This window comes from Pituophis catenifer, unplaced genomic scaffold (assembly GCF_029215685.1).
Source record: "Pituophis catenifer annectens isolate HBS135680 unplaced genomic scaffold, rPitCat1.0.hap2 SCAF_15, whole genome shotgun sequence".
Classification (NCBI taxonomy): Eukaryota; Metazoa; Chordata; class Lepidosauria; order Squamata; family Colubridae; genus Pituophis; species Pituophis catenifer.
The window spans coordinates 20011974-20113460 of NW_027256895.1; the positions used below are offsets into that span (position 1 = coordinate 20011974).

The window sequence follows — 101487 nt, forward strand, 5'->3', positions numbered from 1 at the left end:
TTGGGGCAGATCTGACACCTGCATGCCAGCCAAGAAACAACAGTTAGAACCAGAAATGGAACAATTGATTGGTTCAAAATAGGAAATAAGTACAATAAGGCTATATATTGTGACCCTGCTTATTTAAATTATATGGAAAGTACATTTGTGAAATGCCAGGCTGGATGAATCACAAGTCAGAACTAGGATTGGTGGGAGAAATATCAACAATCTCAGAAATGCAGTTGATACCACACTAATGGCAGAAAGTGAAAAGGAACTAAGAGCCTCTTAATGAGGTAAAAGAGTAGAGTGCAAAAGTTGGCTTGAAACACAATATTAAAAAAACTAAGTTTATGGCATCTAGTCCCATCACTTCATAGCAAAAAAAGTGGAAGAAATGAAAAGAGTAACAGATTTTATTTTCATGGGCTCCAAGATCACTGCAGATACTGATTGCAGCCATGAAATTAAAAGATGCTTGCTCCGTGGGAGCAAAGCTAAAGCAAACCTAGACAGCATATTAAAAAGCAGAGACATCACTTTGTCAACAAAGGTCTGTATATCTATTGTTTTCTCAGTAGTAAAGTACAACTGTGAGAGCTGGAGCATAAGGCTGTGCAGTGAAGAATTGATGCTTTCAATTTGCGGTGCTGGAGAAGACATTTGAGAGTCCCTTGGAGTACACACAGATCAAATTGCTCAATCCAGCTAAGCAGAGAGTGTCCACATCAGCACATCATACCTAAAAACCCTGGAAGTGGCTAGGCAACTGAAGGGCAAGTAAGCAGGGGGAAAAGGATAAGGATAACACTTGTGAACAGGGAGGAAAGGGATAAACTTTCAAGGCAGGGAGTAGAGGGTTAAGAAGAAAGTATTTCCTAGAAAACTGCTTGAGTTTTCCAACAAAAAAGAAGTGCATATTACTTCAAAAAGGGCCAAAAACACTTGTAAATTCTAATTTTTTTTAAAAAAATCTCTGTATTTCCTTTTTTTAAAAGAAAAAAAAAACATCCTTTTCATTTTTTTTTCAGTTTTTCAATTCTTTTTTCAATTTTTAAATCAATTTCAGTGTCTTTTTTTCAACTAAATATTGGATGAGATGGTTAGATAATGTCATCAGCACAAGGAACTTTAATTCTGGAAGACAGTGGAGGATAGTGGGGTCCGGCATGCTATGGTTCATGCGGTTGCAAGACTCCAACAGGACTTAGCGACTGAATACAGGAGTTCATTATTTAATAACTGCTTGTTCAGCAATCATCTGAAATTGCAACAGTGCGGAACAAGCGGTACTTATGACTTCCTTATTGAGCTCGTATGATCATAATCCTGGAAGTCAGTAATTAGTCAAGTGCAGAGGTGGTATTCAGCCGTTTCTGACAGTTCTGGAGAACTGGTAGTGGAAATTTTGAGTAGTTCAGAGAACCAGTGAATACCACCTCTGACTGGCCCTGCCCCATCTATTCTCTGCCTCCTGGGTCACTGCTGATTGGGAGGGAATGGAGATTTTATAGTATCCTTCCCCTGCCATGCCCACCAAGCCATGCCCACCAAGCCATGCCACGCGCACCAAGCCACGCCCACAGAACCAGTAGTAAAAAAATTTGAATCCCATCACTGGTCAAGTGATGTCACAACTTCTAACTGCATCACTTAGCAATGGAAATTCAGGTCCCAATGACCATCATTAAGTAAGGGCTGCCAGTAATAATGGCATATAATGGAAGATAGATACTTTTAGAAAGTAAAATCTAAAATTTATTTAGAAAATTATTTTAGGAAATTATTTTCCTAAAGGTAAATTAGGTATATTCTACCTAAGAAATAAAGTCTCAGTAGAAGAAGTTAGGCAATGGGAATTGAGGACCGAAGGGCAATGACATTTCTTTTATTGGATGCATTAAAGTAGAGCCAGAATCAACACCTACAGGAGATGCTGGAATTTGAAATCCTGCATTAAGTAGATGTTGAATTTGATGGCTTTCATGTCCATCATTTGAAGTCTATTATTGTTTCATCCCATTGGAGTTCATTTCATGTTTCAGAAAAATTAGACTCAAAATAACATCCCATTTTGGTCCTCTTTTATTAAGTACCCCGAGATATTAAAAACTCCTTCCTTCCCTTCTTCTCTCAGAGCCTTGTTCTTGGAAGCATATAAGGTGGCTCTCATTCTTCTCCATCCATTTGCTCTAAAACTATGCGTCTGTTGTTGAGAATATCTGGGTGTAGAAATGATCTATGAAGAGGTCAGAACCCTATGTCTCATAGAAAGGGAACATGAACTGTGGTGGCACAGTGGTTAGAATGTAGTATTGCAGACTACTTCTGCTGCCTGCCGGCTGCCTGCAGTTCAGCAGTTCTATTCTCACTGGCTCAAGGGTAACTCAGCCTTCCATTCTACCAAGGTTGGATAAATGAGGACCTGGATTGTTGGGGGCAATATGCAACATGCTGACTCTGTAAACTTATTGAGAGGGCTGTAAAACATTGTGAAGTGGTATATAAGTTTAAGTGTTAAGTTAATTTTATTGAGAGAAGCATATTCTAAGGAATTTTTTAAAAAGCCACTTACAATTTTAATATCAGCATATGAATGTTTTGATTAGTTAAATTTCACTTTTGAATTCTCAGACTTCAATATCCCTGGAGAATATTGTTTGCTAGAGTTTATGGACACATGTTGCAACTACAGATATGGTGATTTCTGCACTACTCTGCTAACAGACTTACCTGCCACCATATTTGATTGTGAAAATGTTTCTTTCTTTCTTTCATCATTTTTGATTCTCTAGATTTTGATATAGAGAGAGATTGCAAAGCATGTGCCACAGCATAGACTGCATTGTAAATATTGTAACTCTGGCTACTCATGCGTGTTTCAAACACAGATATAGGAAGGGTTTCAAGTTTCTCCTGTCCAGTGCACTTTTTCTCAGACTCCTCCATTTTTGAGTTTGGGAAGAAACAACCGAATGCCTGTTCCCAGAAATCTTTCCGAAAATGATCATTCTGATTGTTGGTTGAATTTAGATTTTGAAGAAATTCCTGGAAGTTTTGGATCTCCTTTGTGTGAACTGCAAAGGATAAAGCACCATGTAGAAAATGGATATCCAAAGATTTATGAACGGCAACTGAAGTGTAATCTGTTTGAGCATTTATAAGCCAGATCTTATTCTTCTTTGGTATATCCTCCACTTCTGAAAACTGGAGGAAAGTTCTCAGAAGTGATAAGGACCGAATTTCACCATATAAGATTATCACATTGGCTGTGCTGTTCATGAGAACATGGTATATGTGTAATCCTTCATCTATGGTATCAGTAAAATCACTGTAAAAAGCTACATTTGATAACTCTGCTATGAATTCAATGCAGATGCCATACTCAGAAAATGTGGGGAGTACCTCCTGGACAAATTTCTCTCCTTTCTCATCCTTTACTACAAGAATTCCAATCCAGATCCATCTGAAATACAGCAATAACTGCAGGAGGCCCTTACGTTGGTGGGATTCATTCGGAAACATTTGTTGGAAGAAAACAGCTTGAGTCTCTTTATCCATGATTGGAGCAGAGCCATAGGTCAACTACAGAAAGATAAACATATGCAATTGCAAAGTTCTTTGTGAGCCTCTGAAAACGTATATATTCATTTCAGTTGGGTGTCTTTGACCTTATACACTGAAATTATGCAACTAGTTGTGTTTATTAGCAAATATCAATCAAGATCTCAATCTTGAGGTATCAGAAATATTCCAGGTATATTCCTGGAAGTAGTCTCATTGTGAATATTTCAAACTTGAACCTTAGTTCAATGTCTGGAATTGGGGCATGTTTTGCTGTGCCAAATATTCCCATTGTCAGTTCAGAATTACAAATGTTCATATGGCTATTCTGATCCAATCAAGCAAAAAAAAAATGATATCTACTTATCTAAACGGTCTCTCCTTTTTATAAAGAGAAGCATATAGATGTCTGAGGAGGTATGGCAAAATGATAATGTCTATCTTCAGTACATCTTACCTGAGGAACTTTGTAGATGCACAATAAGGTTGCCATGTGAAGAGAAATGCCAGATGCCCCAATGACTGCAGACAAGGTTTTTGGGACTCCACACTTGTAGTTAGGGATGAATTTGCCCTGAGTGAAAGGCAGAAGCATTGAGGCAAAGTAAGTCCAGCTTGGACTAAAATTGCTGTTAAAAATGTGGAAGCCCAGAGTGATGTTGGGTAGGATCTGGGGATTTTCATTAATCTGTTTTATAGTAAATGCTAAGGCCAGGATATGCTGGTAATTCTGAAAAACTATTCTGTAAAACAAAATTAAAAACAACACAGTAAGAAAGGCCTGTTTTACATTATGTGCCTTGCAATAGTTCAGTATAGCATATTTTGTGGAATGTGTTTAATAATTCTTATTTCTATGTTCTTATATGTGAGAATGGCCCACTATCAAACCACAGCTTTTAAGCATGATTTATGTGCAAAAAAAAAAAATTGCTACATTTTGGTACCTGAAATGTCAAATGAAAAAACTTATCATGGGAAATATGTGCTTTCCCTTCCTTAATAGTAGTAACAATTGCATAAATTAAGCCATACATACCTCTATATTAATAGATATTTAGATGTGATTTCTTATATATGGAGATTTGATCTCCATTTCAACTTTACCTGGAAACTGAAGTAAAATATAACATCAGATAAAATAAACCTAGGCATCCTATTTTAGAAGTTTCTATCAGGAGTTTTTGCCATTAGAGGAAAATATTTGAAGAACCATGTGATTTACCAGCAAGGTTCAGAGCTTGACAATAAATTGATGATATACTTACATAACTCCATCTTGAAATCCCTGAGAAGGCTCTTGAATGAAATTAATGGGATTAGAAGATGCAAAGAAGACAGAAATAACGCCAGCAATATTAATATCTCCAAGCTGATGATAGGCGTGACGAATAGGAAGAGGTTCCTGAAAGTCACATTGTAGTAGGCAATGTGTAGTAAGCAATACTACTAACAGTATTTCCATGAATGCTAACATCTTCCATTAGTGTCTTCTTTCTGTGTAGAAATACCTTTGTCTGCTACAAGATTTTTGAAGTAGATCAGACTGATCTGCTTTCTGGAGATGTTTTTCAGACAAAACTAGAGAGTGCAACATACTATCAAATCAACTCACAGAGCTTTGGGGCTCCCAGCCATGGGTTGGAATAGGATGGGGACAATAAATACTATAATTTGGTGTCAGTTCCTCCTATTTTCATGCAGTGCCATAGGATTCAGAAGAGACAAACTGACTAATTTCTTAATGATAGTGAGACAATCACATATGTGAACAACTTCAAAACATGAGAGCCTCCAGAGGCAGGAACCTATGTGTTGCAAGACAAAAATATAATTATTAGATCCATAAATCAAAATAGAGATGTAAATACAGTGTGTAGATAGATAGATAGATAGATAGATAGATAGATAGATAGATAGATAGATAGATAGATGGATGGATGGATGGATGGATGGATGGATGGATGGATGGATGGATGGATGGATGGATGGATGGATGCATGGATGGATGGATGGATGGATGGATGGATGGATGGGTGGGTGGGTGGGTGGGTGGGTAGTTTGGCAGATAGATAGATAGATAGATAGATAGATAGATAGATAGATAGATAGATAGATGATAGATAGATAGATAGATAGATAGATAGATAGATAGATAGATAGATGATAGATAGATAGATAGATGATAGATAGATAGATAGATGATAGATGGATGGGTGGGTGGGTGGGTGGGTAGGTAGATAGATAGATAGATGATAGATAGATAGATAGATAGATAGATAGATAGATAGATAGATAGATTTCTAAACAATGGAAGATTAATGATATAAGACCATGGAACCGCAAGTCAGTAATGGACTTGTCTTTCTCTAAATAGCCAATATGATCCCTTCATTTAGCAAAATCTTGACTACACGGAAAGCTTCTGGTTCATCAAATGGCTCTGGAACTCCAGACTCATCACAAGCTTCCCTAGCATCACACTTACAAAAGGAAGCACTGGGAAAAAGTTACAGATTAGCAGCAAACATTGTAGCCTCTATATATTTGCATCTCATTTCGGTCAATAAAACACTTGATATTTTCCATAGAGCTCTATATCCTATCTCTGCTGCTGTAGCCCCAAGAAAGAATTATTCATTTAACTTTTATGCTGCTCATCTTGCAACATAGAAATCTAAATAGCCTACACACCTATGGAGATTCTCAGTCATCCAGGTCATGGTGCTTTTTCAACAGGCAACAAAAACACATTTGGGACTAAATAGTTTAAAAAGGTAAAGTTAAAGATTCCCCTTGCACATATGTGCTAGTCTTTCCTGACTCTAGGGAGTGGTGCTCATCTCCGTTTCAAAGCCGAAGAGCCAGTGCTGTCCGAAGACGTCTCCGTGTCATGTGGCTGGCATGACTCAATGCCAAAGATGCATGGAACACTGTTACCTTCTCACCAAAGGTGGTCCCTATTTTTTCTACTTGCACTTTTTACATGCTTTCAAACTGCTAGGTTGGCAGAAGCTGGGACAAGTAACGGGAACTCACCCCATTACAGACCACTAGGGATTCGAACCATTGAACTGCTGACTTTTCGATCGACAAGTTCAGCATCTTAGCCACTGAGCCATCACATCCCTCAAGGTAGTTTACAATCATTCAATTAAATATATAAAATATTAAAGTTTAAATGTGGACTATTAATTTAACATTTAATTAAAATTCCATTTTAACTGAATTAAAATTCAATAATCAAAATGGAGAAGATGGGAGTGAAGCGCACATGGAGAGGAGATTGGTTCCATTGACCATCTCCAAGATGCCACCTTCCCATTGGGGCAGGCTGTTATTCAACAGCCTTAATTTCAGAAGACATGGTGGGTGTTGATCTTATTTTGGGAGACACACGTTTCAAGGGGATGGGCACCTTGGCAGAAAATGCTCTTCTCCTGAACCCCACCAAACTGGAATTCCTTGTCTGACAGGATACCCAGCATGCCTCTTCTGCCACCATGGCTTGGCTGGCCTAATCCCTTTGGGATGAGATGGTTCCTCAGTTAACCAGGTTCCAAGTTCTCTGCAAATTCCAACCAAGGCTCATTCAGATGGCTCATCAGTTGGCATTTAGAATTACCATATGCGTCTCATACAAGTACTGCAACACTCTAGCTACTAAAACAGACTTATAACAATGGAGCATACTGTTTACACAATTATTATACTCAAATGAATTTCCTAGAAAGAAATCATTATGTAAATTGGATAAATTTACTACCTAAATTTATCATTTATCACCTACCATCTGGAACGGGCTTCCCCCGGAGTTACGAAACATCCAAGACTTATGCATATTCCACCGTGCCCTGAAAACATTTCTATTCCAACAAGCTGGTCTGGCCTAACTCTCCCTTTTTAATTGGCTTTTAAACTGGCTTTTAAATTGGGTTTTAAACCTCTTTAGATAAATTTGGATGTTTTTAATCTTTGAGCCTAAATTACTTAATCTGTTTCTTAATAGTTTTTAACTTCTATATGTATTTGTATTTATTATGGCTGTTCACCGCCCTGAGTCCTTCGGGAGTAGGGCAGTATACAAATATGAAAAATAAATAAATAAATAAAATAAATAAAAGCTTGTATTGGATTTCTGATGGAATTTACTAGAATTATTTTTGTGCTAGGGATTTCACTGAAGACAAAATATACGGCCAGTTGGAAAGGAATGGGACAACTCGCCATAACTGACTTGCCACAGCCAACTCACTGCTTCCAACTCACCATTGTCAACTCGCTGTGGCCAGCTCTCCATGGCCAACTCACTGAAGGATAATTCAATAATTTTATTTAATTTTTGAAAATAATTTCAAAAATATTTTAATTTATGTCATTCATATTTTATTTCGTCCCTCCTTTTGCATCCTTTATTTAATGATTATATTCCATTGTTTCTTTGATATTAGGTAACTTTTGTCCCTTGGCGAGTTGGCTGTGGCAAGTTGTCTTAGACCCAGCTGGAACACCCTTTGATTTTACCCCATGTTTTGTAGGTGACCACTATCCATGATGTGTATCAGAGATTTCCCACTATCTGACTGCTTTAGAAACAATTAACAGGCCTTCATTGTTTAAATGAAAGGTTCATTTGTATTTAATCCCCACTTCTTTTTACACATATAAATGTGCCTATAAATTTAGATGACCACTAAAGACAAATGTATAATTCACATTTAATGTATATATTGAGTCACATACTGAAATATCACAAAAATCATATATATATATATATATATATATATATATATATATATATATATATATATATATATATACATATATGTGTGTGTGTGTGTGTGTGTGTGTGTGTGTGTGTGTGTGTGTGTGTAGGTCTTTGGTTATTCGGGTCTTCTCCCACGTAAAATTGGAAGTGTCTTGGCGACGTTACGACGAAGTCTCATTCGTCATCTTCAGGCTGGTGTTCTCGGCTTCGTGCTTCCAGGAGCAATGTGAGATCGCAGCTGTCTCTTCCTTTTAACTGCTAGTGGGGGTGTGAGCTGATTGGGTGGGAACTTGGCTGTGTTCTGATTGGGTGGAGGTGTGTTCTGATTGGTTAGGGGCTTGGCTGTGCTCTGATTGGATGGGGGGTTGGTTGTGCTCTGATTGACTGGGGGTGTGTTCTGTTTGGGTGGGGGCTTGGTTGTGCTTAGCTTAGTCTGAGTTGCAGGGGGATTTGAGCTGGTGAGCTGCGTTGTTGTTGCTTGGCTTCATGTTTGTGGCCGTGCGAGCTCTTCATGGTGGGTGTCAGTCTGCTTCATGTATGGATTGGAGGGGTTTAAAGTGGCTAATGATGCAGCTGCGGTCTGGCTTCTGGTCCTTGGTCGTGGCTCATTATCAGTGTGGGTTTGAGTCTGCTTTCTGCATGGATGTGTGGTGGTGACATCCTGTGTGGCTCTCGTGAGTGTGGGTCTGGTGTCATTCGTCGTGTTAGGGACTCGTTTCTCAATAAGGGTGGGTTTCCAAATGGCTGGTAGGCGGGAGGTATCATCTCGTTTGTTCATGCTGTGTGGGCGTTTTTCTATCTCGATGGCTTCTCTGATTATTCTGTTGTTAAAGTGTTCAGTTTTGGCGATAGTTCTGGTCTTTTTAAAGTCATATAGATATTTGCTCCTAGAAGCACGAAGCCGAAAACACCAGCCTGAAGATGATGAATGAGACTTCGTCGAATATATATAGTTTTTCTATCGAGGCACCTGGTCTACCCCAGCATGTGGGAGGGAGCATACTGCATCCCTTTTGCCTTTCAGCTCCAATCCAGGAGCCCTCAAGCAGTCTCATTCACGACAAACCATTTTATACCAAATTTATATTTTGCTGATAAGGAACTTGTGGTTCAGAGGTTAATACAACTGCCTAACATGCAGGCAGCCCAAATTTGAATCCAAGGAAGGGTATGGCTAATATATATATATGGTGTTATGGCCCCTATGTTTAATTGTCTTCCACAAGGAAAAAATATTTGAGCTACCCAAATCTCAGGGACAGATTAGGTATTGGAATATAGAAGGCCGATCAAACTGCAGATTGTTCTCTGGCTTAAAGGTGCAAATGGGGAAAATCAGGACATGGACAAATAAAGAATATCTTTTTTAAAACTTTCTTTTCATGAGCTGATGTTTATTGTTCAGTTCAGGTCTCATCACAATGATAAAACACTTGGGAAGAAAGATGCACACCAATAAGCCAGCACTGGAGGAGACCATGGAAAAGATCTCCACAGCCAACATATATTTTCCCCTTGTGCTTAGGTAGGTTGGAATAAAACACAGCCAAACACTGCAGAAGACCAACATGCTAAAGGTGATGAATTTGGCTTCATTGAAACTGTCAGGTAAATTCCTAGCTAGAAAAGCAGCAGAGAAGCTAACCAGAGCAAGAAAACCCATAAAGCCCAAAACACAGTAGAACATGACTGAGTCTTCATTGCACTCCATGATGACTTCTTCAGACATTGACTGTGTATACCCAGACATCTGGGTATGGTGGGCATGCAGCCATGCAGCAGAAAAAGATATTTGAACAAGGGAGCAGGATAGAAGAATGAAACTGATCATTCTCCCCCCGACCCATTTCCTCAATTTGGAAGCAGGTTTGGTGGCCATGAATGCTAAAACCACAACAAAGGTTTTGGCCAAAACACAAGAAACTGCCACAGAAAAGATGAGGCCAAAAGCTGGTTGTCGTAGGAGACATACAATCTGATCAGGTCTCCCAACAAATAGAAACACGCAAAGGAAAGAGAAGAGGAGGAAAACTAAGAGAGTGTAGGTGAGATTCCTGTTGTTGGCTTTGACGATGGGAGTGTCTTTGTGTTTCATGAAGATTATTATTACCAAAATTGTCATTAAAACAAAGCAATGAGAAAGAACAGTCAGACTGATCCCTAAGGGTTCTTCATAGGACAAAAAAGTGATCCGCTTTGGAATGCACATATTTTTGTCAGGATTTGGATATTGATCTTCTGGACATGGAGAGCAGTCATCCTTGTCTGAAAAAGAACACAGTGGAATTGATACAATTGATTGTAGACAGTTTATATACTTAGGGTATAATGGGACTTAATCCCATTAAATTTGGAAATTTCGTACCCTTCTCCTTTGATATTTTCCCTTCTGGACATAAACAGCAATCATAGCAGCAAAACAATTCTCCTTCTTTCTTGGCCTTGCTGTATCCTGTCTCACAAGGATCATTACACAAAGATAGAGGTAATGCCTATCAATGAATGAAGAAGAATATTTTAAGATACAGAGGGGAAAGGAAGTGCTTGGAGAGATACTGTTACCATGGAATCAACAGAACATAAATGGATTAATAAGCAGTAGTGGTGTATTGACATCATTTTGATATGGAATTGGTCTGAAATTATAATTCATTAAGTATCTATCTTTATTGTCCATAATTAACAGAGGGCCAACGTAAGGATTCTATACCAAATACAGATTTATTTATTTATTTATTTTGCCTTCCTGAGGATATTTGTACTAGTTAGAGATAATGCTCTGGGACTTTCATTATTATGACATGGACTCTATCTGAAATAATAATTCATTAAATATCTATCTTTATTGGCATCTATGGCCTTTCATAACTGTCATCCTCACTCTCCAAAGACCATTTCTGTGCTGGTTAGGTGATTTTCTCAGGCTCTGAATTTTGATATGTCCAGACTGATGAAATCTAGTACACTTGCTTGCAGCTTTTACTTCAAAATCATGAAAAACATTGTCCATAGTTATCAGAGGGACAAAGTAAATATTCTATACCAATTTCAGATAATTTTTTTCCCTGTCCTGAGGACATTTGTACTTAGTCTATTCAGAGATGATGCTTTGGGACTTTCATCATTTTAAGATGGAATTGGTCTGAAATAATAATTCATTAAATATCTATCTTTATCGGTATCTATGACTTTTCATAACTATAAGCCTCACTGTCCAAAGATAATTTCTGTAGTGGTTAGTTATAGATTTTTTTTCCTCAGCTTTTGAATTTGAAATCAACAGACTGAGGAAATGTAGTATGTATATTGGACTTCAGCTTTTACTAAAACATGAAAATATTGTCCATAATTAACAGAGAGCCAAAATCATACTAACTATTAGAAAAGTAAACATTTTTAGAGATAATGTTTCCCTTCTCGAGGACATTTCTACTTAGGAAAAACATTATTCAGAGATGATGCTATGAGACTTTCATTATTAATCATATTTTATAGTACTGAGATATACTTATATCTAACATATTTATAATATTGAAATAGACCAATCTAGATTCAAACAGCTAACCTGGTTAAAGCCTACTGGCCATGTGATGGAATCTACAGAAATATTGAAGAATTTGTCTGCTGGAGCTGTGGGATCTACCATTCCAACTTTGACCCTCAGAAAAGACTGGTTTGGAAATGTGATCCAGTTAATAATATCATATCCACCAATGAATTCTCCATTTTTATCAAAGGAGATCTTTTCACCAACACTGTTGTTGAATCTGACATTTCTCAGAAAGGAATGAACCTGAAATATAGTAATACAAGAGAGAAAAAGACAAAGGGTGGGAGAAATAATTCATATGTTCAAAATATATTTATGGATGCCTCTTTAAAGAGAGAAAATATATAGGTTTTTTTTTAGGCCAATACCAAACAAATAATATAACAGGTATTCCAAAATAGCATTAGATGTAAAATATCAGATTACTGAAATAAAATTAGCATAGAATTGCAAAAGAAAAAAGCAAAAGAAAATTTACACTTTGTAGTTTAATTATGAAAGCTACTAAAACTAGATAACTTCTGATAAATATAAAAGAAATACAAGGAGACATAAGGCTACAAAAGTTTAATACTCTTGCTACCCCTAAATAACTTTATACCAGTGGTGGGTTCCTCCTGGTTCGGCCCAGTTCCGCAGAGCCGGTAGTAGTGACGATATGACCGGTTCTGCCCCTTGCCCCCCGCTCCCACCACCCCGTGTCCTCTGCCCCCCCACCCCCCGCGCTATTCTTACCTTTTATTTGGCCCCACCCCCAATCTATTGCTGCCTCCTGAGTCCTAGCTGATCGGCTAGAGGGAAAAAAAACTGTTTAAACTCTTGCTGTGGGGCTTCAAAGGGCTGCCCTACAGCTGATCAGTGTTAAAAGAAAACAAATGAGTAGACCGGTGCCTGCAAAAATAAATGGGTAGACTGGTGCCTGCAAAAATACATGAGTAGATCAGTGCCTGCAAAAATACATGAGTAGATCAGTGCCTGCAAAAATAAATGGGTAGATCGGTACAGCTCTGCAAGCAGTTAAAAGCCTGGTAGACCAGTACCTCTGCTAAATCCTAAATAATTGTCACATGACCATCAAGCCATGCCCACAAAATAAGCCACGCCCACAGAACCGGTAGTAAAAAAAAAATTAGAACCCACCCCTGCTTTATGCTTACTGTAGCATGCTAAAGTTTGATTTGAATTATTTCAGTTACAATCCAACAAACTAGAAACAAGATAATAACAAGATAAAAGAAGGGAACTGATGATCAATTGGATGTGTTCAAGAAGAGGCTGAATCAACATCTGCTGGAGCCACACTTGAAATAGTGTAGTAAGTGGGGGCTGGATTTGATGGCTTAAATGTCCATTTGAAATCTATGATTCTTTCATCCCTTAATAAAAGAGGATCAAGGTAGCCCACATTTTATGAGACATTGTGAGATATTGTTTCATCCCATGGCTGCCTTGGTTATCTTTTGTTAAGTGCCTGAGATGTTAAAAACACCTTCAATCCCTTCCCTTCTGCTCCTAAAGCCACATTCCTGGAAGCATATAAGGCTCTTCTCATTCTTCTCTATTCATTTGCTCTAAAACTATGTAGGTGTTGTTGTGAATATCTGTGTGTAGAAATGCAAGTGCCTCCAAAAGGTTCTATTAAAACATGGGAACTATATGCCACATGAAAAGGGAACATTACAATATTCTGAATCTTTTTTGAGTGATCATGTCACAATATAATTATCAGTCTTTCTTCTTCTACACATGGATTGTATGGGAAGATCCTCATCAGGAAAGGCTAATAAATGTAAACGTCATTGTACTGTCATCAATCAAAGAACTATGTCTGACTAAATGCAACTATTCCAAAGAAAGCATCTAGGAGAAGACTTACTTGCCACCATACTTGATTGTGAAACTGTTTCCTTCCTTCCTTCTTTATTGTTTTTTTCCTCGATTTGGATAAATACAAAGATTGCAAAGCACGTGCTACAACATGGACTGCATTGTAAATATTGTAACTCTGGCCATTCATGTGTGTCTCAAACACAGATGTGGGAAGGGTCTCAAGCCTCTCCTGTCCAGTACATTTCTTCTCAGAGGTCTCAGTTTTTGAGTTTGAGAAGAAACAATCAAATGCCTGTTCCCAGAAATCTTTCCGAAAACGATCATGTTGGTTGTTGTTTGGACTTAAGTTCTCAAGAAATTCCTGGAAGTCTTGGATCCCCTTTGTGTGAACTGCAAAGGATAAAGCACCATGTAGGAAATGGATATCCCAAGATTTTTGAAAGGAAATTGAAGTGTAATCTGTCTGAGCTGTTATAAGCCAGATCTTATTCTTCTTTGGTATATCCTCCACTTCTGAGAACTGGAGGAAACTTCTCATAACTGACATGGACTGAATTTCACCATATAAAATTACCACATTGGCTGTGCTATTCATGAGAACATGGTATATATGTAGCCCTTCATCTATGGTATCAGTAAAATCACTGTAAAAAGCTACATTTGGGAACTCTGCTACGAATTCAATGCAGATGCCATGCTCAGAAAAAGTGGGGAGTACCTCCTGGACAAATTTTTCTCCTTTCTCATCCTTTACGACAAGAATTCCAATCCAGATCCATCTAAAATATAGCAATAGCTGCAAGAGGCCCTTATGTTGGTGGGATTCATCTGGAAACATTTGTAGGAAGAAAACAGCTTGATTCTCTTTATCCATGAATGGAGCAGGACCATAGGTCAACTACAGAAAGATAAATACATGCAGTTCCAAAGGTCTATCAGAGCCTCTGAGAATGTGAATATTCATTTGAGTCTCTGAGTGTGTTTGAGCAAACAAAATACATATAGTTGTATTTATTTGGAAATATCAACCAAAATGTCACTCTTAAGGTATCAGTAAATACCTTTTCCTATAAGCAGTGTCATTGTGAATATTTCAGATCTGAACCATAATTCAATCTCTAGTGAGGTAAAGAGCAAATAAAGAATAATGTAGATAAAAGAAATAATGTGAATAAAATAGGAATCATACAGAGTCAGATATATGGGCGCTGGGGGACCCTCTCTATTCATATTATTATAAAGGGAAGACGTGCTTGGATACATGAACTCTGAGAGACTCTATCTATTCACATTATTATAAGAGAGGAAAGTGCTTGTTGGAAATTACATTAACAAACAGTTAAACCCCTTTAAGTGGTAATATATCTTCTGCGACCTAGATGTCACGGAAAGGACTCCTATATGGAAAAACATTTAGTGACCTGACTGTGAATGACACAAAGACCTATATGTTACAAAGAGTTACTTAATCTAATGAATTTACCCAAGGACAGTAGTAACTCTCCCATTAGCGACTCTGAGCACTTAAGAAAAGTTGTGTGGCTAAGATAATTTTATAAACTAAGATTAATGCTTTAAGTAATTAGATGAACTTATTAACAGTATATGTAACCATAAAAGGAAAATCGGATGTATGATCTCATGATTAACCATATATGGAAAATGTATGATCTCACTGAATCCTTTGTCTTAGAAATGTATAAAAACCATTGTATCAGAGTTCTTTCTTTGTTCAAAGCTTCAGGTACAAATCTGGCTCTGAACCTTGCGCAATAAACTGTCTCTGACTGGCCTGGGAATGTTTTTTAGTCCTTCCATTCCACTACATTTATGGCATCCTGGCAGATGGGACTAGAGAACAAAGAACTTTTGTTCTGCCAGACAGCCTGCCCCAGCGGAACCGACGCCTCCCCAAAGAAAATCCACTGGCCGGCCATTAGGACTTCTTTGAAGTCCATGGAACTTTTCGGTGAGGAGGTGCCGTAACCCGCTGGTGAAACAGGCTAGTCAAGGATCCTTAAAGGTTAGCCAGACACAGAGACCTTAAAGAAAAGAAAAGAAAAGAAAAGAAAGAAAGAAAGAAAGAAAGAAAGAAAGAAAGAAAGAAAGAAAGAAAGAAAGAAAAGGAAAAAGAAAACAGGTAAGTATAAATCAGAGAGTTAAAGTCTCTCTGTTTAGAGGTGCCTACTCTTTAAGGGGTAGAAGAGTGGGGATTGATCACCCCCCCTTAAGGGACCAGGTGGCATCCTGAAGTCCCTGGAATTAAGTATTTAAGTATTGTGGAATTAAGTATTGTGTGGGATTGTGCGGGTGGTTAAACCTCTGCGGTTCTCATAGACGACTGTTGGAACGTCCAGCGTCGTGAGCCAGGGGTAGTGTTGTTAGAATGGGTGGTAATAAATATTGATCAGTGGAAGACTAAAAGAAAAACCCCCTTAATTACTCAAGTATCAGGCAGAGTTTGCTAGGGTCTGTTTGATGAAAAACTAAAGAAAGGGGAGAAATAAAACCTTATGCAATAAAAGTTTTTTTAAAAAAATGTGTGATTTTATGTGTGGTAAGAGAAAAGAACTAATTGCAGTGTTATAAAGTTTCTGATAAATTGCCATTTTTAACTAAGAATAAAGAAGACTTTGTTTACTGTTCTTCCCACCCGGGGTTTAGCAGGCCGTAAAGAGGAAAGCCTGTCTAAATGGGAAGACTTGATCAATTTGGTGTGATTTCTGTTATATATATATATATATATATATATAATGATAGTGTGTAAATTTGAATGGAATTGATTGTGATATTTTTGGCTGGCCAGCAAATTAAGTAAACTTGTGCTTGAATAATTGTAATGATTGGTTTGCATGAAGTGAGATTTTTGCATGTGAGATTGGTGTACGCAGTTTGATTGCAGTGTGAATGTGAAGTTTGTTGAGGGTAAAAGTTGGTGAAAATGCACTTTAATTCCCCTTCATATAATTTGTGGGAAATGTCTGTGAATTATGGAGGTTAGAGAGAAATGCAGAATGTGTTGCTTTGTTGGAAGAATGCTGAATGAAGCAGGTGAATGCTGAATGAAGGGAGGCTTGATTGCCTGCTGTAAAACGTTTTTTTTTCCTCTCCCCCCCCCTCTTTTCCTTTGGAAGTGAGAAGCAGGAAAAGGGTGGGCTGTTGGATTTTTTTTTTTCAGCAGACATCTCTCTCTCTGCTGAAAGAGCAGAGAAAGGAGGGGGAAAGATCGGCTAATGTGGTTTTTGCTGCTGATCTCTTTAATTTGCATACGAAAGCTTTTCTGCTCTGAATACAATTTTGATTTTATTTTTTCTGGAAATTTTTGAGGTTTAAAACGCTTAATTAAACCTATATAAAAGAAATGTTTTTGAAAGATTTTTTAATCTGACTTGCATTTTACTAAAGGCAGAGAATTGAAACTAAAGTTTGATATATTTCAGATTTGTTTGTTTGATTGTTAGCAGCATAAGTTGTTGTTCCTTTCAAAGAAGGAGCTAATTTGTTTATAAAAGAGAGATATTCACTAAAACACAGAGATGGCAAGCTGAATAATTATAGGGAACGAACAACTACAAAAGGTTAGGAAAAACAGAGTGTGAACTATACAACTATTACTTATTTGCCAGACCCAGGGCCGAAGAACCTAATCACAAACAAAGACATTTAACCACCATAAAACCACACACACAAAAAACAAAGAATTCACACGCCAAATCAAAAGATGTTGTTGTTTTTTTTGGGAAAAAAAGGGAAAAAGGGTTACTCTTACAGTTACGACAGGCTAGCCTCGGAACGCTGTGCTTGTGTTTGTTTCTTGCCTGCCTCCCCAGAAACAATAAACTGATTCTACTCTCAAGCAGCTGACCTCCAATCATTTCGAAGTAATCTCCCAGCCGGGAGTTTTGAATTCAGGAAGGGAAAGCTCTGCCTTTCAACAATCCTTAAAGGGAAAGGCTTCTTTTTCCTTCTGACAGGAGTAGCGTCTCAGCCTCTATCTATAAACAAGCAAAAATTAAAATAGTTCTATGCAAAATTAATTGTATCTGGACCTTGGAGTTTCAAATGGGAGGGACATGAAAGAGGGAGCCTTGAAAATTTGAAACAAGCTTTGACCAAGGCTCCTGTATTAAGTTTACCAAACTTGGAAAAGCCATTCAATCTCTTTGAAAACACACACACACACACACACACACACACACACACACAACAATTTTAATGCAGCAGACAGACTTGATTGTAACCATAGATCACAATTTGAATCAAGCACAGTTCTTAGCCAACACCAGATCAATGGATCAGTTTGGATTAGAACATTATGGTGCTGAAGTGATTGATTTACAAACAAAAATAAGACCTGATTTGGAGGAACACCCCCTGGAGAAAGGAGAAGCAATTTGTATAAATGGTTCCTCTAGGGTGGAAGGGGGAGTACGGAAAAATCCTGGAAACAAGGGGTTTGCCTCGAAATTGGTCTGCTCAAACCTTTGAATGGTATTCATTAAATTAAGCTCTATGGACAGGGAGCCTGGATAGCTCAATAGACAAATGCATTGTAATTTAACACCAGCTGTCTGCACTTACTGTCAATTCGAATCTCACCAGGCTCAAGGTTGACTCAGCCTTCCATCCTTTCTAAGGTAGGTGAATTGAGGACCCAGTTTGTGGGGGCAATAAGCTGACTTTATGAAGGCTATTGCTTAACGCATTATAATCCTGAGTCTCCCGGAGAAGGGCGGCACATTAAAAAAAAAAAAAGGGAGGGGGGATGCTGGATACTGTATGGGGATGCTGGAGACTGTATGGGGATGCTGTATGCTGGATACTGTATGCATTTGGGATAGTGCATTCATTTGGCAAAATATGGGTGGAGTCATTGGGGAATTCAAGCTATGTAGATGAACTTTTAAAAAGCTATGGTTGTATTGGGATATATCCTTTAGTAACATCAATTATAAACAAATGTTTGATTTGTAAAAAGGTGAATGAACAAGCTGTCAGGAAACAACAGATGGGTGGGAGACCACCAGCTTTAAGACCATTTCAATGTATTCATGTGGCTTTTACAGAATTGCCAAAAGTGGGGAGAGTAAAATATTTATTGGTCATAGTGGACCACCTCACAGGGTGGGTTGAAGCTTTTTTCTGCAGAAATGCTACAGCAACAGTGGTGTCAAGAGTTTTATTATACCCAACCTAGAAAGATTATCATCATATGAACTGTTGTTTGGAGTAGTTTTCACTACAGGAAGCATATGCATTAATTTTCTGGAAACCAGAGACAAAGTATTGAAACAATATGTGTATAACCTGTCTAGATATTTTAAAGTTTTTAGGAAACAAGGACTATTAACCCAAACACCACCTTTGAAGTTTCCAGTCCATAAATTCCACCATGATGATTGGATGTTCCTGGAAGGAAGTGAAAGGGCCCATGCCAGCCCCAAAGGAGTGGAAGGATTGAGTGGTTGCCTATGCTGTTTCCCAACTGAAGAGGACTACAACTGCTCAGATCCCTTTGCGCTCTCTCCCAGATGTATTGGTTTTTTTAATTGTGCTTTTAAGATCTTAGGAGGACGGTCCTGGATCCACTGGATGAGACTGAAGCCCGCAGACCAAAGTGATCCAGTCACATACCAGGTGACAACAACTGACCAGCCCTTGGTGTTGAGGTTCAAGATCGTCAAGCTTTGCTGAACCACCCCGGAAACTGGTTCTCTATGCACGGCCGAAGCTTGGAACGGAGGAAGACAACATTCCATGACTGTAGTTTGTAATGTAAAACCCATTAACAGTGATAGTATCCAGTAAGCACTTATTAAAAACACTCATGGTTGAGGAAGATTGGGGTGTGGGGACTCTGGGCAACAGCTACTTTAGCCCTTCTGTTGGTATTGTTTTAATACGATTGATATTGCCCTACCCCCAAGTTACACATATCCCTAACCCTCTTCCTGACATGATGAACTTGTAAACTTCGGGTCTTGTGCTCTTAAGGCCTTGTGGGTGTGGGAATAAAGTCACTATGATTTATTTGGGGTTGTGGGTACTCTTAGCCAAGGGTCTAGTGAGTGATGCTAGCTTGAACAGTAGTTCCCCAGGTTGTGTGGATGTTCAAGAAATTCCCCTTGTCTCTGTGGAAGGATTTGAAGATGTCAAGAATCCCAGGGGACCCAGCAGCATCAAGACACTGAATGGGGACACTTTGGGTCAAGTCCACTCCCGCCAACAACGTGGCATCAGAAGGTGGAGTGGGTACCTTATTCCTAAACCAACTCCTAGACCTAAGGTTAAGAGTTTAACAATCCTGGTACAGGGGGGAATAGAAGGGCCCCTACAATAATTGAAAAGAAGAGATTGCATATCAGGGATACTGGAATTGGGTCGAAACCTTGTTAAATCATAGGGTCACCTTCCCTGTGTGTAGAGACATCAGAAACCTGGTAGGCCTATAGGATCCCTGACAAAAGAACAATGTCCATCAGAAGTGTACCTTGGTCCTAGAATGAACCTTAGGGATGTAAAACTAACCAAAGATCTTTTTTCCTTCTGCACACCACTCACTTTCTCATCACCACCAGCTGCCATCATCAAAAAATGGGGAGGATGGAAGAGGTCCTGGAAGGTATCCAAGGAAAGGTGCACTAGTCTGTTCCTGCCCCCTCACTTCACTATCTGGTTCTCCATTAGGTCCAACACAGGTTTATGTGTCTTCTTTCCCCCTGGGATACTACCTCCCGGTATCTTTTTGAAGGTCCAATCCTCGGAGATAAGCAAAAGGACCCTTCACTAAAAGTCCCATTACAGCCGCTGACGGGAATGTTTGTGGTGGGGGCTTTTGGGGGTCTGGACTAATGCAAGGAACAACCGATCACATGCCTTTTCCGTAAATCTTCTTATGTGAAAGGGATGCATATTTATGTTTGCCAACAAATTGGACCGGAACATGCACACTAGTACTCCTTTTTCCTGAAATAGATGTTGTCAGTGGAGAACATACCATCCCTGTTCCTCTCATGGGGCATGTTCAGAAATGGGTACCAATCCTAGTCCCACTATTAGTAATCATGGGGATAGGAACTGCAGTGGAACAGGTGTAGGTGGGGTAACACACTCAGTAATACAGTTTCAGCAATTATCAGAAGAAGGCCTGAACCAAATTGCTGGAACCCTGGTGGAAGTCCAAGACCAGATAGAGTCATTGGCAGCAGTGGTCCTACAAAATCGACGTGCCTTAGACCTTGTGGCCGCAGAGAGAGGAGGTATGAGAAGATTGTTGTTTCTATGTGAATAAATCAGGTGTGGTCAGAGAAGTTGCCAAGGATTTGCAGGATAGGGCATCCAAGATAAGTCAGAGGTTACAAACAACTGACAGGTGGTTTTCTTGGTTGCCTGGATCCAGCTGGATTAAACAAATGTTATTCTTGTTGATATGGCTGTGGCAGGCCTAGCTTTTATTCCTTGTGCAGGCCTAGCTTTTATTCCTTGTGCAATCCCTATGCTGAAACAGCTATCTATCAGAGCAGTGAAAAAGATACAGACTGCGAAAGAATTGGTTTTGACAGAGCGCTTTCTTGAAGAAAAAAGTTTCTGAAACAGACACATATGTCGAAATAGGGTCTGGGAAAAGAATGGAGGGAGTACCTCCAAGGATTAATAGGGTGAAGATCAAGAAATACCTATCTCTTGCCTAAATTAGTCATATGTTGTGGGATATTATATGTTGGCTTTGTGTATTAAGGGACATAGAGTGTTGTGTAGGAAGTAATGGAAGTTTATGCATGGAAAAACTTCCACAGGGGGGAATGAGGTAAAGAGCAAATAAAGAATAATGTAGATAAAAGAAATAATGTGAATAAAATAGGAATCATACAGAGTCAGATATATGGGCGCTGGGGGACCCTCTCTATTCATATTATTATAAAGGGAAGACGTGCTTGGATACATGAACTCTGAGAGACTCTATCTATTCACATTATTATAAGAGAGGAAAGTGCTTGTTGGAAATTACATTAACAAACAGTTAAACCCCTTTAAGTGGTAATATATCTTCTGAGACCTAGATGTCACGGAAAGGACTGCTATATGGAAAAACATCTGAGTGACCTGACTGTGAATGACACAAAGACCTATATGTTACAAAGAGTTACTTAATCTAATGAACTTACCCAAGGACAGTAGTAACTCTCCCATTAGCGACTCTGAGCACTTAAGAAAAGTTGTGTGGCTAAGATAATTTTATAAACTAAGATTAATGCTTTAAGTAATTAGATGAACTTATTAACAGTATATGTAACCATAAAAGGAAAATCGGATGTATGATCTCATGATTAACCATATATGGAAAATGTATGATCTCACTGAATCCTTTGTCTTAGAAATGTATAAAAACCATTGTATCAGAGTTCTTTCTTTGTTCAAAGCTTCAGGTACAAATCTGGCTCTGAACCTTGCGCAATAAACTGTCTCTGACTGGCCTGGGAATGTTTTTTAGTCCTTCCATTCCACTACACTAGAATTGGAGAATGTTTTTTTGTGTCAAATATCCCCACCATCTGTTCAGAATGACAATTATTCATGGTGCTAATCAAGCAGAAAATAATATCTAATAATCTAAAAGAGTTCTCCTTTTTACAGAAAGGAGCATACAAATGTCGGGGGATATATGGCAAAATGATAATGTATATCTTCAGCACATCTTACCTGAGGAAATTTGTAGATGCCCAATACAGTTGCCATGTGAAGAGAGATGTCAGGTGTACCAATGACTGCAGCCAAGGTATTTGGAACCCCGCACTTGTAGTTAGGGATGAATATACCCTGAGTGAAAGGCAGCAACATTGAGGCAAAGTAAGTCCAGCTTGGACTAAAATGGCTGTTAAAAATGTGGAAGCCCAGCGTGACGTTGGGTAGAATCTGGGCGTTTTCATTAATTTGTTTTACAGTAAACACTAAGGCCAGGATATGCTGGTAATTCTGAAAAAATACTCTGTAGAAAAAAAACAACGGAAAAGTGGAATAATACAGGTCTGCCTCTTAATATGGCACTTACAATCTTTAAGTGCAAAGATTTTGCACTTAAGTGCATATTTTGTGGAATGTGTTTGAACACAATATTTTTATTATTCATCTCAGATCCTGGAAAATGCAAAGCAAAATACCTAAACCTATATATCCCTTGAATAACTAGAGTTATTTGTAATAAAAAACCAAACAGTAGATTGAAATTGGAAGCATTGTTTCTTAATATGTGGGAAAGGTACAGTATCCAATTCCAGTTTTAAGTATGGCTTATATCCAGAGGGAAATTGCTAAATTCATGTACCAGAAATATCAAATATTAATAAATGTTATTGTGGGAAATGTGTGCCCCCCCTCGCAAATATCTTAATGGTAGTTACATCTTCATAAATTAAGACATATATTCCTTTATATTTATAGATACTTAGATGGGATTTGTTATAAATGTAGATTTGGTCCCTCTTTCAGCTTTACATGGAAACTGAAATAAAATAATAACTTCACATAAAACAAATCTAGTATCCTGTTTAAGTTGTTTGTTTTTGAAGCTTTTGTCATTATAGGACAATATTTTAAGCATCATGTGATTTAATAGAACAGAATGGAATGGAACAGAACAGAACAAAGTAGAATACAACAGAACAAAACAGAATAATAACTATTGTCACTTTGAATGTACACTAATCAGCATACATTAAAATAAAATTCCATTGCACAGCTGTAAAGAATCACCACCTCCAATATGAACTACATAAATATGACAAAATAAATAAATAAATAAATACAAAATTATACATATATCCACATATATTATATGACACAGAGAAACAACACAGTCTAGTTCGAATGTATACATGTACATGGTGAGAAAAACAAATCTTGCAAGTTTACCAGATGGATGGATAGGGAATGAAGCTGTTACAGAATCTGGTAACCCTGCTAGAAATACTCTGAAACCTCCTCCTAGAGGGGAGCAACAGAAACAGACCGTAAAGTGGGTGTGTAAGGTCTCTAACAACGCCTTGAACTCTAAGCACACAGTGTTTATAAGCAGTATCCTGAATAATTGCAACAAATTGTTGATGTACTTACATAAGTCCATCATGAAATCCCTGAGAAGGATGTTGACTGAAATCAATGGGTTTAGAAAATGTAAAGAATACAGAAACTATGGCAGCAATATTAATCTCTCCAAGTTGATGATATGTGTGATGAATAGGAAGAGGCTCATTAAAGTCACATTGAAATCTATGATGCTTACACACCACTTGAGGCAATACCATCAACAGTACCTCCATGAATGCTAACATCTTCCATGAGTGTTTTCTTTCTATATAAAAATGCCTCTGTCTGCAACAAGATCTTTGAAGTAGGTCAGATTGACCTGTCTTCTTGAGATATTTTTCAGACAAAACTAAAGAGAGCAATATACTATCAAATCAACCCATAAAGCTTTGGGGCTTCCATCCATAGGATGGAATATCATGGAGACAATAAATAACATCCTTCAGGGTCAGTTCCTCCTTTTTCCATGGAGACCCATAGGATTTGGAAGAGATAAACAAGCTAATTCCATAATAATAGTGAGACAGTCACATATGTGAATATCTTCAAAACATCTGAGGGCCTCCTGAGGAAAGAAGGAATTAGTCACAAGCAAAATAAAATAAAATCTTGAGATCTATAAACCAAAATAGAGATGAAAATATAGGCATAGGTACAGGCATTGACATAGTTTCTGTAAATACACTCTACTCTGCTCTGCTCTGCTCTACTCTACTCTCATTGATTAAAACTACTATAGATTTATTCTATTCTATTCTATTCTATTCTATTCTATTCTATTCTATTCTATTCTATTCTATTCTATTCTATTCTATTCTATTCTTCTACTCTACTCTACTCTACTCTACTCTACTCTACTCTACTCTACTCTACTCTACTCTACTCTACTCTACTCTACTCTACTCTATTATCACTATCCCATACCTATTATCCACTCCCTACTCCATTCCATTCCAATCAGATTCATGCATTCTTCCAGAAATGGATAGTTTTATTGAACTTCTTGGTTGTCATATGGTTGACAACCACTTTCTACTGTTTCAGATTCAGGGGTGGGTTCTAAATTTTTTTACTATCAGTTCTGTGGGTGTGGCTTATTTTGCGGGTGTGGCTTGGTGGGGGTAATGTGACTGGGTGGGTGTGGCCACTTTTTTTTCTTTTCAAAGCATTTTTTCTACAACCTTAAGAGGTTGCAGAAAAAAAATGCTTTGAAAAGCCTCTGCCGATCAGGCAACTCAGCTGGGATCGTCAGAGGCTTTTCAAAGCATTTTTTTTTACCACCTCTTTGGCTGAAAAGGTTGCAGAAAACAATGCTTTGAAAAGCCTCTGCCGATCAGGCAACTCAGCTGGGATCGTCAGAGGCTTTTCAAAGCATTTTTTTAACCATCTCTTCAGCTGAAGAGGTTGCAGAAAACAGTGCTTTGAAAAGCCTCTGCCGATCAGGCAACTCAGCTGAGATTGTCAGAGGCTTTTCAAAGCATTTCTTTTACTACCTCTTCGGCTGAAGAGGTTGTAGAAAAAATGCTTTGAAAAGCCTCTGATGTTCCCAGTTGAGCCGCGGGATCATCAGAGTCTTTTTAAAAAAACTTTTGTTGCAATATTTTCAGGATCAGACTCAATAAAGATAATAAGAATTAGAGATTTAAATATATTTCTCTTTAATCATAATAGGCATTCTATATTCGCTGAATATTCAAGATAGAAGCAAAGAAAATGGTGAGGGTGGCTCCTTATATATACAAGGGGTGGAGTCAGGAATAGGAGTGGTAAATTATGAATACATTAAAATCCAAAGAATAAGTTAACCCCTGATATCCCATATATACATTATTTACACAATAGAGAATAAGGCATTTACATCTGACAACTTTTAAAAGCATTTTTTTGACCGAAGAGGTTGTAGAAAAAATGCTTTTAAAAGTAAAAAAAAAAAAAAAGCCTCTGATGAGGTGGGTGGGGTAAGACAGCGCCGACTGGGCCGAGGACTGGTTCAGGGACATGGCAAAATGTCCCATATTACCGGTTCTCAGAACTACTACAAATTTTTACTACCAGTTCTTGCGAACCGGTGCGAACCGGGAGCAACCCACCACTGTTCAGATTGGCATACAGTATGATGCAATCTGATGCTAATTTATGAAAACTGCATTTGGAACCAGACAAATGACAGCATGGTAAGCATATGACTAAGTGAGGATTACTTTACTAGCCACAGAAGAGAGAGAAAAAATCAGCTTTTGTATAGACTCAAAGTTTATTTTTCATTTAAAAATTGAATGATATAGGAGTCAAAATACAGTTGATTTAACTCTCTTAAAAACTGGAATACAGTAAATCAGTTCTCCACTAATCAACCATTTGACCTATAGTGTAGTCTCTTCCCATAACATTCTTAACTAAAGTCCTTAACATACAGTATGACTCTAATTGAACTCAGAATTACAGTCATAAGTCATGCTAATCATTAATATATTTTATTTACCACCGTAGGCAGCGTAGTTCTAGGTTGTCCAGGTCCAAAACTTCAAGCCTGGTGGCATAAGGTATTCTATTGCGAGCAAAGGAGTGGAATACTCTTCTTGTGAAATACCTCTGGACTCACTCAATTGTATTAATGCCTGTTATACAGTGTGGATTCCAGGCAGATGAGCTGTATTCAAGAATTAGTCTGGCAAAAGTTTTGTATGCCCTGGTTTGCAATACAATGTTACTGGAGAAGAAACTTTGCAAAATTAGGTTAACAACTCTTAATGCCTTTTTGGCAATGCTGTTACAGCAAGCTCTGGGGCTTAGATCTTTTGAAAGGAGTACTCCTAGGTCAGTGGTAGCAAACCTTTTACTTACGGAGTGCTGAACAGGAACACGCTGCGTACATTGCGTGCGCTCACGTGCCATCTGCAGTAATGTGTGGCTCCTCTTCATGTGCTGCACACGCAACTGCACCATCTGCGCATGCACACAGCTTTCACGCACCCCCCCACCATGTGCTGCACACGCAACTGCACCATCTGCATATGTGTGCAGCTTTCACACATGCACACTAGCATGCGCTGCATGCACAATCTCTCCTTGTGCGCATGTGCACAGCTTTCTGCGCATGTGTGCACTGTGCACCTGTCATCTCATGTGCATGCACAAACACGTGCACATGCACAGGAGAGCTCTGAAGACTAGCTGGATCCCCTGAATTGCATGCATGCGCATCAGAGGCCTGAACGTGAGCTGGGGCACATGCACATGAGCAGTTTCAAGTGAACTTGGCGACGGCTCATGTGCCCGGAAAAATGGCTCTGTGTGCCACTTCCGGCATGCGTGCCATAGGTTCGCCAACACGGTCCTAGGTCCTTGACTGAGTGAGGATCATTAGTTCATTTATACATTTTTTTGGTCTCCATTTTCTCAAAGGAAAAATGTTCTGAGATGTCTAAAACCTCAGGAGCCAGAGGAATGTAATATACCAATCTAGCTGTACATTGCTCTCTGACTTAAATGTCCAAGTGGGGAAGTTCTTAAACAGTTACATATAAAGGATATCAGGCAAATGGAAAGAGCTGTTAAATCTTTCTTACTCCATGTTTTGTACATGACCACTACACATGATGAAAATGAGCCGAGGTGGCACAGTGGTTAGAGTGCAGTACTGCAGCTACTTCAACTGACTGCTAGTTCAGCAGATCAGCAGATCAAATCTCACCGGCTCAAGGTTGACTCAGTTTCCATCCTTCTGAGGTGGGTAAAAGGAGGACCCGGATTGTTGGGGGCAATATGCTATTTAGTATCCTATCTTTCGTTTAAGCCACCCAGAGTCCTCGGAAAGTGGGTGGCATAGAAATATGACAACCAAACAACCAAACAACCAAACAACCAAACAACCAAACAAACAAACAAACAAATGATGTACACTAGAGAATTCCCAGTGTCCCAGTAACGTTTCTCTATTTAAAAGAAAGGCTCATTTGTATTTTAACCCCAACTTCTTGTTACACATTCTAGTCTGCATATAAATTAGGATGACCAGTAAAGATAAATATATAATTCATATTTAATCTACATATTTAGTCAGAATTGCCAATCACATACTGAAATATGTCAATTTGTCCTATTATTTATTTATCTGAACATTTTTATGGTCCCCATTTATAACTCACTTTCAAAAGGAAAAAGAATTTCATACTATCCAAATATCAGGGGCAGCAATCATAGAATGCCAGTCTAACTGCTTTCTGGCTTCAATGTATAAGTGGATAATATCTCCAATATGTATATATAAATGATGTCAGGCAAACAGAGAGATTTGTTAAAATTTCCTTTTCATGAGCTGATGTTTATTGTTCAGTTCAGGTCTCATCACAATGATAAAACACTTGGGAAGAAAGATACACACCAATAAGCCAGCACTGGAGGAGACCATGGAGAAGATCTCCACAGCCAATGTATATTTTCCCCTTGTGCTTAGATAGGTTGGAATAAAACACAACCAAACACTGCAGAAGACCAACATGCTGAAGGTGATGAATTTGGCTTCATTGAAGCTGTCAGGTAACTTCCTGGCTAGAAAAGCAGCAGAGAAGCTAACCAGAGCAAGAAAACCCATAAAGCCCAAAACACAGTAGAACATGACCGAGTCTTCATTGCACTCCAGAATGACTTCTTCAGACATTGACTTCATATCAAAATCTGGATATGGTGGGGATGTTATCAGCCATGCAGCACAAAAACATATTTGAACAAGGGAGCAAGATAGAAGAATGAAACTGACCATTCTTCCCCTGACCCATTTCCTCAATTTGGAACCAGGTTTGGTGGCCATGAATGCTAGAACCACAACAAAAGTTTTGGCCAGGACACAAGAAACTGCCACAGAAAAGATCAGCCCAAAAGCTGGTTGTCGAAGTAGACACACAATCTTATCAGGTCTCCCAATAAATAGAAACACACAAAGAAAAGAGAGGAGGAGGGAAACTAGGAGTATATAAGTGAGATTCCGGTTGTTGGCTTTGACGATGGCAGTGTTTTTATGTTTCATGAAGATTATTATTACCAAAGTTGTCATTAAAGAAAAGCAAAGAGAAAAAACAGTCAGACTGATGCCTAAGGGTTCTTCATAGGACAAAAAAGTGATCAGCTTTGGAATGCAGATATTTTTCCCAAGATTTGGATATTGATCTTCTGGACATGGAGAGCAGTCATCCTTGTCTGAAAAAGAACATAGTGGAATTGATATCAATGATTATAGACAGTGTTGTACTTTCATGGTTTAGTCCCATTATATTTCAAAATTTCCTACCCTTCTCCTTTGATATTTTGCCCTCTGGACACAGACGGCAATCATAGCAGCAAAATGATTCCACTTCTTTCTTGGACTTGCTGTGTCCTGACTCACAAGGATCATTACACAAAGATAGAGGTAATGCCTATCAATGAATGAAGAAGAATATTTGAAGATATAGAGGAGAAAGGAAGTGTTTGGAGAGATACTGTTAATGTGTAATCATGGATTGATAAGGAGAAGTAGTGTGATGACGACATTATTTTGAGATGTAATTTGTCTGAAACAATTCACTCAATATCTACCTTTATTGGTATCGATGGCCTTTCATAACCATCATTACCACTCCCCAAATGTAATTTCTTTGCTGGTTAATTAAAGATGGTTTTCTCAGATTCTTAAATTTGAAGTCAACAGACTTATGAAATATAGTACACTGAATTTCAGGTTTTATTTCTAAATCATGAAAACCATAGTGCATAGTTGACCTAGGGCCAAAATGAAGGGTATATTATTCTATACCAACTATTAGAAAAGTAAACATTCTTACAGATAATGTTTTGCTTCAACCGGATATTTCTACATAGTACTAACTTTATGCAGTGTTGATGCTCTGGGATTTTTAACAATGAAGGAACTTTTTTCTTTTGCAAAAATGAAAGCAGATCAGTTTAGATTGAAACAGCTAACCTGATTAAAGCCTACAGGCCAAATAATGGAATCTACCAAAATATTGAAGAATTTGTGTGCTGGAGCTGTGGGATCTACCACTCCAACTTTGACCCTAAGAAAAGACTGGTTTGGGAATGTGATCCAGTTGATAATATCATAACCACCAATGAATTCTCCATTTCTATCAAAGGAAATCATTTCACCAACATTATTGTTGAATCTGACATTTCTCAGAAAGGAATGAACCTGAAATACAGAAATACACAGAGAGCGACAAAGAGAGAACAGGATAGAGGGAGACAAAAATAATTCAAAACATACGTTCAAAACATATGTATGGATGGGCTCTTCAATTTTTTTTTAGTTTTAAGCCAATAGCAAACAAATAACAATCATTACAAGATATCAATAGATGTAAAATATCAGATTACTGAAATAAAATTAGCACAGAATTGCAAAATAAGAGCAAAAAATATGCTTTGTAATTTAATTGTGAAAGCTACTTAAACTAGATGAGTTCCGATAAAAATATAAGGAATAATAGGATGCATAAGGCTACAAATGTTTAATACCAGTCTTCTTATATTTACTTCTTATATTTGCTACAGCTATGCTAAAGTTTGATCTGAATTATTACAGTTAGAGTGCAACAAGATAACGAAAATTTGAATGAAAAGGAATAAGTGTGCCTATTTATGTATAGATGCCACATATTCATATAGGAAGACATACTGTTCCAGTTACATTATTTTTTTCTTATTCTTGTCTTATACAGTCAGGTCCAGAAATATTGGGACATCGATACAATTCTAACATCTTTGGTTCTATACACCACCACAATGGAGTTGGAATGAAACAAACACAATGTGCATTAACTACAGACTGTCAGCTTTAATTTGAGGGTATGTACATCCAACTCAGGTGAACGGTGTAGGACTTACAGCAGTTTGCATATGTGCCTCCCACTTGTTAAGGGACCAAAAGTAATGGGACAGAATAATAATCATAAATCAAACTTTCCCTTCTTAATACTTGATTGCAAATCCTTTGCAGTCAATCACAGCCTGAAGTCTGGAACGCATAGACATCACCAGACGCTGGGTTTCATCCCTGGTGATGCTCTGCCAGGTCTCTACTGCAACTGTCTTCAGTTCCTGCTTGTTCTTGGGGCATTTTCCCTTCAGTTTTGTCTTCAGAAAGTGAAATGCATGCTCAATGGGATTCAGGTCAGGTGATTGACTTGGCCATTGCATAACATTCCACTTCTGTCCCTTCAAAAACTCTTTGGTTGCTTTTGCGGTATGCTTTGGGTCATTGTCCATCTACACTGTGAAGTGCCGTCTAATGAGTTTTGCAGCATTTGGCTGAATGTGAGCAGATAATATTGCCCGAAACACTTCAGAATTCATCCTGCTGCTTTTGTCAGCAGTCACATCATCAATAAATACAAGAGAATCAGTTCCATTGGCAGCCATACATGCCCACGCCATGACACTACCACCACCATGCTTCACTGATGAGGTGGTATGCTTAGGATCATGAGCAATTCCTTTCCTTCTCCATACTCTTCTCTTCCCATCACTCTGGTACAAGTTGATCTTGGTCTCATCTGTCCATAGGATCTTGTTCCAGAACTGTGAAGGCTTTGTTAGATATTGTTTGGCAAACTCTAATCTGGCCTTCCTGTTTTTGAGGCTCACCAGTGGTTTACATCTTGTGGTGAACCCTCTGTATTCACTCTGGTGAAGACTTCTCTTGATTGTTGACTTTGACACACTTACACCTACCTCCTGGAGAGTGTTCTTGATCTGGCCAACTGTTGTGAAGGGTGTTTTCTTCACCAGGGAAAGAATTCTTCGGTCATCCACCACACTTGTTTTCCATGGTCTCCCAGGTCTTTTGGTGTTGCTGAGCTCACCGGTGCATTCCTTCTTTTTGAGAATGTTTCAAACAGTTGTTTTGGCCACGCCTAATGTTCTTACTAGCTCTCTGATGGGTTTGTTTTGTTTCTTCATCCTAATGATGGCTTGCTTCACTGATAGTGACAGCTCTTTGGATCTCATCTTGAGAGTTGACAGCAACAGATTCCAAATGCAAATAGCACACTTGAAATGAACTCTGGGCCTTTTATCTGCACATTGTAATTGGGGTAATGAGGGAATATCACACACCTGGCCATGGAACAGCTGAGAAGCCAATTGTCCCATTACTTTTGGTCCCTTAACAAGTGGGAGGCACATATACAAACTGCTGTAAATCCTACACCGTTCACCTGAGTTGGATGTACATACCCTCAAATTAAAGCTGACAGTCTGCAGTTAACGCACATTGTGTTTGTTTCATTCCAACTCCATTGTGGTGGTGTATAGAGCCAAAGATGCTAGAATTGTGTCGATGTCCCAATATTTCTGGACTTGACTGTATATTCAAATATATAATCTTACATTGAAAAGAGAGAGAAACATGATCATAAGGCATACCAAGCAGTGTTCCAATATCTAAGGGGTTGCCATAAAGAAGAGGGAATCAACCAATTCTCCAAAGCACCTGAAGACAGGACAAAAAGTAATGGATGGAAACTAGTCAAGGAGAGAAGCAACCTAGAACTAAGGGGAAATTTCCTGACAGTTACAACAATTAATCAGAAGTTGTGAATGCTCCAACACTGGAAGTTTTTAAGAAGAGATTGGACAATCCTTTGTCTGAAGTGATAAAGAGAGTTGGACTAGAAGACTTCCAAGTTCCCTTATTTTGTTAAGTTATGTTGACCTAGATGGGCTCAGAATCATTTCATTTACTGGAGTCATATGATAATAGAGTGCTCAAATTGGCAAGATTTTATCTATAGTTGTAAAACAATATGAAATCAACTTAGAAGAACCATTATGTGTTGTTCTTGATTTTGGGTTTGGCAGGCAGTTAATTTCATGGAGAGAAGCATATTCTAAGGCATGTAGTTAAAATTTTGTACAATGCCATTTATAATTAAAATATCAGCATAACACTATTTTGATTAGTTAATCCATTGTTACTTCTCATTTTAGACCTAATATCAATATCCCTAAAAAATATTCTATGGTAGAGTTTATGGGTAGATGTTCCAGCTACACATCTAATGGTTTTTGCACTACTCTACTTACAACTAACCTGCCACAACACTTGATTGTGAAATTGTTTTCTTCCTTCTTTCTCTATTCTTGTTTCTCTAGATTTGAATAGAGAGAGTGATTGCAAAGCATGTGCAACAGCATAGACAGCATTGTAAATATTGTAACTCTGCCCACTCATGCGTGTTTCAAACACAGATGTAGGAAGGGTCTCAAGCCTCTCCCATCCAGTACATTTCTTCTCAGATGTCTCAATTTTTGAATTCAAAAAGAAGCAATCAAATGCCTGTTCCCAGAAATCTTTCTGAAAGTGATCTTGATTATTGTTGTTTGGATTTAGGTTTTGAAGAAATTCCTGGAAGTCTTGGACCTCCTTTGTGTGAACTGCAAAGGATAAAGCACCATGTAGGAAATGGATATCCAAAGATTTATGAACAGCAACTGAAGTGTAATCTGACTGAGCAGTTATAAGCCAAATCTTTTTCTTCCTTGGGATATCCTCCACTTCTGAAAACTGGAGGAAAGTTCTCAGAAGTGATAAGGACTGAATTTTACCATATAAGATTATCACATTGGCTGTGCTGTTCATGAGAACATGGTATATATGTAATCCTTCCTCCATAGTATCAATAAAGTCACTGTAAAAAGCTACATTTGGTAATTCTGCTATGAATTCAACGCAGATGCCATGCTCAGAAAATGTGGGGAACACCTCCTGGACAAATTTCTCTCCTTTCTCATCCTTTACTACAAGAATTCCAATCCAGATCCATCTAAAGTACAGCAATAACTGCAGGAGGCCCTTACGTTGGTGGGATTCATCTGGAAACATATGTTGGAAGAAAACTGCTTGAGTCTCTTTATCCATGACTGGAGCAGGACCATAAGTCAACTACAGAAAGAAAAACATATGTAAATGCAAAGGTCTACGTGAGCCTCTGAAATCCTATACACTCATTTGAATATTTGAGTACTTGTTTTTATAGAGTAAAACACTGTGCAACTAGTTGTATATCAACCCAAAAAAAACCCAAAAAACCCTAAAAACGTGATAAGAGAAGTATGGATTTAGTATTACATGTTTTAACAGCAGTGAGGATTATCTTCGCACAATATTGGAAAGATGAAGAAACACCTCAAGATGAAGAGATAATTAAGAAGATATTAGACTGTGTAGTAGTGGACAGAGTTACATTGAAAATCAAATAGAAAGAAGACACAGAATGTTATCAACCTTGGAATTTATTTTAACAATGGTTGGGAAAAAGGGATGGAGAGTAAGAATGGCATTTGTATTGTTAAGCAAATTAAATATCCAGACAACACAATGTTTATTAAGCACTAAGTAATGTAACTAATAGAAAATTAATAAAATTGATTTAAAAAACCCTAAGATGTCATTCTTAGGGTATCCATAAATACCTTTTTGTGGAAATAGTCTCATTATGAATTATTCAAATTTGAAATTTAATTGTGTTTGAAATTGGGGTATCTTCTGTGCCAAATATCTCCACCATGATATCTCCACCATGCTCTCAAAAGACATGACCCACTATCCCTCATGTCAGTCCACAAAGATTCAGAAAGTCACAAATTTGATCTAACCGGGACCTCTAAGAGTTGTAACCCAGGTGAAATCAAGGAGAGAAAGATAATTCCTTGAAGCCTGATTTTCTACCAATAAGTCAATAAACAGACACATTGACATTGACCCCGTCTACCAATTTCTGAGAGCAAAAGATCAACCACAATCCTGAAGGGAGCATTTAAAACAAACAGGCACCCTTCTACACAGCACAAAATTGCCTCACAAGAAATTGGACCATGTCTAAGTAACAACAGCCAGTCATTCAAACAAGCCAAAATGAGACCATGACTCAGAAGCACCCAGATAACAACTATAATCCTAATCTGCATCACACAGACAGTATTTAACTACAGCCCAGCAACAACAGCCAGCCAATCAAACAGTCCGAAATCAGAGCATGACTCAGAAATATCTGAACAAACAACATTCGGACTAATTTGCATCTCATAGAAAGGTATTTAAAGACCTGTGAAGGCATTTAAAGATTCTGAGAGATGTGTACAATTCAAAACGCACTGACGATCAGGGCTGGGTTTCACTTACCTTTGCTACTGGTTCGCTTGCACACGTGCTCCTTTCTGCGCATGCGTGTGCCACTTCTGCACATTTGCAGAAGCTTCTACGCATGTGCAGATCGTATTTGATGACGGTGGATCAATGGAGCCTCCCACTGCCGCTGCTAGAACTGGGGCAAACCGATAGCAACCCACCACTGACTGAGGATGTCTCCTCAAATGGTGAAGAAATGTTTGCAACCAAATTGCCAAACACGGAGCTCAAATCAACAGCTTAACTACCAATCAGAGCTACTCATATTCAAACACATTTCAGACTACAATTATTCATGCTGCTATGCTGATCCTAGCAAGCAAGCAAATAAATAAATAAATAAATAAATAAATAAATAAATAAATAAATAAATAAATAAATAAATAAACAAACAAACAAACAAACAAACAAACAAACAAATAAAAATAAAAAAATAAAAAAATAAAAAAATAGCTAGGAATCTGAAAGGTCTCTCCTTTTTAGAAAGAGAAAGTATAGACATCTGGGAAGGTACGACAAAGTAATTAGGTATATCTTCAGCTCATCTTTACCTGAGGAAATTTGTAGATGCACAATATAGCTGCCATGTGAAGAGAGATGTCAGGTGCCCCAATAACTGCAGCCAAAGTATTTGTGATCCCACACTTGTAGTTAGGGATGAATTTTCCTTGAGTGAAAGGCAGAAGCATTGAGGCAAAGTAAGTCAAGCTTGGACTAAAATTGCTATTAAAGATTTGGAAGCCCAGTGTGACATTGGGTAGGATCTGAGGATTTTCATTGATCTCTTTTAGAGTAAAAACTAAGGCCAGGATATGCTGGTAATTCTGAAAAACTACTCTGTAAATAAATAAAGACAAAAATAGATGAGGAAATGTCTGCTTCAAATTATGGTACTTCCAACCCTTCAGTACGACACATTTTGTGGAATGTGTTTTAGTGTTATATCCTCACTATTCAACTTGCAAAATGCAAAGCATAATACTAATACATACATACATACATACATACATACATACATACATGTATGTATATATGTAGGATTATTTTTAAAATAAACATACTGTAGGCTGAAACTGGAAGCAAATGTGATAAATGTCCAGTATCCAACCACAATGTTTAATGGTTTGTATTGAAAAGGAAATAGCTGAATTGCCCCTTTCTTGTTGTAGTTGCATCTTCATAAATTAAAATATACATTAGATAGATAGATAGATAGATAGATAGATAGATAGATAGATAGATAGGTAGGTAGGTAGGTAGGTAGGTAGGCAGGCAGGCAGGCAGGCAGGCAGGCAGGCAGGCAGGCAGGCAGGCAGGCAGGCAGGCAGATAGGTATAGATAGATAAATAGATACAGATAGATATAGATAGATATATAGATATAGATATTTAGATGTGATTTCTTATAAGGGGAGAATTGGTCTCTTTTTCACTTTACATGGAAAGTAAAGTAAAATATAACCATACAAAATACACCTAGGTATCCTATTTTTTAAAAAAATTCAGTAGAGGAAGCATCCTGTCTATGGTTTGACTGCAATATCCAGAGCATGACAATAAATTGATGATGTACATACACAACTCCATCTTGAAATCCGTGAAAAGGATGTTGACTGAAATCAATGGGATTTGAAAATGTAAAGAATGCAGAAATAATGCCAGCAATATTAATGTCCCCAAGCTGATGATAAGTGTGCCGAATAGGAAGAGGTTCATCAAAGTCACAGTGAGGACTAGGAACCTTGCACACCACTTCAGACAATACTATTAATAGTATGAATGCTAAGATCTTCCATGAGTGTCTTCTTTCTGTGTACAAAGGCATCTGTCTGCCACAAGATCTTTGAAGTAGATCAGACTGACTTCTCTCCTTTAGATGATTTTCAGTCAAAACTAGAGAGCGGAACATACTATCAAATCCACAGAGTTTTAGGGCTTCCAGCTCGGGGTTGGAATTGGGACAATAAATATCATCCTTCAAAATCAGTTCCTCCTTTTTCCAGAGTCCCAAAGGATTTGCAAGAGACAAACTGGTTAATTCCATGATGATAGTGAGACAGTCACATATGTGAACATTTTCAAAACATGCAGAGCCTCTAGAGGAGGAAACCATGAGCCACAAGACAAAAATAAAATCATTAAAAACTTGCAGCAAAGTATAGGCATTGATATTTCTTTTCCTGTTCTGTTCTGTTCTCCCATTTACACTACACTAAACTACCTTGTTTTCCCCAAAATAAGACAACCCCTGATAATAAGCCCAATTGGGCTTTTGAGCACATGGCAATAAGGCCAAGCACTTATTTTAGGGTTCAAAAAAATATAATACAGGGTCTTATTTTCGGGGAAACATAGTATTCTACTCTCCATTCTCTACTCTCCATTACAGTCCATTCCATTTCAATTACAGGTAGTCCTCAAGATACAACTATAATGGAGCTTGTCTATTATGGTCATGGCAGTTATTAGGTGAAAATGTCACCTAACACCCTCCCCCATCTCTGCTCACTCCCAACATACATAAAATGAATGTGTGGGTCATTAAGTGGAGTGTAGGTTGCCTCCTGGATGGTGGAGGCTGTTGGAAGCTAGTACAGGTTTAAGCCCACATGCCCTGGCTTTCCCAACCCTGAGAGAACCCTTTTCCCACTCTCATTAGATTCTCTGAGGCCTTAGGCCTAATTATAAATTAGGTCTGTATTATAAATTTGCTCTCCCAATTATAAATTGGTCTGTTTTAATGTGTTATATTGTATTTGATTGAATGAGAGAAAACCTAGAGTTTCTAGGTTTGTAGTCATTTAATCAAATACCATATAAAACATTAAATACAGACAATTTATAATTCAGTTAAAATTCTATTAACCAAAATGAAGTGGGCAATGGGAGTAGGTGAATTCTCTCTAATCAATTAATCACTTTGAAGATGTCACTTCCTTCACTGGAACCCCAGACCAGCTGAAAGAGCCAAGTGTTCAATCTTTCAAAAGGCCAGAAGAGTGGGTGTGAATTTCACCTTTGTGGGTATGATGTTCTATAGGGCAAGTGACATGGCAGAAAGTGGTCTTTTCCTGGATCCTGCCAGCCAGAATTCCTTCAACAACAGCATCCACATCTCTTCTGCTGGCACGGTTGCGGTGGCATAACTCCATAGGGTTGAGACAGTTCCTCAGATAACCTGGTTCCAAATTCTTTGCAACTTCCAGCTAGTGTTCTTCAAGAGATCGCATCAGCTGGTACTTAGAATCACAATATGGTTCTCAATCAAGAATTGCAAAACTCTATGTACTCAGACTTATGACAATGGAACCTACTGTTCTACACAGTTATCATACTCAATTGAATTTCCTAGAGGGAGACCATCATGTAATTGGATACTAACATGTGTTGGACTTATGATGGAATTTATTTGGATTTACTAGAATTATTTTTGTACCAGATATTTTTTTTGTCTTTGCTACTGAGGAGAAGACATATGGCCCAATAAAAGATCTTTTGATTTTACACCATGTTTCGTAGGTGATCACTAAATATGAGCAGTGAAATCCAGCCGGATCTATCAGGCTCGCATGATCCGGTAGGGCTGGCGGCAGAAGGCTATGCCCACCTGCCTGGATGTCATGTTGTCCCATTTATGACCCTCTGTGCATGCGCAGAAGAAGTGCGCGCACTCACATTTGTGATCTGGTAGTGAAATTAAGTGCATTTTACCCCTGCTACACATGATCTGCAACAGAGAATTCCCACTGTCCAATTGCTACAGAATCAATTCATAGGCCTTCCCTATTTAAATGAAAGTCTCATTTGTATTTAATCCCCACTTCTTTTTACATATTCTAGTGTGCATATATTGAGGGGGCATGATGGCTTAACAGTTAAAGGAACTGCAAAATGGGGTGACCTCTGGTTCTTGTCCCAGCTCCTGTTCACCCAGCAGTTCAAAGGTATGCAAATGCAAATTAATAATAGGTACCATATTGGTGGGAAGGTTATAGCATTTTGTACGCCTTCGGCATATAGCCATGCTGGTCACATGACCATGGAAAATGTCTTTGGACAATGCTGGCTCCCTCAGCCAAGAAACATAGAGGAACACAACTGGATAGGGAAACCTTTACCTTTAGCATGCAAAGGAATTAAGATGACTAGTAAAAACAAACTTAACATTCACATTTAATCTATATATTTAGTCAGAGATGTCTATCACATACTGAAATATTTCAATAAATAAATTTGTACTATTATTTATTTGGTTTATGGTCCCCATTTTTAATTGTCTTTCAGAAGGAAAAAAAGTTATGACCTACCCAAATCTCCAGGGAAGATAGGAATTGCAACATAGGAGGCCAATCTAACTACAGATTGTTTTCTGGCTTAAATATGCAAGTGGGGAAGATCCGCAATATGGAGAAATAAAGAATATCATTATTAAAACTTTCTTTTCATGAGCTGATGTTTATTGTTCAGTTCAGGTCTCATCACAATGATAAAACACTTGGGGAAAAAGATGCACACCAATAAGCCAGCACTGGAGGAGATCATGGAGAAGATCTCCACTGCCAGCATATATTTTCCCCTTGTGCTTAGATACGTTGGAATAAAACACAGCCAAACACTGCAGAAGACCAACATGCTGAAGGTGATGAATTTGGCTTCATTGAAGCTGTCAGGTAACTTCCTAGCTAGAAAAGCAGCAGAGAAGCTAACCAGAGCAAGAAAACCCATAAAGCCCAAAACACAGTAGAACATGGCCGAGTCTTCTTTGCACTCCATGATGACTTCTTCAGAAATTGACTGTGTATCAAAATCTGGATATGGTGGGGACATTATTAGCCATGCAGCACAAAAAGATATTTGAACAAGGGAGCAGGATAGAAGAATGAAACTGATCATTCTGCCCCCGACCCATTTCCTCAATTTGGAACTAGGTTTGGTGGCCATGAATGCTAGAACCACAACAAAAGTTTTGGCCAGGACACAAGAAACTGACACAGAAAAGATCAGCCCAAAAGCTGGTTGTCGAAGGACACATACAATCGTATTGGGCCTCCCAACAAATAGAAACACACAAAGGAAAGAGAAGAGGAGGAAAACTAAGAGAGTGTAGGTGAGATTCCGGTTGTTGGCTTTAACGATAGCAGTGTCTTTATGTTTCATGATGGTTATTATTGCCAAAATTGTCAACAAAGAAAAGCAGAGAGAAAGAATAGTCAGACTGATCCCTAAGGGTTCTTCATAGGACAAAAAAGTGATCCGCTTTGGAATGCACATATTTTTGTCAGGATTTGGATATTGATCTTCGGGACATGGAGAGCAGTCATCCTTGTCTGAAAAAGAACAGAGTGGAATTGATATCAATGATTAAAGACAGTGTTGTACCTTCATGGCTTAGTCCCATTAAATTTGGAAATTTCCTACCCTTCTCCTTTGATATTTTTCCCTCTGGACACAGGTGGCAATCATAGCAGCAAAATGACTCTCCTTCTTTTTTGGCCTTGCTGTATCCTGTCTCACAAGGATCATTACATAAAGATAGAGGTAATGTCTGTCAATGAATGAAGAAGAATATTTTAAGATACAGAGGGGAAAGGAAGTGCTTGGAGAAATACTGTTACTGTGGAATCAACAGAATAAATATGGATTAATAAGCAGAATGTGATGATATCATTTTAAGATGGAATTGGTCTGAAATAATAATTCATTAAATATATCCCGACTGATGAAATCTAATACACTAGTTTCAGCTTTTACTTCAAAACATGAAAAATGTTGTCCATAATTAAAAGAGGGCCAATGTAAAGATTCTATACCAACTACAGATAATTTGTTCCTAAGTACATTTGTACTTAACCTATTCAGACATGATGCTCTGGGGCTATCATCATTTTGACAGGGATTCAGTCTGAAATAATAATTCATTAAATATCTATCTTTATTGACATCTATGACTTTTCATGACTATCATCCTCACTCTCCAAAGACAATTTCTGGTTAGTTAAAGATGGTTCTGGATTTGAAGTCAACAGAAATGTAGTACACTAGACTTGAGCTCTTGCTTTTAAAACCAAGGTCCATAATTAACAGGGCCAAAATAAAGGGTACAGTGTTTTATACCAACTATTAGAAAAGTAAACATTCTTACAGATAATGTTTTCTTTCTTCAGGACATTTCTACTTAGTACAAACTTTATTCACAGATGATGCTCTGAGACAACCATTAATAATCATATTTTTATAGTATATAAATGAAGACAGACAAATCTAGATTCACACGACTCACCTGGTTAAAGCCTACTGGCCACGTGATGGAATCTACAGAAATATTGAAGAACTTGTCTGCTGGAGCTGTGGGATCTACCATTCCAACTTTGACCCTAAGAAAAGACTGATTTGGGAATGTGATCCAGTTGATAATATCAAATCCACCAATGAATTCTCCGTTTTTATCAAAGGAGATCATTTCACCAACACTGTTGTTGAATCTGACACTTCTCAGAAAAGAATGAACCTGAAATACAGCAACACAGAGAAAGGGACAAAGAGAGAACAGGATAAAGGGAGGGAAAAATAATTCATATGTTCAAAATATATATATGGATGCCTCTTTAAAGAAAGAAAATATAAATATAAACAACTTTGAGTAGAGGTAAAATATCCGATTACTGAAATAAAATTAACATAGAATTGTAATATAAAAAGGCAAAAAAAATTACACTTTGTAGTTTAATTGTGAAAGCTTCTTAAATTAGATTACTTCTGATAAATATATACCCTGTTTTCCCCAAAATAAGACATCCCCTGATAATAAACCCAATCAGGCTTTTGAGCACATGGCAATAAGGCCAAGCACTTATTTCAGGGTTCAAAAAAATATAAGACAGGATCTTACGTTCGGGAAAACATGGTAATAAGTACAAGGATGCATAAGGCTACAAAAGTTTAATACTATTCTTATTTCTAAAGAGCCTTATATTTGCTCAAGCCATGCTAAAGTTTGATTTGAATTATTGCAGACTAGAACCAAGATATCAATAACAATAGCACTTAGACTTATATACCACTTTACAGTGCTTTACAGCCCTCTCTAAGCAGCTTACACAGTCAGCATATTGCCCCCAACAATCTGGGTCCTCATTTTACCTCGGAAGGATAGAATACTGAATCAACCTAGGTATCAATTCGCAAAGCATCAGAACCCTGACACTAGGTCAGGATTGAACTCCTGCCAGTGGGCAGAGTCAGCCTGCAATACTGCATTCTAACCATTGTGCAACCATGATAAATAATAAGATAAAAGAAAATGTAACTGAAAGTAACTTAAAAGGTATATGTGTATGTATGTATACATACCACACATACACATAGTAAGACATACTTTTTCAGTGTTATTTTTATCTTGTTCTTGTCTTACATTTTTAAATATGTAATCTTATTTTGAAAATTGAGAGAAAAATGGTCATCAGACATATCGAGTTGACCTGTTGACCTAGATGGGCTCAGGAGCATTTCATTTAGAGGAGTCATATGCATTCAATCATGGCTCCCACAAGAACTGAAGCTACAATGTCTGATAGCCCAATGCCTGACCCACTAACAAGAGACTAAGGAAATCAACCTCCCTCCATCTCTAGAGCTAATAGGAATGGTCTTGAAGGACAGGATGGAGAGCCACTATCAAGGCAACAGTCAAATAAGATCTGGAGCCTGGACCAACAAATATAACTAGAGAAAACATTTCAGTCACACTCACATCAAACAAAGAGAATATGAAGGAGGGCTAAGGACACTTAGACTTGTAGGATTCTGTTACTATAGTTCATAAAATTAGCCCTGACCTAAATGGTATTGGTTTCTCAGTCAACATTTGTGGGTCTCTGTAAATAAGGCAGCAGAGCAACACATAAATACAAGTGATGCTTGTGTAATGACAGCTTGTTCAACACCATTTAAAATTGCAATGATGCAGAATGAATGGCACATATGACTTCCTTGTGGTCATATGATCACAATCCTGGATATTGGCAACTGGTCCTGATTGGTGTCTGTTGCTACCTCTTAGATTTACATGGTTGTGATTTGCAACCTTTCTTGTTGGCTTTCCACAAGCAAAGTTAATGGGGAAGCTAGAAGGAATTTGAAAGTTGTGATCATATGAGGTCCTTATTTAAAATCCTGCACAGTCCTCACTTAACAATGGTAACTGGAGTCTTTGCCAACTACTATTGTTAAGCCACATGGTCAAGAAACATCACACTTATATCTGCATCATTTGACAATGGAAATTCAGACCTCAATTACAATTGTTAAGTAAGGACTACCTATAAAATGTACAGTATAATGGAAGACAGACAAATTTTTAGAAAGTAAAATCAATCTAAATTAATTTAGACAATAATTTTATAAAAAAAAATTGTACTTACAATTTAAATATATATATATATATATATCCCTGTTTGCAATCTTTTTTTGTGTTGGAAGCACCAAGGAGCTTCCTAGTTGAAAGGATTAGCCAATGACATCACTGTTGCCTAAGTGATGCCTGGATGAAGGCTCCTTTCATGACCCTATTAACATGCCCACCAAAGTGGTACCTATCTATCTACTTGTAATTCCATGCATTCAAACTGCTAGGTCAGCAGGAGCTGGAACAATTGATGGGATCTCACCCTACCATGCATGAGTACTCGTGTCCCCTCATGAGCCATCACACTGCTATACACCCCTGTTAAGATGCCAGGTTCTAAACATATATATAAAAAATCAGACTAAGATAAACCACTTCTGAATTTTTTCCACCTTTCATATAATATATAAACTGTACAATTTAGTTTATTTTTTTTTACTTGAACTGAAACTGAAATCTTTTTGGGAGGAGAAATAAAAAGAATCACGTATAACAATGTACAAATGTGCACACTGTTAAACTAATATTTTGTTGAAGCACCTTTTGATTTTATGGCAGGATTCAGTTTTTGGCGGTAGGAACCTATCAGCATGGCACATCTTATCTTGGCAATTTATGTCCACTCTTCCTTGCCAAAGCAGTCCAAATATTTCATATGGCAAAGGCATCATATTGAAAGAACATCTCCAGGGCATTGCCCTCTTCAGGTCAGTCCACAGATTTTTAATTTGATTCTGATCTAGACTCTATCTTGGTCATTTCAAAACGTTCTTCTTCTTCTGGTGAATCTATTCTTTTGCTGATTTGGAGGTATGCCTTGGGGCATAGTATATATTGAAAGGTGAAAACCCTATTCATCTTCAGCATTTTAGCAGAAGTCTGAAGTATTTGTGCCAAAATTGACTGATATTTGGAACTGTTCATAATTCTCTCCACCTCACTTATAAAACACAATCAGTACTTGCCAGAAATTCCTGCAGCTCCTATAATGTTTTGTAAGCCTCTTCGCAGACTCTTAGACCAGTTTTCTTCTGTTTTTTTCATTAATTTTGGAGGGACATCTAATTCTTGGTAATGGCACTTTTATGCCATATTTTCTCCACCTGTTGAAGACTGCCTTCACTGTGTTCTACGATACATCCAATACGTTAGAAATTATTTTGTACCCTTCTTCTGACTGATACCTTCCTACAATGAGATCTCTTTGATGTTTTTTATGCTCTTTGCAGATCATAGCTTTTCCTGTAAGAGGCAACTGAGTACGTGTCAGAAAAATCCTACTAGAACAGCTGGACTTTATACAAGCTAGATTAGAGACATTTGAATTGATGCAGGTACTACTAGGACTACTAGTTTCCATCCGTTTGAATGTGATTGGTTAATTTGAACACAGCCATAACCCCATTTACAGTAAGTTGTGCACACTTATTAAACCAATTTATAGTATATGTTTATTGTATATGTTTACTGTTATTTTTCATCGTTAAAGATTTCAGTTATTTTTTCAATTCAATTGTACTGCTTTCAGACTTAATGTCAATATCCCTAGAGAATATTGTTTGCTAGAGTTTACTGACAGATGTTGCAGCTACAGATATGGTGGTTTCTGCATTCTAATTACAGACTTACCTCCCACCACACTTGACTGTGAAACTGTTTCCTTCCTTCTTTCTTTATTGTTTTTCCCCTGGATTTGGATAAATACAAAGATTGCAAAGCATGTGCCACAACATGGACTGCATTGTAAATATTGTAACTCTGTCCACTCATGTGTGTTTCAAACACAGAGGTGGGAAGGGTCTCAAGCCTCTCCTGTCCAGTACATTTCTTCTCAAATTCCTCCATGTTTGAGTTTGCAAAGAAACAATCAAATGCCTGTTCCCAAAAATCTTTCCGAAAATGATCATGTTGGTTGTTGTTTGGACTTAAGTTCTGAAGAAATTCCTGGAATTCTGGTACTTTCTTTGTGTGAACTGCAAAGGATAAAGCACCATGTAGGAAATTGATATTGCATGATTTATGAACAGACATTGAAGTGTAATCTGTCTGAGCAGTTATAAGCCAAATCTTATTCTTCCTTGGTATAACCTCCACTTCTGAAAACTGGAGGAAAGTTCTGAGAACTGATAAGGACTGAATTTCACCATATAAGATTATCACATTGGCTGTGCTGTTCATGAGAACATGGTATATATGTAATCCTTCCTCCATAGTATCAGTAAAGTCACTGTAAAAAGCTACATTTGGTAACTCTACTATGAATTCAACACAGATGCCATTCTCAGAAAATGTGGGAATCATCTCCTGGACAAATTTCTCTCCTTTCTCATCTTTTACAACAAGAATTCCAATCCAGATCCATCTAAAACACAGCAGTAGCTGCAAGAGGCCCTTGCGTTGGTGGGATTCATCTGGAAACATTTGTTGGAAGAAAATTGATTGAGTCTCTTTATCCATGACTGGAGTAGAGCCATAGGTCAACTATAGAAAGATAAACATATGCAATTCCAAAGGTCTATGTGAGCCTCTGAAAATGTTAATATTCATTTCAATCTTTGACTTCAGTTTATATAGTGAAATACTAGTTATGTTTATTCTGAAATATCAACCAAGATGCCACTCCTAAGGTATCAGTAAATAGTCTCATTGTGAATATTTCAGATTTGAACCTTAGTTCAATGTCTAGAATTGAAGAACAATTTGCTATGCCAAAAATTCCCACCGTCTCTTCAAAGTTACAATTATTCATATTGCTGTGGTGATCCTACCAAGCAAAAAAAATAACTGGGAATCTGAAATTTCTCTCCTTTCTATAAACAAAAGCATACAGATGTCTGGGGAGGTAAGGAAGAATGATAATGTATGTCTTCAGTACATCTTACCTGAGGAACTTTGTAGATGCACAATACAGTTGCCATGTGAAGAGCGATGTCAGGTGTACCAATGACTGCAGCCAAACTTTTTGGGGCCCCACACTTGTAGTTAGGGATGAATTTTCCCTGAGCGAAAGGCAGCAACATTGAGGCAAAGTAAGTCCAGCCTGGACTAAAATGGCTGTTAAAAATGTGGAAGCCCAGTGTGACATTGGGTAGAATCTGGGGATTTTCATTGATTTGTTTTACGGTAAACACTAAGGCCAGGATATGCTGGTAATTCTGAAAAAATATTCTGTAAAACCAAAAGAATCAAAATGAAATATGCAGAAAAAGTTGTTTGCTTCTTATTATGACACTTGTAATCTTTCAGTGCAACACATTTTATGGAATTTGTTTCAGTACAGTATTATTATTATTCATTTAAGATCCTGGAAAATGCAAAGCAAAATACTAGCACATATATATCCACCCAGGAACTGGAGTTATTTTTAATACAAAACAAATACTGGCTTAAAATTGGAAGCGTTATTTCTTAATGTATGGGAAAGTCCCTATATCCAAGCTCTATTTTTAAATATGGGTGAAATTGCTAAATTTATGTACCAAAAAATCAAATGAGAAGATTTATGATAGAAAATATGTGTCCTGCCCCTTCCCCCCAAAAAATCATAGTGGTAGTTATATCGGACCATGGTGGCACAGTGATTGGAAGGCAGTTTTGTAGGCTAACTCTGCGCACTGTCAGGAGTTTGATTCTGACCAGCACAAGGTTGATTCATTCTTCCGTCCTTCCACCGTCAATTAAATGAGGACCTAAATTGATTTGGAAAATATGCTGATGTTGTAAACTGCTCAGAGAGTGCTGTAAATAAATCTAAGTGCTATTACTATTACTGGCTTCATAAATTAAATCCCTCTATATTTATATGCTCTCTATATAGATGGTTCTTTTTATATAAATGTAGATTTGAATCTTTTTCAACTTACATGGAAACTAAAGTAAAATATAACTTCATAAATCTAGCATTTTGTTTAAGATGCTTCTTTTTGATTTTTGTCATTAAAGGAAAAAACTTGAAGCATCATGTGATTTAACAGCAATGTCCAGAACTTGACATTGAAATGATGTTGTACGTACATAAGTCCATCATGAAACCCCTGTGAAGGATGTTGACTGAAATCAATGGGTTTAGAAAATGTAAAGAATACAGAAATAATGCCAGCGATATTAATCTCTTCAAGCTGATGATGTGTGTGATGAATAGGAGGAAGCTCATCAAAATCACACTGAAGGCTAGGATCCTTGCACACTACTTGAGGCAGTACTATTAAGAATAACTGCACGAATGCTAACATCTTCCATGAATGTCTTCTTTTTGTGTACAAATGCCTCTGTCTGCAACAAGATCTTTGAAGTAGATCAGACTGACCTGTCTTCTTGAGATGTTTTTCAAAAAGAAATAGACAGTGTAACATGCTATCAAATCAACTCACAAAGGTTTGGGGCTTCCATCCATGGGATGGAATATCATGAGAACAATAAATAACATCCTTCAGGGTCAGCTCCTCCTTTTCCCATGGAGACCCATAGAATTTGGAAGAGACAAACAAGCTAAATCCATTACGATAGAGATACTGTCACCTATGTAAACATCTACAAAACATCTGAGGCCCTCTTGAGGCAAGAAGGAATGAGCCACAAGAAAAATATAATATCTTGAGATCTATAAACCAAAACAGAGATATAGTTATAGTTATGGCCATATGTATAGGCATTGATTGTAGCTACTGTAGATCTATTCTGTCCTGTCCTGTCCTGGTCCATTCTGGTCCACTCCAGTCCACTCAACTCTCGACTTCTCTTTTTTTGTTAAATTTATATTTACTGGGTAGTCCAGGTTGCCCTAATAAAAACACTTCTTGACTCCATTCCATTCTTCCACTACACTAAACCACACTACTCTCCATTCTCTACCTTCCATTGCATTCTGTTGCAATTATTTTCAGGTATTTCTCCAGAAATTGGGATGTGTATTGCAATACTTGATTGTCATGTGGTTGAATTCTACTATTGGCATATAATTTTATTTTATTTTTTTATTTATTTATAATTAAATTTATATACCACCTTACTCCCAAAGGACTCAGGGCGGTGAACAGCCAAAAAAGTAAAATATACATAATACAAACATTAAAAACCATTTAAAATACATTAAATACTTTAGCCAGATTTAAAACACCCCATTATAAAACCAATTTAAAAGCAATTCAAAAGGGAGGTTAGGCCAGACTAGCCTGCTGGAATAAGAATGTTTTGAGGGTGCGGTGGAAAGTGCGCAGATCTAGGATCCTCCGTATATCCAGGGGGAGCTCGTTCCAGATGGCGGGTGCCCCCACAGAGAACCCCCCCCCGGGGGCCACCAATTGATATTGTTTGACCAATGGCACTCTGAGAAGACCCTCTCTATGGGAGTGTACTGGTCGGTGAGAGGCTATTGGTGGCAGAAGGCGGTCTCGTAGGTACCCCAGTCCTAAGCCATGGAGCGCTCTAAAGGTAGTAACCAGAACCTTGAAGCGCACCCGGAAGACCACCGGGAGCCAGTGCAGCTTGCGCAGGAGGGGAGTCACATGGGAGCGCCACGTCGCTCCAGTAACCACCCACATGACCGCATTCTGGACCAGTTGGAGCCTCCGGGTGCTCCTCAATGGGAGTCCCATGTAGAGAGCATTACAATAGTTCAGGAGGGAAGTAACAAGGGCATGAGTGACCATGCGTAATGAGTCCCGATCCAGAAAGGGACGCAACTGGCGTATCAGGCGAACCTGATAAAAAGTCCTCCTGGCCACAGCCATCAAATGCTCTTCTAAAGACAGCCGTGAGTCCAGGAGGACACCCAAGTTGCGAGCCCTCTCCGTGGGGTCCAACGACTCGCCCCCAATAGTCAGTGATGGCACCAACTGACTATATCGGGACGTCGGAAACCACAGCCACTCAGTCTTGGATGGGTTGAGCCTGAGTCTGTTTCTCCCCATCCAGATCCGTACAGCCTCCAGGCACCGGGACATCACTTCAAGGGCATCATTGGGGTGATCCGGGGTGGAGATGTACAGCTGAGTGTCATCAGCGTACTGATGGTACTTCACCCCGAAACCATGGATGATCTCACCCAGCGGCTTCACATAAATGTTGAACAGAAGGGGCGAGAGGACCGACCCCTGTGGCACCCCACATACAAGGGACCTTGGGGTCAACTTCTGCCCCCCTGTCAACACAGACTGCGACCGGTCGGAGAGAAAGGAGGAGAACCACCGCAACACAGTGCCCCCCACCCCTAATTCTTCCAACTGGTGCAGCCTAATACCATGATCGATGGTATCAAAAGCTGCTGAGAAGTCTAATAGGACCAGGACAGAGAAGCAACCCCTGTCCCGAGCCCTCCAGAGATCATCGACCAATGTGACCAATGCTGTCTCCGTGCTGTACCCAGGCCTGAAGCCCGACTGGAACAGATCTAAATAAGCCAATTCATCCAGGTTCTGAGGAAGCTGTCGTGCTACCACACTCTCAACAACCTTCGCAACAAAGCGAACGTTGGAGACTGGACGATAATTAGCCAACACTGCCGGGTCCAGGGAAGGCTTCTTGAGGAGAGGCCTCACCACCACCTCCTTCAAGGAGGTGGGGAAGACACCCTCACTCAAGGAAGCATGAATAATCCCCTGGAGCCAGCCTCGCATAACCTCCCGGGAGGCCAGCACTAACTAGGAGGGACAGGGGTCCAATAAACATGTGGCTGCGCTCAGTCTACCCAGTATCCTGTCCACGTCTTCGGGAGTCACAGAATCAAACTCTTCTGAGGTAATATTCTCAAGACCTGCCTCCATCATCCCCCCTGAATCTACCCAGTCAGAGTCCAGGTGTTCCCGAATCTGAGCGATTTTGTCATACAGATACTGTAAAAAGTCCTCGGCTCTACCCTCCAAGGGGTCCTCCCGCGCTATCCAGTAGAATACTGATTTACAAAGATTGCATTGGGAAACAGTCAAATGACAGTGTGCTAAGCATACAGCAGAATGAAGATTGGTTTACTGGCTGCATAACAGAGGGGAAAAAAATCAACTTTGGTTCAAAACCATTAGTCAAGGGCTCAAACCATTAGTCTTATACAGGAAGTGCTCAACCTATGACTGCAATTGAGTGCAGACTCTTGGTCATAAGTCATGATGCTCATGGTAAAGGTCACTGGAGGTTTCCAGCAAAAATAACACCCCCTAAATGATGCTTGCATGACTGTAAGATGCTGCCAGCACCTAAAAAATGTGGGTCAATTGCTGAGCATTCAAAATGTGATCATGTGACTGTGGAATGGGTGAGTTGACCATCAGGAGTTAAGTAGCTCTGAAGATGTCTGTAATATCTTTGAACTGAAACTAAGGAACTGTAATTTGAGAACTAGTTGCAAGTGGCAGTGGTCAATGAAGGAAGTAGGTAGTTTTTGCCACAATCTTTCAATCCAGTACCCCTTTCAGATTTATGAAACTCTGAAAATCTTACTGATTTGATACATTTATAAAAAATAAAAAACTTGAAAAACAGGTTTACGAAAACAGCACAGAGAGCACTTACAGGAAGTTTAATCTACTTTGCAGAGAGTTGGTACATTTGGATGTCCGATGGAATTTGAATTTACTACAATTATTTTTGTCCCAGAGATTTCATTGGTCTTTGCTACTAAAGAGAAAACCTCATTGCCAGCTGGAAAATCCTTTAAATTTACCCCATGCTTTAACAGAATAACAAAACAATAGAGTTGTGGGGGGCACCTTCGGGGTTTTCTACCTATCAAAAAGGAAAGCCAATAGCATTCCTTCTTCAACCTCCTGCTGAAGAAGGAAACCCAATAGCATTTTGTAGGTGACCACTACACAGGATGTGCACCAATCCTTCTGTCCAATTGCTTCAGAAACAATCCATAGACCTTCTGTCAGGGTTCCAACGGATGCCCTAATTAAATCATGAGTCTCGAGCCAAGCTTCAAAAGAAATCCAGTTATTTATTAGGAGCTTCATGTCAGCACGTTCCCAAGTAAAGCCAGCTCTGACCCTATGTAATTTACGCTCCAATTATGACCCTGTTTCCTCCCTCCCCCCAGGGTGTGATATCAATCACATTCACCAATGGAGCAATTTTGCGGGTTGTAGAGGTCACTCCCCCTTGGCATCTTCAGGTAATCCTGGGTTACAGCCTTGGGAGAGATAAGTGTGGAATGTGCATCTGTCTTTGGCTGCTGTGCCATTTCGCAGGTTTCCCATCCCGCCTGGCCTATAGCAACATGAAAGCAGGCCAGTGATGATTTGCGAGTTGACACCTTCCCTATTTAAACAAAAGCCTTATTTGTATTTAATCCCATTTCTTTTTCTATATGAACATTCTTGTGTTCATATGAATTAAGCCACAGACAAATTTGTAATTCACGTTTAACCTATATATGTAGTCAGAGCTTACCATCACATACTGAATTTATTTCAATAAATCAATTTGTACTATTATTTATTTATTTATTTAAATATATGTATGTTAAGGTACCCATGTATAATTGACTTCAGAAGGAAAAACAGTTCTGCCCTATCCAAATATAAGGGACAGGGTAAATATTGCAACATAGCAAGTCAAATATAGCTGCACATTGTTCTCTATCTTAATTGTGCAAGTCTCCAAAATCTACATATAAAGGATATGAAGCAAATGGAAAGAGTTGTCAACATTTCCTTTTCATGAGCTGATGTTTATTGTTCAGTTCAGGTCTCATCACAATGATAAAACACTTGGGGGAAAAGATACACACCAATAAGCCAGCACTGGAGGAGATCATGGAGAAGATCTCCACAGCCAGCATATACTTTCCCTTTGTGCTTAGATAGGTTGGAATAAAGCACAGCCAAACACTGCAGAAAACCAACATGCTAAAAGTGATGAATTTGGCTTCATTGAAACTGTCAGGTAACTTTCTAGCTAGAAAAGCAGCAGAGAAGCTAAGCAGAGCAAGAAAACCCATAAAGCCCAAAACACAGTAGAACATGACCGAGTCTTCTTTGCACTCCATAATGACTTCTTCAGACATTGACTTCATATCAAAATCTGGATATGGTGGAGATGTTATCAGCCATGCAGCACAAACACATATTTGAACAAGGGAGCAGGATAGAAGAATGAAACTGATCATCCTTCCCCCAACCCATTTCCTCAATTTGGAACCAGGTTTGGTGGCCATGAATGCTAGAACCACAACAAAAGTTTTGGCCAAGACACAAGAAACTGCCACAGAAAAGATGAGGCCAAAAGCTGGTTGTCGAAGGAGACATACAATCTTATCGGGTCTTCCAATAAATAGAAAGACACAAAGGAAAGAGAGCAAGAGGGAAATTAAGAGTGTATAAGTGAGATTCCGGTTGTTGGCTTTGACAATTGGGGTGTCTTTATGTTTTACGAAGATTGTGATTACCAAAGTTGTCTTTAATAAAAAATAAAGAGAAAGAATAGTCAGACTGATCCCCAGGGGTTCTTCATAGGACAAAAAGGTGATTCGCTTTGGAATGCACATATTTTGATGGAGGTTCGGAAAACAATCCTCTGGACATGGAGAGCAGTCATCCATGTCTGAAAAAGAACACAGTTGAATTTATTTGGTGCATTATAGACAATGTTCTACCCTTATCGCTTAGTCCCATTATATTTGAAAATTTCCTACCCTTCTCCTTTGATATTTTCCCCTCTGGACATAGATGGCAATCATAGCAACAAAACAACTTCCCTTCTTTCTTGGCCTTGCTGTGTCCTGTCTCGCAAGGATCATTACATAAAGATAAAGGTAATGCCTAACAATGAATGAAGAAGAATTTTTAAGATACAGAGAGGAAAGGAAGTGCTTGGAGAGATACTTTTAATGTAGAATCAGCAGGAAAAAATAGATTAATAAGCAGAAGTGATATTATAAAAGCATTTGGTCTGAAATAATGATTCATTAAACATCTACATTTATTGGTATCTATGGCTTTTTTTAACCATCATCATCATTCTCCAAAGACAATTTCTGTGCTAGTTAGTTAACGATGGTTTTCTCAGCCTCTGAATTTTGAAATCTCCAGACTGATGAAATCTAGTACATTGGCTTGCAGCTTTTACTTCAAAACCATGAAAAACATTGTCCATAATTAACAGAGGGCCAAAGTAAAGAGTACATTCTATACCAACTACACATAATTTTTCCTTCCTAAGGACATTTGTACTTAGCCCAGTCAGAGACGATGCTCTGGGACTTTCATCAATAAATGTATTTTTATGCTACATAAATGAAGGCAAATCGGTTTAGATTCAAATAGCTAACCTGATTAAAGCCTACTGGCCATGTGATGGAATCTATAGAAATATTGAAGAACTTGTCTGCTGGAGCTGTGGGATCCACCGTCCCAACTTTGACCCTTGCAAAGGACTGGTTTGGGAATGTGACCCAGTTGATAATATCAAATCCACCAATGAATTCTCCGTTTTTATCAAAGGAGATCTTTTCACCAACACTATTGTTGAATCTGATTCTTCTCAGAATAGAATGAACCTGAAATATAGAGACAATAAGAGGAGAAAAAGACAAGAGGGGGGAAGAAAACTTTTTTTTGTTCAAAATACATATCTGGATGTTTCTTTAAAGAAAGAAAATATAAGCATTAGTTTTTATTTTAATTTAAGGCCAGTATTAAACAAATAACATAACAATCATTCCAAAATAAGGGTAGATCAGGGGTGCGTTCGAAATTTTTTTACTACTGGAAACAACACCAAATGTTGTAATTAATCCTTACAGGATTAACCCTGTAAAGTGGAAAAAAACAAAAGGAGATTTATTTGAACAACTGGTTCTCCAAACTGCTTAACTATTTAACTACTTAACAACTGGTTCTACCAAAGTAGAATCCCACCACTGGGTCTACCCATTTATTTTTGCAGGCACCGGTCTACTCATTTGTTTTCTTTTAACTCTGATCAACTGTAGGGCGGCCCTTTAACTATTTAACAACCAGTTCTACTGAAGTAGAATCCCACCACTGGGTCTACCCATTTATTTTTGCAGGCACCGGTCTACTCATTTGTTTTCTTTTAACACTGATCAGCTGTAGGGCGGCCCTTTGAAGCCCCACGGCAAGAGTTTAAACAGTTTTTTTCCCTCTAGCCATCAGCTGGGACTCAGGAGACAGCAATAGATTGGGGGTGGGGCCAAATAAAAGGTAAGAATAACTGGGGGGGTGAGGGAGAGCAGGAGGTAGAACCGGTTCGTTGACATCATATCGTCACTGCTACCAGCTCGGCCGAACCGGGCTGAACCGGGAGGAACCCACCACTGGGGTAGATGTAAAATATCACATTACTGAAATAAAATTAATATAGAATTTCAATAAATAAACCCAGTGGAAAAAAAATAAAACTAGTTTCTAAAGCTACTTAATCCATATGACTTCGGATAAATATATAAGAAATGCTAAGATGTATGAAGGCTATAAAATTTAATACTATTCTTACTTAAAAAGAGTATTATACTTGCAGTAGTCATGCTAAAGTATGATTTGAATTATTGCAGCTACAATCCGACAAACTAGAAGATAATAAAAATACTTTAAAAACAATCCAACAAACCTCAATATAATAAAAAATATTTAAAATATGTAATTGAAAATATATATACACATTCACGCATTCAAGTATACTTTTTAGTTACATTATATTTTTATCTTGTTATTGATTCATATATTAGAATAAAGGTAAAGGTTAAAGGTAAAGGTTCCCTCTCGCACATATGTGCTAGTCGTTCCTGACACTAAGGGGTGGTGCTCATCTCTGTTTCAAAGCCAAAGAGCCAGCCCTGTCAGAAGACGTCACCATGGTCATGTGGCCAGCATGACTAAATGCTGTTACCTTCCCACCAAAGGAGGTCCCTATTTTTCTACTTGCTGTCAGCGTTCCAAATTAGGCTTTCTTCCAGCGCTGACATAACAAGATGAACTTTTACCTAGTGTTGTATGTTACAGATAGTGTTTCCTGGGAGACGAGGATGGGGGCTACATTCCTGTGAAAAGAACGTGCCGGGATGTAGAGATGGATCTGTATGATGGCCAATGGGACTTTGGGGTTGGAGAGAGGAAGAGGAGGGGGTTGGAAGGAGGGGCCAGTTTGGCTGCAATTTGAATCAGAAATGTCAGATATTGCTATTCTTAAAATAAAAATGATTCATTAGACAGTTTGCACTGGAGAATGAAGTTTATTCAAGATAGCACCGAAACCTGACACTTGCATTTTTTTACATGCTTTTGAACTGCTAGGTTGGCAGAAGCTGGGACAAATAACAGGAGCTCTTCCCCTTACGCGGCACTAGGGTTTCGAATCGCTAACCTTTCGATCGACAAGCTCAGTGTCTTAGCCACTGAGCCACCGTGTCCCTTATATTAGAATATATTATCTTATACTCAAAAGGAAAAAATAAAAGTGTCTCTGAGGATTTTACTTTGCTAGTTATTGCCAGGGGTGGTGCTCATCTCCATTTCAAGGGCCAGTGAGCCATCATTGTTCTACGACAGTTTACGCCAACCTATGGCTAGCATGATATCATGGAGCAATGTTACCTTCTCGCCAAAGGGATACCTATTTATCTATTTACAATTGATCCCTTCAAACTGCTAGGGCAGTGTGGTGGGAGCTAGGACGAGAACAGGAGCTCGCCCCATCGTTCAATGGGCTGTCGGCTTTCCAGTCGATAAGCCCAGCTTCTTAACTGCTCAGCCATCGTGTCCCCCTTTATATTCAAAAGTGAGAGAAAAATGATCACAAGACATATCAATTTATGGTAGCCTGGATGGGGTTCAGGATCATTTCACTTAAAGGAATCATATGCGTTCAGTCATCACTTACCTAAGGAACGGGCCTACAATATGTGAGATGCCCATTCCTGGCCATTGAGCAAAAAACTAAGGAAATCGGCCTTTCCCCACCCCTCACTAATGAATTGTGAATAGGAAAATATCTATATCTTTATATTTTTTAGGAAACTGTATTCTACCTAAGAAATCATGTCTGAGGAGAAGAGGTTAGGAATGTGAATTGAGGACCAAAGGCAATGCCCTTTCTTTTACTGGATGTGTTCAAAGAGAAGTAGGGTCAACATTGACTGAGATGCTGAACTTTGTAATCCTGCACTAAGCACAGGCTGGATTCGTTGGCTTAAATGTACATTTTTCAAGCTATGATACTTCCATCCCATGGAAGTACAGACTGTATGTCTCACAAAAACTAGGGTCAAAATAACATCCTTTCTTGGTCCTCTTTATTCAGCCCCTGAAAAGCAACTTGGTTTGAGTACAGGCAGTCTTCTATTTACAACAATTCATTTAGTGACCATTTGAAGTTACAAGGGCACTGAAAAAAGTGACTATTAACCATTTTTCACACTTACCACCGTTGCAGCATCCCCATGGTCACGTGATCGAAATTCAGATGCTTGGCAACTGACTCATATTTATGATGGTTGCAGTGTCCCAGGGGCATGTGGTCACTTTTTGTGATTTTTTGACAAGAAAAGTTAATGGGGAAGTCAGAATCGCTTAACAACCATGTTACATGTTAACAATTACTACCAACCTGCCTTCCATTGAGGACCTGTATACTTCACGAATCAAAAAGAGGGCTGTGAAAATATTTACAGACCCCTTGCATTCTGGACATAAATTGTTTCAATTTCTACCCTCAAAACGAAGCTATAGGGCACTGCATACCAAGACAGCTAGATACAAGAACATTTTTTTCCCAAATTCTGCTAAACAAATAATTCCTTCAACACTGTCAAACTATTCACATTAGACTGCATTACTATTGCTATTGGTCTTCTCATTGTTCCTGTCGCCCATCTCCTCCCACTTGTGACTACATGACTGTAACTTTGTTGCTTGTATCCTTGTGATTTATATTAATATTGATGGTTCCCTAGTATGATTTGATTGCTTATTGTACTGTATGACTGTCACTGGATTTTGTGCCTTATGATTCTTGAAGAGTGTATCTTGTCTTTTTATGTACACTGAGAGCATATGCACCAAAGATAAATTCCTTGTGTGTCCAATCACACTTGGCCAATAAAGAATTCTATTCTATTCTATTCTATTCTATTCTATTCTATTCTATTCTATTCTATTCTATTCTATTCTATTCGATATCTTAACAACAGCACTGAATCACTTAACAACTGCGGCAAGAATGATTGTAAAATGAAGCATAACTCACAACTGTCTTGCTTAGCAACAGAAATTTTGGGCTCAATAGTGTTCATAAGTGGGGGACTACCTGTACTATGGGTGTGATATAAGGATAAAGAATGAAAGAACATGAAGATAGCCACTCCACAGAGAATACTGTAGATATAGATAGGAGAGTGCTTATTCTGGCATGAAATTGTATATAAGTGTAAGATAATAGAGAAAGCAACTTGGAAGAATCACCATGTATAATTCTTGGTTTTGGGCTTGCCAGGCAGACAATTTCATGGACATAAGTATAGTCTAGGAGATGCAATTGAAATTTTGTTGAATTCCATTTAAAATTTTAGTACAAGCAAATAAATATTTCAATTGGTTAATCTTTTTGTAAACCCTCACTTTTTCACCTAATGGCCACAGCCCAGAAGAATATTATTCACTAGAGCTTATAGAGCAATATTGGAACTACAGATATGGTGGTTCCTACATTACTCTACTTACAGACTTACCTGCCACAACACTTGATTGTGAAAATGTTTCCTTCCTTTTTTCACTATTGTTGTTTCCCTGGATTTGGACATATATAGAGATTGTAAAGAATGTGCCACAGCATAGGCTGCATTGTAAATATTGTAACTCTGTCCACTCATGTGTGTTTCAAACACAGATGTGGGAAGGGTCTCAAGCCTCTCCAGTCCAGTACATTTTTTCTCAGATGTCTCAGTTTTTGAGCTTGAAGAGAAACAATTGAATGCCTGTTCCCAGAAATCGTTCCGAAAATGATCTTGAGGGTTGTTGTTTAGATTTAGGTTTTGAAGAAATTTCTGGAAGTCTTGGACCTCCTTTGTGTGAACTGCAAAGGATAAAGCACCATGTAGGAAATGGATATTCCAAGATTTATGAATGGCAACTGAGGTGTAATCTGTCTGAGCGGTTATAAGCCAAATTTTTTTCTTCCTTGGTATATCCTCCACTTCTGAAAACTGGAGGAAAGTTCTCAGACCTGCTAAGGACTGAGTTCCACCATATAAGATTATCACATTGGCTGTGCTGTTCATGAGAACATGATACATATGTAGTCCTTCATCTATGGTATCAGTAAAATCACTGTAAAATGCTACATTTGGGAACTCTGCTATGAATTCAATGCAAATGCCATGCTTGGAAAATGTGGGGAGCACCTCCTGGACAAATTTCTCTCCTTTCTCATCCTTCATTACAAGAATTCCAATCCAGATCCATCTAAAGTATAGCAATAGCTGGAGGAGGCCCTTATGTTGGTGGGATTCATCGGGAAACATTTGTTGGAAGAAAATTGCTTGAATCTCTTTATCCATGACTGGAGAAGAGCCATAGGTCAACTACAGAAAGATAAACATGCAATTGCAAAGGTCTATGTGAGCCTCTGAAGCTATGTACATTCGAGTCTTTCGGTGCCCTTGTTCTTACCAAGCAAAACATTGTGCAACTAAATTGTATTTATTTAGGAATATCAACCAAGATGTCACAAAGATATTTTTCTGGGAATAAATCTCATTATGAATAATTCAAATTTGAAATTTAATTCTGTGTTTGAAATTGGGGTTTGCTGTTCTGTGCCAAACATCTCCATTATCTGTTCAGAGTACAATTATTCATGCTGCTATGCTGATCCTAGTAAGTGTGGGAAGCCACACACACACACACACACACACACACACACACACTCCAGAAGAATGAAATATTTTGGGAAATATTAAAAAAAAAAGGCAGAAGAAATGGGGAAAAAAATCTTAAGGGAGGTAGAAACCAGAACCAGTCTCCCTGCCCCCAAGCAGAAACTGAGGAAGCTAGCTTTTAGAATGCAGATTTGGTCATTGGTTTAGAAAGACTTGGTCAGTCAGGAAACTCCAAATAAGTAATTAGGAAGCAAGAAGGGTTGAGAGGATTAGCTCAGAGAAGCACCTAGGATTTGCATTTCCCCTTTGCCTATAGAATCAGCCATGACCCCATAGGAATCTGACAACAGCCAATAGAATATTAAAGGACATGTTCTTGCACAGGAACAGGAAGCTCAAATACAAAGCCCAAAGAAGGTATAAAACCCATCCATTCTCAACTCCATTTTGTCAGCTGTCCCTGAATCACATGTGGTTGGTGATTCCGCTTCATCAATAAAGGGAACCTTTCTTTCCAATCAGCCTCCAGCCTCCATTTTATTTCAAGTACCTTTCTTCCGGATTGGAACTGAACCAGATGGATTTTTCTGCCAACACAAGCAAAAAATAATAGCTAGGAATCTGAAAGGTCTATGCTTTTTAGAAAGAGAAAATACAAACATCTGGGAAGGTACAGCAAAATAATAAGGTATATCTTCAGCTCATCTTTACCTGAGGAAATTTGTAATTCCTCATGGAGGAATTTCTCTCCTTTTTCATCCTTTACAACAAGAATTCCAATCCACATCCATCTAAAATACAGCAGTAGCTGCAAGAGACCCTTATATTGATGGGATTCATCTGGAAACATTTGTTGGAGGAAAACTGCTTGAGTTTCTTTATCCATGACTGGAGCAGAGCCATAGGTCAACTACAGAAAAATAAACATATGCAATTCCAAAGGTCTATGTGAGCCTCTGAAAACGTGAATATTCATTTCTTTGACTGCCCTTGAGTCTATGTAATGAAATACTAGTTGTTTTTATTTTGAAATATCAACCAAGATGACACTCCTAAGTTATCACTAAATACCTTTTCCTGGAACAAGTCTCATTGTGAATATTTCAGATTTGAACCTTAGTTTAACGTTTGGAATTGGAGAATGGTTTGCTATGCCAAATATATCCACTATCTGTTCAGTAACAATTATTCATGTTGCTATGGTGATCCTACCAAGCAAAAAAATAACTGGGAATCTGAAAGTTCTCTCCTTTTTGCAAACAAAAGCATTCAGATGTCTGGGGAGTTATGGGAGAATGGTAATGTATATCTTCAGTACATCTTACCTGAGGAACTTTGTAGATGCACAATACAGTTGCCATGTGAAGAGCGATGTCAGGTGTACCAATGACTGCAGCCAAAGTTTTTGGGACCCCACACTTGTAGTTAGGGATGAATTTTCCCTGAGTGAAAGGCAGCAACATTGAGGCAAAGTAAGTCCAGCCTGGACTAAAATGGCTGTTAAAAATGTGGAAGCCCAGCGTGACGTTGGGTAGAATCTGGGGATTTTCATTGATTTGTTTTATAGTAAACACTAAAGCCAAGATATGCTGGTAATTCTGAAAAAATATTCTGTAAAACCAAAAGAATCAAAATGAAAAATGCAGTAAAAGTTGTTTGCTTCTTATTTTGACACTTGCAATCTTTCAGTGCAACACATTTTATGGAATATGTGTCCTGCCCCTCTCGCCAAAAACCATAGTGGTAGTTATATCTGACCATGGTGGCACAGTGATTGGAAGGCAGTTTTGCAGGCTAACTCTGCCCACTGACAGGAGTTTGATTCTGACCAGCACAAGGTTGATTCATTCTTCCATCCTTCCACCATCAATTAAATGAGGACCTAAATTGATTTGGAAAATATGCTGATGTTGTAAACTGCTCAGAGAGTGCTGTATATAAATCTAAGTGATATTACCATTTCTTGCTTCATAAATTATGTCCCTCTATATTTATATACTCTCTGTATAGATGGTTCTTTTTATATAAATGTAGATTTGGATCTTTTTCAACTTTACATGGAAACTAAAGTAAAATATAACTTCATAAATCTAGCATTTTGTTTAAGATGCTTTTTTTAAATTTTTGTCATTAAAGGAAAAAACTTGAAGCATCATGTGATTTAACAGCAATGTCCAGAACTTGAAATGATGTTGTACGTACATAAGTCCATCATGAAACCCCTGTGAAGGATGTTGACTGAACTCAATGGGTTTAGAAAATGTAAAGAATACAGAAATAATGCCAGCAATGTTAATCTCTCCAAGCTGATGATGTGTGTGATGAATAGGAGGAAGCTCATCAAAATCACACTGAAGGCTAGGAGCCTTGCACACTACTTGAGGCAGTACTATTGAGAGTAACTGCATGAATGCTAACATCTTCCATGAGTGTCTTCTTTTTGTGTACACATGCCTCTGTCTGCCACAAGATCTATGAAGTAGATCAGACTGACCTGTCTTCTTGAGATGTTTTTCAAAGGGAAATAGAGAGTGTAACATACTATCATTCCTCAACTCACAAAGGTTTGGGGCTTCCATCCATGGGATGGAATATCATGAGAACAATAAATAACATCCTTCAGGGTCAGCTCCTCCTTTTCCCATGGAGACCCATAGAATTTGGAAGAGACAAACAAGCTAAATCCATTACGATAGAGATACTGTCACCTATGTAAACATCTACAAAACATCTGAGGCCCTCTTGAGGCAAGAAGGAATGAGCCACAAGAAAAATATAATATCTTGAGATCTATAAACCAAAACAGAGATATAGTTATAGTTATGGCCATATGTATAGGCATTGATTGTAGCTACTGTAGATCTATTCTGTCCTGTCCTGTCCTGGTCCATTCTGGTCAACTCCAGTCCACTCAACTCTCAACTACACTTTTTTTGTTAAATTTATATTGTATTGCAATACTTGATTGTCATGTGGTTGAATTCTACTAATGGCATATAATTTTATTTTATTTTTTTATTTATTTATAATTAAATTTATATACCACCCTACTCCCGAAGGACTCAGGGCAGTGAACAGCCAAAAAAGTAAAATATACATAATACAAACATTAAAAACCATTTAAAATACATTAAATACTTTGGCCAGATTTAAAACACCCCAATTATAAAACCAATTTAAAAGCAATTCAAAAGGGAGGTTAGGCCAGACTAGCCTGCCGGAATAAGAATGTTTTGAGGGTGCGGCGGAAAGTGCGCAGATCTGGGATCCTCTGTATATCCGGGGGGAGCTCGTTCCAGATGGCATGTGCCCCCACAGAGAAGAACCCCCCCGGGGGCTGCCAATTGACATTGTTTGACCAACGGCACTCTGAGAAGACCCTCTCTATGGGAGCGTACTGGTCGGTGAGAGGCTATTGGTGGCAGAAGGTGGTCTCATAGGTACCCCGGTCCTAAGCCATGGAGCGCATCATTGGGGTGATCCGGGGTGGAGATGTACAGCTGAGTGTCATCAGCGTACTGATGGTACTTCACCCTGAAACCACGGATGATCTCACCCAGCGGCTTCACATAAATGTTGAACAGAAGGGGCGAGAGGACCGACCCCTGTGGCACCCCACATACAAGGGGCCTTGGGGTCAACTTCAGCCCCCCTGTCAACACAGACTGCGACCGGTCGGAGAGAAAGGAGGAGAACCACCGCAACACGGTGCCCCCCACCCCTAATTCTTCCAACCGGTGCAGCCTGATACCATGATCGATGGTATCAAAAACTGCTGAGAGGTCTAATAGGACCAGGACAGAGGAGCAACCCCTGTCTTGAGCCCTCCAGAGATCATCGACCAATGTGACCAATGCTGTCTCCATGCTGTCCCAGGCCTGAAGCCCGACTGGAACAGATCTAGATAAGCCAATTCATCCAGGTTCTGAGGAAGCTGTTGCGCTACCACACTCTCAACAACCTTCGCAACAAAGCGAAGGTTGGAGACTGGACAATAATTAGCCAACACTGCCAGGTCCAGGGAAGGCTTCTTGAGGAGAGGCCTCACCACCACCTCCTTCAAGGTGGTGGGGAAGACACCCTCACTCAAGGAAGCATGAATAATCCCCTGGAGCCAGCCTCGCATAACCTCCCGGGAGGCCAGCACCAACCAGGAGGGACAGGGGTCCAATAAACATGTGGCCGCGCTCAGTCTACCCAGTATCCTGTCCACGTCTTCGGGAGTCACAGAATCAAACTCTTCCGAGGTAATATTCTCAAGACCTGCCTCCATCATCCCCCCTGAATCTACCCAGTCAGAGTCCAGGTGTTCCCGAATCTGAGCGATTTTGTCATATACATACTGTACAAAGTCCTCGGCTCTACCCTCCAAGGGGTCCTCCCGCGCTTCCAGTAGTATCCAGTAGAATACTGATTTACAAAGATTGCATTGGGAAACAGTCAAATGACAGCGTGCTAAGCATACAGCAGAATGAAGATTGGTTTACTGGCTGCATAACAGAGGGGGAAAAAATCAACTTTGGTTCAAAACCATTAGTCAAGGGCTCAAACCATTAGTCTTATACAGGAAGTGCTCAACCTATGACTGCAATTGAGTGCAGACTCTTGGTCATAAGTCATGATGCTCATGGTAAAGGTCACTGGAGGTTTCCAGCAAAAATAACACCCCCTAAATGATGCTTGCATGACTGTAAGATGCTGCCAGCACCTAAAAAATGTGGGTCAATTGCTGAGCATTCAAAATGTGATCATGTGACTGTGGAATGGGTGAGTTGACCATCAGGAGTTAAGTAGCTCTGAAGATGTCTGTAATATCTTTGAACTGAAACTAAGGAACTGTAATTTGAGAACTAGTTGCAAGTGGCAGTGGTCAATGAAGGAAGTAGGTAGTTTTTGCCACAATCTTTCAATCCAGTACCCCTTTCAGATTTATGAAACTCTGAAAATCTTACTGATTTGATACATTTATAAAAAATAAAAAACTTGAAAAACAGGTTTACGAAAACAGCACAGAGAGCACTTACAGGAAGTTTAATCTACTTTGCAGAGAGTTGGTACATTTGGATGTCCGATGGAATTTGAATTTACTACAATTATTTTTGTCCCAGAGATTTCATTGGTCTTTGCTACTAAAGAGAAAACCTCATTGCCAGCTGGAAAATCCTTTAAATTTACCCCATGCTTTAACAGAATAACAAAACAATAGAGTTGTGGGGGGCACCTTCGGGGTTTTCTACCTATCAAAAAGGAAAGCCAATAGCATTCCTTCTTCAACCTCCTGCTGAAGAAGGAAACCCAATAGCATTTTGTAGGTGACCACTACACAGGATGTGCACCAATCCTTCTGTCCAATTGCTTCAGAAACAATCCATAGACCTTCTGTCAGGGTTCCAACGGATGCCCTAATTAAATCATGAGTCTCGAGCCAAGCTTCAAAAGAAATCCAGTTATTTATTAGGAGCTTCATGTCAGCACGTTCCCAAGTAAAGCCAGCTCTGACCCTATGTAATTTACGCTCCAATTATGACCCTGTTTCCTCCCTCCCCCCAGGGTGTGATATCAATCACATTCACCAATGGAGCAATTTTGCGGGTTGTAGAGGTCACTCCCCCTTGGCATCTTCAGGTAATCCTGGGTTACAGCCTTGGGAGAGATAAGTGTGGAATGTGCATCTGTCTTTGGCTGCTGTGCCATTTCGCAGGTTTCCCATCCCGCCTGGCCTATAGCAACATGAAAGCAGGCCAGTGATGATTTGCGAGTTGACACCTTCCCTATTTAAACAAAAGCCTTATTTGTATTTAATCCCATTTCTTTTTCTATATGAACATTCTTGTGTTCATATGAATTAAGCCACAGACAAATTTGTAATTCACGTTTAACCTATATATGTAGTCAGAGCTTACCATCACATACTGAATTTATTTCAATAAATCAATTTGTACTATTATTTATTTATTTATTTAAATATATGTATGTTAAGGTACCCATGTATAATTGACTTCAGAAGGAAAAACAGTTCTGCCCTATCCAAATATAAGGGACAGGGTAAATATTGCAACATAGCAAGTCAAATATAGCTGCACATTGTTCTCTATCTTAATTGTGCAAGTCTCCAAAATCTACATATAAAGGATATGAAGCAAATGGAAAGAGTTGTCAACATTTCCTTTTCATGAGCTGATGTTTATTGTTCAGTTCAGGTCTCATCACAATGATAAAACACTTGGGGGAAAAGATACACACCAATAAGCCAGCACTGGAGGAGATCATGGAGAAGATCTCCACAGCCAGCATATACTTTCCCTTTGTGCTTAGATAGGTTGGAATAAAGCACAGCCAAACACTGCAGAAAACCAACATGCTAAAAGTGATGAATTTGGCTTCATTGAAACTGTCAGGTAACTTTCTAGCTAGAAAAGCAGCAGAGAAGCTAAGCAGAGCAAGAAAACCCATAAAGCCCAAAACACAGTAGAACATGACCGAGTCTTCTTTGCACTCCATAATGACTTCTTCAGACATTGACTTCATATCAAAATCTGGATATGGTGGAGATGTTATCAGCCATGCAGCACAAACACATATTTGAACAAGGGAGCAGGATAGAAGAATGAAACTGATCATCCTTCCCCCAACCCATTTCCTCAATTTGGAACCAGGTTTGGTGGCCATGAATGCTAGAACCACAACAAAAGTTTTGGCCAAGACACAAGAAACTGCCACAGAAAAGATGAGGCCAAAAGCTGGTTGTCGAAGGAGACATACAATCTTATCGGGTCTTCCAATAAATAGAAAGACACAAAGGAAAGAGAGCAAGAGGGAAATTAAGAGTGTATAAGTGAGATTCCGGTTGTTGGCTTTGACAATTGGGGTGTCTTTATGTTTTACGAAGATTGTGATTACCAAAGTTGTCTTTAATAAAAAATAAAGAGAAAGAATAGTCAGACTGATCCCCAGGGGTTCTTCATAGGACAAAAAGGTGATTCGCTTTGGAATGCACATATTTTGATGGAGGTTCGGAAAACAATCCTCTGGACATGGAGAGCAGTCATCCATGTCTGAAAAAGAACACAGTTGAATTTATTTGGTGCATTATAGACAATGTTCTACCCTTATCGCTTAGTCCCATTATATTTGAAAATTTCCTACCCTTCTCCTTTGATATTTTCCCCTCTGGACATAGATGGCAATCATAGCAACAAAACAACTTCCCTTCTTTCTTGGCCTTGCTGTGTCCTGTCTCGCAAGGATCATTACATAAAGATAAAGGTAATGCCTAACAATGAATGAAGAAGAATTTTTAAGATACAGAGAGGAAAGGAAGTGCTTGGAGAGATACTTTTAATGTAGAATCAGCAGGAAAAAATAGATTAATAAGCAGAAGTGATATTATAAAAGCATTTGGTCTGAAATAATGATTCATTAAACATCTACATTTATTGGTATCTATGGCTTTTTTTAACCATCATCATCATTCTCCAAAGACAATTTCTGTGCTAGTTAGTTAACGATGGTTTTCTCAGCCTCTGAATTTTGAAATCTCCAGACTGATGAAATCTAGTACATTGGCTTGCAGCTTTTACTTCAAAACCATGAAAAACATTGTCCATAATTAACAGAGGGCCAAAGTAAAGAGTACATTCTATACCAACTACACATAATTTTTCCTTCCTAAGGACATTTGTACTTAGCCCAGTCAGAGACGATGCTCTGGGACTTTCATCAATAAATGTATTTTTATGCTACATAAATGAAGGCAAATCGGTTTAGATTCAAATAGCTAACCTGATTAAAGCCTACTGGCCATGTGATGGAATCTATAGAAATATTGAAGAACTTGTCTGCTGGAGCTGTGGGATCCACCGTCCCAACTTTGACCCTTGCAAAGGACTGGTTTGGGAATGTGACCCAGTTGATAATATCAAATCCACCAATGAATTCTCCGTTTTTATCAAAGGAGATCTTTTCACCAACACTATTGTTGAATCTGATTCTTCTCAGAATAGAATGAACCTGAAATATAGAGACAATAAGAGGAGAAAAAGACAAGAGGGGGGAAGAAAACTTTTTTTTGTTCAAAATACATATCTGGATGTTTCTTTAAAGAAAGAAAATATAAGCATTAGTTTTTATTTTAATTTAAGGCCAGTATTAAACAAATAACATAACAATCATTCCAAAATAAGGGTAGATCAGGGGTGCGTTCGAAATTTTTTTACTACTGGAAACAACACCAAATGTTGTAATTAATCCTTACAGGATTAACCCTGTAAAGTGGAAAAAAACAAAAGGAGATTTATTTGAACAACTGGTTCTCCAAACTGCTTAACTATTTAACTACTTAACAACTGGTTCTACCAAAGTAGAATCCCACCACTGGGTCTACCCATTTATTTTTGCAGGCACCGGTCTACTCATTTGTTTTCTTTTAACTCTGATCAACTGTAGGGCGGCCCTTTAACTATTTAACAACCAGTTCTACTGAAGTAGAATCCCACCACTGGGTCTACCCATTTATTTTTGCAGGCACCGGTCTACTCATTTGTTTTCTTTTAACACTGATCAGCTGTAGGGCGGCCCTTTGAAGCCCCACGGCAAGAGTTTAAACAGTTTTTTTCCCTCTAGCCATCAGCTGGGACTCAGGAGACAGCAATAGATTGGGGGTGGGGCCAAATAAAAGGTAAGAATAACTGGGGGGGTGAGGGAGAGCAGGAGGTAGAACCGGTTCGTTGACATCATATCGTCACTGCTACCAGCTCGGCCGAACCGGGCTGAACCGGGAGGAACCCACCACTGGGGTAGATGTAAAATATCACATTACTGAAATAAAATTAATATAGAATTTCAATAAATAAACCCAGTGGAAAAAAAATAAAACTAGTTTCTAAAGCTACTTAATCCATATGACTTCGGATAAATATATAAGAAATGCTAAGATGTATGAAGGCTATAAAATTTAATACTATTCTTACTTAAAAAGAGTATTATACTTGCAGTAGTCATGCTAAAGTATGATTTGAATTATTGCAGCTACAATCCGACAAACTAGAAGATAATAAAAATACTTTAAAAACAATCCAACAAACCTCAATATAATAAAAAATATTTAAAATATGTAATTGAAAATATATATACACATTCACGCATTCAAGTATACTTTTTAGTTACATTATATTTTTATCTTGTTATTGATTCATATATTAGAATAAAGGTAAAGGTTAAAGGTAAAGGTTCCCTCTCGCACATATGTGCTAGTCGTTCCTGACACTAAGGGGTGGTGCTCATCTCTGTTTCAAAGCCAAAGAGCCAGCCCTGTCAGAAGACGTCACCATGGTCATGTGGCCAGCATGACTAAATGCTGTTACCTTCCCACCAAAGGAGGTCCCTATTTTTCTACTTGCTGTCAGCGTTCCAAATTAGGCTTTCTTCCAGCGCTGACATAACAAGATGAACTTTTACCTAGTGTTGTATGTTACAGATAGTGTTTCCTGGGAGACGAGGATGGGGGCTACATTCCTGTGAAAAGAACGTGCCGGGATGTAGAGATGGATCTGTATGATGGCCAATGGGACTTTGGGGTTGGAGAGAGGAAGAGGAGGGGGTTGGAAGGAGGGGCCAGTTTGGCTGCAATTTGAATCAGAAATGTCGGATATTGCTATTCTTAAAATAAAAATGATTCATTAGACAGTTTGCACTGGAGAATGAAGTTTATTCAAGATAGCACCGAAACCTGACACTTGCATTTTTTTACATGCTTTTGAACTGCTAGGTTGGCAGAAGCTGGGACAAATAACAGGAGCTCTTCCCCTTACGCGGCACTAGGGTTTCGAATCGCTAACCTTTCGATCGACAAGCTCAGTGTCTTAGCCACTGAGCCACCGTGTCCCTTATATTAGAATATATTATCTTATACTCAAAAGGAAAAAATAAAAGTGTCTCTGAGGATTTTACTTTGCTAGTTATTGCCAGGGGTGGTGCTCATCTCCATTTCAAGGGCCAGTGAGCCATCATTGTTCTACGACAGTTTACGCCAACCTATGGCTAGCATGATATCATGGAGCAATGTTACCTTCTCGCCGAAGGGATACCTATTTATCTATTTACAATTGATCCCTTCAAACTGCTAGGGCAGTTTGGTGGGAGCTAGGACGAGAACAGGAGCTCGCCCCATCGTTCAATGGGCTGTCGGCTTTCCAGTCGATAAGCCCAGCTTCTTAACTGCTGAGCCATCGTGTCCCCCTTTATATTCAAAAGTGAGAGAAAAATGATCACAAGACATATCAATTTATGGTAGCCTGGATGGGGTTCAGGATCATTTCACTTAAAGGAATCATATGCGTTCAGTCATCACTTACCTAAGGAATGGGCCTACAATATGTGAGATGCCCATTCCTGGCCATTGAGCAAAAAACTAAGGAAATCGGCCTTTCCCCATCCCTCACTAATGAATTGTGAATAGGAAAATATCTATATCTTTATATTTTTTAGGAAACTGTATTCTACCTAAGAAATCATGTCTGAGGAGAAGAGGTTAGGAATGTGAATTGAGGACCAAAGGCAATGCCCTTTCTTTTACTGGATGTGTTCAAAGAGAAGTAGAGTCAACATTGTCTGAGATGCTGAACTTTGTAATCCTGCACTAAGCACAGGCTGGATTCGTTGGCTTAAATGTACATTTTTCAAGCTATGATACTTCCATCCCATGGAAGTACAGACTGTATGTCTCACAAAAACTAGGGTCAAAATAACATCCTTTCTTGGTCCTCTTTATTCAGCCCCTGAAAAGCAACTTGGTTTGAGTACAGGCAGTCTTCTATTTACAACAATTCATTTAGTGACCATTTGAAGTTACAACGGCACTGAAAAAAGTGACTATTAACCATTTTTCACACTTACCACCGTTGCAGCATCCCCATGGTCACGTGATCGAAATTCAGATGCTTGGCAACTGACTCATATTTATGATGGTTGCAGTGTCCCAGGGGCATGTGGTCACTTTTTGTGATTTTTTGACAAGAAAAGTTAATGGGGAAGTCAGAATCGCTTAACAACCATGTTACATGTTAACAATTACTACCAACCTGCCTTCCATTGAGGACCTGTATACTTCACGAATCAAAAAGAGGGCTGTGAAAATATTTACAGACCCCTTGCATTCTGGACATAAATTGTTTCAATTTCTACCCTCAAAACGAAGCTATAGGGCACTGCATACCAAGACAGCTAGATACAAGAACATTTTTTTCCCAAATTCTGCTAAACAAATAATTCCTTCAACACTGTCAAACTATTCACATTAGACTGCATTACTATTGCTATTGGTCTTCTCATTGTTCCTGTCGCCCATCTCCTCCCACTTGTGACTACATGACTGTAACTTTGTTGCTTGTATCCTTGTGATTTATATTAATATTGATGGTTCCCTAGTATGATTTGATTGCTTATTGTACTGTATGACTGTCACTGGATTTTGTGCCTTATGATTCTTGAAGAGTGTATCTTGTCTTTTTATGTACACTGAGAGCATATGCACCAAAGATAAATTCCTTGTGTGTCCAATCACACTTGGCCAATAAAGAATTCTATTCTATTCTATTCTATTCTATTCTATTCTATTCTATTCTATTCTATTCTATTCTATTCTGTTCGATATCTTAACAACAGCACTGAATCACTTAACAACTGCGGCAAGAATGATTGTAAAATGAAGCATAACTCACAACTGTCTTGCTTAGCAACAGAAATTTTGGGCTCAATAGTGTTCATAAGTGGGGGACTACCTGTACTATGGGTGTGATATAAGGATAAAGAATGAAAGAACATGAAGATAGCCACTCCACAGAGAATACTGTAGATATAGATAGGAGAGTGCTTATTCTGGCATGAAATTGTATATAAGTGTAAGATAATAGAGAAAGCAACTTGGAAGAATCACCATGTATAATTCTTGGTTTTGGGCTTGCCAGGCAGACAATTTCATGGACATAAGTATAGTCTAGGAGATGCAATTGAAATTTTGTTGAATTCCATTTAAAATTTTAGTACAAGCAAATAAATATTTCAATTGGTTAATCTTTTTGTAAACCCTCACTTTTTCACCTAATGGCCACAGCCCAGAAGAATATTATTCACTAGAGCTTATAGAGCAATATTGGAACTACAGATATGGTGGTTCCTACATTACTCTACTTACAGACTTACCTGCCACAACACTTGATTGTGAAAATGTTTCCTTCCTTTTTTCACTATTGTTGTTTCCCTGGATTTGGACATATATAGAGATTGTAAAGAATGTGCCACAGCATAGGCTGCATTGTAAATATTGTAACTCTGTCCACTCATGTGTGTTTCAAACACAGATGTGGGAAGGGTCTCAAGCCTCTCCAGTCCAGTACATTTTTTCTCAGATGTCTCAGTTTTTGAGCTTGAAGAGAAGCAATTGAATGCCTGTTCCCAGAAATCGTTCCGAAAATGATCTTGAGGGTTGTTGTTTAGATTTAGGTTTTGAAGAAATTTCTGGAAGTCTTGGACCTCCTTTGTGTGAACTGCAAAGGATAAAGCACCATGTAGGAAATGGATATTCCAAGATTTATGAATGGCAACTGAGGTGTAATCTGTCTGAGCGGTTATAAGCCAAATTTTTTTCTTCCTTGGTATATCCTCCACTTCTGAAAACTGGAGGAAAGTTCTCAGACCTGCTAAGGACTGAGTTTCACCATATAAGATTATCACATTGGCTGTGCTGTTCATGAGAACATGATACATATGTAGTCCTTCATCTATGGTATCAGTAAAATCACTGTAAAATGCTACATTTGGGAACTCTGCTATGAATTCAATGCAAATGCCATGCTTGGAAAATGTGGGGAGCACCTCCTGGACAAATTTCTCTCCTTTCTCATCCTTCATTACAAGAATTCCAATCCAGATCCATCTAAAGTATAGCAGTAGCTGGAGGAGGCCCTTATGTTGGTGGGATTCATCGGGAAACATTTGTTGGAAGAAAATTGCTTGAATCTCTTTATCCATGACTGGAGAAGAGCCATAGGTCAACTACAGAAAGATAAACATGCAATTGCAAAGGTCTATGTGAGCCTCTGAAGCTATGTACATTCGAGTCTTTCGGTGCCCTTGTTCTTACCAAGCAAAACATTGTGCAACTAAATTGTATTTATTTAGGAATATCAACCAAGATGTCACAAAGATATTTTTCTGGGAATAAATCTCATTATGAATAATTCAAATTTGAAATTTAATTCTGTGTTTGACATTGGGGTTTGTTGTTCTGTGCCAAACATCTCCATTATCTGTTCAGAGTACAATTATTCATGCTGCTATGCTGATCCTAGTAAGTGTGGGAAGCCACACACACACACACACACACACACTCCAGAAGAATGAAATATTTTGGGAAATATTAAAAAAAAAAGGCAGAAGAAATGGGGAAAAAAATCTTAAGGGAGTTAGAAACCAGAACCAGTCTCCCTGCCCCCAAGCAGAAACTGAGGAAGCTAGCTTTTAGAATGCAGATTTGGTCATTGGTTTAGAAAGACTTGGTCAGTCAGGAAACTCCAAATAAGTAATTAGGAAGCAAGAAGGGTTGAGAGGATTAGCTCAGAGAAGCACCTAGGATTTGCATTTCCCCTTTGCCTATAGAATCAGCCATGACCCCATAGGAATCTGACAACAGCCAATAGAATATTAAAGGACATGTTCTTGCACAGGAACAGGAAGCTCAAATACAAAGCCCAAAGAAGGTATAAAACCCATCCATTCTCAACTCCATTTTGTCAGCTGTCCCTGAATCACATGTGGTTGGTGATTCCGCTTCATCAATAAAGGGAACCTTTCTTTCCAATCAGCCTCCAGCCTCCATTTTATTTCAAGTACCTTTCTTCCGGATTGGAACTGAACCAGATGGATTTTTCTGCCAACACAAGCAAAAAATAATAGCTAGGAATCTGAAAGGTCTATCCTTTTTAGAAAGAGAAAATACAAACATCTGGGAAGGTACAGCAAAATAATAAGGTATATCTTCAGCTCATCTTTACCTGAGGAAATTTGTAATTCCTCATGGAGGAATTTCTCTCCTTTTTCATCCTTTACAACAAGAATTCCAATCCACATCCATCTAAAATACAGCAGTAGCTGCAAGAGACCCTTATATTGATGGGATTCATCTGGAAACATTTGTTGGAGGAAAACTGCTTGAGTTTCTTTATCCATGACTGGAGCAGAGCCATAGGTCAACTACAGAAAAATAAACATATGCAATTCCAAAGGTCTATGTGAGCCTCTGAAAACGTGAATATTCATTTCTTTGACTGCCCTTGAGTCTATGTAATGAAATACTAGTTGTTTTTATTTTGAAATATCAACCAAGATGACACTCCTAAGTTATCACTAAATACCTTTTCCTGGAACAAGTCTCATTGTGAATATTTCAGATTTGAACCTTAGTTTAACGTTTGGAATTGGAGAATGGTTTGCTATGCCAAATATATCCACTATCTGTTCAGTAACAATTATTCATGTTGCTATGGTGATCCTACCAAGAAAAAAATAACTGGGAATCTGAAAGTTCTCTCCTTTTTGCAAACAAAAGCATTCAGATGTCTGGGGAGTTATGGGAGAATGGTAATGTATATCTTCAGTACATCTTACCTGAGGAACTTTGTAGATGCACAATACAGTTGCCATGTGAAGAGCGATGTCAGGTGTACCAATGACTGCAGCCAAAGTTTTTGGGACCCCACACTTGTAGTTAGGGATGAATTTTCCCTGAGTGAAAGGCAGCAACATTGAGGCAAAGTAAGTCCAGCCTGGACTAAAATGGCTGTTAAAAATGTGGAAGCCCAGCGTGACGTTGGGTAGAATCTGGGGATTTTCATTGATTTGTTTTATAGTAAACACTAAAGCCAAGATATGCTGGTAATTCTGAAAAAATATTCTGTAAAACCAAAAGAATCAAAATGAAAAATGCAGTAAAAGTTGTTTGCTTCTTATTTTGACACTTGCAATCTTTCAGTGCAACACATTTTATGGAATATGTGTCCTGCCCCTCTCGCCAAAAACCATAGTGGTAGTTATATCTAACCATGGTGGCACAGTGATTGGAAGGCAGTTTTGCAGGCTAACTCTGCCCACTGACAGGAGTTTGATTCTGACCAGCACAAGGTTGATTCATTCTTCCATCCTTCCACCATCAATTAAATGAGGACCTAAATTGATTTGGAAAATATGCTGATGTTGTAAACTGCTCAGAGAGTGCTGTATATAAATCTAAGTGATATTACCATTTCTTGCTTCATAAATTATGTCCCTCTATATTTATATACTCTCTGTATAGATGGTTCTTTTTATATAAATGTAGATTTGGATCTTTTTCAACTTTACATGGAAACTAAAGTAAAATATAACTTCATAAATCTAGCATTTTGTTTAAGATGCTTTTTTTAAATTTTTGTCATTAAAGGAAAAAACTTGAAGCATCATGTGATTTAACAGCAATGTCCAGAACTTGACAATGAAACGATGTTGTACGTACATAAGTCCATCATGAAACCCCTGTGAAGGATGTTGACTGAAATCAATGGGTTTAGAAAATGTAAAGAATACAGAAATAATGCCAGCAATGTTAATCTCTCCAAGCTGATGATGTGTGTGATGAATAGGAGGAAGCTCATCAAAATCACACTGAAGGCTAGGAGCCTTGCACACTACTTGAGGCAGTACTATTGAGAGTAACTGCATGAATGCTAACATCTTCCATGAGTGTCTTCTTTTTGTGTACACATGCCTCTGTCTGCCACAAGATCTATGAAGTAGATCAGACTGACCTGTCTTCTTGAGATGTTTTTCAAAGGGAAATAGAGAGTGTAACATACTATCATTCCTCAACTCACAAAGCTTTGGGGCTTCCATCCATGGGATGGAATATCATGAGAACAATAAATAACATCCTTCAGGGTCAGCTCCTCCTTTTCCCATGGAGACCCATAGAATTTGGAAGAGACAAACAAGCTAAATCCATTACGATAGAGATACTGTCACCTATGTAAACATCTACAAAACATCTGAGGCCCTCTTGAGGCAAGAAGGAATGAGCCACAAGAAAAATATAATATCTTGAGATCTATAAACCAAAACAGAGATATAGTTATAGTTATGGCCATATGTATAGGCATTGATTGTAGCTACTGTAGATCTATTCTGTCCTGTCCTGTCCTGGTCCATTCTGGTCAACTCCAGTCCACTCAACTCTCAACTCCACTTTTTTTGTTAAATTTATATTTACTGGGTAGTCCAGGTTGCCCTAATAAAAAACACTTCTTGACTCCATTCCATTCTTCCACTACACTAAACCACACTACTCTCCATTCTCTACCTTCCATTGCATTCTGTTGCAATTATTTTCAGGTATTTCTCCAGAAATTGGGATGTGTATTGCAATACTTGATTGTCATGTGGTTGAATTCTACTATTGGCATATAATTTTATTTTATTTTTTTATTTATTTATAATTAAATTTATATACCACCCTACTCCCAAAGGACTCAGGGCGGTGAACAGCCAAAAAAGTAAAATATACATAATACAAACATTAAAAACCATTTAAAATACATTAAATACTTTGGCCAGATTTAAAACACCCCAATTATAAAACCAATTTAAAAGCAATTCAAAAGGGAGGTTAGGCCAGACTAGCCTGCCGGAATAAGAATGTTTTGAGGGTGCGGCGGAAAGTGCGCAGATCTGGGATCTTCTGTATCTCCGGGGGGAGCTCGTTCCAGATGGCGGGTGCCCCCACAGAGAAGAACCACCCCCGGGGGCCGCCAATTGACATTGTTTGACCAACGGCACTCTGAGAAGACCCTCTCTATGGGAGCGTACTGGTCGGTGAGAGGCTATTGGTGGCAGAAGGCGGTCTCGTAGGTATCCCGGTCCTAAGCCATGGAGCGCTCTAAAGGTAGTAACCAGAACCTTGAAGCACACCCGGAAGACCACCGGGAGCCAGTGCAGCTCGCGCAGGAGGGGAGTCACATGGGAGCGCCACGTCGCTCCAGTAACCCCCCACGCGACCGCATTCTGGACCAGTTGGAGCCTCCGGGTGCTCCTCAAGGGGAGTCCCATGTAGAGAGCATTACAGTAGTCCAGGCGGGAAGTGACAAGGGCATGAGTGACCATGAGTAATGAGTCCCGATCCAGAAAGGGACGCAACTGGCATATCAGGCGAACCTGATAAAAAGTCCTCCCGGCCACAGCCATCAAATGCTCTTCTAAAGACAGCCGTGAGTCCAGGAGGACACTCAAGTTGCGAGCCCTCTCCATGGGGTCCAATGACTCGCCCCCAATAGTCAGTGATGGCACCAACTGACTATATCGGGACGTCGGAAACCACAGCCACTCGGCCTTGGATGGGTTGAGCCTGAGTCTGTTTCTCCCCATCCAGATCTGTACAGCCTCCAGACACCGGGACATCACTTCAAGGGCATCATTGGGGTGATCCGGGGTGGAGATGTACAGCTGAGTGTCATCAGCGTACTGATGGTACTTCACCCCGAAACCACAGATGATCTCACCCAGCGGCTTCACATAAATGTTGAACAGAAGGGGTGATTGGACCGACCCCTGTGGCACCCCACATACAAGGGGCCTTGGGGTCAACTTCAGCCCCCCTGTCAACACAGACTGCGACCGGTCGGAGAGAAAGGAGGAGAACCACCGCAACACGGTGCCCCCCACCCCTAATTCTTCCAACCGGTGCAGCCTGATACCATGATCGATGGTATCAAAAGCTGCTGAGAGGTCTAATAGGACCAGGACAGAGGAGCAACCCCTGTCCCGAGCCCTCCAAGGATCATCGACCAATGTGACTAATAATAATAATAATAATAATAATAATAATAATAATAATAATAATAATAATAATAATAATATTAATTTTATTTCTATACCGCCCTTCTCCCGAACGACTCAGGGCGGTGTACAGCCAATTTAAAAACACAAGACACAACAATAATTAAAAATTAAAATAATTAAATAGATTTGGCCGATTTAAAAAATGCTGTCTCCATGCTGTACCCAGGCCTGAAGCCCGACTGGAACAGATCTAGATAAGCCAATTCATCCAGGTTCTGAAGAAGCTGTCACGCTACCACACTCTCAACAACCTTCGCAACAAAGTGAAGGTTGGAGATTGGACGATAATTAGCCAACACTGCCAGGTCCAGGGAAGGCTTCTTGAGGAGAGGCCTCACCACCACCTCCTTCAAGGTGGTGGGGAAGACACCCTCACTCAAGGAAGCATGAATAATCCCCTGGAGCCAGCCTCGCATAACCTCCCGGGAGGCCAGCACCAACCAGGAGGGACAGGGGTCCAATAAACATGTGGCCGCGCTCAGTCTACCCAGTATCCTGTCCACGTCTTCGGGAGTCACAGAATCAAACTCTTCCGAGGTAATATTCTCAAGACCTGCCTCCATCATCCCCCCTGAATCTACCCAGCCAGAGTCCAGGTGTTCCCGAATCTGAGCGATTTTGTCATACAGATACTGTACAAAGTCCTCAGCTCTACCCTCCAAGGGGTCCTCCCGCGCTTCCAGTAGTATCCAGTAGAATACTGATTTACAAAGATTGCATTGGGAAACAGTCAAATGACAGTGTGCTAAGCATACAGCAGAATGAAGATTGGTTTACTGGCTGCATAACAGAGGGGAAAAAAATCAACTTTGGTTCAAAACCATTAGTCAAGGGATCAAACCATTGGTCTTATACAGGAAGTGCTCAACCTATGACTGCAATTGAGTGCAGACTCTTGGTCATAAGTCATGATGCTCATGGTAAAGCACTGGAGGTTTCCAGCAAAAATAACACCCCCTAAATGATGCTTGCATGACTGAAAGATGCTGCAAGCACCTAAAAAATGTGGGTCAATTGCTGAGCATTCAAAATGTGATCATGTGACTGTGGAATGGGTGAGTTGACCATCAGGAGTTAAGTAGCTCTGAAGATGTCTGTAATATCTTTGAACTGAAACTAAGGAACTGTAATTTGAGAACTAGTTGCAAGTGGCAGTGGTCAATGAAGGAAGTAGGTAGTTTTTGCCACAATCTTTCAATCCAGTACCCATTTCAGATTTATGAAACTCTGAAAATCTTACTGATTTGATACATTTATAAAAAATAAAAAACTTGAAAAACAGGTTTACGAAAACAGCACAGAGAGCACTTACAGGAAGTTTAATCTACTTTGCAGAGAGTTGGTACATTTGGATGTCCGATGGAATTTGAATTTACTACAATTATTTTTGTCCCAGAGATTTCATTGGTCTTTGCTACTAAAGAGAAAACCTCATTGCCAGCTGGAAAATCCTTTAAATTTACCCCATGCTTTAACAGAATAACAAAACAATAGAGTTGTGGGGGGCACCTTCGGGGTTTTCTACCTATCAAAAAGGAAGGAAAGCCAATAGCATTCCTTCTTCAACCTCCTGCTGAAGAAGGAAACCCAATAGCATTTTGTAGGTGACCACTACACAGGATGTGCACCAATCCTTCTGTCCAATTGCTTCAGAAACAATCCATAGACCTTCTGTCAGGGTTCCAACGGATGCCCTAATTAAATCATGAGTCTCGAGCCAAGCTTCAAAAGAAATCCAGTTATTTATTAGGAGCTTCATGTCAGCACGTTCCCAAGTAAAGCCAGCTCTGACCCTATGTAATTTACGCTCCAATTATGACCCTGTTTCCTCCCTCCCCCCAGGGTGTGATATCAATCACATTCACCAATGGAGCAATTTTGCGGGTTGTAGAGGTCACTCCCCCTTGGCATCTTCAGGTAATCCTGAGTTACAGCCTTGGGAGAGATAAGTGTGGAATGTGCATCTGTCTTTGGCTGCTGTGCCATTTCGCAGGTTTCCCATCCCCCCTGGCCTATAGCAACATGAAAGCAGGCCAGTGATGATTTGCGAGTTGACACCTTCCCTATTTAAACAAAAGCCTTATTTGTATTTAATCCCATTTCTTTTTCTATATAAACATTCTTGTGTTCATATGAATTAAGCCACAGACAAATTTATAATTCACGTTTAACCTATATATGTAGTCAGAGTTTACCATCACATACTGAATTTATTTCAATAAATCAATTTGTACTATTATTTGTTTATTTATTTAAATATATGTATGTTAAGGTACCCATGTATAATTGACTTCAGAAGGAAAAACAGTTCTGCCCTATCCAAATATAAGGGACAGGGTAAATATTGCAACATAGCAAGTCAAATATAGCTGCACATTGTTCTCTATCTTAATTGTGCAAGTCTCCAAAATCTACATATAAAGGATATGAAGCAAATGGAAAGAGTTGTCAACATTTCCTTTTCATGAGCTGATGTTTATTGTTCAGTTCAGGTCTCATCACAATGATAAAACACTTGGGGGAAAAGATACACACCAATAAGCCAGCACTGGAGGAGATCATGGAGAAGATCTCCACAGCCAGCATATACTTTCCCTTTGTGCTTAGATAGGTTGGAATAAAGCACAGCCAAACACTGCAGAAAACCAACATGCTAAAAGTGATGAATTTGGCTTCATTGAAACTGTCAGGTAACTTCCTAGCTAGAAAAGCAGCAGAGAAGCTAAGCAGAGCAAGAAAACCCATAAAGCCCAAAACACAGTAGAACATGACCGAGTCTTCTTTGCACTCCATAATGACTTCTTCAGACATTGACTTCATATCAAAATCTGGATATGGTGGAGATGTTATCAGCCATGCAGCACAAACACATATTTGAACAAGGGAGCAGGATAGAAGAATGAAACTGATCATCCTTCCCCCAACCCATTTCCTCAATTTGGAACCAGGTTTGGTGGCCATGAATGCTAGAACCACAACAAAGGTTTTGGCCAAGACACAAGAAACTGCCACAGAAAAGATGAGGCCAAAAGCTGGTTGTCGAAGGAGACATACAATCTTATCGGGTCTTCCAATAAATAGAAAGACACAAAGGAAAGAGAGCAAGAGGGAAATTAAGAGTGTATAAGTGAGATTCCGGTTGTTGGCTTTGACAATAGGGGTGTCTTTATGTTTTACGAAGATTGTGATTACCAAAGTTGTCTTTAATAAAAAATAAAGAGACAGAATAGTCAGACTGATCCCCAGGGGTTCTTCATAGGACAAAAAGGTGATTCGCTTTGGAATGCACTTATTTTGATGGAGGTTCGGAAAACAATCCTCTGGACATGGAGAGCAGTCATCCATGTCTGAAAAAGAACACAGTTAAATTTATTTGGTGCATTATAGACAATGATTTACCCTTATCGCTTAGTCCCATTATATTTGAAAATTTCCTACCCTTCTCCTTTGATATTTTCCCCTCTGGACATAGATGGCAATCATAGCAACAAAACAACTTCCCTTCTTTCTTGGCCTTGCTGTGTCCTGTCTCGCAAGGATCATTACATAAAGATAAAGGTAATGCCTAACAATGAATGAAGAAGAATTTTTAAGATACAGAGAGGAAAGGAAGTGCTTGGAGAGATACTTTTAATGTAGAATCAGCAGGAAAAAATAGATTAATAAGCAGAAGTGATATGATAAAAGCATTTGGTCTGAAATAATGATTCATTAAACATCTACATTTATTGGTATCTATGGCTTTTTTTAACCATCATCATCATTCTCCAAAGACAATTTCTGTGCTAGTTAGTTAACGATGGTTTTCTCAGCCTCTGAATTTTGAAATCTCCAGACTGATGAAATCTAGTACATTGGCTTGCAGCTTTTACTTCAAAACCATGAAAAACATTGTCCATAATTAACAGAGGGCCAAAGTAAAGAGTACATTCTATACCAACTACACATAATTTTTCCTTCCTAAGGACATTTGTACTTAGCCCAGTCAGAGACGATGCTCTGGGACTTTCATCAATAAATGTATTTTTATGCTACATAAAGGAAGGCAAATCGGTTTAGATTCAAATAGCTAACCTGATTAAAGCCTACTGGCCATGTGATGGAATCTATAGAAATATTGAAGAACTTGTCTGCTGGAGCTGTGGGATCCACCGTCCCAACTTTGACCCTTGCAAAGGACTGGTTTGGGAATGTGACCCAGTTGATAATATCAAATCCACCAATGAATTCTCCGTTTTTATCAAAGGAGATCTTTTCACCAACACTATTGTTGAATCTGATTCTTCTCAGAATAGAATGAACCTGAAATATAGAGACAATCAGTTTGGTGGGAGCTAGGACGAGAACAGGAGCTCGCCCCATCGTTCAATGGGCTGTCGGCTTTCCAGTCGATAAGCCCAGCTTCTTAACTGCTGAGCCATCGTGTCCCCCTTTATATTCAAAAGTGAGAGAAAAATGATCACAAGACATATCAATTTATGGTAGCCTGGATGGGGTTCAGGATCATTTCACTTAAAGGAATCATATGCCTTCAGTCATCATTTACCTAAGGAATGGGCCTACAATATGTGAGATGCCCATTCCTGGCCATTGAGCAAAAAACTAAGGAAATCGGCCTTTCCCCACCCCTCACTAATGAATTGTGAATAGGAAAATATCTATATCTTTATATTTTTTAGGAAACTGTATTCTATCTAAGAAATCATGTCTGAGGAGAAGAGGTTAGGAATGTGAATTGAGGACCAAAGGCAATGCCCTTTCTTTTACTGGATGTGTTCAAAGAGAAGTAGGGTCAACAGTGTCTGAGATGCTGAACTTTGTAATCCTGCACTAAGCACAGGCTGGATTCGTTGGCTTAAATGTACATTTTTGAAGCTATGATACTTCCATCCCATGGAAGTACAGACTGTATGTCTCACAAAAACTAGGGTCAAAATAACATCCTTTCTTGGTCCTCTTTATTCAGCCCCTGAAAAGCAACTTGGTTTGAGTACAGGCAGTCTTCTATTTACAACAATTCATTTAGTGACCATTTGAAGTTACAAGGGCACTGAAAAAAGTGACTATTAACCATTTTTCACACTTACCACCGTTGCAGCATCCCCATGGTCACGTGATCGAAATTCAGATGCTTGGCAACTGACTCATATTTATGATGGTTGCAGTGTCCCAGGGGCATGTGGTCACTTTTTGTGACTTTTTGACAAGAAAAGTTAATGGGGAAGTCAGAATCGCTTAACAACCATGTTACATGTTAACAATTACTACCAACCTGCCTTCCATTGAGGACCTGTATACTTCACGAATCAAAAAGAGGGCTGTGAAAATATTTACAGACCCCTTGCATTCTGGACATAAATTGTTTCAATTTCTACCCTCAAAACGAAGCTATAGGGCACTGCATACCAAGACAGCTAGATACAAGAACAATTTTTTCCCAAATTCTGCTAAACAAATAATTCCTTCAACACTGTCAAACTATTCACATTAGACTGCATTACTATTGCTATTGGTCTTCTCATTGTTCCTGTTGCCCATCTCCTCCCACTTGTGACTACATGACTGTAACTTTGTTGCTTGTATCCTTGCGATTTATATTAATATTGATGGTTCCCTAGTATGATTTGATTGCTTATTGTACTGTATGACTGTCACTGGATTTTGTGCCTTATGATTCTTGAAGAGTGTATCTTGTCTTTTTATGTACACTGAGAGCATATGCACCAAAGATAAATTCCTTGTGTGTCCTATCACACTTGGCCAATAAAGAATTCTATTCTATTCTATTCTATTCTATTCTATTCTATTCTATTCTATTCTATTCTATTCTATTCTATTCTATTCTATTCTATATCTTAACAACTGCACTGAATCATTTAACAACTGCGGCAAGAATGATTGTAAAATGAAGCATAACTCACAACTGTCTTGCTTAACAACAGAAATTTTGGGCTCAATAATGTTCATAAGTGGGGGACTACCTGTACTATGGGTGTGATATAAGGATAAAGAATGAAAGAACATGAAGATAGCCACTCCACAGAGAATACTGTAGATATAGATAGGAGAGTGCTTATTCTGGCATGAAATTGTATATAAGTGTAAGATAATAGAGAAAGCAACTTGGAAGAATCACCATGTATAATTCTTGGTTTGGGGCTTGCCAGGCAGACAATTTCATGGACAGAAGTATAGTCTAGGAAATGCAGTTGAAATTTTGTTGAATTCCATTTAAAATTTTAGTACAAGCAAATAAATATTTCAATTGGTTAATCTTTTTGTAAACCCTCACTTTTTCACCTAATGGCCACAGCCCAGAAGAATATTATTCACTAGAGCTTATAGAGCAATATTGGAACTACAGATATGGTGGTTTCTACATTACTCTACTTACAGATTACCTGCCACAACACTTGATTGTGAAGATGTTTCCTTCCTTTTTTCACTATTGTTGTTTCCCTGGATTTGGACATATATAGAGATTGTAAAGCATGTGCCACAGCATAGGCTGCATTGTAAATATTGTAACTCTGTCCACTCATGTGTGTTTCAAACACAGATGTGGGAAGGGTCTCAAGCCTCTCCAGTCCAGTACATTTTTTCTCAGATGTCTCAGTTTTTGAGCTTGAAGAGAAGCAATTGAATGCCTGTTCCCAGAAATCGTTCCGAAAATGATCTTGAGGGTTGTTGTTTAGATTTAGGTTTTGAAGAAATTTCTGGAAGTCTTGGACCTCCTTTGTGTGAACTGCAAAGGATAAAGCACCATGTAGGAAATGGATATTCCAAGATTTATGAATGGCAACTGAGGTGTAATCTGTCTGAGCGGTTATAAGCCAAATTTTTTTCTTCCTTGGTATATCCTCCACTTCTGAAAACTGGAGGAAAGTTCTCAGACCTGCTAAGGACTGAGTTTCACCATATAAGATTATCACATTGGCTGTGCTGTTCATGAGAACATGATACATATGTAGTCCTTCATCTATGGTATCAGTAAAATCACTGTAAAATGCTACATTTGGGAACTCTGCTATGAATTCAATGCAAATGCCATGCTTGGAAAATGTGGGGAGCACCTCCTGGACAAATTTCTCTCCTTTCTCATCCTTCATTACAAGAATTCCAATCCAAATCCATCTAAAGTATAGCAGTAGCTGGAGGAGGCCCTTATGTTGGTGGGATTCATCGGGAAACATTTGTTGGAAGAAAATTGCTTGAATCTCTTTATCCATGACTGGAGAAGAGCCATAGGTCAACTACAGGAAGATAAACATGCAATTGCAAAGGTCTATGTGAGCCTCTGAAGCTATGTACATTCGAGTCTTTCGGTGCCCTTGTTCTTACCAAGCAAAACATTGTGCAACTAAATTGTATTTATTTAGGAATATCAACCAAGATGTCACAAAGATATTTTTCTGGGAATAAATCTCATTATGAATAATTCAAATTTGAAATTTAATTCTGTGTTTGAAATTGGGGTTTGTTGTTCTGTGCCAAACATCTCCATTATCTGTTCAGAGTACAATTATTCATGCTGCTATGCTGATCCTAGCAAGTGTGGGAAGCCACACACACACACACACACACACACACACACACACACACACACACTCCAGAAGAATGAAATATTTTGGGAAATATTAAAAAAAAAGGCAGGAGAAATGGGGAAAAATCTTTTTTTTCCCTCCAATTTTTATTTATAAGTACAAACTAAATAGAACAATGAAACGTACAAAACATAAAAACATATAAACATCCATTTCAATACATGTCCAGTTTGTCGCAACTATAATATACATTTCTCTTTGTATTTTGACTCTTCCTTATTTGGTCATTCCCTTTTGTCTATCTAATATTGATCTTTGTTGACCTATGTCTGTCCTTTGTTTCCATCACATTATATTTGGTCATTTTATTTACTTCCTATTGCTTTATCTCTTTCCTATCTTTCAACCAACTATACCACTTTTCCCATACTAAGTAAAAGTCATGTTCTTCCCTATTTTGTAATTCCTTTGTGAGTCTATCTAATTCCGCACATTCCATAATTTTATTGATTACTTTATCTGGTGTTGGTATATCACTACTCTTCCAATGTTGCACATATATAGTCAAGAAGGGTTGAGAGGTTTAGCTCAGAGAAGCACCTAGGATTTGCATTTCCCCTTTGCCTATAGAACCAGCCATGACCCCATAGGAATCTGATAACAGCCAATAGAATATTAAAGGACATGTTCTTGCATAGGAACAGGAAGCTCAAATACAAAGCCCAAATAAGGTATAAAACCCATCCATTCTCAACTCCATTTTGTCAGCTGTCCCTGAATCACATGTGGTTGGTGATTCTGCTTCATCAATAAAGGGAACCTTTCTTTCCAATCAGCCTCCAGTCTCCATTTTATTTGAAGTACCTTTCTTCCGGATTGGAACTTAACCAGATGGATTTTTCTGCCAACACAAGCAAAAAATAATAGCTAGGAATCTGAAAGGTCTCTCCTTTTTAGAAAGAGAAAATACAAACATCTGGGAAGGTACAGCAAAATAATAAGGTATATCTTCAGCTCATCTTTACCTGAGGAAATTTGTAGATGCACAATATAGCTGCCATGTGAAGAGAGATGTCAGGTGCCCCAATGACAGCAGCCAAAGTTTTTGTGATCCCACACTTGTTGTTAGGGATGAATTTTCCCTGAGTGAAAGGCAGAAGCATTGAGGCAAAGTAAGTCAAGCTTGGACTAAAATTGCTATTAAAGGTTTGGAAGCCCAGTGTGACATTGGGTAGAATCTGAGGATTTTCATTGATTTCTTTTAGAGTAAAAACTAAGGCCAGGATATGTTGGTAATTCTGAAAAACTACTCTGTAAAAAATAAATAAAGACAAAATGCATAAGAAAATGTTTGCTTCATCTTATGATACTTCCAACCGTTTAGTACGACACATTTGTGGAATGAGTTTTAGTGTTTTATCTTTGCTATTCAACTCAGAACCTGGAAAATGCAAAGCATTATACTAGTACATATATACCTCTATAGGAACTGAAGTAATTTTAAAGATAAACATAGGCTGAAATTGCAAGCACTGTTTCTGAAAAGGTGAGAAATGTATCCAACCTAATGTTTAATGTTTTATATCAAGAAGGAAATTGCAGATATATCAAATAAAAAATGTTATTATGGGAAATATTTCTCCCCATCTTATTGGTAGTTGCACCTTCATACATTTAGGTATACATTCTCTCTACTTATAGATATTAAGATGTGATTTGTTATAAAAGGAGAATTGGCCCCTTTTTACTTTACGTAGAAACTAAGGTAAAATATAACCATTTAAAATACACCTAGATATTCTATTTACAATGTTTCTTACTGGAGGTATTGTCAGTAGAGGAAAACATTTCAAGCATCCTGTGGTTTAACTGCAATGTCCAGAGCATGACAATAAATTAATTATGTACTTACATAACTCCATCTTGAAATCCCTGAAAAGGATGCTGACTGAAATCAATGGGATTAGAAGATGCAAAGAAGGCAGAAATAATGCCAGCAATATTAATATCTCCAAGCTGATGATATGTGTGGTGAATAGGAAGAGGCTCATCAAAATCACAGTGAGGACTTGGATCCTTGCACACCACTTCAGACAATACTATTAATAATAATTCTATGAATGCTAAGATCTTCCATGAGTGTCTTCTTTCTGTGTACAAAGGCTTCTGTCTGCAAAAAGATCTTTGAAGTAGATCAAACTGACTTCTCTCCTTGAGATGTTTTTCAGACAAAACTAGCGAATGTAACATACTATCAAATCAACTCACAGACTTTGGGGCTCCCAGCAGTGGGTTGGAATGGGGACAATAAATAGCATCCTTCAAGGCTGGTTCCTACTTTTTCCATGGGGTCCCATAGGAAGGGACAAAATGTCAAATTCCATAATGATAATGAGACAGTCACACACGTGAATATCTTCAAAACATGCAAAGCCTCCAGAGGAGGGACTGATGAGTCACCAGAGAAAAATAAAAGCATTAGCTCCATAAAGCAAAATACCAATGTAAATATATGTGTATAGGCATTGATAGAGATACATTCTGCTCTGTTATATTCTGTTCTCTATTCTATTTTTACATTACACTACACTACACTAAAATATCTTTCTATCTATTCGCTACTCTCCATTCCATTCCATTCAATTCCAATTGAGGTAGTCCTCAAGATACGACCCTAATGAAACCTGCCCATTGCAGTCCCATGTTGCAGCAGTCATTAGATGAAACATGTCACCTAATAACCCCATTCCTGCTCTCCCCAATAAAATGTAAACAAATGTGCAGGTTAAGTGGAGCGGGGGGGTTGCCTATGTGTGTGGGGAGGCTGTTGGATGTCTATTACAGACCCAGACCTGCCTGCCCCGGCCCTCCTATGGCCTCCCTTACACCCAAGATGCCCCATACTTCCCATGTCTTGGGTATCAATAGGCCTTTTCCCAATCCCATTGTGTCCTCTCAGGCCTTATTAGGCCTGATTCCTATACCCCACCAGACTAAACATATCCTCCTATTTTGAAAAGATCTGAGGCCTTCCAGAGTTCTCGAATGACTTTTTTTTGCAGGGCTGTATGGTTCTGAAAGTAGCCACCTAAGATCAATGCCACACAGCCCATGGACTGTTGAGATGAAATACCAGAGTGTTTTAATCTGGTATAAACATCATCAATATAACATGTTCTATTTAAACTAGATGTCCCATAATGCAATGTTCCACTCCCCCCTCCCACCTGATATAAAAGTTACTCACCTTCTCTTTTCTCTCACTCTCGTCTGTGTTTCAGTGAAGTAATGTACTGAGATAGAATATTTAAGGATTGACTTATTAGTTTAGATATAAAATAAAACATATATATACTGATTCTAATCATATGGAGTTGTTTGGCTTGATCATTTTTAATATAACAATTTGGTAGCAAGAGGATGGTTAGCCAAACTTAACTCACTAAAAAAAAAAAAAATGTCAGAATCAGAAAAAAGAAGAATTAACATGAGAGCCTTCACCCACAAAATAGCGGCTCAAATGACTCCTGTAAAGACAATAACAGGAGCTGTTCCGGATGAAGAAAATATAAATACATCCACTGAAGAAATTGAGAAACAAGATGAAACACCTTTTAAAGGTAACAATATAGATTCTACTATAACTAAAATAATTAATATATCTAAAACAAGTAAAAATTCAAAAGCGGAAATAAAATTGCTTTTAGAAGATTATATCAAAGCTAATGATGCTGACCCAACGAGCCCCTCAGGAGACAATTTGATGTTGTCAGAACATGATAACTGTTATGTCGGCATATTACAGTTCTAACAGCCTCCGGTCTGTTGCCAGGCTTTGTGATTGGTTCTGACGCGAGCAGCTGAAAAGGAGGGAAATCTCTCTCTCCTGATTGGTTGAACAGTTTTTGACAGCCCAGTATTTAAGCGGCTGTCAGACCTTGACTCGAGAGTTCTTATTGTTGTAGTTCATGTTAAATAAAGTTGAGTTAGTGCAACCAAGCCTCCGTCAGTGTTTGCCCACATATTTTACACTGGCGACGAAGGTGGGATTGGCGTGAGGTGACGGTTGCTGATTACCAGGGAGCCGCTGGTAAGGAATTCCCCACAATGACATCGGGGCTTCCCGCGTTTAACCCTTTTGACAGCGCGTCAGAAACCTGGGAAGATTACCTCGAGAGATTTGAGTGCTTCCTACAGGCCAATGATCTCTCTGAGGTGTCCAGCGCCAGGAAGCGGGGCTATTTCCTTAGCGCTTGTGGCCGAGAAGTTTTCGGGACAGCCAGGTCTTTGGCCGCGCCTCAGCCAGTTTACACAATGCCGTGGGAGATGCTTGTGGAGAAACTCAAGCATCATTACTCCCCTGCCCCATCAAAGATCGCGCGGCGACACGCTTTCCATCAGAGGGCACAAAGAGAGGGAGAGTCTATAAACGAATACGTGTCAGCGCTACGAACGGCTGCTCGGCATTGTGAGTTTCGGGAGCTGGATGAGATGCTCCTCGATCAGTTAGTGTGTGGGGTGAGAAATCTGAAGCTGCAGGAGAGGCTGCTGGCCCGTCCCGATTTAACTCTTTCCACCGCGCTGGACGAGGCGCGGGCCACCGAGATGTCCGCCAAGTCTGCAGCCGAAATTCAGCGTTTCCAGTCGGGGTCGGCAGGCCATTCTTCCGTTAATTTCGGGGCGGCAGAGTTTGACGACAATGGGAATCGTGGCAATGATGTCAGCCGCCTCAAGTCCATCCAGCGCAAGACGTGGTCTCCTGCACCCAAGAATCTCCAAGGCTGTTGCTTGGGCTGTGGCGGTTCACACAATCGCTCAGAATGCAAGTTTAAAACTGCCGTCTGCCGGCGTTGCCAGAAGCGTGGGCACTTGTCGAGGGTCTGCCGCGCCGTGTTTCCTGCCGCGTCTACCGCTGGGGAGCCGAGTTACAAGCGACAGAAGAGCGGGCATTCGGGCCGCCGTGAGAAGGAGAGAGGGAGAGAGGGCAACTCTTTCGCTATTTCCCAAGATGCTGAGGTGGCTGCGGTTGCCATCAGCCACGCATCCTCCCCGTTCTCTGACAGTAAGATTCACGTGACTGTCCAGCTGGAGGGTGTTCCTTGTAAAATGGAAGTGGACACGGGATCCTCCAGGTCGCTGATTGCTTGGCCCACACTCAAGGCTCTGTTGCCCACTATTCAGAAACGGCGTCTGCAGCCTTGTCACATTGTGTTAAGGGACTATCAGGGGAATGCCATTCCAACTTTGGGTTGTGGGTCCTTCCATGTTTCCTATGGGTCATTTTCGGGCCATCTGACCCTGGTCATTGTTAAGAACAGCCTCCCTTCATTATTGGGTCTTGATTGGTTTGCTGCCCTCCATTTGGGTATTTCTGGGGTCCACTCCATGAGGTCTGATATATCAGATATAATACTTCAGGAATTTGCAGATGTATTTGATGGCCGCCTGGGAAAATACAAGGGACTCCCTATTTCCTTCAATTTAGACCCCCAGGTAGCACCTATTAGGCTCAAGCCGCGGAGGGTGCCCTTGGCGCTGCGGCCCAGGGTTGACAAGGAGTTGGATAAGCTCATCGCTCAGGGGGTCCTACAACCAGTAGAGCATGCCAACTGGGAGACCCCTATTGTAATCCCCCTGAAACAGGACGGTTCAATTAGGATATGTGCTGATTACAAGGCGACCTTAAATAAGGCTCTACAAACTAACCACTACCCAGTGCCAGTGGTTCAGCACTTACTTCACTCCTTGGGCCGAGGAAAGGTTTTCGCCAAGCTGGACCTAGCCCAGGCCTATCAGCAACTTCCTGTTGATAGTTCCACGGCTCTGGCTCAAACAATAATCACACACCGGGGCGCTTTTAAGTGCACCCGGTTGCAATTTGGTGTTAGCGTGGCCCCGGGAATCTTTCAGAGCCTCATGGAGCGACTGCTCCATGGGTTAGGGGGTGTAGTTCCCTACTTTGATGACGTTCTGATAGCGGCTGCTGATCAGAACGACCTCATCCTTAAGCTCAGGGCCGTACTCTCCAGGTTCAGGAAGGCGGGGCTTAAATTAAAAAAAGAGAAGTGTCGCTTGGGGGTTTCCCAGGTGGAATTTTTAGGATTCCTTATTGATGCTTCTGGCATTCACCCGGCCCCTGCTAAGGTAGCGGCTATTAAGCATGCCCCCGCACCCACATCCAAGGCACAACTGCAAGCGTTCCTTGGCCTTCTTAATTTTTACGCCATTTTTCTACCGCACAAAGCCTCTGTCGCGGAGCCCCTCCATCGGCTCCTGGATTCCAAAACCCCTTGGTGCTGGGACAAGCATGCTGCCGTTTCGTTCCAAGCGGTCAAAGAACTTCTTTCATCCGACTCTGTCCTGGTACAGTATGATGGCTCGCTGCCTCTGTCCTTGACGTGCGACGCCTCTCCCTACGGGGTAGGGGCTGTCCTGAGTCATATTTTACCATCCGGAGCGGAGGCTCCCATCGCTTACTATTCCAGGACTTTGTCGCATGCTGAGAGGAACTACAGCCAGCTCGACCGTGAGGCTTTGGCAGCTGTAGCTGGAATCAAACGATTCCATGATTACATCTATGGTAGGTTTTTTTTACCTGGTCACTGACCATAAGCCTCTTTTAGGGTTGTTGGCTGGTGACAGGCAGACCCCCCAAATATTGTCGCCGCGCATGTCGCGTTGGGTGGAATTCCTTTCCGCTTATTCGTACCAACTATCATACAAACCGGGTAAGGCTATTGCCCACGCTGACGCCCTCAGCCGCTGTCCGCTTCCCTTGCCTGTCAGTGACCCCGCCCCCACAGCACCAGTTCTTCTCATTGATGACCTGCCTTCCCTGCTCACCGCGGATGATGTACGGGCCCAATCATCAGTTGACCCGGTTCTTTCTCGGGTCCTGGATTGGGTGCGCAGGGGCTGGCCTGACACTCATGGGTCTACTGAATTCATGCCTTTTTTCCGCAGACGTCATGAGCTGTCAGTCCTCCAGGGCTGCCTTTTATGGGGAAATAGAGTAATCGTGCCCACTGCCCTCAGAAACCAAGTCTTGGCTGGTCTTCACGCAGCCCACCCGGGGGTGGTGCGGATGAAGGCTCTCGGCAGGAGCTACGTGTGGTGGCCTAACTTTGACCAACAGGTCGAAGACTGTGTAGCTCGCTGCCGCACTTGCCAAGCTACTCGCCCAGCTCCCCCTGCTGCACCCGTGCAGGAATGGGAGCCACCACGGGCGCCTTGGGCTAGGATACACTTGGACCTTGCTGGCCCCTTCCAGGGCCAGACCTTCCTAATAGCAGTGGATGCCCATTCCAAGTGGGTTGAGTTATCCTTAATGCACTCCACAACGTCTTCGGCCGTCATTAGGGTGGTAGAAGGTTGGTTTGCGACCCATGGGCTACCTGATGTTATTGTCACGGATAATGGGCCGCAGTTTACTTCGGCACCCTTTCAGATGTTCCTAGCCCGTTTGGGGATCCGCCATGCCCAGACTGCCCCGCAACATCCGGCTGCTAATGGACAAGCTGAACGGGCCGTCCGTTCAGCCAAAGAGGCTTTGCGTAGGTTAGGGTCTACCGATTGGCATCACAAGATTCACCAATACCTGTTAGCACAGCATACCACCCCTTGTGCTACCACCAAACAAAGCCCCGCAGAGTTACTAATGGGTAGGAGGCTAAGGACGACCCTAGATCGCTTACACCCAAGTTACACCCATGGCCCACCTGCAGGGACACGGTTTCCCCCTAGGGTTTTTGGGTTGGGGGAAAGGGTTTATGCACTTAATTTTGACAGAGACCCCCGTTGGCTGCCGGGACAGATTCTGCAAATAACTGGACCCTATTCTTATAGGGTCCTTCTCACCGACGGAAGAATTTGGAGACGGCATGTCAACCAACTACGGAGACGGGCTGCAGAAGTAGACACTCGACCTTCGCCCGACCCATCAACACCCACAGCCTCGCACCATCAAGATAGTCCTCCTCCCAGACCGGAGGCCGGCCGGCCTCAACTGCCCAGATCGTTCGCGCCGGCGGTCTTACCTGACAGCCCCGCTCCGGCAGTGAGTTCAAGTCCTGGACAGGATCCACTTCCTGTCGAGCAGAAGCGGGCAGGCGAGGCATCGCCAGCCGTACCAACAAGTTCACCAAGTATAAGACGGTCTGGGAGGCAGCGTCAACGTCCCGCGTACTTGGAGGACTACGAGTGCGCATTCCGGGTGTGAAGGGGTGTTATGTCGGCATATTACAGTTCTAACAGCCTCCGGTCTGTTGCCAGGCTTTGTGATTGGTTCTGACGCGAGCAGCTGAAAAGGAGGGAAATCTCTCTCTCCTGATTGGTTGAACAGTTTTTGACAGCCCAGTATTTAAGCGGCTGTCAGACCTTGACTCGAGAGTTCTTATTGTTGTAGTTCATGTTAAATAAAGTTGAGTTAGTGCAACCAAGCCTCCGTCAGTGTTTGCCCACATATTTTACAATAACGAAGCTAAGGCGCCATTTTCAGAGCAACAGATTTTTCAAACTCAATCAATCAAAATGGCCGCCCAATGACCAATAAAAACGAATGCATCTCAAACAACCCAAATGCACTACAGAAGTTTAATACAGACAACCGAACTCCCAAAAATCAAAGACAAATCTTACCTTCAGATACAGAAATTGCGAAGGCAATAGAGACTTTAGAAGCTGCAATTGGCAGCATTTTAAACCTCCCGATCTTTAAAAACACTGAAGCAGATCACTATTCAGGTACCTCACCAACAACAGCTCAGAAGATGGAACAAGCAGCCAGGTTTTTAAAGAAAACTCAGACAGAAGCGTCTTCGAAAAGCAACATTGTAAACAACAACCCAGCTTCAACTGAGGTTCTTGGGATGAATACAATGTTTACTGAAGATATCTCTCAGTTTTATCGCATTTTTTCAACAAAACCTCAAGCAATGACTGCAACTACTTCAGGAGATCAAACCATTCATGGAAGCATACCTAACAATACTGTACCTATGATGTCATCCAATCTACAACATCAACAGGGCGATTATTATATGCAAGGATTCTACCCTGCTAAACAAAGTCAATCTTCAGGCAACAATCCTTTTCTACTGAATTTGAAAGGTGAGAATCCAAATGTTCAACAATCTTCTGAAATGCTACATCTGACAGCAACCACACAGAGAGCATCTTCAATCAGCGATCAACACAAGATAAATCATTGTTTACTTCAACAAAATTTGATCACCTGTCAAGAAAGACCAACAGAATTTTCAAATCTTACTACATGCATACCCATACCCACGTATTGAATACGTCAATATTCTCACGTTCAGGGTCACCTTCAACAACAATTTGTGAATAACAGTGGTACACAACCTAACATTCTGCCAAACGGTTTCCCTAAATTATGCGCCACAGGTAATAATTTAATAGAATGGGCCCAACAATTTCAAATCGTTTTAATGAGAGAAAATGCACTTTTCCTCATATTGAGTCCACCCGAAAAACCGTGGTCATTAGAAGTGGATTGCATCCACCATAAAGCATTCTGTTTATTGCTAAGCTCACTTGAACCAGCTATTTACTACATTATACCCAATGGTTCTACAATATTTGAAATATGGAAAAAAACCTGTATTTTTTTCCACAGCAAAAACAGAAGTACTACCTCTAGAATTTCTAGAGAATTTCACTCTGCCAGCTTAAAGCCAGCTATGAGCATGAGTGAACATTTGCTTAAATTAAATGCTATGAGATCTCAATTATTATGAAGGGGAGAAATTATATCTGAAGAGAGTTTTATTAGTATTATTATCAATTCCCTCAATTCATCCTGGGACAACTTTATTAATCAGTTAGATAATCCAGAATACGGAAATTTATCTCTTGAAAGTCTATCTGGAAGATTAATAGCTGAGGATAACCTCAGAAGGGATAGAGCATTAATGCATAGGGAAAACAGAAATACAAGGAAGGTGGATTTTGATGAGCAAGTAAATGTCCTACAAGGGTGCTATACATGTGGTTTAAAGGATCATTTTAAGAAAGATTGCCCAAGAAATTTTAGAGAAAGACCAATTAATGAATATGTCCGAACACAAAATATCAATGCCCATAGAAAGAGATCTAATTCCGGGCAGAGATATTATGGCAGGACTCATAGTAATCAAAGAATAAGTATTAACTCAAGGGGCAAGAAATCACCTAGTCCAAGAAGGGGTAGAGTATCTGAAAGAGAAAAAGATAGGAACAATAGTGAATATGTAAACTGATTCAGGGATATTGATCCCATCCTTAACAGGGGTAAGAAAGGAAATTATTGGTTATTAGACTCTGGGGCTACATCACATACTTCATGTGTCAAAAAATTGTTTACCTCCTTCACCAAAATGTCATTCAACAAAGTAGCCAATCAAAAACTCGTAAAAGTTGATGGGAAGGGAAATGTTCATATTTCAGGTATTGGCAATATAAGCGATGTTCTTTTTGTACCAGAAATACCTTACAATGTTCTTGCTACAGTAAAGTTGAGTAAAGAAACAAAAATAAAAGTATTATTCAGATATTGTAATGTATTGTTAACTAACATTGGAAAAGAAGTAGGAATCATAGTTATATCAGGAGGACTACCTTACTATATACTATCTCACAAATCTATTGAACAGATAAGTTCTAGCTTTAGTAACGAAGATGATGATAATGATGGCGTAGAGAAAAAAGAAGGGGAAGAGAACATAGATGACGATTGTAATACTGATGACTATGGAAAAGAAGGGGAAGAGAATATAGATGATGATTGTAATACTAATGAATATAATACAGAAGGGGAAAATAGTAACAATGTTAATAACATTGATATTGAACATGTTGTAACTGAACCAATCAATAACAAATGTATTTCTATCGGTAAACCTATACATGATAATTGTGCCCACCTATTACACTGAAGATTGGGACACATTGGTTTCCCGATTATAAAAAAGATGTTAAACTGTTCTAAAGGTCTTAAAGTAAACAACTGTGATAATTATTTAGAGTGTTCTATTTGTAAAAGCTCAAAATTAAAAAACAGACCCCGACCAAAGAAATCTATAAGGAGCACCACACACATTTTTCAACTGGTGCACATGGATTTAGTTGGCCCATTGAAGCCTTCAATTGGCAACAAACGTTTCTTCTTTTCGATTGTTGACGACCATAGTAGATACGGTTTTGTGTACACTCTCAAACACAAAAGCGAAACATTTGCAAAATTCAAAGAATTTTATAAGAGAGTCGAAACTCAACATAATATCAAAGTCAAACAGATAATGACAGACCGAGGTTCTGAATTAATGTGCAAAGAATTTAGTAATTGGAGTAACAAAAATGGTGTGATATGTTACAAAACTTCGCCGTTTTCGCCATATCAAAATGGTGTAGTTGAATGCAGAAATTGTATTTTACTGACTACGGTTAGGTGTGTTTTGGAAGACGCAGGATTAAGTTTTTCATACTGGGGAGAGGCTGTTCTATATTCAAATTATACATTGAATAGATTATGGTCTAGTGTAATTCAAAAAACCCCATATGAAATCATGTATAACTGCAAACCCAAATTATCTCACCTTCATGTCTTTGGGGTAATGGCTAACGTACATATTCCCAAACAATTTAGACGAAAGGGGGACAAAATTTCAAAAAGGCTAAGATTCATAGGTTATGAGTCCAAAACCAAAGCATATAGATTTATGGACAACAATCATAAAATAATAATTTCAGGATCGGCGAATTTTGATGAAAATGCTAATTGGAGAAAAATACATTCAAACGAAATCATATTAGATAAACATACATATAAAGATAATCAAACACAATCAAAACCTCACATACACATCAACAAATCAATCAAACATAAAGTAGCTATTAAGAATTGGAAAGAAGCCACCACATCATTAATACACGAGACATTGATGAAGAGAACACCAACGAATCATCTGAAAATACTAATAATGCAGAAAAACACATCAGACGATCACCTAGATCAAACAAAGGGAACATGCCTAAAATCTTAAAGGACTATGTGATGTCCATTAATTGCGATGTCACTGCGCCAAAAAACTATGAGGACATTTTGGCTCTTCCCAAGGAGGAACAAATAAAGTGGAAAAACGCTATGCAAACAGAGATGGATAGTTTAAGGGCACTAAAATTATATACACCAGCTAGAGTCCCCAAACACAAAAAAACAATTGGAACGAGATGGGTATTCAAGATAAAACATTTAGAAGATAACAAAAATTTATATAAGGAAAGAATTGTAGCACAAGGATTTTCTCAAAGATTTCCAGATGATTACACAGATACCTATTCTCCTACTGTCAGGTCAGAAAGTGTAAAAACCGCACTAGTCATTGCATCAATTCTAAACGAACATGTGTTTCAATTTGATGTACAGACAGCGTACTTTCACGCACAACTAGATAAAGAAATTTATGTCAGAGCATCACCAGGAATTGACCAAGATGAGGGCAAAACAAGGTTATTAAAGAAAAGTCTCTATGGTCTGTGACAATCGGGTAAGCGTTGGTATGATTGTCTTTCTGAAACACTTGGGCTGATAGGTTTCACCTCCACATCAGCTGACAAATGTGTGTTTGTCAGGAGAGATCAGGGTTCCTATGAAAAGGTATTAGTATATGTTGAAGATATTTTATACATTGGTAAAAGTAAATCCAAGTGTGATCAATTTGCTCAAAAACTCAATGACCATTTTTCACTAAAATCATTGGGAAAGATTGATAAATACCTGAGAGTTCAAATTACCAAAACTGAGAATGGTTTTGTACTATCACAAAAAGAAAAAAAAATAGAATTGTTATTAAAATGCAACATGACCAATGCTAAACCATCTGATATGCCTATGCAGGCTGATTTTATAAGAAATATGTGTAATGATGATGAAACTTTTAATGAAAATGCACTATATCGATCAACAATCGGTTCATTGCTCTATATAGCTAATTGGACCAGACCCGATATATCTCTCCCTGTCAATTTACTATCTAGACATGTAAATAACCCGAAGATATATCACTGGAAAGCTGTTAAAAGATTGCTAAAGTATCTGAAACATACAATGAACGCCACATTAACACTCACTCCAAACATATCCAAGTCACCAATACTCTCATGTTATGCAGATGCGGACTGGGCTACTGACATTAAAACAAGAAAAAGCACCTCAGGTTATGTCATATATTTAAATGAAAGCCCAATACATTGGTACATGGATAAACAAAAGCTTGTATCAACCTCAACTACAGAGGCAGAGTTCGTATGTTTGTCAAAAGTGGCAAACAATTTAATATGGTTTGATGATTTAATGATAGACATTTGGAAAGAGCCTGCATATCCAATAATCATACGGGAAGACAACAAAGCCGCCATTGACATATCTAAAGCTGACGCAATTGGTCAAAGATCCAGACATATAGACATTAAATATAAACATGTGAGACAGTTATCAGAAATGGGATTTATAAAGGTGGTATATTGTAAAACAAAAGAACAAACCACAGATATATTAACTAAACCACTCCCATCAAATCAGCATATTTATTTAACAAAGAAACTATGTGTAAATATATAAATAGTATATTATAGTTACAATACTTGTAATTATTTCAATTAAATCAATCTGGTATTAGAAGGGGTATTGTTGAGATGAAATACATGGACAAACTCCTTCATTTTGCTGCCTGATCAAACTCTGCAAAGTTTGTTACAGAAGTTTCTGTAACACAGTGGAAAACTCTCTAAGGCAGCTGAATGAAGCAACTTGTCTGGCAGCCACCATTTTGTCTCCTGCCTGCTTGTGGGTGGGGACAAAATGGCGGCCGTATTCAGGTCACTGCTGCACAGCCCAGGGATAAACTACTTTGTTCTCCTGCCTATGAGCTACCAGAGAAAAATAAAACCATTAGAGCCATTAAGCAAAATACAAATGTAAATATATGTGTGGGTATAGGCATTGATATCATTCAACTAATGATTAGAGAGGTCTCCACTGTGTAGGATATGAGAAAATTCAAAAATAAAATAGTATGTAGGTATATAGATTAGAAATGCATATAAGTGAAGATTCAATTTTGCTCAGGCAGGGGGTTGGACTGGATGACCTGTAGGGTCCCTTCCAGCTCTGCTACTCTGTTAAATTTGTTAGACATTATTCTGCTTTAAGATAGTTGGAGAACATGCTGAAAGCATACCAATATATAACACTGTTGTGTTAGAATAGATCTTCTTTTGTTTGAGGCCCATTAGAAAGAGGCCCACTCTTTATTGCCAAGGCAATAGAGATAAGAAAGAGCCATGCTTGCAAAATATTTTAGGAGTAGTTAAAGGGAGGTATTGATGAACATGTAATTAGAGAAAGAGATGATATTCTCTCTAAAAGGCGCTCCGGATTAGCCGTAATCAGTCACTGGATGCGATGGAGGAGGGGCATGGGGGGAGGCGTTGGGATAGGGAACTATAAAACGTAATGCTTTTGAAACTTTAGGTGTGGCTTCCTGGCTCAAACTCCTTGTTGAGATCTGCTGGGATACCACCCTATTTTGCAAAATTGTTTTTATTATTTTCTTTTAATAAAGTCTCTTTGTTTTCATCGACCCATGCTTGTTGGTTGAATTCATTTCCAACAACTGTGTTACACAAACTTCTGGATGTTGCAGAAGCTCTCTGCAGCACTTTGCGGAGTTTGCTCAGGCAGCAAAATGAAGAAGTTTGTCCACGGGCTGTGTAGCATTGACCTGGATGTTACTAAATGTGTGGCTGCTTTCAGAACCATTTGGCCCCGCAAAAAAAAAGTCATTCCAGCACTCACTTCAAAATGTGAGGAGAAGAAAGTTTAGCCCGGTGGGTTAGAAATCAGGCCTAATAAGGCCTGGGAGGACACAATGAGAATGGGAAAAGGCCTATTGAGATCCAAGGTGTGGGGAGTATGGGACATCTTGGGGGTGAGGGGAGCAATGGGAGGGCCAGGGGAGGCAGGTCTAGGCCTCTGCTAGACTTCCTCCATCTAGAAACCATCCCCTCCACTTAACAACCCACACTTTATTTTAGTGGTCAGGTTCCATTAGGGTCATATTTTGAGGACTACCTGTAGTTGGAATGAAATCAAGTGTAGCCTGACTAGGTGGCTCAGTGGCTAAGACACTGAGCTTATCAATCAGAAAGGTCGGCAGTTCAGCGGTTCGAATCCCTAGTACAGGTCTCCTGCGTGAGCAGGGGGTTGGACTAGATGACCTCCAAGGTCCCTTCCAACTCTGCTACTGTTAATGGAGAGTAGAGAACAGAGAGCAGTATACTTTAGTGCAGTGGAATGTAGTGGAAAAAATGGAATAGAGAACAGAACAGAATAGCAGCTTGTCTGGCAGCTACCATTTTATCCCCTGCCTGTTTGTGAGTGGGGACAAAATGGCAGCTGTATTCAGGTCTACGTATACTTTTGGGCTGTGCAGCAGTGTATATACAGTCCAAAAGAGTATATACAGCCAAAAAGCACTAAAGTATACTGCTTTCTCTTCTCTACTCTACTCTCCATTACACTCAATTCCATTCCAATTACTCTTTCTGCAGACAGAGCAGCAAAAGGAAACAACATCATTGGTGGCTGCCAAATGGATGGGACAAAATGTTGGCTGTGTTTGGATTGCCGCCACATGATCTGGGAACAAATGGCTGGGTCTCCTTCCACAAAAGAGAGCTTCTGAAAGTAATTGTGAGGCATGATGAGCATATGGGGAGCCAGGCCCATGTACTGCAGGGGTCCAGAAAGGAGGGATGGAGGGAGATAGGCAGGAGGGCATGACAGTGCCCCTGTGGTGGGTTGTAAGGGCAAACAACCATAGGGTCTCTTCAGTCATCATAATATGGAAAAGGCGTCATATGTAGCTTTTTTGAAGGGGGGGGGGGGGGTTCTGTCACAATTTCAAAAATTCATTAAATGGCCTGTTTTACCTCAAGGATTATCTGTATTTTTATGTATTTTCCAGAAATAGGGATGGTTTTTTTTGCAATACTTGGTCGTCATGTAAGAGTGGTATAGATGCAGTCGGATGCTACGGTCATTTATGAAGACTGCATTGGAAAATAGACAAATGACAGTGTGGTAAGCACATAGCCAAGTGAGGATTGGTTTACGAGTCACAGGACAGAGGAAAAAGTCAGCTTTCGTAAGGGCTCAAACCACAGTGTTAATTTGAAAATTAAAGAATATAGGAGTCAGAATGCGGAACTGAAGAAGCTTATTGGATAAGAAGCAAAACATCTTTTTAAAAAACCAACAAAGTTCAGTTGTTGTTGTTGTTGTTTTGGGGGGGAAGCACCTTTGAGAAAGCCTTGACCTGCGTGATTGACAATCACCCTAGATATTGAGTCAGAATTGTTTTGTTTTGTTTTGTTTAACTCTTTGAAGCTGGAAGAGGGTGAGTCACTTTTCCAGTAATCAACTATTTAACCTATGTTGTAGTCCCTTTATATAACATTCTAAGTACAGGAAGTCCTTAACCTATGAACATAACTGAGCTCAGGATTATTGTCATCTCTCATGATAGTCATTAAGCAGGTCACTTCGTGACTGGGTTCAATTTTACAATTTTTCTTTATAGACGGAAGGTGAAAGTGGTGATCATTAAGCAAATCCATTATTTGCCATGAATATTTTTTGTTAGAAACTAGAAGTTTCCAGCAAAAAAAAAAAAAAATCATAAATGACTGCAGGATGCTGCAACTATCCTTTAATGTGGGCAGATTACTGACTATTCCAAATGTGATCATATGACCATAGGGAGATGGCAGGAC

At 39.3% G+C, this 101487-nt stretch overlaps 6 protein-coding genes across 6 annotated transcripts in view; all 6 read right to left on the reverse strand.

Annotated features, from left to right (window-relative positions):
• The window catches only part of LOC139324551 (vomeronasal type-2 receptor 26-like), a 6950-nt gene extending 2911 nt beyond the window's left edge, over window positions 1-4039 (reverse strand). Inside the window, exons 1-2 of the mRNA XM_070954262.1 lie at window positions 4004-4039; window positions 2716-3567 (exon numbers count right to left, since the gene is read on the reverse strand). Of these exons, the coding sequence (XP_070810363.1) occupies window positions 2716-3567; window positions 4004-4039 (888 nt within the window). The remainder of the gene's footprint in view (window positions 1-2715; window positions 3568-4003) is intronic.
• A 24035-nt stretch (window positions 4040-28074) lies between these two features.
• On the reverse strand, window positions 28075-35549 carry LOC139324253 (vomeronasal type-2 receptor 26-like). Its single transcript, XM_070953972.1, has 5 exons — window positions 35514-35549; window positions 32866-33717; window positions 29737-29964; window positions 29065-29191; window positions 28075-28973 (listed from the first exon to the last, which is right to left on the reverse strand). The coding sequence occupies exons 1-5, from the start codon at window positions 35547-35549 to the stop codon at window positions 28075-28077; spliced, it is 2142 nt and encodes a 713-aa protein (XP_070810073.1).
• Window positions 35550-39389: 3840 nt separating this feature from the next.
• Window positions 39390-51538, reverse strand: LOC139324552 (vomeronasal type-2 receptor 26-like). The gene is made up of 7 exons (XM_070954264.1): window positions 51418-51538; window positions 47380-47566; window positions 46248-46533; window positions 44995-45846; window positions 41242-41469; window positions 40380-40506; window positions 39390-40288 (listed from the first exon to the last, which is right to left on the reverse strand). Exons 1-7 carry the CDS (start codon window positions 51536-51538, stop codon window positions 39390-39392), a joined length of 2700 nt encoding a protein of 899 aa, XP_070810365.1.
• A 462-nt stretch (window positions 51539-52000) lies between these two features.
• On the reverse strand, window positions 52001-61611 carry LOC139324553 (vomeronasal type-2 receptor 26-like). Its single transcript, XM_070954265.1, has 7 exons — window positions 61394-61611; window positions 60517-60802; window positions 59903-60101; window positions 58043-58872; window positions 53627-53854; window positions 52991-53117; window positions 52001-52899 (listed from the first exon to the last, which is right to left on the reverse strand). The coding sequence occupies exons 1-7, from the start codon at window positions 61609-61611 to the stop codon at window positions 52001-52003; spliced, it is 2787 nt and encodes a 928-aa protein (XP_070810366.1).
• A 3736-nt stretch (window positions 61612-65347) lies between these two features.
• On the reverse strand, window positions 65348-74953 carry LOC139324554 (vomeronasal type-2 receptor 26-like). The gene is made up of 7 exons (XM_070954266.1): window positions 74736-74953; window positions 73853-74138; window positions 73240-73438; window positions 71390-72219; window positions 66974-67201; window positions 66338-66464; window positions 65348-66246 (listed from the first exon to the last, which is right to left on the reverse strand). Exons 1-7 carry the CDS (start codon window positions 74951-74953, stop codon window positions 65348-65350), a joined length of 2787 nt encoding a protein of 928 aa, XP_070810367.1.
• A 4605-nt stretch (window positions 74954-79558) lies between these two features.
• On the reverse strand, window positions 79559-86904 carry LOC139324555 (vomeronasal type-2 receptor 26-like). Its single transcript, XM_070954267.1, has 6 exons — window positions 86567-86904; window positions 85680-85965; window positions 83512-84363; window positions 81185-81412; window positions 80549-80675; window positions 79559-80457 (listed from the first exon to the last, which is right to left on the reverse strand). Exons 1-6 carry the CDS (start codon window positions 86902-86904, stop codon window positions 79559-79561), a joined length of 2730 nt encoding a protein of 909 aa, XP_070810368.1.
• Between the last annotated feature and the right edge of the window lie 14583 nt (window positions 86905-101487).

What these genes read in the sequence shown, in the direction of transcription:
- LOC139324253 (XM_070953972.1), bottom strand. Translation starts at nt 35,549, where the DNA reads ATGGCAGCTATATTGTGCATCTACAAATTTCCTCAG. An exon ending in ACAATCAAGTGTTGTGGCAG is followed by an intron (nt 29,965 to 32,865) that starts GTTAGTTGTAAG and finishes TCTGTATTTCAG; the next exon opens with GTTCATTCCTTTCTGAGAAA. An exon ending in GGCCTGTAGGCTTTAATCAG is followed by an intron (nt 29,192 to 29,736) that starts GTTAGCTGTTTC and finishes ATTCATTGATAG; the next exon opens with GCATTACCTCTATCTTTGTG.
- LOC139324552 (XM_070954264.1), bottom strand. Translation starts at nt 51,538, where the DNA reads ATGGCACAGCAGCCAAAGACAGATGCACATTCCACACTTATCTCTCCC. An exon ending in ACAGTCAAGTGTGGTGGGAG is followed by an intron (nt 41,470 to 44,994) that starts GTAAGTCTGTAA and finishes GCTGTATTTCAG; the next exon opens with GTTCATTCTTTTCTGAGAAG. An exon ending in AAAAATATCAAAGGAGAAGG is followed by an intron (nt 40,289 to 40,379) that starts GTAGGAAATTTC and finishes GTTCTTTTTCAG; the next exon opens with ACAAGGATGACTGCTCTCCA.
- LOC139324553 (XM_070954265.1), bottom strand. Translation starts at nt 61,611, where the DNA reads ATGTTAGCATTCATGCAGTTACTCTCAATAGTACTGCCTCAAGTAGTG. An exon ending in GGGTTTCATGATGGACTTAT is followed by an intron (nt 60,803 to 61,393) that starts GTACGTACAACA and finishes TTGGTTTTACAG; the next exon opens with AATATTTTTTCAGAATTACC. An exon ending in GAAAATATCAAAGGAGAAGG is followed by an intron (nt 52,900 to 52,990) that starts GTAGGAAATTTT and finishes GTTCTTTTTCAG; the next exon opens with ACATGGATGACTGCTCTCCA.
- LOC139324554 (XM_070954266.1), bottom strand. Translation starts at nt 74,953, where the DNA reads ATGTTAGCATTCATGCAGTTACTCTCAATAGTACTGCCTCAAGTAGTG. An exon ending in GCATCTACAAAGTTCCTCAG is followed by an intron (nt 73,439 to 73,852) that starts GTAAGATGTACT and finishes ATTTTTCTGTAG; the next exon opens with TTGACCTATGGCTCTGCTCC. An exon ending in ACAATCAAGTGTTGTGGCAG is followed by an intron (nt 67,202 to 71,389) that starts GTAAGTCTGTAA and finishes TCTATATTTCAG; the next exon opens with GTTCATTCTATTCTGAGAAG.
- LOC139324555 (XM_070954267.1), bottom strand. Translation starts at nt 86,904, where the DNA reads ATGTTACATTCGCTAGTTTTGTCTGAAAAACATCTCAAGGAGAGAAGT. An exon ending in GGATTTCAAGATGGAGTTAT is followed by an intron (nt 85,966 to 86,566) that starts GTAAGTACATAA and finishes TATTTTTTACAG; the next exon opens with AGTAGTTTTTCAGAATTACC. An exon ending in ACAATCAAGTGTTGTGGCAG is followed by an intron (nt 81,413 to 83,511) that starts GTAATCTGTAAG and finishes TCTATATTTCAG; the next exon opens with GTTCATTCTATTCTGAGAAG.